Genomic DNA, 144,179 nt, shown 5'->3' on the forward strand with positions numbered 1-144,179 from the left:
GCCCCCCACCGCTGAAGTGCCGGGTCTTCAGCGGTAATTCGGTGGCGGGGAGTCCTTCCACCCTGGAGTGGAAGGACCCCCCCACCATCGAAGACCCAGAGTGGAAGAAGCTCTGAGGGCCCAGGCCCTGGCAGAGTTTTCCAGGGCCCCTGGAACGAGTGAAGGACCCCACTCCAGGGGCCCTGAAAAACTCTTGTGGGGGCCCCTACAGGGCCCAGGGAAAATTGCCCCACTTGCCCCCCTCTCTGGGTGGCCCTGATCTCCAGAGCAGCAGTAGGAGGAGGGATACTAGCAGAAAAGGAAAAGGTAGGAGCCACCTAGGGAAGAAATCAGGGCTTGTAGGGGAACAGTATTGATCTACCTAACACAAGGTATCTGGGTGGCAACCCAGTGGAGAGGGCTGGCTTGGCTTCTCCTCCTTCACCTCTACCTCTGCAAGAGGGGAATGTAAGTTTCAGAATTAAAAGAAGGGAAAACTGTTGAGTACCAAGTAGGGGCTGAAGGCCTCACATAAAAGCCATTACGTTTATGTGATTTTCTGTTGGACTTTTCTGTTACCCTGGAAAGGGAGTGAACTTCAAGTGTAACCTGTCCGGACTGATTTTCAAAGGTGCTGAGCATCCAGAGCTTCCATTGTCATTAGTTACTTAGCATCTTGGAAAATCAAGACCATTGTGTCTCAGCTTGGGCACTCCAAATGAGTGACCACTTTTGAGAATAATAGCCTAGACAAACAATGTTGGAAATGATAGGTGCCTAAAAGATAAACACAGTGTCTCATAGCCCTTGGTAGAGCTCCCCCAACAGGTCACACACCAGGCTGCTGAGTTTGGGTCCCAACACACCAGTCCCATACAGCCTTAAGTTTTCTTTGGTCTGAGTAGGCTGCAGCACTGTCTCTTTCCTGGCCTCTCCGGCACACTTCCTGGGTACAGGCTCTGTGTTTTTTTACCCATTCATGGAAACAGGACCTTATGGCCCAGCTTCCCTAGGCCCTTAGGATGAGTGCTAACCCCCTAGGCTCCTCAAAAGCTTAAGTCCAGCCTTTCCCAGGGCTCCAACCTTGTGGGCACTCTGTATTTACATTTCAGTTCTTCAGGGAAACGCGATAGTGAATGCAAACAGACTTTGTAAGGGTTCCAAAAACAATCATTCCTTTCTTTGGCTAGCACAAGTAATACACAGATCTAGACTAAATAATAAATGCCTACACACATTTCTCTGCCTCCTTTTCCTCTCCATTCTTGAGTATTCTTTGGGCATAGGTCAGAGCCCTCTAAAGTCCTGGATCTCTCCCCCTTCCTGATTCTCCCCCAATTCATGGAGTCTCTCTTCTGTGCAGCTAGTTTCCTTTTTTCTTGGCTGGTCAACAGTTGAACAGATCCCCTCTGCTACAAATGCCTGCCCCTCCCTTACCCAAGCTTACTGTGGCTCTGTGAGTCCCTCTGAGTTCATTTGGAGTTTCTCAGTCTCTGTGTGCTTTTCAAGACCCAGTGTTAATGCCCAATTTCTCTATTCTGCTTCAGTAGAAATTCCACTATTCTAAACCCCAACACTGCAGACAAACTTGCTTGGACTGCTTTCTCTAGACTTTAATCATCCCATTGTAATCAAGGTTTAATGATCCTCCATTGTCCCTGGTCTGGAAGATACATGAGAGCCCTGATTGAATGCATGAGCAGATTCTATGATACAGCAGTTTCATAAGATCAGCCAGAATTCATAAATTGCACATAGACAGATTGTCCAAATCATCACACTCACTTCTAAGCAAGCACCTATGGATCTGATCCAAAGTTAACTCCAGTCAATGTGAAGACTCTGATTAACTTCAGTGAGTTTTGGATTAGGCCAGGTAAGTGGCTCGTTACAATCAGAAGGAATAGACTTGGAAGAAAATATGATGATGCTGACGGAATCAAAGTCTAAGAAATAAAATAACTAGGCAGTAACTAGAGCAGATTTCACAGCACTCCTGTCTGAGTTCAAATATTTGAGAGTTGAGTTTAATTCCAAACTTTTAGAGTCAGAAGGAGATTTTTTCCCCTCGTATGGGAGGGTTTTTGGCTGTGGAGGAAGGAGTCAGCATGAAATGAGATTTAATGATTGAGGTGCAGCAGGACAGTACAAAACCAAAGGGCAGAGAGAAAAAGATGAAAGTGAATTTTGATGGCCTCCATGCGTACTATTAAGGTATAGGATCTGGGGCAAAAAATCAGTACTTGTTCCTGCTAGTGAAGGCAGGGGGCTGGACTTGATGACCTTTCAAGGTCCCTTCCAGTTCTAGGAGATAAGTATATCTCCAATTATGAAAAATATAAAATTATAAAAGAAAGACTAAGAAATCTACATCAGAGGGTTAGCAATTCCCAAGCAGTCAGATCAAGGTATGCCAGCCTGCCAAGTTCTCTTGGTGCCACTTAAAGTGAAGCCAAAGCTGCCAGAACTTGTCACTTAAGACTTTCCCCTGTGTAAGGGGTATTTCTCCTAATGTAAAGTTGGCAGAAGCATCGGTGTTGCTGGAAATCCCCATCCTTTGGCATGAGGTTTAGTAGAGGCTGGAAGGGCAGGAATGGTGGCTCAGTTGTGCCTGTTTCTCCACTGGCCTAAGTTAAAGCTGCCTCTCCTGCAGCTTTATTTGCACTGAGGTTGGCTGTGTAAGGGAAAAAAGAGAACTCCCTGACACCAATTTTCTCTGCACTGCATGTGAGCAGAGTTCAGGTATGGTGGCAAATCAAGCCCTTATCACAGAAGGAACTGGTGGCATCTTCATTTTGTTCCAAACCTGGTTGTACTGCCTTAATGTAGTACCAATGGGCCTTGTATCAGTCTTAATAAAGAAGATAACCCTGGGAAGACATCATATGAGGGGACTCACAATTGAAATATTTATTAAAGACATTTTTTTGTGTGTGTGTTGAACAAATGTTAAAAGTTAGCTGCTTGTTTGGCACAGGTCTCTGGCTACACAACTGCAAACCTGAATTACTGTTAATATGGTGTCAAGAAACAAAAAGGGATAAGGAGTCGTAACTTAAAAAATATAACATGCAGGGCTGTCAAGCGATTAAAAAAATTAATTGTGCGATTAATTGCACTGTTAAACAATAGAATACTATTTATTTAAATATTTTGATGTTTTCTACATTTTCAATTATATTGATTTCATTTACAACACAGAATACAAAGTGTACAATCCTCACTTTGTTTATTCTTGATTACAAATATTTGCACTGTAATAAAACAAAAGAAATAGTATTTTCCAATTCACTTAATACAAGTACTCTAGTGCAATCTCTTTATTGTGAAAGTTAAACTTACAAATGTAGAATTATGTACAAAAACTGCATTAAAAATAAAACAATGTAAAATTTTAGAGTCTTCAGGTCCACTCAGTCCTACTTCTTGTTCAGCCACTCAGACAAACAAGTTTGCTTACATTTGCAGGAGATAATGCTGCCCGCTTCTTGTTTACAAGGTCATGTGAAAGTGAGAACAGGCATTTTCATGGCACTGTTGTAGCTGGCATCGCAAGATATTTACATGTCAGATGCGCAAAAGATTCATATGTCCCTTCATGCTTCAACCACTGTGCCAGGGGACATGCATCCATGCTGATGACAGGTTCTGCTCAATAACAATCCCAAGCAGTATGGACCGACACATGTTCATTTTCATTATCTGAGTCAGATGCCACCAACAGAAGGTTGATTTTCTATTTTCTATTTTGATAGTTTCTGCATTGGGGTGTTGCTCTTTTAAGACTTCTGAAAGCATGCTCCACACCTCGCCCTGCTCAGATTTTGGAAGGCGCTTCAGATTCTTAAACCTTGGGTTGAGTGCTGTAGCTATCTTTAGAAATCTCACATTGGTACTTTTGTTGCGTTTTGTGAAATCTGCAGTGAAAGTGTTCTTAAAAGGAACAACATGTGCTGGGTCATCATCCAAGATTGCTATGAACATTAAATATATGGCAGAATGCGGTAAAACAGAGCAGTGAGCATGCAATTCTTCCCCAGGAGTTCAATCACTAATTCAATTAACACTTTTTTTTTTAAACGAGCCTCATCAACATGGAAGCATGTCCTCTGGAATGGTGGCCAAAGCATGGACCATACGAATGTTTAGCGCATCTGGCATGTAAAAAGCTTGCAATGCCGGCTGCAAAAATGCCATGCAAATACCTTTTCTCACTTTCAGGTGACATTGTAAATAAGAAGAAGGCAGCATTAGCTCCTGCAAATGTAAACAAACTTGTTTGTCTTAGTGATTGGCTGAACAAAAAGTAGGACTGAGTGAACTCGTAGACTCTAAAGTTTTACATTGTTTTGTTTTTCAGTGCAGTTACGTAACAAAAAAATCTACATTTGTAAGTTGCACTTTCACGATAAAGTGATTGCACTATAGTACTTGTATGAGGTGAATTGAAAAATACTATTTCTTTTGTTCATCATTTTTACAGAGCAAATATTTGTAATAAAAATACTTTGGTTTCAGTTACAACAAAGAATACAATATATATGAAAATGTAGAAAAACATCCAAAATATTTAATAAATTTCAATTGGTATTCTATTATTTAACAGTGTGATTGAGACTGATTAATTGTGATTAATTTTTTTGAGTTAATCATGTGAGTTAACTGCGATTAATCGAGAGCCCCAATAACATCCTAAAAATACTTTCTGCCCCCCACAATGGTACACACTTCTGTGGCTATGATGCCAAAGGAAGACAAGTGACTACTGGGACAAACACCTTTTGGATCTAATACCCTGCCCGCATTCCAACCCCTTCCTCAAATCCCTGCCCCAGCCCCGCCTCTTCCCTGCCTCGTCCCCTGAGCGCGCTGTTGTCCCGCTTCTCCCACCTCCCTCCCAGAGCTTGTTACAATGTGAAACAGCTATTTTGTGGCAGCAAGCACTGGGAGGAGAAGCAGCAATGCGGCACGCTCAGGGGAGGAGGAGGAGGAGGTGGAAGCGAGGCAGGACAGGAGGGCAGAGCCAGGAGGGAAGCTTGGCTGCCGGAGGGTGCAGAGCATCCACCAATTTTCCCCCTTGGGTGCTTCAGCCCCAGTTGGTGCCTATGCTGAAGTTAACAAAAAAACTTTGACTTCAGTTGGTGTTGCTGCAGGTCCTAAATCCTCATACTTCTGCTATGAAATGAATGTGCTGTTACAAATCTGATGACTTTAATGTGAGTTTTATGATACTTGCTGTTTTTCTTAACATTGCAGCTGCTGGAATCAAGAGACTGCATGAAAATCTCTGCTTTCATTTTTATTAATTATTTATAGAAAAAAGGAACTTTCTGGTCCTTGGGATGCAAAGACAAATTTGAAAATGTGGACACTAAAGGCTCAAAAATCAGAAGGCAAATTTAAAAAAAAAAACACCACCAAAAATGGTTTTTGAATATACGAGGTGGGCAATATTGAATGTAGTTGCAAGGGTGAAGGTCAGGTAGGCCACGCTTTGAACCCAAGCCCACCAAGCAAGTACCTTACTTTCTTCACCACAGTGCTGCCAGGCAAGCTAGGGAAACATTAGCTGATACCCCACAAACAGGGGCTAAACCAGCTGACTCAGGAGGGTCATTGCACTAGCAGCAGACTGCTGACTGGTCATCTCTAAGCATAAAGCTTCCTGTTCCTGCTACACACCGCATGTGAGCAACTGCTTGCTAGGCTTGCTGCTGACCAGACCCCTGAGACCAAGTTCCTGCCTCCTGGCCTGGTTCCTGCTTCTTTTCCCTAACTGCAGTTATTGACACTGTCTTGACCCTTGGCGTGGCTTCTAACTCTGACTGTGACCCTTGAAGTCACACCTGACCGGGACCCTGACTCTATTCTGGGTCTGACCATTAAGTCAGCCTGCCCATGTATGGGTCTGACAAGGGATGGTTGTTAATACACATATTCTGTTGACATGGAAATCTCATATTCAACTTTTTCACCTAGGCTGCATCTGAACAAACAGAATGCCCTCTCTGAGTGGTATTTATATCTTTTTATAAAGTGGAGATTAGTGGCATATGAATTCTTTTAAGGTTTGAGAAGTTTAAGGTTAAATAAATTAGCTCTAACTTCTGCCTCAAGCTGCCAGTAGGTGCGTCATTTTAAAATCCTGTATTTGGACTTTTATAATCTGAACATTCTTTCCTGTTCCTTAATATTTCTTAAGTTATCTTTCCACATTTTTTGCACGTTAATATATGAAAATATTTACATTTACACAAGACGAACACCAGATGGCGATGTAAGCATTTGGAAGAAATTTCTCTCTAAATTCAGTTCTGTTGGTAAATACAGGGGAGGGGGACAGCACAAGGAAGATGGCCCTTTTTCTTGTTGTTTCAGCTTGGTGATGACTAGGCGTGGAAATTGCACGAAATGAAGCTGTATTGATGAGGGCCTGATATTTGATGGATGTCAGTTGCATCAACAGTTTGGAAAAAAAAAAACATGCTCCAGACCAGGTCTGTTTGAATCTGATAAAGCCAAAATGAACTTTTGTGAGTTTTGTTAATCATTAATATTGTTATCATTTATATTTCTGGTGTCCTGACTGGTGTTCAGGGCCCCACTGTCAGGGGCAGCTCTATATATTTTACCGCCCCAAGCATGGCAGTCAGGTGGCTTTCGGTGGCATGCCTGCGGGAGGTCCACCGGCCCTGCGCCTTCGGCATACCTGTTGCCAAATTGCCGCTGAAACCACGGGACCAGCGGACCTCCTGCAGGCATAGCACCGAAGGCAGCCTGACTGCTGCCCTCACAGCAACCGGCAGGCCACTTACCACCACTTGCTGCCCCAAGCATGCGCTCGGTGCTCTGGTGCCTGGAGCCGCCCCTGCCCACTGTGCACACACATTATGAATCTTCAGTGTCCACATTTTCAAGCATGTTGCCATTATTTTGGTAGTTACTAGAAGCCCCAACTGAGATCAAAGCCCTGTTGTTCTAGGCACTGTACAGATACATAGTGTGAGAAGCCCCATATCCCCAAGAACTTATATTTCCGACAGACAAGACTCCTGAACAGTGGAAGGGACAACAAAAGAAAGGAGGGAGGAGTTTACTTGCTTGAAATCACACAGCAGCTCAGTGGTAAAGCTGGGACCTGACCCCTCATGTCTCCTTGGTCTCAGACCAGTGGCCTGTCTACTGGACCATGCTGCCCATCCCAGAGAGTTTGCAATCTACACATATGACCTGAAATAAAACAAATAATATGAATAGAGTGGTTTGGAGAAAGTTGAATGAAGACATATGCTATCAGAACATGTAGCTCAGTTGAAATTGAAATGCTTTGCAAATCACATGGTTTTCACCACCAGAACTTGTTTTGGAAGAGAACTGGGAAAAGTTTCTATCAATGCTGAAACATCCTGTTTTGACAATTTCAGCATGAAACATTTTTTATTTTGTTTTGGAAACAACTTTTCATTTCAAATGTTTTATTTTGGGCTGTGTGTGTAAAAATTAAAATGGGGATGGGGAAGGTTTGATTTTGTTAAAATGAAATGTTTTGATCAACCTGAAACAAACAAACAAAAACAATAAACCCTGAAATTTTCCTTCAATGACAGTTTCAACATTTTCAGTTTTCATTCTGATTAGGAATGAAGCCAAATCTCAAACCCTTGAAAGCCTTCATGAAACAGAACTTCCATCCTTTGCACATCTCGAAAAATGAATGGGCCTAGGATGAGATAAACAGTGAAACAATAATAACTATCATCAGATGTAATCGTCTCAACATTCCTGGGGCCAACCATGGGTGCCAGGTCAGTAGGCATTGCAAACATCGTCATGTTGTAATGCCAACCCGGAAGAACCCACATTCTAGGGTTGCAAGAAAGAGTGACTTGCATGGTTTCACCTGCACTGGTAGCTGATGTACAAAAGCACATGCGGTGTTAGTGACAATAGTTGGTCTTAGCCACCTTTCCACTTTCCTCTAAGTTATTCTGTTAGGAATATTTCCCGAGAGATCATTCCATTGGACAGGAATTGCTGCAGTTCAAAGTCCTTCAGTCATCCTATGAGCCTCCTCCAATATGCCCCCTACACTGAGTAGGCTATGTTGACTTTGTGCTACACATCAATTCCCCTACCCTTTAGGGAGGCTTTCTAACTGATTTGCACAGCCTCAGCAACAAAAAGCAGTCAGGTGAGCTAACGATCTGGCCCTCGGTTCTCCTCTTCACTTACTTCTGTGCTGCTGCTGTACTCACTTTTCTACCACCAGAGCTCACACTTTAGCCTTGCTCATTCTGTAAGAAGTAGGAATATCCTGGAATATATAATGGAACCCCCTTAGATCAAACGTGACTGGTGTATCTTGGGCTCGTCTCCTGTTATAATTTTATCTAAATATGTACACATACATTCTAAAATATCATCAAAATAATATCTTATCTCCCAGTACAAATGTAACAGAAATACTGGGTATTCAAACTTTTACTACTCTCCATCATAACTTTTATGGGCAGCTCTGATTTTGATATAGCTGTTGCGCAAGCTGGTTTTGGTGGATATTAAGGGCCAGGAGTGAAACCCTTGCTCCAGTGAAGTCAGCAACAAAACACTTCTTGACTAATGGGGCCAGGATTTTACAACAGATTTTTCAAAAGTGCTTAGCCAGTTGCTCCTATTGTGACACTTATAGGCAGATTTTCAAAAGAACTTGACATTCACTATTGAGCTCTTTTGAAAATCAGGCCCTAGGAGCATTGACAGCTGAGCCATCAAGTTGTGATGTTCCACCATATGTTGCTCCCAGGTGGAAATGCAGTGACACAACCATCATAAAGTTGAGATGCAACAACTTTGACACTGAGGACAAAGTTCTGAAAGCAGCAACTCTAATTACAGCTGTTTCTATCCACCATGCCATCCCTTCTTCACTGTGACACTCTGGCTTAGATATCATCCAGTGCGATGTTTGCATAACTGCATCTGAGAAAGTGACAATTGTTGCCTTGTTTTATGAAAGTGGAAAGGAGGTTAACTCAAGTCTACCAGTGTGACTTTGTGTGAATTCCCCTCTCTCCCCGCCCAGCAGTGGAGCATTGTGCATCACAGCCGCCATCTAAAGTAATTAGATTCATCTCCAGATATCAAGTTGCTTCCACTGTGAAAATTTTGAAAACAACACTATGACATTTGCTAAATTATTTTAACCTCCTAGTTGGAAATTTTCTCAGTCACTACAGTTCTTTTCACTCTTTCCTGCAAGAGATACCTCCTGGTTGGAGGTATTTAAAGAAGCACAAAAAGGCTGACAGCCTCACTTAATTGATGTCTCAGCTAAAATGAGACTCTCTTTTTTCTCCCTATGAAGATAGCAGGCTGAAAATGAATAAATTTGAGAGTTTTCTGTGTAGCAAAATATATTGCAACTAAAAATTTAAATTATAGCTTGGAGTAAAGATTAACCCATTATTATATATCATGCTATAAAAAGACAGTACAAAGAAAGCAAAATAATGGTTGTGAATAGTGAGATTTGTTTGTTGCTGTCACACACACACACACACAGAGGATTTTTGCATGTATTATTCTGAGTATAGAAATGAAAAAAGTGTGTGTGTGTGTGTCTGTGTGTGTCTGTGTGAATTTGTGCTGCCTGCTGCATAATATCTATCATCCAGCAAATAATGGTCTATTTAGCCAGGTACTCATATTACTGCGTATCTAGACTTCTAGCAGTTAGTGAGGGCTGTGAATAGAAGCTAGTATTTACTCTTTCCTTGCATAACCCGTGGCTGATGGGAATTATAGTCATATCCACTCCATTCTTCGGCAGATGCTAGATGTCACAGAACTGGAGGGCAACAAGATGGCAATGATCATGGCAGGCTGATGAGTGACCAAGCTCCAGATAGGTTTTGATTAGGTGGCAGAGTGAGGAGTATAGTTCATAACATACAGCTCTGTGTGTGTGTGTGTGTGCGCGCATGTGCACGCATGCAGTTATCTATCTCTGAGTTTTGTATTGCATTAAGCACTAATCAAGTAAATGAGATGCACATGAAGGTTTCCCAGTGGGCCTTATGGAGTATCCTACTCTTCTCCCCTCACTGGTTATTGGAGGCTCTGCTTGGGGTTGGTGGTTTTGTTTGTTGTTGTGAAAAGTTTGTGCATTATCTGATTATTCCATTTAATTTAAGACCTGATTTGCACTTAATTTTAATCACACGAGTTAGTCCCACTGTCTTTACTAGGATTGGTAATGTGTTTAAATGCAGGGCTGGATTAGGGCACTCATTTTTACTAGTAACATATTCATGGCAAACATGGAACATTCTGTGCTCTGTAAGATGTTAGTATTGAAACTGGTAGGTAGTAGCAAAGTGTAATATCTTTTGAAGAGGACAGATCTCAGTACTGTGAAAGGAATCCTAAATCTTATTGCAGAATGTAAAAGCCTTGCCTTTGCTGGCAGGCAGATGGCAATCTAAAAAAACAGGTGAGAGAAAAGCTGAATTAATATCTTCCTGTCCAACTTCCAAACACTTACTAGCTAGTTTTGTTTCCTCCGATAAGTTGAAAGACCTTGGTAGAGTTTTCAGAGATCATTTGGTTACAATAAGGATCGGAGTTTGATATTAGAGACAGGACAATATTTTAAGCATGCCATGCTACTAATATGAAGCAGCAAGTATCCGGACAAACTCTGAATCCAGGCTCTGCCATGAGAGGTCTGTTTATATTTGACATTCTCTGACCTTCATAAACCTCTTCTGGGCTAATTCCAAGATCTAGGGTCTGATCTGAATCTTGTTTACAGAGTAGAACCTCAGAGTTATGAACACCAGACTTATGAACTGATTAATCAACCACACACCTCATTTGGAACCAGAAGTATGCAATCAGGCAGCAGAAGAGACAAAAGAAAAAAACACATGTACAGTACGTTACCGTGTTAAATGTAAACTAATACACAGTACATTACTGTTTTAAATGTAACGACTAAAAAATAAAAAAATGTTAAAAAAGATTTGAAAAGGTAAGGAAACTTTCTGTGCTTGTTTCATTTAAATTAAGATGGTTAAAAGCAGCATTATTCTTTTCCATAACAAAGTTTCAAAGCTGTATTAAGTCAATGTTCATTTGTAAACTTTTGAAAGAACAACCAGAATGTTTTTGTTCAGAATTACGAACAGCATCCATTCTGGAGATACATGTAATTCTGAGGTACTGTTGTACCAGTTGTACATCTATGTAAATCAGTAGAGCTACTCCTGGCTTATAGCAATGTAAGTGAGAGAAGGAGGTGGCAGGTTTTTTGGGTTATTGCTCCTTTGTTATTATGGGCAATGTCCACTTTACCCATCAGTTAGGACCTAAGGAAGCACCAAGACAGCTGCTCTACACTGTGCCATAAAGCAGCTTACATTTTCTTTATGTTGATTCAATAGTAATTTTTGGTGTGTGGCAGCTGAGGACAGGAAGACAGAGATTACTTCTTAGCTATTTTTAAATAACTAGCCATTGTTACTTGTGCATGCAAATTAAATCCACATTCATTGTTCCTAGTTTTCCTCCTGATATTAATTTCTGGACTGTTCTGGCAGGCAAACTACATCAACTCATACAGTGCACTTTCCATTTACTCACTAATGGATTTCAGTTTCTCAAAGCAATAAAATTTGCTTTGTGCCCAAGAAAGGGGGGTCAGCAATGTTGTTAAATAGAAAAAAAAATTGGCAAGATCAAATCTAGTCCATTTAAAATGTCTACAGGAAATCCATTTTGCCACAAAGTAGTAAAGATACTTCGAGGCTGAGGGGAAAGAGGGTAGGGTCAGACCTGCTACTCGGTTTCGCCATTTCCATTTTGATTTATAAAGTTCTTTTCATTCTATCTGTTAGTAGCTGAAATGGTAAAGCTGGGTCCTGTAGATTTATTATTGTCAAACGCTTATTATTTTCTGACCCTGCTGTTATTGGAAACATCTATTATCCTTGTGGCATTCTGAGAAATTTATGCTATAAATTGTTGGTAATCTTTGCTAAATGTGATAAACTGGATGCAATTGTAAGAGGAGATGGAAATCTTATTATGGGATCATTCCATGGCCACTTCCAATCCTTGAGCAGTTCAAAAGTTGTTCAGATGTTTAGAAAACTTGATTAAACTTTTTAAATACAGAGGCAAACACTTCCTTCTGCAGAAAAGAGTGATTTTTTTTCTTCCGACTCCCACCCAGCAACTTCCCATATTTGAGGCTGTTGTCTGCCTCAGGCTTCTTTTTCTTTTCTTTTTACCCTTACACTGTGCTGGTGGAGTGGCCGTCCCGGTGACTTTGCCATTCACTGTCCATTTTTATTTTTAATCCAATGTTGAGTTCAGTCCTTCGCATGTGAAGAGCACGGTTATGGGCAATTTTATGAATCTTCCAGAGAAATAAGAAAGGAACTAGCATATCAGATTCATAGCAAATAACAATATTAATGTAATTCATCACAAAAACTAGTAAGAGAAGGAAAGAAACACAGACAGACACCCATATATGTATTATAATATGGGTAAACACAGTGCTGCTTTCAGCTTCACTACTCTTTTGGTTGTTTTTGTGATCTTTGGACTTAGTTTTTATTTGATAAACATTGGTAATCGCATCATGCTACTATGAAGTCCCAAGGCCATAGTAAAGAGCATTGTAAAGGGTCCCTAGGAAGTGTTTACACCAAGAAATTAAATGGTTTAGCGATAGTGGAATAATTATACTGCAACTTTCTGTGTGAATGCCCTATTCTGGAAGAAAAGTGGCTATATTCCAGTGTAATTACTCTGCTTTGGAAGACAAGCCCTAAATACAAATGAGGATCAGGCGCCTAGAAGGCTTTTTCATCTGAGGATTAAAGTACTCTTCATAAACATTCATTGATTAAGTCTTTTTTGCACTCCTGGGAAACAGGTGAGTATTATCCCCATTTTACAGATGGGGAAACTGAGGCACAGGAAGGTTAAGTGATTAGTCTAAGGTTACACAGTCAGTTGCAGAGCTGAGAATAGAAGCTGGAGCCAAAATGTTCAGACTTAGATAACTAAAGTTAGACACCTAAATCCATATTTAGGTGCTGATTCATTAAAGTTCTTAAGCAAGTCCCTCACTTTAAGCACATTCTTGAAACAAGTCACATACTTAAGTGCTATCTTTAATTAGGCCTTAGGCATTAGAATTTACTCTTAGCTGTGCTCTGCAGAGGAGCCAAAGGGACCCAAGGCCCAGAGTTCTGGGACCCGATGTTTTCATGTGGGTGGGAGTTGGGCAGTTGTATCTTTCTTTCAGACCTGTAAGTCAAGACTTTAGGAAGGTGCAAACACAAATGTAATCCCATGGCTGTAAAAAGCCTATCTCATAAGAACTGTCTCCATGGTATGGATGAACCATACTATTCTTAAACCACATTAATGCAAGTCTACATAATCTATACAGCTGCCCACTAGGCTGAAAATAATGGTTTTCAGTGTGAGCTGTTCTTTATGCCGGCTGGTGCTTAGTAAACTGCTATCTAAATGTAAAAGTGTAAAACCTTCTGTAGCACCTGAGGTATTTGCATCAGACATCAATAAAAAGAAAGCAATAGAAATAACACATTTATTTTCTCTCTCGTCTCTGAAGACTGCAATTCTGCTGCTGATCCGGTTCAAATGAATGATTATTTTGCAGCATTTTTAGGGAATTATGTTCACCAGAACATATGTTCACTCTTCAAAGTAGATGATGGCAGATTCATACAAAGGTGCAAAAATCCTAATTACTTAGCCCTGAAGCAGCAGCACTGATTACCAGGCAAACAGATGAAAAGTTTAACCCTTTGACTTCTGGAAACATTGCAGTTTCTCCTCAACACCTTTCTTTCCCATCCCTGAATATGCATTTCAAAATGAATTAATGAAGAAAAACTTGTACAGAAGCCAAGATAAAACAACTAGTTATTTATGTGGCATCATAGACATATTTGTTTTACTGTGGTGGATGGTAATAGTCTTTAAATATTTTGATCAATGGAAACATTTTCTATGAATTGTCACCTTGATCAGTGACATTACTAAGAATAAAATCTGCTCCATTCTAGAGACGGGACCAAACACAAAAGCACCATATGAACAGCCCCTGAACTTGGAACAGGTTTGAATCTAGATTTTACAGCGCCCATATCTATAACATGGGCCAAACCTTCTTTATTCTTTTAAGAAGAGTAAATAAACTCTTACAGAAAATCCATCAAATTCCTCTTGTTCCTTAGCACATCCATGCCCAATCTGAGCTGTAGCAATTGCACGTTTCTTCTGATTTTGTCTCTCATTAAACACCGGGCCAAATGCTAAGGTAGATAAATGCCTAGAGCTGGATTGAGGCTGATCCAGTGCCCTAGGGTACCATGACACAGGACCATAGCACCATCCCAGCACTTGATCCCTTCTCTTGTACTCAGTGACAAGTGATGCCCCGTCTCAGGAAGCAGAGGAGGAGACATAAGGTCCCTTCTTGTCACTAGAATGGCAGCAGGGACTTCTTCCCGAGAGAGGGTGGAGTGACTGCAAGGGGACCTCTCTGCAGCTGGGAGGGTTGGGTAGGTGACTGGTTGGGTAGGTGATTGAACCTGCAACATTCTTCCCTTCATGTGACCTACAGAATCTTCTGCTGGATAGATGGTGTTGGCAGATCTCCCTAGCAGAGTGGATCTTGGAATTAACATCTCCTTGAGATGCATAGGGCAGTTCACACCTCTCAGAGCTATTGTTTCAGGCTCTCTGTAGCCTCAAGTAGCTATTACTGCTTTGGTTATCCTCTGTTCTTCTATTCAAGCTTTTTTTCTCAACCATGAGGGCTGAAAATTTACTTAAAAAAAAAGAGATTTGGGATTCTGATGTAATTGCATGATTCCAAGAGCTTTGGCCCTAGGCATGGGCTTAAGCTTTAAACTAGCCTTGCTTGTGCCCGTTCCCTGACCCCTTCAGTGCATCTGTACAATGTAGGGCAAGATTTTGCCAAAGTGTATATGGTCATGTTGCATTCTAGGCCAAACCCAGCCAGTGGCACTCACACTTTCTTCCTGTTTTTGCAGGGCATTAGTACTAACTCATTTGACTTTATAATATTAAACCATAGGTACTTTCTTTTATTTTTTTTATCAAACTCAGTTAAAAATGGAACATATTTAAAATGTAGGAGAATGAATGAAATATGTCGCTCCTATTCTGAATCAATTGATGGTGGGAGTGAAGGAGAGTTGCTGATGGATTTGCATTGAGACCTGAGAGCTTTCAGGAACATACGCTTGTTTTTATGCATAGGGATTTCTGTGTGTATAAATCCTCATTGCATTAATGGTAGCAATTTACCTAAATCCCCTTACATCTTTTGAGGGAGTAGAGCTGGTTTAATTAGTTATTGTGAATAATATTTTTTTGAGAATTCTGCCCAGTTGTTTTATGAATTGAGCCTAATTTCTACCAGTTCATTTGTTATTCATAAGTATTTGCCAAATAAGAGAGGGAAAGAAATGTTAGTCTATATTTCATTTATGAAATGTTTGCTTTAACGGTTTGCTGTCCATTATTTTTGGAGTGTGACTAGTCCCATGGTCCCAGGGTATTAAGTCTGCTTTCTGAAAGGATGACTGAAACCTTTAAAAAAGTGAAAAATGTAATTTCTCAGAACAGATTTCTAAAATATATGTGCTGAATTTAATATTTTCAGGTTCTGCAAATATTTTCCTGTCTACCTGGTAACTGTTCACATTCTCACAAACAATTAGTTATATCACCTCACAAGCAACAGTGAACTGAATCTATCACATTCATTCATAAAAATGTTTGCTAATCCCTTTCTGTTTTCCTTGACAGGATCTACTGAGGGAAGAAGAAAAAATCCCAGCAACTTGTGTGTTTTGCTGCCAACATCTTTTAAATGTAGCAAAAAATAAGTAAGATTTCCTATGGCAGGATGCAGCAGCAACTGGAAAGAATGAGAAAGAACAGTGCATTAAGACACAGCTATCCAAGATAAAATATCCTGCAGCTAAATTTTCAATGTAAAACCATACTGTACATAAATACAATGATAGGGCATGAGAGTAATACAGGTGCCAGAGAAGATTATATTACCATATTATAATATTATTATATTATAATATGCCTGATTAGCATCTGCTTAATTTTAATTAATTTCCTTAATTGGAGAACAATGCATTTTCTAATTACACATGAAACACTACCAGCTATTTCAGGGTCTTTATCTATTGTACAAATTCTCCTGGTAGACTCATTCTCTGCCTAATTTATACAACCCTCATCTCAGTGGACACAGGCTGTTTGGCAGACTCTTGACAATTATTCAAACTAATCACATGTGAAGCAACACTCCAAATTTGTAATTTAGGTGCAATAAAACCCTAAATGTGAATAATTCAGATCATACAAGTACCAGGCTGAAACTTCAGCCAGAAATGTAATTATAAAACAATAAAAATGCAGCTAGAATCAAAAAAGTGAAACATACCATCTGAATAAATGTTACCAAGAAGATGGGCCTGGCCACTAAAATGGAAATTAATTTCCCTACTTCTACACTGAAAAAATGGCATAATCTAATATTAATTTTCTAGTGGGGTTAATAATAAAATATTTAAGCTACACAATAAAAACATTAGTACTAATGGGACAAATGTATCCCTTGTGTAGCCCTAATGATATCCATGCAGTTGCTCCAGAAATTAATTTGGCCCAATGAGTTAAACTAAGTTTCTTTCCCTATATGTCCCTCCTGTCCTGAGGCTAATGGAATTGAATCTCTCAATTTATGCCTGTCCTCTGGCTTCATCTTTTCTCAGATGTTTTCCATCACAGTTCAGCAAATCACCTCTGGCATTCCACAGGTTTTTAGCTCTCTGCTTGAGACTTGAAAGTGACCTAAGTTAGAGAAAGGAGTATTTCTTCCTCTCTGATTTATAGTATTCCTTGTTTCCACAAGATGAATGCTAGGTAGGTTACTCATCTTATTAAAACAGAATCATATCCTGAATTATTACTGAATTCTGCTTGAGTAAGGGTCAGTGTATGGATGCAATGTCCAGGTGAAGCTTCCCATGTATGTCAGAGAAGCACAGTTCTTGCCAGGGCTTCTCTGTTACACTTGGAGAAAGTGATTTGCAATACCCCTTTAGGGAGTGCAGCATACTGCTTCCTGCATAGCCGCTCAGCTTCACCATGACTCCCTGCCTACTTTCTCCCACAGAGAAGTAGCCTTTATACTTCTTGTGAGCTACAATTTATCCAGCTGCAAGGAACTTCAATGCAGGAACACCCAATATGACCTGTGCAAAGGGGTTGGCCCTTGCTTCTTTCCATGCCTGGGCATGCTGTGTAGAATCTCAGTGACTTCTAAATAAAGGTGCCAGAATCTGACTAAACACCCAAGCTTTCAGCATAGACACTTAAAATGCATGTAACTTGGTCATGAGATCAAGGTTCTGTAAGGTTATCTTGATTACCCTTTGCCTCCAGCAGTGTGCAGGCTGGACCATTTAAAACTTACCTGTAAGCCCAGGCAGATGCTTTCAGCTATTTAATTGGTGTACTGATGCCTCATGTTTACTGCAGAGTTGGGCCCTGTGTTGGAAGTAGGGGTTCTGGAGGTGCTGCAGCCCCCACAGCTTGAAGTAGTAATAACAACCCAAATACGTGGTTCCGCCTTCAGCATCCCCACTATAAAAATTGTTCCAGCACCACTTGCCCAGTGGTCCTGATCCTCAGCTGGTATACATCAGTGAAGTCAATAGAGCTTTGCCAGTTTGGACCTGCTGAGGATCTGACCCTATATTTTTACAGTATATTTATTTAGACAGTAAAAGCAGTTTCTTCTACATTGTTGTCCTTTTACAGAAATAAATCAAAGAAAAAAGAGGAAGAGAAAATATTGCCAATAAATAATTAGATCTGTGATATACTGTTGGTCTGATAAAATGTGTTATAGATTTCTCTCCTAGTTCCTGTGAAGGTTTGAATTTCTGCATGGCTATCTTAATTGTCACATTTTGTGAGACCTAATAGATTTGTTTTGATAGAAGTTTGATCAAAGGAAAATGTCACCTCAGTTCACTTTTGCTTTTTTTTATATTACTTGTAGATTGTAAAACATTTCATTATACCCACAGCCTCAGTGTTTTCATTTGCCAAAAACACTAATCACAGCTTTTTTTAGGAACTGAAGCTATGCTTTTTGAAGGCGTTAAAATGTAAAAGATCAGCAGAACCTCAGGGTGAGGAATGAAACCTGTGTTTAAAAATAAATAGCTAGGGTTATGGAAAATAACCAGTTTTTTTCAGGACTACACAAGAAGGCTGAGTTTTCGGTTTATTAAGCGATAGTGATACTTTCTAAAGTGCCATCCAGTCAGAAAATTCTAACTTGTTTGTTTGCAATCCTGGAAGATTTTTTCATTTATAACCAGGGAATTAGGTCAATAAATGTGGGTCATCGGCAGGGTCTCCAGCATTAGAAGTGTCACGCCACTTGAAGCAAAGGTGTGATTTCTTCAGCTGATAGCTATAGCAGAATCACATCTTCAGAGGATGAGCCACAGAAGGGGGATATATAATATATGCTGAGTAGAGGGGTCTAGATTTTATTATAAATCCTGGCAGATAAGAATCATGGCACAGTGCTGTTTTAATAACCATCTTGCTGAAGACCTTTTCATTCACCTATTCTGTCATCATTTAACCATTTTTTCGCTTATTTGTCAAACTAAAACTGTCTGTAAAATGTGATCTGGTTTCCCAACAAAAATAAATATTGAAATTGTCAAACATTTCATTTTTACATTTCTAAACAAAAAAAATTTGTTTTGAAATTACTTTTCATTTTGAAATTTTAGCTAACCAGGTGGGGAGAAAGGGAGTGAAAAGTTTTAAAAAAAAAAAGAAAAATGGACAAAATTAAAACAATGGTTTTTGACTCAAAAAGTCTGTTTGTGTTTATGAATATTTTCATATTTTCTACTTTTCTACAATGGGGAAAACAAATCAATTATAAATATTCATGGGATAAGAAAAGCATTTGTTACCTGGCTCTGGTGATCATGAGGCTTGTGCTGATTCTCTCCAAGTGATGAAATTCACCCAGAATAAACATCTCATTCAAGGATATGTTGACTGAAATTAAGGCTATCAAAAAACTATGTAGCAATAACAGATTTCACATTTCAGAGAAGTCAGTTACTATATTAATAACATGCAATGTCTCTTAACTATATACCAATACATCTAATTGCAGTGTTTATTGTACATCTTTTAAATACAAATTGATCACCACCATGTTTTGAAGTTTAAGAGCTAGGCAATAAGATATGAATCTGTTATGCAGCACTTCCACTTCAGTAAGTACATTCTTACCTATCACTTGGTGTTTCTATATCACAAATTACCTTTTTTGACTTATTGGAGACTGTGAACACTCTGAGCTGGATGCACCATTTTTATGGTGGTGTAACTCTATTGAAATCAATGGAGGTGCATTAGAATCAATCTGGAGTGCTGTACGAGGCCCACTATATGAAATATGATCAGAATTTCTCTTAGTGATCTTTGCAGTTGGCTGAAAAGCCTTTTGGTAAATTATAGCAACTTGTATGTACCCCTTAATATAGGCTGCAAGAGTTAGTGGAAACTGATTAAACACATTGAGGGTCCTTTGGCAATTGCAGCATAACTCATCAAGAGGGTGAAAAATGAACTAACTAAGCATTGTGTCAAATATAGTGGTGACATAAGTTATTTAATGAGCTATGAAAAATGCCTCCTAGTATTGATAACCCAATCTGAAGCACTTGTGAAAGCTATACAATAACACCACCATTCTCTTTGTTTTATGTAGCTCTTATATTTGAGGCACACAAGAATGATTTTATATAGTTTCACCACCTTGGTACTAGTATCAAGAATAATATCACAGGAATAAGAAGCAGTGGGATAACCAAAGCAATTGTTATTAGACACCATATAACTGAGGCTTGCCAGGCCAGTGATGATGCACACAAGTTTCAGGTAGGATTTACCAGCATTTCAGAGTTATACAGTCAGATGCCACATTTAGTTCACGTTCTACTGGAAATTAAACATCCAATCGATAACACACCAATTAAAATCAGCATCCCCAAAATGAAATAAAATCTTGCAGTTATGTAGAAATTATGAGGAAAAAACCTAGTCTCTAGGTATACACAAACAGACTTTCTTTCTTTTTCCTCTTCTACCTCAGAACTTTCTGGAATGTTCTTTGACAGCCTCTCTAGTTCACTCCCTGAGCTCCAATTATCTCATGTTCACAGCCTTCTCAACACAAACGTAGAGTTCCCAAAAGCTACCTGCCTTTTGCAGGTGTTCTGACTTGAAGCCAAAATTCAGTATGTTAATGTGGCTTTTACACCCTCATAAAGCGGGCCGGGTAATGAGGACAGGATGACCCTCGCATGGTAGAATCCAGTTCGGTGGGTTTAGGGCTCAGGGGATATGGTTCAGTAGGGGAGGTTTATAGGCCTCCTCCCCCCCGTGGGTGCACGAAGCCATGCTGGCTCACTCCTGGTATTGGCGGTGGCTGGTGATGTGCTCTGTGTATATGTCCCTAGACCACCGGATAGTGTCCGAGACCATCAAACGTCTCATGATCCATGCATAGCGACAGCCCACCCCACTGGCCCTATGTACACATTTATTACAGGGGTCCCAGGCACCCAGCGCCCCGACGATCAGGGCGTCGGTGTAAACCTCGTAGCCCTTTGCCCGCAGGGTGTCAGCCAAGGGGGCATATTTTTCGAGTTTATGGGCTCGGGCTTCGCGGAAGGCCGGGATCCTGTTCTCGAACGGGATCATCACGTCGACGAGGATGATCTTTTTCCGCTCCTCGTCCGTGACAACGATGTCTGGGCGCAGCAGGCTGTCGGTGCCGGGGATGGTGCGGTTGACTGCGATCTCACCCAGGTGTCGGGCAATGGCCTTCACCAGCCAGTCCTGGATGGCGTTGTGGCGCAGCTGCCAGGCTCTGGCGTGGGGCTTGCAGCTGCACAGGACGTGGGGCAAGGTCTCCAGGGCGTACCCGCACTTCCTGCAGCACTTGTCTCGGTTCCCGTGGTGGACAGCTCCGTTAAGTGGGACGCAGTTCAGTCGGGCATGGTATATGAACCATCAGTCAGCGAAACGGGTGAAGCTGCATGTACTTGGCCTTAGTGCAATGTTTAAGGAATGTCCAAAGAGCCTTTCCACATTGCACAGCCTATATAAGAGCCATGCAGAATTGCAGTTGTCAGAGTGAAGGGTCTGCTTCCTCCCAAACTTCCTTAGGGGTGCAGAGCCCTTAAGGTGTGTGTGTGGGGGGGTATACAGGACAGGAGGAGAGGGGTCCCTGGCTTCACTCCACCTGTACTGGCTGGCAAAGTTGGACCAATATAGTAGGGGATGTAAGCTTCTGAAGGGATGTAGCTGCCCTTGCGTTCTGTGGAGCTCAGGGAGGAATTCTGCCTCACTGAAGGTGAATCCCCTTCAACTCCTCCCTCCCCCCGCCCTTACAAACTCCTCTTGTGGAAGTGTGCTTCTACATCATTTCTTACTATGGACTAGGCCAAAATGGCACCATTCCATTCATAGTAAACTGTGTGTATCCCTGTGATGGGGTGTCCACCCCACACAAGGCCTGGAGGGGTTAAAGTGGCTAGGTAGGTCAACTGACTGTGCAACCGCACCTGAAGAAGGAGACAGGGAGCAGGCCACTAATTGGAAATGGGCTCAGCTGGTAGGAGCATGACAGGAGGGGCCTTTATAAAATCCAGGCGCTGTGAGCGGCAAGGGGGCTGCAAGGAGGTAGTCTGCCACCACTCCCTGAGAGGAAGGAGGTTGGGCTGACAAACCCAGAAAGAGGGGGAAGCCAGATAAGTAGGAAGAAGCCCAGGGAAACAGCAGCAAGGGATAGGACAGTATGGACTTTGGCTGTTTGTTATAGGGTCCCTGGGCTGGAACCCAGTGTAAAGGGGAGGCCTGGGTTGCCCTACCAGTCATTGGGAAAGTGGCATAGGGTGTTGGAGATGCTAGCTGGACAGCTGGTCTGGAAGGACTTTGATTTCCCTGGAAAGGGAGGGCCTTAGTAACCTGACTGGAGGGCCAAGCCACAAACAGCAAGCTGCAGCTCCAGGAACGAGAAGGGTCACAGGGTGAAAGAGATAATGGGTAGAGACACTGCCAGAGGAGGAAGTTATGCTTGGCAAGAGCTAATTCCCAGAGCCATAAGATGGAGGTGCCACGTGCAGTGAGTGCATCCTGTGACAAGCCCACTCACTAATTGTAATAATTCCAGGCATTTATTGAGTGTTTTCCATTTTCTGCAGTGGAGTTACTCCTGATTTACACTGGCCTATTAACATTTTCAGTTGTTATCAAGGCAGTATTGCAGGAGCAAAAAAATGATGCGCTTGGGTCAGGAAAAGGAATATCACTGAGAAGTTAGGTGAAATTCAGAGGAATGATCAATAAAGTGGTGTGACTTACACCTCTTCACATACATAACCCCCTTCACTGTCAAATCTACTTACACTCGTTCAACTGGTGTTTTGGTGCAACCTACACACTGAGGAGCTGGAACAAAGTGCAAATTGTGTAGGGTGGGAGCTATCTTACTTATACCTTTATATCAGTGTGCATACCCTATTACCCTTACGTGTTGGTACAGCAGGTGTAAATAGGTTTAAGGGATTCCAATTGTGTGTGTAAGGAGTCTAAATTAGTGTATGGAATCTAACTTTACATCAACTCTGAATTCAGCCTGCTAATATCTAAATTTGTTAATGTGACCGATGTAATAGTTCATGCTGTATTTGGCAACATGTACAATTCTGGAGTAATTGTCAGTGACTGGACAGAGACTGGATTGGAGCAGCAGCCTATGGACCTTTTTAGGTACTAAAAATGAAAAAAGATAGAAGCATCTAGAAATGGCCACCTGTGCCTTTTAAATATTTAATTGCTTAAATATTTAAGCAATTAAATATCCAACTAATTAAATGGCCACCAATCAAAGACACACATTTGCTTGAAATAAGAACTATGAGGTAACAATCAGTGAAATAACTTTTTTACTGTCTGCATCTCTATAACAACACTTAAGAAATAGTGTTTTTTTACTGGCATAAAATAAGCATGTGAAGATTTACTTGCAGAACAAACCTTGTTTTGTGCTCTGATTTTTTAAGGCATTCTTTCCCTCAGGTGACAATTGTCTTGATTAATTTTGACATGAGCTGCCTTCTCTCCTGTTAAGGGTTTGTAGAAGGCGATCTATATTAGAGCAGATGGAAATCAGCAAGGAATTCTGAGCATTTCTCAAAGCCTCTCTCTGTAGCACTTCAGAAACCCAGCATTGACCTACTTTGCTGGTGTCTCTGATTGAAATAACTATCAACAAATTGGAGCAGCAGTGTTTAGAATCACAGAATACCTTTAATGATTTATGGATTGTAGTTAGTGAACTTGCTTGTCAGATGGATCTGCAATAGAGCAAAGCCAAGCTGACTTCCTGACAGCAGAACTGTAAACTTGTAGCAGTATACTTTCCTCTTGATATGCATGTAACTCCTGTTAGCATTAATGATTCATCGAGAAGCACATACAGATTCATCCATGGGAGAACTGATCCCATGACGCTAAAACTGCAGAGAATTACCACAGGATGGCTATATTTGTACGTAGTATTTCTAAATGATCTTCTAGCAGATTTTCAAGAGCAGTTTTGCTTTCAACACAACATTCTCTATTCCCTTTTTGCCCTGATAGTACGTTAGGTCTTTTGGGATTTTTTTTTTAGGTCAGGATCTTTCAATGATTTGCTGCCAACCTATTAAACTTTCTGACTCGTTTCTGTCTGAAAGGACAAAAGATAAAATTCAAGGGTAGTATGCAATATGGCTAAACTTCTGGAGAGGAAAGAGTAATGATGAATGGCCTGCAAAATGGCTCTTGTACCTTCACATCCTGTTCTCAGCAATTTCACTCAACCATCTGGAGGTTACTGACATCCCAATGTCAAAGATGAGTACAGAGGAAACTTTTCCAACCCTAAGGTTTGTGATATTTTACACCATCAACAGAAGAAAATAGATTGGCATGGTTAACTTTACTTTATATCTTGCAAGAGTTTGCCAGAGATGTTCGGGATGTTATTGATGATCTGTTTTTATTGCCTTGTGAAATGTAGAAAGGAATAGACTCTTTTGTGTCACCTTGGGCAGGCTTAACACCTTTTGAAAGCACTGCTACCCAGCACCATACATGATAGATAAGAGCTACAATTCCTGATAACAATAAAGAGACCTGAAGCATACAACTAACCCTGTCATGTATGGAGTGTTTGAGTGATAGCCTGTGCAAGCTACCAGCTAGCTCAAGTACCTGTGAAGACAGGGCAATGCGGAGTTCAGTGCGCGTAGTACAAGCCTGGCACAGACCTTGGGTATGTAGTTGGCTCTCTAGACTGTTCTGAGGCCTGTTCTGTGCTACCTGGATTCAAGCTAGCTCTTATTAGGCTAGGCTGTCCAGAGTTATTGCTGTGTAAACATACTGTGATGAGTTTCCCCCGCCCCTGGGATGCCACCTGGTACCACTGAGCCCCCCTGGCCCACCAGCCTGGGCTTCCTTTATACTGTACTGCTGTGACCAACCTGCTAAGCCCTCTCCCAGGCTCCAGCAAACATATAAGTAGGGACAAACCCAGCTACAATACATACAGAGCTGTGATCAGTTCTGCATGGGGAGGCTACAACTAAGGAACTGCCCAGCTACTCAAGTGCATATACCCTTCTAGAGTGTAAACCTAAAATTATACCGTCTTGCGATTCACAGAGATCTGTACAGCATAAACTCCTGAAATTAACCCCCTCGTTCAGTGTGGAGAAGGATGTGCAACAAGTTATGACTCCCACACAGTGGTTTTAGACAAAGCAAAAATAAGGTTATTAACTATAAAAGATAGATTTTAAGTGATTATGAGTGACAGCAAACAGATCAAAGCAGATGACCTAGCAAGCAAACAAAACATGCAAACTAAGCTTAATATACTAAAGAGATTGGATATGACTAGCAAATTCTCACCCTAAGTGATGATTCACGCAGGCTGCAGAGATTATTAAGGGGTCAGCTGCACTAGCTTACAGCTTAAAATCCCCATGTGTTCTTTTCACAGGCTAAAAATCGATTAGCCTGGGTCCAGCACTTCCTCTACAGTTCAATCTTTGTTCCTTCAGGTGTTTCCAGGAGTCTCCTTGGGTGGGAAGTCAGTGAAGAACCACAATAATGTCACTTCCCTGCTTTAAATAGCTTTTGCATATGGCAGGAACCCTTTGCCTCAAAGCTTGGTTCCCACACCAGTCATTAGAAAAACACTGGTATTCCAAGATGGAGTCCAGTACTAGGTGACCCGGTCACATGCCCCTGTAGTGCCACAGCAGCCATTGCTTGGAGGCTATTTGTAGCATCCTCGGGAAGAGCCTCAGGTGGGAAACTGCAGATACAAAAATGATACAGGCATACAAATAGGATAATCATATTCATTAAATCATAACCTTTCTAATGATATCCCACATGACCTATACTGCATAAAATACACTATGGTTATGCCATAATCATATCATGTTATCTTTATGAAGAATATAAGGTGCAGTGTCACACATACTCTAAAAGGAAGATATTCAGAGGCACAGATGGGAGTTTGGTGCCCAAATGTCATTGAAAATTAGTGGGAATTGGGCACCAATCTCCAATTTGTACCTCTGAAAATTTCCCTTCAGTGAGGAAGAGGTAGATATTACAATATAAGAAACTTGCCCCTTCGTTCACAGCTTTGGTGCATATAAAAAGCTCTTTCATGTTAATGGAAGCAGCGTTGTGCTTGCAACAGTGCACAAGCAGATTAGTCCTTCTTAAGTGCTCCTTGTGTGTGTTTGAAAACTAGTGTATTAATCAAACCAAATTTGAGCAACGTAATGTTATCTTTCTGAGCCACGTTCTATCCTCAGAGGCACATGCATAACTCCCACTGGAGAAGCTAAGTTGGATGGATCTCATTACAATGATAAAAATTAAAGAGACTTCTCCATGCCAAAAATATTAAAAATAGGGTTGGTTGAAAAATGGGAATACAATTTTTTGCTGAATGTCAGAATTGTTTCCATTAAACATGATTCCAAATGGGACACATTTTCAATGCTATTTTGCATTTTTTATTGAAGTTTCTGCCAACAATTCTAGTAAAATCATTTCAAAACATTTTGTTTACCAGAAGCCATGTTTTAGATAAATTCCATAACAAGATTTTGGAAATTTGCATGAAAAAAAAAAGAAAAAATCAAATTAAAGTTTCATTTTTAAGAAAAGGCCATTTTTTGACAAAATAACTTTGCATGTGAATATTTTGACTGGTTCTAATTTGAAGAATTGGTATTTCTATTTTGCCACCAAGGAATTACTAGTGAAGAGTATAGACTTACCAGGCATTGTGGCTGTGAGAAATGTCCATTATGGAATCTGAATGCCTGCCAAACTAGCCAGCTTTTCTTATAAATTCAAATTCAGCCCAGGTATGTTGAAGGGATTGAGAAATGATGACGTTCATTTGCTTGTGCTAGATGAAATGTAGTTTCAACTGAGTTTCATGTTAAGATATGGAGTTCCCAAATCTTTCAGACTCAAAGAAAACTTATGAGCTGTGGCCCCCCTGAGAGAGAAAACATTTTAATGAAATTGTTCCTTTTCATAAAGTTCTCCCACTCAATTTTATTTCCCAGGAGATGTACAATATACCCATCTTATTTGGACTTGAACTAGGGCAGCATGATCAAATTTGTTTCAAGTATAACAAGGTTTTAATGCTCAAAGGATAGAGAGGAAGTTGGTGTCATGTGGTTAATAAATGCATAATGCACTTCCTTTATGTTTTATTAGGAAATTGTTCTGAATAATTAATCCTTGGGAGAATGGAATGGGATGGATGCATCACACTGGGGAGCAGTTGAAGTATTAGAATTTACTTTAGTATGAAAAAAAAATGTTGCTGGAGATGACATTCCTTATTGAGACTAGGTGAGGAAAGGAGGCATTTTTCCTTCTGTTTGTAATTGCCTTCCCCATCATATTCTTCTGTCTTTCCCTCCCATTTTTTTCTTTCTTAGTTTGGGCCATATCTTTGCATGTAACTAGACCTGGTTTAAAACCAGGATGTAGTTTTCATGAATTTTTTCAAAACATCGTACCTTTTTTTGTTGGAAGCCCTGATTTTAAAAGGTCAAAGTTAATTGTGACCTTTTTATGGCTAGTCAAGAAAGATGGAGAAATTTTCATTGAAAATATTAACCCTTTTTTGCTGAAATTGTGAATTTCAAACATTTTTAACAGCTGTATGTGTAGTTTCCCACTAATTTCAATGGGGCAGTCCTACATACAACTCAATTCAATGGTAATGGTTTTAAGTGTTTTTTTTTCCTCTTAGTCTGCACTTTCTATGGTACGTGAGAGCATAGGGAGAACACTGGTACATATTATTGCAATCATATTCTTCAGTCAAATCACCTCTACCTATTGTTTTTCACTTGACATAATATATGGCTCTAAGAGTCCACTTAACTCTGTTGGAAATTACATTGCCATTAGATGGCAATGATTGTCCCATTCTTGAACTGGAAACTTTTCATTTTCAGAAGCCCGCTGTCGTTGTTGTTGTTTGTGAACAAGAGTTGTTAGAACTATATATTCTTTCTGATAAAATATAGATTAGGGATTTATAGATGGGGGTTATGTAACTGCTACTTACAGCTCCCTTTGGCTTTCTGGGTTGGATGCGGGTAAGTACAAAGCACATGCGCACTGTCCCTTGGGGACTTCTCCAAGGGTATTTTTTGCTTCTGGACCTATTTTGAAGAGTATGGTCAATTATTTAAAGTGTTCATTTCTTCTAATTGGAATTCTTCCAAAGACACTATAATGTATAGAAGTCTCTGAGGAGATAAACACCTCTGTTCTGAATAGCATTCATTTTGCAAAATACTATCCTTTGGTGTTTCTTGATAAAAATTAGAACAGACAGACAGCTTGGCTTGATTACCCTCCCACTAATTTTTCTTGTTGTGTGAAAGATTGTTTGCACTTCCCTTATATCAACTATTGATGGCAGTGTTGCATAAATTACTGGAGTTGTCTCTTCACAGGGAAAATGGTGTCTTAGCCTACGTCCACACTACAGCTTTAAATCGATATTAGTAAAATCGATTTTATAAAACAGGTTTTATAAAATCGATTTTACACGTCCATACTAGGGCACATTACTTCGGTGGTGTGCGTCCATGGTCCCAGGGTACCATCGATTTCCGGAGCGGTGCACTCTGGGTAGCTCAGTAAAAGAATAGGACCAATAACTTCGATATCCGTCCACACTAACCCTAAATCGATTTAGTAATATCGATTTTAGGGTTACTCCTTTCGGCCACGTCCAGACTAGATATTAAAATCGATTTTAGATACGCAACTTCAGCTACGGGAATAACGTAGCTGAAGTCGAATTTCTAAAATCGAGGTACTCACCCGTCTGGACGGCGCTGCATCGATGTCCGCGGGTCTCCGTGTCGATTCCGGAACTCCGTTCGGGTTGATGGAGTTCCGGAATTGATGTAAGCGCGCTCGGGGATCGATACATCGCGTCCAGACTAGACGCGATATATCGATCCCCGAGTAATCGATTTTAACCCGCCGATGCCGCGGGTTAGTCTGGACGAGGGCTTCGTTTAGCTGGAGTACAGAAATCGATTTTAAGACCCCTTAAAATCGATTTTAAGTGCCTTGTAGTGTGGATGGTTACAGCGTTAAATCGATTTAACGCTGTTTAAATCGATTTAATGCTGTAGTGTGGACCTGGCCTTAGTGTAGGCACAATCAAAATCTTGAGAACAAGTTGTCTCCTTTCCTTATTTGACTTGGTCAGTGACTCCATTGTATTCAGTTATGTTATTAATATGCCTTTCATATACAATATATATTAAACATGAAAGCAGTGCTAATCAGGTATTTAAACAAAGCAAAGGGTCACATTTTTAGGACTAGAATCTAATCACTAGATCCTCAACTAGTGCGAATTGCTGTAGCTCTATGGGCCTAATTGGAATGATGCCAATTTATACCAGCTGAGAATCTGGCTCTGTCTTTTGTGTTTTTCCTGGGATTTGAATCCCTTCTCTTTATAAATAATTGTTCTTTTCTTCCTCAAGTGATTGGACATGTCGATTCAACTGTAGGTGTTTGTGAGCTCCACTGCACAACTGTTGAAGAGTTTTTCCCCACAGTAGTACCTGTCGGGGCAGCTTGAGTGTCTTTTGCTGCTTCATGCACTATGTGCAGGCATGAAGGGCCAAACCACCCCTGACCTCCCTCAATTCCTTCCTATGTCTGTGAAAGTTGTTGGAATTCCCTGTCCTTGCTTCTGCAAGTCTGTAGTCAAAACCTGTAAATAGTAACCATTGTATTGTTAGTGTAGTTTGGTAGCCAGTTGGTTGGTTGAAAAAAATTGTTTGGTGTGGTTATAGCATCCGGTCTGGGTCTGGCCTCAGCACCAGAGATATGCCGTGCTCTCTGGGTTTCAAGCCCTATCACTCTTGTGGTAAGATAATGGCTAATAGTGACCCTCACCCCAATTGCCTTAAATTCTTTGCGGAGACTCATGTGAGCGACAACTATGCCATTTGTAAGGGCTTTGAGCCCATTCTAAAAAAAAAAGACAGGTAGCCATGCTACAGCTTTGTATTGCAAACCAGCAAACTTGGCTGGGGTGCTGCAATTTGACCCTGAAGGAAAGTTAAAAGACAAGCTCCCAGATGAGGTGAAACAGGAGCTGCAGATTTTTATAGAGGAGGGCAAGTTGGTCACCAGGCAGAGACAAACACCCACAAGATCTCTATCAAGCATTCTTAAAACTACAATACCCACCTGCTGAAGTGAAAATACAGATTGACAGAGCCAGAAGAATACCCAGAACTCACCTATTACAGGACAGGCCGAACAAATAAAATAACAGAACGCCACTAGCCATCACCTTCAGCCCCCAACTAAAACCTCTCCGTGCATCATGTTTTATCTACACCAGCCACAAGTTGGGAGAAAGAATCGTGGGACAACATTTCTGGCCTGTGCTAGTGAAGGAGTTCAAACCACATGATCATATTGGTGCCTTCTGGTCTTGGAATCTGTGGATGTGGGAGGAGGAGTTAGCAAATTCAAATCTTTTCTCCAGGTGTATGTCATCACATAATGGTCAAACTTTGAGGAGTACACTGATTGGTGGGTAGTTTTGGCTACATTCCCTGCTTTGTTAATTTTTCCTTTGATGTTGAGGCAGAAGAACATTGATTACTCAACCCCCTGCTTTCTTCACAGTTTGGCCATTGCCTGTTACAATGAACCTGAAGGAGCTGGAGGAGCCTGGTCAGTCATGCTATGAGTGCCAGTTTTTCCTATATATATAGCATACACACTATGTTAAATGAATGTGAAGATTGCAAAGTCAAATATTTAAAAGTTGGAAAATGCCAGAATTTAGGCTGCCTGTGCAACTTAATTTGTCCCCTTGTGCAGGTACTTTATGACTCAGTTTTTAATTACATGATCACATGCTATTGTTCTCACAGGAGCCCTGCCTTGTACAAAGCCCTGGATGGACAGCTATCCAATATTTTATTTTCTCCTTGTTGTTCAATATATCCCCTAATGCCCTATTTACTACACAATATTCAAACTTGACTTGGTAGAAAATGCTTCACTGATCCATTTTTCTATCAAAGTACTTAGCATGCGATGTGACTTCATGTGTTCAAAGCACAGCTCCCTTTGTTTTCAGTTGAAGTCAATGGTGTTCAGCACTTCTGCAAATCAAACTGTAGGTCTGAAAACAGGCTCGCAGAAAATGAGGGACGCAATTAATCATGACCTGTGAAAAGACTGATCTAATTGCCTTGGCCAGCATCACATAGGAGCTCTTTGTCAGAGGTAGGGATGGAATTCAGTTCTCCAGAGCACTCATCTGCTTTAACCATGAGATCATCCTTTCTCTTTCTGCAGTCCCCTTCCTCGTTCACTATGTACCTAACAACTTCTGCTACAAATCAGGCAGGGATCCTACAGACAGTTGTCTCCTTCACTATACAACTCTGATTCATCCCCAAGCATAGTTTATCCATGCTCAGTACAGATAGACTCTTCAGAGAATTTAGCTGCAAAACTCTTGGGCATGTGAGAACTAAGATTTTTCATAGTCTTATAATGTGGCCAAGTTTGGGTGTTTTTTTACAGGAACGACAAAAGGCACATCACTGACACAAAGGCAAGCCCTGTGCTGAATTTCAAGGAAAATTGAAAAGCTCTAAAGCCTGGATGCTCAAGCGATTCTCAATGAAACAACTCAAAGAATTTTTTAACATGAGCAAAACACATTTCCGAATGATTCATTTCCTTAGAAACAGATGAACCAATTTTTGTCTGAAACATTCCAAAAAGCATTCAGTCTGAGGCAAACACCTGGCATGGAAAATTTCAGACCGGAGGTTAAAGTTTGGCAAAATTTATGAGGAACTGGAAACAGGGTTTTATAAACGGAACTATTAAACAACCTTAATTATAGGCAATGATATCTGTACTGCATATAACAAAGAGTGTCTGTGTGTGTGTGTGTGTGCGTGTGTGCACGCGCGTAAGGATACACAAGAAATAGATTCTTATTAAAGATTTCAAATCCTCCAAACACAGATGCACCCTGTATGTTAATGCTAAAATAAATCTAATAGACTTCCCCTCACTTATCTCTTTCCTCTCTTGCTTCTCAACCTATTCCTTCTGTCTGAAGTGCTTGATGAGCTGTATTAAAGTGATTCATCTACAGTGTTCATGTGGCCAAGGAGGAAGCACATAATCCTGTCTGACTGCCAGAAGGTACTGAGTTTAATGCTGCTCACTGAGCATGTCAAAGAAAAGCGGGGGAGGAAGATGAGTGAACTCACAGGAAAGTTACATGTGAGGAAATTTTGCATGTAGCTACCCTATGACATTGTGTGTATGTATCCCTGAGAACGAGAGGGAGATTGCCTTGCTGTCTAATTCAGATGATGTGTCTGTAATGATGAGATGCTGAAAGGACTTGGTAGAGAACAAACCTGGTAAATTTGTCATCTGCATCTAGGAAAACCTCTGATAATCTGGAGAAGTAACAGTGTTGTATGCTTGAATGCAGTGATCTTTGGGTAGAATAGGTACACATAGATATTTTCCTAGACAAAGTCCTTTCTCTCTGTTATTTATTATTGTTATTTATTAATGCTATTATGATATGGCCCAGATGCCACAATCGTCATCACATTAGATCGTCTACAAACACCTATTCAGGCACAAAGCCTTATTCTCATTTATATTGTGACTGCCTTACTCTGCTCTGATATTTTAAAATTACATTTACATCCATCCTGAGGGCCCTTTACACTGTCGGGCTGGGGTAAAGGACTAAATAAATGCAATTTTATGGGTTTGCACACTGACAATTTATACTTTAATTTTAATTTAATTTAATTATATGCCAGCTATCCCCTCCTGCACCTCAAACCATTATTAATTGGCTGCTTTCCTACAGGCATCCTGATAGCAGTAAGTCTTGAAGGGATGAGAAGAAAGAGAGGGTCAGTTCAGGGAGGTCATTCCATGCATAAGGGACAGTGTGGGGGGAAGGCAGAGCATGCTTGCATAAAGAGCTGATGAATGGCAGATAAAGCCAGCAACTATGCCCTTTAAAGTTACAGTCTAAAAGTGCACTGGGATTTGAGAGTATGCACTGCTTCATTTATTCCTTGAAATTAAAATGGGGAAAAAAGAGGCCATGAACTGCTCAATATGACTGTAATTTGTGATGTACTTCACAACTTAAAACCACTTATGACTGTGGCCTTAACTTTTAATGAGCAAATTCTTCCCTCAGTTACACCTGTGCTGCTTCATTGAAGCCAGGGGTCTGTTTGACAGAGAAAGAGAAAAATCTGAATAAATCATTTACAAATAATTGGCATAACTGAAATGCTTCTCTAAAAATATCTCTTCTTTGATAATAAAAACTAAGATTCACTAGGTTTAACTGTGTACTGCCAATGTACTGCAATGATGCAGTGGAGGCTGCATTACTCTCTCCCTCACTCACTGGAGTGAACTCTGTAGGCAGAATTTCAGAATCACATGTTACAGAATTTGGAATATACGAAACTGAGCCTGCAGGCATTTTATGTGTTATATCTGTACAATATCTAGCTTAATTTTCATTTCACTCAAGACTGTCTCATTGAAATTCACAGTAGTCAGAGGAACAAGAAATGAACATTCTGATGACTGGCATATTTTAAATAAAAAAATCACTGTTTGCAATTCTTCCATGATGTGATTTACACAAGATATTAATTATCACAACAAGTGACTTGTACAAGTCTACAACGTACTTTATTTCACTAAAAGCCTTATATTTATCTGAAGCCAGAGACATCAGTGAACTTTCAACCATAAACATACCCCTGGTGCTCAAAGTGAAAATGTTACTATAATTTCTTGGCTTCATGACTGATGGGGCATTGGCTCTGTCATTGAAGAGTAATGCCTAATTGTTACTTCTTTGACCTGGGCCTGGTAAATTAATGCAGATGGAAAAAATAGCCATTCTACTTAAACAGCACTGATAGAGTATACAAAATTACCTGCATAAAGTGTTTAGTATTGTAAGAATATGCACATAAATAGGGACTAGGCAGTTCATGAGACTGATTATAGGACATAGACCCTTTTACCACAGATTGCTCATTTGAACTTGGCCCAGTTTGTTAGTAAATGAAAGTATTTGCTGTCAGTTGGATTCTTGGTGGTCCATGCAATAAGACTTTGGTGGTTTCAGTCCCACTTTTGGTAGACCGCTGTTCACATTATAAAAATCACTATCCACATTTTCATTACTTCTATTTCTCTATGGTTTTTGTGGGGCACTTAGTTTAGTATCTCGTTGTATCTAGGTTTCAGAGTGGTAGCTGTGTTAGTCTGTATAAGCGAAAACAATGAGGAGTCCTTGTGGCACCTTAGAGACTAACAAATTAATTTGAGCATAAGCTTTCATGGGCTAGAACCCACTTCATCAGATGCATGGAGTGGAAATACAGGAGCAGGTATAATACATGCCTTAATCCCAACAGTGAGCCCAGATTTGAATCAGGCTGAAGGCTGTATATCCTTCTGTCTTCTGGAGGTAGCCCTCTCAGGTCAGAGTTGAGGCAGGGCAGCATGTACGAGGAGCTTGCATTGCTGCTGCCTATCCTTGTTCTACAGATAAACTGAGGAACTTGGATTTTGGTGCTGCCAATCTGTCACTTTTCACAAGCGCTGACTAAACAAACTTGGCATGTGAGACATGACACATTGAAAGTAGTTGATTGTATAATGCAGTATTGAAGCCACTCACTGAGTCAATGCACAGTGCATTTACATTATATCACTACTGAGCCCAGTTACTCCGATACATCCCCTTACTAGTTAATGCCCCAGTAAATCAGGTATATTTTCTGTCAAACCCCAGCTTTAAGATAATGAATCAAAACTGCCAGCAGTTCAATATACCCCTAATAAATCAAATGACTTGATGGGTGGTGTAATTTTTTTGGAGAGATGAGCTGTTTATTATGTAATGCACTGTCATTTGTATCACCCTGCCTGATTCCAGCTGGGAGGTGTGCCAACGGGACTCTCACTTCCCCACAGCAGAACAAGGCTGGTCTGCCCAGCGATGTGGGCTTTAATCCATTATGGGTCATCACTTTCACTATTATGTGTCTTAACCTGCTCTTTAGTGTATGCGGTGGTACTGGAACCTATATCTCAGAGAGAGGGCCTGTGGCTTTCTTCTAGGATTGCAGTGCTGCTGCAAATCAGCTGCTAGAAACTGTACAAGAAAACTATTATATATCTCCTGAGGCTAAGAGTTTTACATCCACAAAAACTCTATCCCCTGCAATCTTAATGTATGAAAGGCTAAGTTTAAGCTTTGAACCTGAGTCTTTAACAAGGTACCCTCAGTGCTATCAAGCTGCCCCAGAGATGTATTTCTATATGGTATCTTTATTAGAATTCTATTTAATCTACAGATACAGAGCTTGTATGAGATATACAAGAAACTTCTGTTTATCAACTTCACAGATGCAGTATGTGGCATGCTGTGGAATGTATAATATGAAGAGTTTTCCCGAGTGCTGCAATCATTAACACTGTCTCTTTGTTACATCTTTCTTAAAAAGAACTCAAGAGCAAAGGGATCATTCACTATAGGCACAGAAATATTGCAAGGGCATATGCAAAGAAGCAAAACAAAAAGAGCCTGTTAACTGGCATAACAATAAGTCACTGTGATCTAATCTCTGGTCTAAGTCAGGCCTTGGCTTAAAGGAAGCTAGACACACTGCAGAGGTGATATAGTCAGCCTCCTGTGGGGAGAATGGAATACATCATTCTTGTACATCCCCAAACAGACATCTAAAGGAATTTGGCTCATTTCTCTCAAGTAAAGGGCTTACAATCTGTGAAAAAGCTAAGTGAGTGTCACAGGCAAACCCATTAAAGGATTCTGAATATGCCATTAAATATATTATGGTGGTTTGTTCTTGCTGCTATAGCTAAGGTGTTAGCAATTTCATTAGGAAACCCATTCTTTAAAGGTTTATAACTCAGCCATAAAATGTTGGCTTTGAACTGCCATCTTTCAGTAGGTGCTTGAAGTTTTCTTTCTTGTTAACAATTAGTTTGGCCATTTCTTAAGCTGTATTGTGTGAGCAATTCTGCTGTCAGCTATAAAAGTGCAACTCCCCCAAAACTTGCCTCAATGAGTGTAAAACAAAAGAGAAGTTTACTTAAATTTTAAACTCCTTGGCAAGGGGACAGTCTTTTAAAAAAATGCTTATACAGTTCTTACTATAATATGGCCAGGTCCATGACTGGGGCTTTCACTTGCTACTTTAATTAGAAGAATCCATAGTAATTACACTGGTTTGGGATTTTTTAAAGCCTTTGTTGTTTTAAAAACAATTATATAAAGCTCTAAAAAGCATGTTGGATTTTCAAAGCTGCCTAAGGATTTGGATGCTCAGTTCCCACTGGCAATTAATGGAGTCCATTCTTTAGAAAAAAAATTGTTGTCCCAGGAGGTGAAGAAAAATCATGTAGCAAAAATACAGTAGTTCTTACTCATCTGATAATTTATGAGGCTGTACAGTTTCCATAACATTTGTAACATTTGACCAAAGATGTCTAATATCAGGACATTGCCAAATAATGTGTGTCAAATTATCACCCTGAATCGAATACACTTCATTGTTCCACTAGGACCCATTTGAACAAGTGTGCTGGCATCCAGTAATTTCTTTCAGTCATTGCAAGTATTTATAATTTCATTTTGGAACCACTAGCAGAGCTTGTGAGATAGTTTAATACATTTTACCATTTCCTCTCATCAACATATTTGCCAGCATACAAATCTCAGTTTAAGGGATTGAAATGCACAAGTAGGATAAAATAGTTCAAGTAATGCAACATACAATTTTGAGTTTAGGTGAGAAGAGGATGCAAGTTTTGATATGGAAAGAGCTATAGGAGGTGGCTCTGGGCAAGCAGAGATGCAGACAACTTGAAATGATAGAAATCTCAGTTATTCATTGCTTCACAAATTAAAACCATCTTGCAAAATGTAGCTGATAAGTGATCCTGATATCAATCCTCAGGAAAAACAATCCCTGACAATTCCCATTCCTCTCAATGAGGAGACATACCCTCATTTTTTATTTCAGCATTGTTCCAGTGTGACAAATCATGGGTTAATCATGGTAGAACACATGAATTTCTGATCTCTTTCCTAAGGATTCTAACTATACTGTGTCTTAATACCTGATTAATTAATTTTTTCATTGGTGTAACTAGGCCAGATAGGAATAGAAAAGATGCAACTTCTATAGCTTCTAAATGTATCCAAATAAGAAGGGAATAAGTAATCCAAGAAAATGAATCAACAGCAAATGCCATGTAATGTAGTTCTGTATTTGGAAGCTTTAAGCCAGTTTTTGCTTTATGACCTTTTAAATTTTCTAGTTAAATGCTTAGTGTGATCCCTTCCCATTGAAAGAACAAATTAGTTGAGATTTTAAGTGACAGCATATTAAATAAGTAATTTAGTTTCAGAGCTACTCTCATTTTGATGGTTTGAGTTTGATCCCACAGTGAAAACACCAATTTGATGCTGGTCATGAAGTGGGCTTCCAGTGGATGGATTTACCGGGTTGGTATTGTCCATAACATTATTATCATATTTTCTAGTCCTTGTTTAATGAAGTGCCTGAGTATTTCCTATTCTTTGGTAGTTCTTCAAAGTTCCATTTTGATACTAGGGTATTAGATCAGAATTGAGACAGGGAATCTACATTTTTGCCAATTTATTTTGTATGTAGAGAATTTTGAAAGTGTATTAATTCATTAAATAAGCTATGGATTTCTCTGGGTTAGTTCACGCTAAAAGATATAATTCAGGTAGTAAAATGCCTTATGTTCCTCTCCCTCTCTCACAACTCCAGCAATTCTCAAATGTTTTCTGATATCTTCTTCCAGGCTTTCCAAAACTATGATAGACAAAATTGGTGTCTAGACAAGGCTATCTATTACCACTTTAAAATTCAAAGAACTGGGACATTATTCCATTAGAAGTCCTGAATATAGCAACCATATCTTCTGAATTGCTTCTTGGCTAAAATCACAGTTTTAATATGTGAAACAGAAGTGAGGTGCTTTTTCATATTCCCATCATACAGAAACATCTCTCATTAACAATTAAATTCAACTTGTGATTACTGTCTAATACAGTATAATTGCTTCTGGTATGTGGACTAAAATATTAAATGTCACTCCCGTGGAACCCCAGTGGATGTGAAACTGCCATCAGCACCAGCAACTGGGGGAAGTTGAATGGCAGATGGACTTTGTGGCCCTTCCTGACAGAGCCAAGGGGAATCTATCTGTCTTCCAGTATCTTGAGTTTCAATGAGCAGCACTTAAAAGCCCCCAGCAGATCTGGAGGTACCACAAGCACTGTGGGGAAGAGGCGGCATCAAGGCTTTCTTGCCTGCACTTCCTGAAACCGAGTCATGTGAAAGTCACCTGCAAACACCAAATCCTGGAAGCATTCCCAATATATCTCTCCACATGGCCTCCAGGGGCAGAGCTTGAAAGTTTCACCAGCTATGGAATCCCCAGGGGTGGAAGCAACACCTTAACAGCAACTTGGCATTTCTATTCTTCATCACCCTCAGCTATACTTCTCCAAATCTGCACCTTTGGTATCCAGACTCTTCCAGCTGCAGTAAGTATACTCTTCTATTGACATTTACTGTCATTCACTTGTTCTTTGCCCCTAGTCACCTTGCCATATCTCCTGCTTCTATCCTCCTGGTTCATCCTCCTTATTCCCATGTCTATCCTTAACACATTTCCTATCTCATTCCTTACACTCTGTCAGCCTCTTCTATCATCTGTCCCTCTCATCTCCCTCACTACTGCTTCTCACATCCCCAGAAAAAATCACACCTGTACAAAAATAAATGTTAAAAATCCAGCTATTTTACTATTAAGTAACAAATACATGGCAAAAATGAAACCTATATATAAAAAATAACATAGACAACATTAATATTTTGCATAAACTCACACAAAATGCATGCTTCACACAAGTATTTATTGCAACCATCCAGATATGCACCTATCACCTCCATTTAATGACCTTAAGTTGCCACATAACTTTATTGTTGAAACCTTCATCCACCCCTCTCTTTTTCCACCTTTATTGGGCATTGCTTTCCCTCACTGTATCTTGTTTAAAATTTTCAGTGAAGGCAGTGCCTTCCTAGCTTATGTGTTTGTATAGCACCTAGCAAAGTTCTGCATGCTCAGCAAATTAAAGAAATAACTTTTAAAAAATCAAAAGTTACAACAAAATATTTGGTGTTACAGATTTTTTACCAGGTAGATTAAGGGCCTGTTTTGTCTCCATAAGACTGATTTTAATAGGAGATGCAAGGTGCATGGGAAGGAGAACAGACAGCTAGACTGACACAATAGTCTCTAATACGCTGAATAACTCTTAACATCTTTCCTTCATTGTTACAAATTTCTGCTGGGTCTTACTGCATGTGAGAGGTACCAGACTGACTGCTCTGGAAACTGAAGTTCTCTACATATTCTCAGAACAGGTATGGCATGAGTTAGCAACAGTGCTAGTTTTTTTACATTGCTACAATTATGTGCCTCAACTCCACAAAAGAGAGAACACCTGAAAGCATGACAAGGAGTTTAGTCTCTAAGCAACCTCCGTTCAGAGATGGTGACTAAGGATGCCAGTTAGTGTCTGTTCAATAGGAACTGGGCTTGGGCCCCCAACTATTTTCATACTGACCACCACACAGCCAGCAGTTGGTGGATGATATCTCTGAGACAAACACTTACATCTAAGAATTGTGCCTCTTGCTACTGGTTGTTTACTAATAGACCTAGGTAAATATTAATTTGTACGTTATTTGACATTTTCACCAAATCTTTCAGCCTGTGGATGTCTGTATTTCATTATGGGATTGGTCACTTTAGTTGCATGGTAGAAAGTTGCATGGCACTGCTCTATGTCCATTCCCTAATCAGTTGAATATAACTGTAATGAAGAGAGGGAGGGCATGATCAAGCCATGGGCCCTCATCAAGACTCCAGGAGTCTCAGGGCAAGGGTGCGGCAGATTGTGGAATTAGGAGGCGTGAGGCCACCAATATTTGTAGGATATTTTAATTCTTTAAATTTGAGAGACAATTGTATTAACCCTTCCCTAAGACATCGATGCTAGAAAAATTAGCCTATTGTGCCATCTTTCTATTGTGGGCTTCCATTAAGATTTTCTTTTATTTTAATAATGATGCTGTATTCCCTGTCACTGATGATAACCTCTTACAATTTCCATTCAGTTGTGCATGACTCTTCAGCTCACCTCTTTCTCTTCATGTTATTTTCATCTGTCTTTCATTGTACTATTCTTTTTATCTGATGTTGAACGTATTGAAGAATGAAATCAGAAAGATCTCACAGAACTCACTGGTTGTTGTGTAGGCAGCATTATTTATTATCTGCCTTAATTATAGCTAAATACTAAATAACATATGTAATTAAGGCATCTTGTAATGGAGATAGGCCAAGGGACAGATACTAGTCAAAATTCTCTTTCAGTTGCCCTGTAGCCCATTGAAATGAACTCAGAGTGACTGAGAGTTCCTCCCAAAACCAGCTTTTCCACCCTCTGTTTATAATATGTGTGTCATAATTTGCATTTGTATAGTATATTACAAATATTCTTTAATAGCTTAACGTCACTACTCTTATTGAAGATGAAAAGTGAGATGCAAAAAAGTGACTTGCCAGGATGGCACTGAGGTATAGTGGATTAGGAATAAAATTGCGTTCTAATAATCCTGGATCTGTCAATGACTTGCTGTGAATTGATTATACATGTTGCAAACTTTTGTGAACAACTCTGGCAGAATACACCTTAATTCATACTTGGGGTGCCTCTGGACTGCTCTCAATCAGACTTCAGTCTCTGGAAAACTAAGGGTTACATGGCTGCCTCCTACTGGGTATTTATATTATACCAGAGCTGCTCTTGACCTGCTGCTCATAAACGGGGAGAATTAGTAGGGGAAGCAAAAGTGGATGGGAACCTGGGAGGCAGTGACCATGAGATGGCCGAGTTCAGGATCCTGACACAAGAAGAAAGGAGAGCAGCAGAAAATCACACTTGGAATTGCAGCTAGCAAGAGTAACAAGAAGGGTTTCTACAGGTATGTTAGCAACAAGAAGGTTAGGGAAAGTGCGGGCCCTTTACTGAATGGGGAAGGCAACCTAGTGACAGGGGATGTGGAAAAAACTAACGTACTCAATGTTTTTTTTGCCTCCGTCTTCATGAACAAGGTCAGCTCCCAGACTACTGCACTGGGCAGAACAGTATGAGGAGGAGGTGACCAGACCTCTGTGGAGAAAGAAGTGGTTCAGGACTATTTAGAAAAGCTGGACAAGCACAAGTCCATGGGGCCGGATGCACTGCATCCAAGGGTGCTGAAGGGTTTGGCAGATATGATTGCAGCACCATTGGCCATTATCTTTGAAAACTCATGGCAATCGCGGGGAGGTCCCGGATGACTGGAAAAAGGCTAATGTAGTGTCCACCTTTAAAAAAGGGAAGGAGGAGGATCTGGGAAACTATAGGCAAGTCAGCCTCTCCTCAGTCCCTGGAAAATCATGGAGCAGGTCCTCAAGGAATCAATTTTGGAGCACTTAGAGGAGAGGAATGTGATCAGGAACAGTGAGCATGGATTCACCAAGGGCAAATCATGCCTGACTAACCTAATTGCGTTCTATGATGAGATAACTGGCTCTGTGGATGAGGGGAAAGCAGTGGACATGTTATTCCTTGACTTTAGCAAAACTTTTGATACAGTCTCCCACAGTATTCTTGCCGGCAGCTCTATGTCTAGTTAGCAGCCGGTATCAAGCATAGTGCCCCAAGGTTCAGTCCTGGGGCCGGTTTTGTTCAATATCTCCATTAATGATCTAGAGGATGGTGTGGATTGCACCCTCAGCAAGTTTGCAGATGACACTAAACTGGAAGGAGTGGTAGACACGCTGGAGGATAGGGATGGGATACAGAGGGACATAGACAAATTAGACTATTCGGCCAAAATAAATCTGATGAGGTTCAACAAGGACGAGTCCAGAGTCCTGCACTTAGAACGGAAGAATCCTATGCACCGCTACAGACTAGGGACTGAATGGCTAGGCAGTAGTTCTGCAGAAAAGGACCTAGGGGTTACAGTGGATGAGAAGCTGGATATGAGTCAGCAATGTGCCCTTGTTGCCAAGAAGGCTAATGGCATTTTGGACTGTATAAATAGGAGCATTGCCAGCAGATCAAGGGACGTGATCATTCCCCTCTATTTGGCACTGGTGAGGCCTCATCTGGAGTAGTGTGCTCAGTTTTGGGCCCCACACTACAAGAAGGATGTGGAAAAATTGGAAAGAGTCCAGTGGAGGGCAACAAAAATGTTTAAGGGGCTGGAGCACATGACCTATGAGGAGAGGCTGAGGGAACTGGGATTGTTTAGTCTGCAGAAGAGAAGAATGAAGGGGGATTTGATAGCTGCTTTCAACTACCTGAAAGGAGGTTCCAAAAAGGATGGATCTAGACTGTTCTCAGTGGTACCCAATGACAGAACAAGGAGTAATGGTCTCAAGTTGCAGTGGGGGAGGTTTAGGTTGGATATTAGGAAAAACTTTTTCACTCAGAGAATGGTGAAGCACTGGAATGGGTTACCTAGGAAATGGTGAAAATCGGGAACAACAACATCGCTTGCCTCACAACCTAAGTCGTGCAGAACGCAATGCCATCCACAGCCTCAGAAACCACCTTGACATTATCATCAAAGAGGCTGATAAAGGAGGTGCCGTTGTCATCATGAACAGGTCTGACTACCAAAAGGAGGCCGCCAGACAACTCTCCAATACCAAATTCTACAGACCACTTCCCTCAGATCCCATGGAGGAATACACTAAGAAACTACAGCATCTACTCAGGACACTCCCTGCACTAACACCAGAAGAAATCAACATACCCCTAGAGCCCCGACCAGGGTTATTCTATCTACTACCCAAGATCCACAAACCCGGAAATCCTGGACGCCCTATCATCTCGGGCATTGGCACTCTCACTGAAGGACTGTCTGGATATATGGACTCTCTACTCAGACCCTATGCCACCAGCACTCCCAGCTATCTCCGTGACACCACTGATTTCCTGAGGAAACTACAATGCATTGGTCACCTCCCAGAAAACACCATCCTAGCCACCATGGATGTAGAGGCTCTCTGCACAAACATCCCACACACAGATGGAATACAAGCTGTCAGGAACACTATCCCTGATGATGCCACAGCACAACTAGCTGCTGAGCTCTGTGCCTTTATACTTACACACAACTATTTCAAATTTGATGACAATATATATCTCCAGATCAGTGGCACTGCTATGGGCACCCGCATGGCCCCACAATATGTCAATATCTTTATGGCCGACCTGGAACAACGCTTCCTCAGCTCTCGTCCACTCATGCCCCTTCTCTACCTACACTACATTGATGACATCTTCATCATCTGGACCCATGGGAAGGAGACTCTGGAAAAATTCCATCACGATTTCAACAGCTTCCACCCCACCATCAACCTCAGCCTGGACCAATCTACACGGGAGGTCCACTTTCTTGACACAACGGTGCAAATAAGTGATGGTCACATTAACACCACCCTATATCGAAAACCTACTGACCACTATGCCTACCTTCATGCCTCCAGCTTTCATCCCGGACACATCACACGATCCATTGTCTACAGCCAAGCACTGAGGTACAACCGCATCTGCTCTAACCCCTCAGACAGAGACCAACACCTACAAAATCTCCACCAAGCATTCTCAAAACTACAATACCCGCACGAGGAAATAAGGAAACAGATCAACAGAGCCAGACGTGTACCCAGAAGCCTCCTACTGCAAGACAAACCCAAGAAAGAAACCAACAGGACTCCACTGGCCATCACATACAGCCCCCAGCTAAAACCCCTCCAACGCATCATCAAGGATCTACAACCCATTCTGGACAATGATCCCACACTTTCACAGACCTTGGGTGGCAGGCCAGTCCTTGCCCACAGACAACCTGCCAACCTGAAACATATTCTCACCAGTAACTGCACACCGCACCATAATAACTCTAGCTCAGGAACCAATCCATGCAACAAACCTCGATGCCAACTCTGCTCACATATCTACACCAGCGACACCATCACAGGACCTAACCAGATCAGCCACACCATCACTGGTTCATTCACCTGCACATCTACCAATGTAATATACGCCATCATATGCCAGCAATGCCCCTCTGCTATGTACATCGGCCAAACTGGACAGTCAATTATTGAATTATTGAAAAGGATAAATGGACACAAATCAGACATTAGGAATGGCAATATACAAAAACCTGTAGGAGAGCACTTCAACCTCCCTGGCCACACTATAGCAGACCTTAAGGTGGCCATCCTGCAGCAAAAAAACTTCAGGACCAGACTTCAAAGAGAAACTGCTGAGCTTCAGTTCATCTGCAAATTTGACACCATCAGCTCAGGATTGAACAAAGACTGTGAATGGCTTGCCAACTACAGAAGCAGTTTCTTCTCTCTTGGTTTTCACACCTCAACTGCTAGAAGAGGGCCTCATCCTCCCTGATTGAACTGACCTCGTTATCTCTAGCTTGCTTGCTAGCATATATATACCTGCCCCTGGAAATTTCCACTACATGCATCTGAGGAAGTGGGTATTCACCCATGAAAGCTCATGCTCCAAAATGTCTGTTAGTCTATAAGGTGCCACAGGATTCTTTGCTGCTTTTACAGATCCAGACTAACACGGCTACCCCTCTGATACTCTCCTTCCTTAGACGTTTTTAAGGTCAGGCTTGACAAAGCCCTGGCTGGGATGATTTAGTTGGGGACTGGTCCTGCTTTGAGGTTGGCCTAGATGACCTCCTGAGGTCCCTTCCAACCCTGGTATTCTATGATTCTTTGATTCTATAACATGCCCTCCTAGCGAGTGAATGTTGTGGTGCTTATTTACTAATATGTTTTTAATTTAAAATCCATTGTCCCCTTGAGAAATTATTGAAATATTTTCCTGTTGAATTGCAGAATGTAGAATTTCTGTGTGGAAAATGATTGTTTTGGCTTTTGGGGAGTATGGTTTGTATTTGAAATGCAGGGGAAGTACACAACAAAGGTTCTAAAGTTGTTAAGTGCATGCAGCGAGATTTTAAGATTAATTGGGTTTCACTCTCTAGTGAGATTAGTGTATTATAAATCATAGAAGCATATCCCATCAATCTGGAGAGAATGCAGTAACCTCTTAACTTGATAACCTCTAACTCAGCATAAGCTGGTTGTCTATCCCAAACAGCCTGATTCTTGGATTAACTCAAGTGTTTCTCAGAAGGATGCAAGGTAGAGAACAACATTTCTATAAACTTTAACTAAAACATAATTTATTTTGAAGTCATTGGGGAAATTGTACTCATCTTTTTCAGTATACTGGAAATTAGCTTTTGAAACAACAATGATGCAAATACCAATCTTTGCTTTGATGTTTAATGGGCAAGCAACAAGTTCTTTCCCCAAATATAGTTAGTATTCCAAAAATTACATTATCAGGAACAATGAATTATTGCAATGGGATTTGCTAGATGAAATAGGATTTAGGTTGTTTTTTACCTACCTGAAGCCAAATTCTGATGTTGACTACCTCACTTTAAACTCACTGATTTCAACATAGTCAGATACCAGAGTGAAGGACTTGTTAAAAGGACCTGTATAGAAGTCGGGTTGCACCAGTTTAATACAGGTCATAATTTAAGATTTAAGGAAAAGGTGGGGGAAAACTTTGCTTTATTTTTTTGGCAAGTTGACGAAAAGAATGTGTGACAAATGAAAACTTCATAGATCTGAGAAAGAGGGGGAAATTACTATGGGATTTATCTGTCCCATAAGAAATGTTTAAAAATGTTGAATGTATAAAGACCTACACTATAAATTTATGACACAGAGATGAGCAAAACAATATGGTGGGTAGAAGCATGTGTGTATACACTGTGATAGACCCAGGCCAGTTGGGAACAGCAGAGTAGTCGAAGGGAGATATACTGGCCACTGGATAAGCAGTTTTCTGTTCCCTGAGTGATCAGAGTAGGGGCTGCTCCAGGCTAATGAGAACACCTGACTCCAATTAACCTGCTAAGAGTCAGGTGAGGCTGTTAAGCACCTGACTCTAATTAAGGCCCCTCTGATGCTATTAAAAGGGCTCAGTCCAGTCAGGCTAAAGGGAGCCAGAGGAGAGGAAGTGTGTGTGAGGAACTGGGAGCAAAAGGTGTTCAAGAAGCTGAGAGTGAGTAGGCATACTGCTGGAGGACTGAGAAGTACAAGCATTGTCAGACATCAGAAGGAAGGTCTGGTGGTGAGGACAAAGAAGGTGTTGGGAGGAGGCCATGGAGAAGTAGCCCAGGGAGTTGTAGCTGTCGTGCAGCTGTTCCAGAAGGCACTCTAGACAGCTGCAGTCCACAGGGCCCTGAGTTGGAACCCAGAGTAGAGGGCAGGCCCAGGTTCCCTCTAAACCTCCCAACTCCTGATCAAACACAGGAGGAATTGACCTGGACTGTGGTTTCTACCAGAGGGAAAGATCTCTTGGCTCTTTCCAGACCCACAGGGTGAATCTGTGAGGAGAGCAAAATCTTCCAATAAGTGCAGGACCCACCAAGGTAGAGGAGGAACTTTGTCACAACACATATATTCTCAGGAGGGCTGGCAAATGAGATATTCCAGAGGTTCTATGGAATAATGAAAGAAAGAGACAAAAGGGTAGAACTACTATACCTTGTTTTTGATCCAATTAGTGTACCCCGTATTCACCTTCTTTGGCATTTTTTGCAGATAGGCCTAGAGTGGAATAGATGTTTGTGCCTGATAAAGCACTGATTAGAACTAGGGAGAAGACTGGTATTTTTTGTTCAGCTCAAAGTCTCCTGTCACAAGTGTTTATGATGATGAGATAAATACAGCTCAATTACATTTATTGTTTAATAATTTATCAACATTTAGGAAATAGTAAACAGGAGTGATGACTGGAAGTGATATGGGACCCGGGGCATCATCCCAAAGACCTATCAACACCAATTACTGATAATGTGCAGCAGATGATCATTCACATCCTGTGTGCTTTTTGATGTTTATATGGGATGCTGTACTGGGGCTGGCACCATTTCAGGTATATTCAAACCACAGAAGAATAACGGAGTGGGAATACAGTTAGTAAAAGAGTTGCACGTTTTCTCCAACAACACTGCTTCCTGATTGTATTACTACATATTGGAGTATGCATGCAAAATGTGCAGAGTGGTACAAATATCTAACTGTTTCAGATGCACAGTTCCCCATGAAGAGATAGAGTTTTAGCTGCCTTGTAGGTAATTACAGTACATTGACAGTCCCAAGCATACCTTCAAAGGGAGAGGAGACATGTGAGGGGTTAGGATAATTCTAGCTGGGACTATTTTTTTTTTTAACCTGAAATTTGTTTTCAACAGTGTTTCTCTTCCATGGTTGCAGTCCTGTCAATGATTTTTGAAGGTAAGCTTCATGTTCTTATACCCTGGGAAATGTATCTTAAATTATAGATGTAATGATTCTGGTGGGAATCCTGTGGCTTGAAGGAGATAAAGTACTTTTCTGTCATGTTCTGGTTCAAGTCTTGCATGAAACAAGCTTGTGGTCTGAACTCAGTCTAAAACAATAGTTCAATGTGACAAGAAAGCAGCTTCCCTCATTATATAGTCTGAATTTGCTACCTTTTGACTTTAACAAATGTCACATAGATTTGTATTCAGGCTGGCCCTTCATTCTTGTTGTTTCACTTCTCCTTGGAGGCCCACCTTCAGCTGCTTTATCTCTCTTCAGGGACCCTCCTTTGGCTTTTTCACCTCTCTTTGGGGGTGATGTCCACTGTTCTGAGCTCTCTTCGTGCTCCCAAGTACATGTGGTCTTTGTCCTTGCATGAGATAACTCACATATACTGATTTAACCTCCTTTTAACCTTGCTGAACATTTGTCCGCAGCACTTCCTCTCTCTGTGGCAGCATGAGCAGCCTATGCTGTAAAGAGGTAATCCTCTCAGGTCTTGGTTCACGGGTGTCCTAGAGTCGCCATCTAGGATTTCCCCCTCATTGCACAGGGTGACCCTGTGGTACCCAATTTTTGGTTTCCCATTTTCCAGGGCTCCTCAGGAATACTTCTTCAACACTCTCTTAGACAAATAACCCCCATGTCATGGGGCAATTTATTAATAAGGACACCTCAGATCACAAAATAAAGTTTAGTACTGTAACTCAAAAGGCTTCCTTTTGTGACTGCAGGCTCTTCAGCGGTCTCAATCATCCTTCAGACTGGAGGGCTCTCAGACACACCCCCAATAACACACACAATGTCCACCTCTAGACTTAATATATCTTACGTCCCTCCTGGGTTCTCTCCCAGCTCTCTGCCCCTTGATCAAAACAGTGGTCACAGGGGTGCTCCCTTGGGTTGTCATGTTGCTCTAGAGTGTTCTCCTCCCACTAGTCTGACCTTCCAGCTTCTGTTCTGCCTCCCTACTCCCAACGAGTGCATGCATGATTCTTTGCTCTCTGCAATCTCTCTGTCTCAGGCAGCAAGAGCCCCATGCCTGCTTTCTCAGTCTCTTTCCTGATTGACTCGTATCCAACTTGTCCAGCCAGTCAACAAGTCAGTGAATGAATGAGTGTGTGTGTCTCTCTCTCTTCCCCCTCCTTTATGGGCCAGATGCCTTCTCTTAAGCCGGAGTGTCAGCTGACCAGTCACAGGTGCAGGCCACTGCTGCCTTGTGACAATGGCTAGTAAGTAAACTCCGCCAGGACATCCACCCTTATCCTAACTGAACCAACACTGTCTCTCTTCTCAGTAATATTACTAATATCATCTATACACTGGCATGAGGATTATCATGGAAAATGGTTTTAGCTGGGTTAGACCCTTGGCTACTTTGCATCATTACGTACTGTCTACTTCGTAGAGTTTGGGACTAATTCAGCAAGGTGGCAGACTTACCAATTATTTAAAAAACTATTAAATGATCCTTTCCTTGGACTTGTACTAGGAGTTAATGTATCAGGAGAAGTAATGACCTCATCAGGGCTGTTCCTGGTACTACAGCACTGGGCCTCAACCTTTTCCTACATTACAATGGGTGGGTGAGTGACACTGAGAGGATGGAACCTCTAACCCATGAAAATCCTACAATCTGTTAAATGTGAATAGAACCATTGATCTGAAAGCAGAGGTGTGTGTGTCACACCTAAGATTCCACCACAGAACATGAACAAGGATACAGGATACATCAGAGTCAGGAATCTGTTATGTTTAAAGACATTTGGGGGATTATAGACCTATTTTTTTTATGCGAGGCCAATAGTAAGCACGTGATGCAGAGAGAGAACGCAAAAATCCAGAATGGAATGGTAGTATCAGGGGAAGGGAGAACAACTTGACTTGGTTAGATTAAAAAACAGTAAGGAGGATTTGGAGGAAGGATATGATGAAGAGTGGCAAAGTGCAAAATGTTTAGAGAGACATGCAAACCTTTCAGAACTAATTCAAACTAAGGCCCTGCACTTTTGTTCTGAAACACCTTACTAATTTTGTTGTAACCCCATTGTAATTCAATAGACTCCCACACATATCCTTAATATTGCTCTTGTTAATGGCAATTTTGCCATCTCACAGTTCAGCCCTGTGTGCCTACTGAATCTTGCATGTCAGGTCATTAAGCTAGAGTAAATGCTGGAGAGTTTATTGTTGAAAGTTAATCATCTTGACTTCTCTGCCTCTTGATGCAAGTAACATTCCTCCTTCATCTGTTGTTCAGGCTGTGAGCTGTACTTTGTTTCTCTGGAGCTGCTAAGCAGAAGTGTGCATACTAATTCTCATCCTCTGTCACCTTTATGCTTCTGATATTCCATGACCACATCTAAAGAGGTAACATTAAGATCTGTCAGGAACAAAAGCCATTAGATGCAATAAGACCTTTGTATTGTGTTAGCAAAAGTTCACTATTAACATTTCATGAGAGATTAATAAAACATTACACAATTAAATATTTCATAAATTAGCAATTGCATCTGATTATCAAGTTCATGAATAATGCGGAGAAATATGATACATTGAAGAAGCTCCAATATTGTGAGACCATTGCTATACAGATCCTGGAAGGGCAAATCTATTTCTTTAGCAGGTTGTAATGAATTCGTGAAAATCACATGTATTCATTTAACAGATTTATTCTTTTAACCAGACAAAGCATGAATAATTCAATTGTCATTAGTTGTTAGCAAGGTTTTAATTAATAAGTAAGTTTAAACTTTAACTGATGTGCAGGAAGCTTAATCTTTAAATATGTTTGTTCTTGTACTGTTCATTTGGATAACTTTCATTAAATAATCTCCAAAAATGATCTGGAAGGAATCTGTCTGAAATACGCCAATATTTTTTACAAGGAAGAAGGTTTCATTCTTATCTTTGGCTTTAGTAGAACTGATTCAGGATAAGCCCATTTTGGAATTTTTTAAAAGATATGATCTAGTTCAAAAGGAACCATTTTGGGGAAGTTCTATGGCCTGTGCCAGACTGGGTAATCACAATGGTCTCTTCTGGCCTTGGAAACTATGAATCTTTACAATGTTTTTACACAGAAACCACACAGTATTTGTTTATATTTTTGTGCTGTAAATTAAAGGTTAGACTGCAAACTCCTTTTTCACTTTGGTGAGCAGTTACTCATGTGAGTAGGCCTACTGAAGTCCCTTTGAGTCTACATGTGAATTCACTCTAATATCACGTTTTTAGCCCCTTGATGCAGGGGATTTTTCCCATTAACCTGCTTCCCACTGTTTGTAAAGGACATATGCTGGCATCAATGAAATATCCTGGTACAGCTGTAGATGCTGGGCTGAACTTTGGCAATTCACTTAACTCTTCTGTGGCACGTTTTCTCCCATTTTTAACATGGAAGTAATAATTATGCCTACTTAGCTTACTAGGTTCTGATGTGTGTTAATTGATTATTGTGTGTAAAACACTTTGAGATCATGGGATGGAAGGACTTTGATAGGATAACGAGCCTTGTGGATAAGGGAGAAGCGGTGGATGTGATATACCTAGACTTTAGTAAGGCATTTGATACAGTTTCGCATGATATTCTTATAGATAAGCTAGGAAAGTACAATTTAGATGGGGCTACTATAAGGTGGGTGCATAACTGGCTGGATAACCGTACTCAGAGAGTAGTTGTTAATGGCTCCCAATCCTGCTGGAAAGGTATAACAAGTGGGGTTCCGCAGGGGTCTGTTTTGGGACCGGTTCTGTTCAATATCTTCATCAACGATTTAGATGTTGGCATAGAAAGTACGCTTATTAAGTTTGCGGACGATACCAAACTGGGGGGATTGCAACTGCTCTGGAGGACAGGGTCAAAATTCAAAATGATCTGGACAAATTAGAGAAATGGTCTGAGGTAAACAGGATGAAGTTCAATAAAGATAAATGCAAAGTGCTCCACTTAGGAAGGAACAATCAGTTTCACACATACAGAATGGGAAGAGACTGTCTAGGAAGGAGTATGGCAGAAAGAGATCTAGGGGTCATAGTGGACCACAAGCTTAATATGAGTGAACAGTGTGATACTGTTGCAAAAAAAGCAAACGTGATTCTGGGATGCATTAACAGGTGTGTTGTAAACAAGACACGAGAAGTCATTCTTCCGCTTTACTCTGCGCTGGTTAGGCCTCAACTGGAGTATTGTGTCCAGTTCTGGGCACCGCATTTCAAGAAAGATGTGGAGAAATTGGAGAGGGTCCAGAGAAGAGCAACAAGAATGATTAAAGGTCTTGAGAACATGACCTATGAAGGAAGGCTGAAGGAATTGGGTTTCTTTAGACTGAGAGGGGACATGATAGCAGTTTTCAGGTATCTAAAAGGGTGTCATCAGGAGGAGGGAGAAAACTTGTTCACCTTAGCCTCCAATGATAGAAGAAGCAGCAATGGGCTTAAACTGCAGCAAGGGAGATTTAGGTTGGACATTAGGAAAAAGTTCCTAACTGTCAGGGTAGTTAAACACTGGAATAGATTGCCTAGGGAAGTTGTGGAATCTCCATCGCTGGAGATATTTAAGAGTAGGTTAGATAAATGTCTATCAGGGATGGTCTAGACAGTATTTGGTCCTGCCATGAGGGCAGGGGACTGGACTCAATGACCTCTCGAGGTCCCTTCCAGTCCTAGAGTCTATGAGTCTATGACTTTAGAAGTGAGAAGTATTATGTTGTTGTTGCATCAAATATGAGGTTAGACTTCAGGTCCGGGTAAGCACTTGGATGTTTATACAAAGCATATTTGAATTTCTTGATTCTGCAAAATTGAATTGGAACAAGCTCTTTTGCTCAATTTCCTACACTTCTGCTTCTAATCCTGGCCTGAAAGGGGAAATGAAGTATATATTTCCAGACTGTTATAGAAAGTTTGGTTGGAGTACAGCTCTAGAAATGTGAAGGTATGGTGTGCCAGATGGTCTTGCTTTTTTGGCTTTCCAGTTGCTTTTTCCATCATTGTTTTCTATGTAGTTAGAGAACCAAAGCTTGAATACAGTGATATGGGGTGAAATTCTGACTTCACTGAGGTCAGTGGCAAAACTCGCATTGACTTCATTGGAGCCAGGATTTCATGCAGAATGTCTTTAGTATTTTGAGATATTATATAGAGAGGGGTCGATGAACCCCCATAATGTTCCTGTTATTTGTTTTCACATATCACTGTGTACTAGTATGCTTTCAATAGGTTCATTCCTTAATTTCTGTACCAACGGTTCCTACTTCAGTCCCTATTTAGTTTAGCAAAATAGTCAAATCTGAAAAAAATTGTGGCAAAAAATTCTTGTCATAAGTAGAATTTATTGAAAACATTCAAAAGACTTTGACCAAATTTACAACATATCTTATCATTTTTTTCACTCTATTTCCTCCAAAAAGCTCTGAGTCTAATGTATTTTAATGGAATTGAAGTACATGTCCTTAATGGACTGTGCTATGCAAGAGGTCAAACCAGGTGATCAAAACGGTCTCTTTGGATCTTGAAATTTATTTTTCTTCCCAAATGTCTGCTTTTAAATGTTGGCAGATAAGTCTCAATACGTTTTCAATTAAAATGATGACTAATAAGACCTGTAAAGAACACAGAACAGGGTTGCAGTCTAGCAGTCTCCTCTTTGCTTGCATGCTACGTGCTCCCAGTTCCATCAGTGCTGAGACCTCCTGCTGCGAGAGCACAGGGTACATTGTACAACACAATCCCCCTTACAAACTTCAAACTCACACAGTAACTAAACCCCAAACAAACAAGCCTATGTTCTCCTTTTGTAGGTTGACTAGACAGCAGGTGTGAAAAGTCAGGACGGAGGGTGGTGGTATGGTAATAGGCACCTATATAAGAAAAAGTCCTGAATATCAGGACAGTCCCTATAAAATCAGAACCTCTGGTCACCCTATCCTTTTCTGTCATTTAAACTCCTCTCAGGATGCTCTTTAAGCCCTTTTTGGTCCTACCTGTAAAGAACGTAGAACAGGATTACAGTCCTGCAGCCTCCTCTCTGCTTGCCTGCTAAGTACTCCCAGCTCCATCAGTGCTGAGACAGCTTGCTGAGGGGAGGGGGTCAGAGGGTACATCCTGGCAGGAACCAGGAAGTTCTCCCAGCATGTTGCAGTTTGTAGTCCACAACATGTAGTTCCCAGGGCTGGCGCTTCCATTAGACGACCCTAGGTGGTCGCCTAGGGCACCAGGATTCGGGGAGTGGCATTTTGTACGTTCCCCACGGGGCGTATGGGAGCTTCCGGTTCTGCTCCCGTCGCACCGCCTAAGAAGGACCTTCTGCCGATGTGCCACAGAAAACGGTGGTAGGCAATTGAGCAGCTCAATGACTGCTGCTGTCACCTGCGGCACTTCGGCTGAGGGTCCTTCTTTGGCAGCGCGATGGGAGTGGAACCAGAAGCTCCCGCGCGCCCCATGGAGAGTGCACAAAATGCCGCCCCCTGAATTCTGCCTAGGGCGCCAGAAACTCTGGCACCGCTCCTGGTAGTTCCCAGGGCCGCTGTTGAAGCACACAGGACCTTGGGCTACACCAGGACACTGGGCTAGATGGACCTGTTGGTCTGACCAAGCATGGCTGTTCTTATGTTCTGGTGTAATACCCATAGCAGGATAGCGTTCACATGCATTCTGTCTGCACAAATAAGAACACGTTGCACAAAAGATATCTAGGGAATTGTATAGATAAGTGACACAATAGACAGGGAAAACTGGTGTAAACTCCCAGTTGCAGAACATGGTGGATGTTACAAGGATGTTATTTATTTCTCCAGTTTGCCAAGGAGATTGCTGCACTTATAAATTATTGTCATGAAGTGCTCATTGTTAAAAGGGATGACTTTTGTCAGCCTCATCATGGTCTGTGTTGAAAGGGGCAACAGAGCATTTACATTGGCTGTGTATGATGATTTGTTCTCAACTCAACATTGAGCTATTATTGTGTTTTTGGGATTCAGCTTTCCAAGTTTCACATGAGTTTAGAAAATTTAAAGAACATAGTATATGTTTGGAGAGAGTTTTTTTTTTTTTAAAAAAAAACACCTTTGATCTAGATGACAGAATTTGAAAGAAGTTCCCATTCAGAAGGACATGATTTATTCTAGATGGACTCACTGGTCCACATTGCAAGGAGGTGCCTGGTGAAAGAGCAGCAAAATTCCTGAGTCTCTAGGACCCAGCTGGAGCTCAGGAAGAGAAGGAAGGAGTAGCTTGCTCTTCTTGCAGCTGATGACTTTTCAAATGCTTTAAAAAAAATTTTTTTTTTTTGAAATTGTGGGAAAATTCTCACTTTTTCTACACTTGACACTTTCCCTGCTTTTTTTCTCACTGGAAAAAAAGGGGGGGGGTTATTAAGTTAGCAAAACTGGGATGAATCCCCCCCACACACACTTTCTCTCATTTATTTATTTTTTATCGTTGGAAAGAGGTGAGAGAATTTTTTAAAGAGAAACAGAATGGGGAAAACACCTCCCCTTCTTTCTCTGTTAAAGTATGAAAAAAATGATAGAAATGTGGTTTCTCTCACTCCTCCCCCCTTTAAAATAGCTTTTCTGCCTTCTTTCACCACAAAGTGACATTTTTCAAAATGAAACAAACATTTTAATTTCCTAAAATGTTAGTTTTTTCCCACAAAAAATGAGAAGTGACACATTTTGAACAAAACAAAGCTGTTTTTCTCTTTGAATTTTTCATTAAACACTCCCTCCCTTCCTGCCCTCTCCACAGAATAAACCAGCTCTGTTACAAGGTACAAAGCATTACATAAAGGGGGGAGGACAAAGAACTGAGGCAGAACTCATCCTGAGGTGTTCCCCTCATATAATCATTTGAGGAGCTTTTGCTGATGGTGTGTTGAGGGGACTTCCTCTTTGTATGCCATAGCTGCCATTCATCATATTAAATTCTGTCATTTCCCTTCCCTTGTGCCACTCAATATTTTCAATAAATATCATAACCAGTACCTTTGGGATGGGTCATATATGCTTCAGAAATTACAGACTAATTAGGGGAAAACAAACTGTAAAATAAGTTACCTTGCTAATAAAACCCATTAAGTCATTTTACTGTCTACAATACCTATTTATAGACTGATTATGAGCAAACTATATTCACAGTTATCACATCTACACAAGACTATTCTAATGAGACCATCAGTACATATGATATAATCCATCTAACACTCTACAACTGTGAACACTGCAGTTGGTGATAGTTTAAAAATGAAAGCACTTGAAGGTACTTCTTAAAACAGAAGAGAGAGAACATTGGGAAAATTGAAATCAGAAGATGTGCTTGAAAAAGGGGTCTAAGCAAACAGTTACAAATGAAATCATCATACTTACTGGTAGCATAGAAAGAAGGCTTGTCTGTATTTAGAAAATTATATCAAAGGAGACATCAAGATATCTTTTCCCATGCAAAAAGTGCAAAGACAATATTTACTGTAGTCAAATGGGGTGTGAAGAGGGGGAGATATAAATTACTTCTCTCAAATAAGCAGGTGAGGCTGATAAATCCAATTGGATTTAAGTATCACAAATAATACTTTGAGGCCATTTAGGAAGAAAAATGCTGACCAGCAACTCAGGTGAGTGAGCTCCTGTAGTAGCACTTGACAAGGTATTCACCAGGCTATCCTGTTTGGTGGCTGGGAACCATCTCAGAAAAGATTGACTAAAAAGGCTGGCTCTAAAAGATTATAGGTGAAATCCTGATCACATTCAAATCAATGGCAGCATTCAGGATTTCACCCTGTGTGATCTAGTAGTAAGCATCAGACTGGGAACCAGGAGCTCCTGAATTCTAAACTTGGCTCTGACTCTTTGAATTGTTTTTTTCACTAACCACTTAGGCTAAAACACACAGATTATGGTCTTTGGAAATTCTGGCCTTAGCCTGTTGGTGTGGTTATCATTTCCCCAGTCTGTAAAACAAAGACAAATGTTTACCTAGCTCGAAGTTTGGGGGATTGATTAACTAGAGTTTGTGGAGCGCTTTGGTACTGTATACACCCTAACTACATCATTGCTGATTTAACTGTTCATCTCAGCTCAGCTGGATACCACCCGAAAGATAGGATTTATACCACTTTGGGCCTGCCTTGTATTTGGGCCATCATGTGAGAAGGGGCATTCTGCAACCTTAGGGCTGCCTCAACTGGTGGCTTGATACCTAGTTGGCAAGAGACTGTTCCAGAAGCCATGTGTAGATTGAATGTGGCAACTCTTTGGCAACAAATGCATTTTCCCTGGCTACATCCCGTATTCCAGGGGTTGTGGGAAGGAGGCAAGAAGCTCACAGCCATTATGCCAGCTATGTGCTATGGCAGTCCTGGAAGATTTCCTCAGTGACCAAACATTCTGAATAAGAAAATAACGTAAAGATAAAGGAATTTTTATGTCCATGTCCCCATCATAAAATCAGCTAGTGTTTTCCATGAAATGCCCATTCAAACTATTATAGATCAGTTAAATGAAAGGGTCCTGTAAATGGAAAGACTGATTTGTTGTGCGTGTGCGTGCACACACACAGACACAACTCTCTCTCTCTAGGGATGTACATTATGGATTTGGATCTTAACTATGGATCAAAGGAAGCACCTCTCCTTCCAGATGTTGGGTCTGTTTACTCTTTCCTTCAAAGGGAGTTTTGACTGAATAAGGGTACATGATTGGATCCATAATGCATATGTAATTTCTTTGTATGCATGTCCATGTGATGAAGCACTAGCTAGTCTGGGGGACAATTACATATCCCTTTTAAGGTAATAAATCAAAGGAAATGGTTAGTGACTACCACACTTATAACCAGTTGCATTATATCCCATTGAGTAAACAGCATATTGACATTTACTATAATAATAAACCAAGAATAAACTCTTATTCTTTTTTTGGAAAGATGATCATAAAGTTTCTTCTTCCCTCCCAGCAAGCTTTCAGTTCTGATCATCAGCACAACGGTAGTTATAAAAAAACAGCAGGACCTTGATGTACCAGAAGGGATCAGTTTGGTTATGATCACCTGGGGGACTCATAGGCTACCTCCAATACCATCATTTATGTAACAGTTGTAGGTGAAATATTCCACAGCTGTTTGAGGAAATTGGTCCCAATTTTCAGATAGGAGGAGAGATATTTTTAAATGCCAAGCTTGTGTGAAACAGATGGTAGAAATATTGCTCAAGATATGGCGAGTCACATTTCTGGGGCTGTTTTGAATAAAATAAGTAATCTCTAAGTCTTCGTAGAAGAGGGTCTGATTTCATCATTAAGCGAGGAGGAAGTAAAAGACAAGAAAAAGAAAATCAATATCCACTCACTGGGCTTTAAAGTATGGCTCTGCTCTGAAATGTGACTGTAAAAATGGTACTGTGGGGTCTGTGTTCCCACTCAATTATTTCCACAACAAATGGCCCACTTTTCAGGAAAAAGCTGCTTACCTGACCAACTTTGCAAACTCAGTTCATCTTCTCTCCTATATTATCACCTGTAATACAGGCTCTAAGGGTCAGATGATGCCCTCATTTGCACCTAATTGTCTGCAGATTATGCCATCAGTGTCACCTGTGTGACCCCATTGTCTTCATTGAAGTTTTACAGGTGCATCTGGTTGGACCTTAGGGCTAGTCCACATTAGAAATGCTACAGCGGTGCAGCTGCACCAATATAACTGCACTGCTGTAGTGCATCTGGTGAAGACGCTCTATGCTGACGGGAGAGAACTCTTATGCTTGTGCTTAGGTCAGTGTAACTTATTTCATTCAGGGGGGTGACTTATTCACATCCCTGAGCGACATAAGTTATGCCGACGTAACTGGTAGTGTGTACAAGCCCTAAGGTAAACAGCTTGGCTGCTGAGGAGCTGAGCAGGGTACCTGGAGTGGAGCAGGGCTGGGGGAAGACCAGTGGCACTGGGGAGCTCCAGCCTGAAAAACCACCAGGCTGCGGGCCTTGCTAACGGCTCAGGAAAGGTACTGGGTTGCAGACAGGCAGCCTAAGGGTAGGCAGAGGCAGCAGGTCCCAAACCCTCCTTGCCAATAATGAGGGCCAATTATACTTCAGTCTGCCCAGTGAGTGGGGGCTAGATGGTGACTGGCAGTAGCTCAAGACGGAGGTGAGGTGGGGATAGGGGGTTGGGGGTTCCCTGGGGAAGGGAGATCCAGCAAGACTGCGGGGTACTGCAGGGGGAAGAACCTTGAAAAGAGGGGCATCGGGGTCTGGGAGGGACACCGGGCCAGCGGCAAGCAAGACACCAGTCTGCAGAGGGCACTCCTGAGTGGACAGAGCTAATTCCCAGGATGACCAGCAGGAGGTGCTGCAGCAGGGAGTTGGCGCCCTGTTACAGTGTTGTCTGTTTGTAAAGAGCAATAATTTCTGAACCCTAATTTTCCTAAATGAAAGAGTTCTAGTCTTTCTTTGTGGAACTATACTTTAGCTCACCTCTAGCACACCTCATCCTCCTTTATACCCAATTTCTGAGAATTATTTTTCTTTCTTTGCTTATTCTAACCCCCCTCCATGAGAACAATGTGCAATATTTTCATTTACATAGCTGAAAGTCTTCTTTTTAATCACTGATGGAATAGTTAGTCTGTGCTCTGTGCCTTTAAGATATATTGACATTTATGTATTTATTACTTTTAAGCTTGAATAATGCAGTTCTCTTCTAACTGATCTGTAAGACACCTCAGTCAAAAGAGTTCAATTAATGCAAAATGCCACTGGTACAGTTATTACTTGCTTGAAAAGCTCAGGTCAAATTTCTGTTTTTCTGAAGTCTTTCACATTGACTTCTGGTTCATACTTTTTATTGATTTTTTTTTTTTTTAAGATTTTTCACTTGACTTACAAATAAGACCCTGTGGGACCATGGGTATATTTGCACGATTTGCCACACCATCCTAACCCTCCAGTCACATTTTATTCTCTTCTTTGCATCTAGAATTTTCATTGATGTGCAATTCTGACTGAATATGATGGGTACTATATTTGAGTTTATGCTTCCAAGCTTTGGAACTGTCTCTAAAGCAGAGTAGGACCATGTTGTAATCTCAAATTAAACCAGGGGGAATGCAGTTTAATTCCATTGGCTTTGGTGTTGCACAGAAATGTTTTTAACTGCTTATATAATAACTGTTTTTAATAGGTTTATTATTGCCATTATATGTGTATGTTGGTTTGTTCCTGTAAGTTGTGGTGTGCTTGTCATGGAAAGTATTATATCCCACATAACTGTAGCAGCTTGTAAACATCTGTGAACTCTAGACTAAATGTAACAAATCTTGTGTCCATATCATAATTCCTTATCTCCCTTCCTCCTTAAAATAAAAATGGTGTTGGTTTCTCTCTGCACAACTTGAGTTTTCAAATGTACTGCATTTCCTGTAAAAAGGTAGCCAGGCCTCCTGTGTCAGTGGCCTATGGCTCATAGGGAGTGCACTTGCTCGTGGTCCACAGACAGCTGGCTTGTTAACATGGTGCCATCTCTCTTCTTGTAGATAGCTGATAAATTGCAATGAAAGACAGCTTAAAATACATGTATTGTTTTCTTCCTACCACTTTTCCATATGGGCAGTTGCTGAAGTTGTGTTCACAAATGAGAGAGGAGAAGGTCCATGAGACAATCTGGCTGTTGATATATATGGTCTGCACTATGGAAAAGTTTGACAGTGCATATGGGAGGAGGGTGGGTGCAGGGAGGGGGTAGTATATACGGTTTTTCACTGTTTTATTTATTGACTGTATTTTCTTAGTGTGGACCAAAGCCGAGCCCAACTATTTTGGCTTAGCCCTGGGATCCCTGTGGAGGAAAACAGAAGAGACACTATGCTGCAGCTGTTACTCCTGTGTAAGACCTTGGGTAGGCTCTTTGGCCTTACTGTCCCTGCCCACGAGCAAGCAGAAGGACAAGAGGATCCATCCAGCAGTGGATCCTCTGATCCTGCCCCCCAAGAGTGACAGCACTCTGAGATCCTCCACAGATCCTCCAAATCATGTCCTCTGTGCACTGTGTGACCACACCAGTTCTGATGCATGGGTGGCCATCTACTCCAGCCAGGACCGGCGCTAGGGGTTTGAGTGCCCTTAGGCGGACGGGAATTTTGCCGCCCCGCACTGTGGTTCCAGCGGCTCCGGTGGAGCTGCCGCAGTGGTGCCTGCAGAGGGTCTGGTGCTCCGTGGCTCCAGTGGAGCTGCCACAGTCGTACCTGCGGGAGGTTGACCCGGAGCCGCGGGAGGTGACCGGAGCGCGCGAGGAGCCGACCGCCTGCCCGCCCGCCCGCAGGCACCACTGCGGCAGCTCCACTGGAGCTGCCTGCCACCCCCTTCGGCAAAATGCCACCCACCAATTATTCTGGTGCCCTAGACTATTGCCTAGGTTGCCTAAATGGTAGCTCCGGCCCTAACTCCAGCAGGTGGAAAGTGCAGGATTTGCCTTAAAAAAAGCCCACCTGACGACTGGTTTGGACTAGTACATCTTAAAAACAAAACAAAACAGTGATTGCTGCACAAATATAGTGCCAATGACACGATCTACAGCTCCTAGGCCTTTCCTATACTTCCTCCTGAGAAAAGGGGACAAAACAAAAAATTAGGAAAAATCCTTCAGGAAAATGAGCAAACCTAACATAAAACTTTAAAAATAACAGAACACATCTGGAGGAGTAAAATGTTGTTGAAGTTAGTGCACTAAAATTGCTTATGAGAAGAGCAGAGACCTTGGCAACTAATTTACCTCCTTTCAGGCTCCACAGCTGATCAGCAGTATCCTTAAGATCAGCAGTCCACTGCATGACAAGATGGGTGTTGACAACATCAAGTAATCAGCTCATCATATGCAAAGCATCATTTCCAGTGCCCCCGCATGCCTCTATTTCCAGCTCCAAAGGTTCCAGACAGGACAGTCCTGGAATGCTGAGTCCTGGATGTTTCTTAACTTAAAGTGTCGAATCCTGAGAGTTGTTAAGCACCTCCCGCAAGCTCTGATGTCAATGGGAGCTGAAGCTGTTCAGCACCTCTGAAAATCAGGCCCATTGTCATAAGAAGAGTGCAAAAATACTTAGTACTATATGGTATGCAGTAAGTTTCTCTGTGGTGTGAAAAAGCGCAACTTGCAGGAATGATTATGGAAAAAAACATTGAGCAAGGGTGATGTAGCAGCTTGTAAACACACTTTTATTACCTTAAGACTGTGGGCCAAATGAGCTGTAGTGTAAATGGCTGCAAACTCCAATTGAATTTAATGTAAGTTCTGTTTGCTTATGCCACAGCTGATTTTGGCCCTATTTCTTTCACATATTGGGCCAAGGACGGCTCTTCCTTACACTATGCCATTTGTTTGAAGCCGGCAGGTTTGTATCAATGTAAAAGAGCAGAATTTAGCATCCCATATTTTTTTCTCCCACTGAAGTGCACGCTCTCTCTCTTTCCTTTTAAATACAGGAAGTCAGACTAGATGATCACTATGGGTCCTTGAAATCTATGAAATTAGTGTCATGGAGTGCACTGTCCATTTAAAGGCAGGCTTAAGCCCATCACATCCCTGTTCAAGATTTTCATAGATTCATAGACTCTAGGACTGGAAGGGACCTCGAGAGGTCATCGAGTCCAGTCCCCTGCCCTCATGGCAGGACCAAATATTGTCTAGACCATCCCTATAGACATTTATCTAACCTACTCTTAAATCTCCAGAGATGGAGATTCCACAACTTCCCTAGCAATTTCTTCCAGTGTTTAACTACCCTGACAGTTAGGAACTTTTTCCTAATGTCCAACCTAAATCTCCCTTGCTGCAGTTTAAGCCCATTGCTGCTTCTTCTATCATTGGAGGCTAAGGTGAACAAGTTTTCTCCCTCCTCCTGATGACACCCCTTTTAGATACCTGAAAACTGCTATCATGTCCCCTCTCAGTCTTCTCTTTTCCAAACTAACAAACCCAAATTCCTTCAGCCTCCTTCATAGGTCATGTTCTCAAGACCTTTAATCATTCTTGTTGCTCTTCTCTGGACCGTCTCCAATTTCTCCACATCTTCTGAAATGCGGTGCCCAGAACTGGACACAATACTCCAGCTGAGGCCTGACCAGCACAGAGTAAAGCGGAAGAATGACTTCTCGTGTCTGTTTACAACACACCTGTTAATGCATCCCAGAATCATGTTTGCTTTTTTTGCAACAGTATCAAACTGTGACTCATATTAAGCTTGTGGTCTACTATGACCCCTAGATCTCTTTCTGCCATACTCCTTCCTAGACAGTCTCTTCCCATTCTGTATGTGTGAAACTGATTGTTCCTTCCTAAGTGGAGCACTTTGCATTTATCTTATTGAACTTCATCCTGTTTACCTCAGACCATTTCTCCAATTTGTCCAGATCATTTTGAATTTTGACCCTGTCCTCCAAAGCAGTTGCAATCCCTCCCAGTTTGGTATTGTCCGCAAACTTAATAAGCGTACTTTCTATGCCAACATCTAAATCGTTGTGAAGATATTGAACAGAACCGGTCCCAAAACAGACTCCTGCGGAACCCCACTTGTTATACCTTTCCAGCAGGATTGGGAGCCATTAACAACTACTCTCTGAGTACGGTTATCCAGCCAGTTATGCACCCACCTTATAGTAGCCCCATCTAAATTGTACTTTCCTAGCTTATCTATAAGAATATCATGCGGAGACCGTATCAAATGCCTTACTAAAGTTAGGTATATCACATCCACTGCTTCTCCCTTATCCACAAGGCTCGTTATCCTATCAAAGAACGCTATCAGATTAGTTTGACACGATTTGTTCTTTACAAATCCATGCTGGCTATTTCCCTATCACCTCACCACCTTCCAAGTGTTTGCAGATGATTTCTTTTAATTACCTGCTCCATTATCTTCCCTGGCACAGAAGTTAAACTAACTGGTCTGTAGTTTCCTGGGTTGTTTTTATTTCCCTTTTTATAGATGGGCACTATATTTGCCCCCTTGCAGTCTTCTGGAATATCCCCCGTCTCCCATGATTTCCCAAAGATAATAGCTAGAGGCTCAGATACCTCTTCTATTAACTCCTTGAGTACTCTAGGATGCATTTCATCAGGCCCTGGTGACTTGCAGGCATCTAACTTTTCCAAGTGATTTTTTACTTGCTCTTTTTTTTTTATTTTATCTTCTAAACCTACCCTCTTCCCGTAAGCATTCACTATATTAGACATTCCTTCAGACTTCTCAATGAAGACCGAAACAAAGAATCATTAAGCATCTCTGCCATTTCCAAGTCTCCCATTACTGTTTCCCCCTCCTCACTGAGCAGTGGGCCTACCCTGTCCTTGGTCTTCCTCTTGCTTCTAATGTATTGACAAAAAGTCTTCTTGTTTCCCTTTATTCCCATAGCTAGTTTGAGTTCATTTGCGCCTTTGCCTTTCTAATCTTGCCTCTGCATTCCTGTTATTTGCCTATATTCATCCTTTGTAATCTGACCTAGTTTCCATTTTTTATATGACGCCTTTTTATTTGTAGGTCACGCAAGATCTCGTGGTTAAGCCAAGGTGGTCTTTTGCCACATTTTCTATCTTTCCTAACCATCGGAATAGCTTGCTTTTGGGCCCTTAATAGTGTCCCTTTGAAAAACTGCCAACTCTCCTCAGTTGTTTTTCCCCTCAGTCTTGATTCCCATGGGACCTTACCTATCAGCTCTCTGAGCTTACCAAAGTCTGCCTTCCTGAAATCCATTGCCTCTATTCTGCTGTACTCCCTTCTACCCTTCCTTAGAATTGCAAACGCTATGATTTCATGATCACTTTCACCCAAGCTTCCTTCTACTTTCAAATTCTCAACAAGTTCCTCCCTATTTGTTAAAATCAAGTCTAGAACAGCTTCCCCCCTAGTAGCTTTTTCAACTTTCTGAAATAAAAAGTTGTCTGCAATGCAGTCCAGGAACTTATTGGAGAGTCTGTGCCCCGCAGTGTTATTTTCCCAACATATATCTGGATAGTTGAAGTCCCCCATCACCACCAAATCTTGGGCTTTGGATGATTTTGTTAGTTGTTTGAAAAAAGCCTCATCTACCTCTTCCACCTGATTAGGTGGCCTGTTGTAGACTCCCAGCACGACATCACCCATGTTTTTTACCCCTTTTAGCCTAACCCGGAGACTCTCAACACTTCCGTCTCCTATGTCCATCTCCACCTCAGTCCAAGTGTGTACATTTTTAATATATAAGGCAACACCTCCTCCCTTTTTCCCCTGTCTATCCTTCCTGAGCAAACTATACCCATCCACACCAACATTCCAGTCGTGTGTATTATCCCACCAAGTTTCAGTAATGCCAACAATGTCATAGTTGTATTTATTTATTAGCACTTCCAGTTCTTCCTGCTTATTACCCATACTTCTTGCATTTGTATATAGGCATCTAAGATACTGGTTTGATCTTGCCTCCCAGCTTTGCCCTGACCCTCCTTCCTCACTGCCATTATAGCCCGTGCTCCCTCCTGTTTCCAACCCATCTCCCAGGTCTTGTTCCCCACTTACCTGTGGGGTTTGCTCACCTGTCCCCGTCGAACCTAGTTTAAAGCCCTCCTTACTAGGTTAGCCAGTCTGTGCACAAATAAGGCCTTTCCCCTCTTCGAAAGGTGAACGCCATCTGTGCCTAGCAGTCCTTCCTCGAATAGCATCCTGTGGTCGAGGAAGCCAAGCCCTCCTGGCGACACCATCTTCGCAGCCAGGCATTCACCTCCACGATGCATCTGTCTCTGCCCGGGCCCCTACCTTCAACAGGAAGAATCGAAGAGAATACCACCCGCTCTCCAAACTCCTTAACCCGTACTCCCAGAGCCCTGTAGTCACTCTTGATCTGCTCAGTGTCACACCTCGCAATATCATTTGTGCCCACATGGATGAGTAGCATGGGGTAGTAGTCAGAAGGCTGGATAATCCTCGACAATGCCTCTGTAACATCTCGGATACGGGCCCCTGGCAGGCAGCATAACTCCCGGGATGAACGGTCAGGGCAACAGATGGGTCTCCAACCACCACTACCCTACGTTTCTTATCAGTGGTGGCAGCAGACCTCCCAGCCTTAGGGGTACGAGGCTTCCCCTCCTTAACTGTTGGGGGTGATTCCTTCTCTCCTGTATCAAGAAGAGCATAACGGTTATCTATTACCACAGCAGGAGGGTTCGCAGCAGGGGTGGAGCACTGCCTGCTGCCAGAAGTAACCAGCTGGCTGTGTCCACCCTGAGCCTCCTCCTCCACTAGTGTGTAAGATACACCCTGAGGCATCTCCTCCTCCACTGGTGTGTCAGTAGTCCTGTCAACTGGGACAGCTACGTCAGCTGTCTTCACATGGATACTGTCCAAGAATTGCTCATGGATATGGATGTTCCTCAGCCTAGCCACCACCTCCTGTAGCTCTCCCACCTGCTGCCTGAGAGATTCCACCAGTAGGCACCTTTCACATTGGATGCCACCCCCAGCCTGGATATCAGAAGTGGAAATTGCAAATTACAGTCTTGCAAGCCCACACCAGAATCTGGGGTAAAAGCATCCATGCTTTGTGCTCTGTCTGGCTACAGGCACAGGTGGAGGAGACAGAAGCAGTGCTGGCACAGGTGTTGCGGGTCCTCCTCACCATTGTAAGCCTCCCTCTGTCAAACTCTCTCAAATTCCCGTCTGCAGCTCCCTGTCCGCTCTGCTCTGCCCACAGATGCTGTATGTGCTCCTCCTTCACCTGGAGAACTCCCTTGCAAAACTCCCTGTTAGCAGCTCCTGTTCACAGCTCTTTTACGGACCAGGATTCTGGGATTTATGGTTCCAGAGGTCCTGATAGCAGGTCTGAAAGAAGAACAGATTGTAATATAGAGAGACTACAAGAATACCACAAAACCCAGAAAGGATATACTATGGCATATGATTTTGTCCTATGAACCACTTAGACCTTCATCACTCTGCCCATCAGTCAATTAGTCAAGACTAACTTAAAAGCTTCAGCTTCATCAAAAGGAAAAGGAATCTTCCATGTATTATGCAATGTACATTTTACTGGAAAAAAAGAACTGATGTTATACCAGTTAATAAATACTCAGATTTAAACAGCACCAACTTCTTTCTGCTCATCTATTTAATTCTCACTACATCAGAAGGAATGTGATTTTTTCCTGATAGATGATACATTTTCCATATTTCTCCATACTTCAGACATGACCCTTTCTTTTTGATTTATTGAATTGGAAGTAACTATCAATGTTTCACATAAAGACAGAGAAGCCAAACATGAAAATTAAATGAAATATAAATGCCTTTAACAATCATCAAAGGTGGCTCAAACTTTGCTTCACAAAAAAGTTTCAAACCACAAAGGAAGATTATCCACAAAGATCTGAGCCATCTAAATGCACAAACAGACCCAAACCTTTCTGATTTCATATTATTTTCACAAACTCCATGTTTTCTATGAAGAATTGCAATTATCCTTAGTCAAAAACACTTGCTAGTGTTCTTAGTGCTGTCAGAAAGTTTGTAATTCGTTACTTTTCTCCTTAAGCTTTCTATTAAAATTCTCTTCTTAAAAGATGTAGAGAGTACTTCTCTCAATTTGATCAAAATGTGATTCCAGTATTTGAAAGACAGACAAAACTATATTGAGTGATTGTATTAGAAGGCAAGACAATAGTGTGGTCAGAGGCCAATACAGTGATGAGAAGGGAATCCCTTCAGATTTCTCCTTCACTTTAGAATGTCACTGAATCTGAAAACATATCTTTCTACATCTATTTTTTTTTTTTTTTGCTTTCTTTTTGGAAAGTACTACAAGCAAAAAGAACAGAGTAGAGAAAAGGATAAGTTGTTATAAGGCTCAGAACATTTCAAATCCTTAACATACCTTCTGAATTCTTTTCATCTGATAAATTCTACACCTTTTGATCATATGCATCTGCAGGCTTCCCCTTAACCTAGCACACCAACTATCTACTGTTCTTGCAAAATCAATACATTTTCTTGCCTTACTTTGGTTATCAGTTTTACCACAACTAATTTAGTCTTTAAATGACTCTACCTGTAGCTGTCTCACTTTTGTGTGAGTTTTATCACAAGGGTGAAACCTATAGGCTGGCAAGAGCTTGCTTTTTAATTTTATGGCTCAGTTAGTACATGTCAAGATAAACAAAAGGTTTTACTAAGATGGACTAACCTGGGTTAGGCTATGCAGGCTCCCGTGGTCAAATTAAAAATGTTCTCCCTGTTTCTCTAGTTTCTAATTTTCTCTAGATCACTTTGTATTGTGGCATCCTATCTCTAATCGTATCACATTCTTAATCAGACAAAATGTGGTAACTTTTTCTTTTCTTCCTCTGGAGGCAAATGTTAAAAATGAAGAATATGTCAGGAAAATGCTCTTCAGAATTGATCACCAACCCCCCACCTTTTCATGAATTTTTCTAAAACTTACTGCAAGCTTCTGTGGCTTGCCTTGTAAATGAATAGCTTGCTGCCTTTAGCCATTCCCCTGTGTTTTTTCTCTGATCTACTTGCCATTTATCATCACTGCTTTCTTTGCTTACACACACTCTTCTACAGTTTCTTTTTCTGTTCCTTTTTCTCTCTTTACTTTCTTTGACTTAAAGTATTTCTTTTCATTTTTAATTTATTTTCACTCCGTGTTTCACTTTGTAATTTTAATTATCACTGCCAGAAATGACCATATTTTATGATAATTCTTTCTTTCTTCTTGAATGCCATTCACATTAATCCCCACAGCTCCTATTCCAAGTGCCTCCGTAATCTTTTGATCACTTATTTATTATAGTTTTTTATTTTATATTTTACCTACTGCATCATTTGTTTTCTGATTAGACTCTCTGTATGTCTTTCTATTGTTTTCCATTACCTCCTTCTGGTATTTCTCTCACTCTCTCTGCTATCTTGTCAAAATTCACTCTGTAAAGTTTACTAACTCTGTAGATTTTTTTTTTTAAATATCCCAGATGGTAGCCAACTATAAATAGTGAAGTTGGGAGCTGTTAACATAACCGCAATGCCTTTTACTCTTGTCTGCAGTTTGACATAATTAAGCAGAGCCTGATTTGTCAGACAGGTCTGAAAGTATTGTTTAAATTAAAAAAAAAATCCAAAAAACAAAACTTACCATAGACTTACTGGACATACAATCCTTTCTTGCTCAATTGAACAGCTTTTGTGCATTAGAAAACTTTTTACAACAAAGATTTTATAATAAAATATTGATACTGGTGTATATATATTACCTCCCCCACCCCCAAAAGTATTTTTTATCCCTACTACTCAATGTAACCAACCTCATTTTTTCTTTAAAATGTTACGATTAGGAAGACTCCACTCTGCTTGTACATGGTTGACTTTACTGAAGATGTATTAATTTACTGGATTCTTTTATTCGACTGGTGAGAAGCATATATATTTTTTCCATAGCAACTTATTCATGTGACTCCTGGGAAACTAATGCTAGTGACAAGGAGAAAATTAAAGGCATTGATATGTGGCACTGGTGAAGACTCCTGTTTATCTCCTGGATGGAAAAGAAAACTAACATTATGTTAGAAATATTATTGGATAGAAATGGACTCTGTTCTTGGAAACCAACAGCCGCAAACGTGTGTACGTCAGTCACATCAGGTGTAGTAATGGATATAACTCTGACAATGTTTATCATGGTAGGAATAGTGGTGGGTGTAGTAACGGGCAACCAGAAAGGTAATGGATAGAAGGACTGCAGCAGATTAGTGGGAAGTTAGCTGTGCAAAGTTGCAATGGATTAAGAAGGCTTCTAAAAATTTTGCCAATAAGTCACCGGTAACCAAACAGGAAAAATAAAATCTATTCATTCATATCTGTTGTTCTTTATCTTGATTATACACTGGATGAGGAACCTTGTAAAATTTTCAGCATTGTATATTGAACAAATATGGAGTGTCATTTTATAAATATAGAGACTGGTAAATATAGAGAGAAATTGCTACCGCAAATGGAAAATTTATTTAATCTGACACTTATTTCTGAGCTCTGTTATTTTCTCTTACCCATAATTTCCCATTCTTTATTTCAACTCTTTTCTTTCTCCTCATCCATCTTACTGTTCTTTCTTTTTGTGCTTTTTTTATTGGGGAGTTGAGTCATCAAAATGTGCTTTTTTAAAAACTACTAAATAAGTGATCCAGACAGATTGCTATATTCTGATTTCATTTACATCAGGGAATCTTTGGCTCTGCTGATGTAACTGAGACCTGAATCTGTCCCAGAGATTGAAGTATTTTCCCCATCTTTTTGTTCTGGGTCCCTCATTGTCTCTTATTTTCTATTTCTCAACTCACAGGTATCTAGTAATCTTCATGGATTTACCTCTGCCCAAAAGGACCATATTACAGTCAGTGCTGCTCCATACATACCCCAGATAGCACTGTACTGTTTGTCTGTAGCCCAGCAGAGTCTGCCATCAGCACATTGTCACTTTATGTTGTACTGACTTAGTACATCTGGAGGTACTTTTGTGCCTTCTCTCATTGTCTGAAAGTGCTGCTTTCATCAAATGAATTCAACTAAATGTATATAGAGAAGTCAGTGGCTGGAAAAAAGCATCTGTTTTGTTGATTGCACAAAGATAGAGTTTTGCAAAAGAGGGACAATAGCTTTTAAAAAATAAAGCAAGACAAGATGGCAGGATGACTTTTTATATGTATGGACACTACCTCACATGCATATTAGCTATTTTTCAGAATGACATTTAATCAATGGCACAAAACCCACCAATATTATGTTACAATAGAATTTAAATCATAATGATTGAAACAAAAGTGAATCAGCTCTGAAGGTGTTATTACCTTGTCAAGGAAACATGCAATTCAGTATTATGATTACTAAAGCGGGAGCATCTTCATATGAAAACCTATGGCCAAAATTCACAAATGTGGGTGCCTAAATTTGGACACCTAAACCCATATTTAGCCACTTAAATAAGTAGTCATCTTCAGAGGTGCTAAGAGTGCTCTGCATTAGGTCTCGTATTCAGTAAGGTATTTAAGCACTCATCTATTTTTAAGCACGAGCAATCCCCTGGACTTAAGGTCCTCTTCAAGTCAATAGGACTACTGTGTTTAAGTGTCTTGGTGAATTGGGACTTATATTAGATGACTTATTCAGTGGATTTAAATACTTAGTATTAGGCAGTCACGTATGAGATCTTAACCATAATGTGATTTAAACATAGGTCATAATTTAAATGTATGAGTTATCTCTATCAGACCAGTAACCATATATTTTTAAAAGGCATGCTTCCTTACTTTGGTAACATAGGACTCAGCTGGGCTGCTTTAAACACACTTGCAATCACTTAGTCATGCAAGCAACTCCATTCACATTAATGGGAATCCTCGTGTGTGTAAGGGCTCCAGGACTGGGCAGTTGTGATATTAAAAGGAAAAGCACTGTAAAAAAAATCTCATTTAAAATAATTCTTGTGTTTCTCTACCATTTTAATATCCTGTCACAACAAACACTGTCTAGTATATTTCATTTTGGTTTATGGTGGGTTTCTAGTTTCTGCATCAATCTCCTTGTTGTTTCTTTGATCTTTGTACAACTTTAATAATAATACCTCTTTCTTTTATATAGTGCTTTTCATCTGTAGATCTCAAAGTGCTTTGCAAAGATGGTCTATTATTCTTCATGTTATGAATAAGAGGAAACACATTGACACAGGTGGGTTCCAAATAACTGCATTTATTAACTATATGCAAACATAGTTTGGCAAAGTTTTATAAGCAACTGCTATTGTGGTGTTACAAAGGGAAGTGTTTGGCAGCTTTAATAATAGTAGACCATGATACCAACCCCTCCTATGATGTACTTTGTCCTTTATAATGTACTCTTGTCTAAAGTAGGCTGTAGATGTAACTAGCAGCCTGCCAGATAATGAAGTAAGGAGTTCTTCACAAGCGGCTACTGCTCCTAATTGATTCTGGGATCACAGATTAGTACATTGGGATTATAAATCTTACCCATGCAATTATTTAAACATAACTCTTGTATTTTATAACCTATTTGTTCTGCAAATAATTTCCCTTGTACTATAACTAATCCTGCAGTGTTTTTTCTTCCTTCCTCTTTCTTGTTCTCAGCAATCTCTCTCTAATTAAACATGGTTGATTTGTTTATTTTTGGAAATATTCTGATTAATACACAGTCTCCTTTGCAGACATTAAATAATGTGTAGGTATAAATCAAGCAGCATTTTAAAAGCTGCTTTACAATGTCATGCAATTGGGCAGTCTTTGAGGGTGCTGATCTGTGTACAGTCTGTTCTTGACATATACCACATGACAGCCATTTGTGTGTAGTTTTGCAGATAAATTTGTTTTATATTGTTTGCAGGAAAACTAATGAGTTGATCAGGAGGCCAAGGAGGATAGACTGTCACAAAGGGAAGAGATGGTACTGTTTGCTCTCAGAATGTCTTTGCATACTTTTCCAATACTGATATAAGATTCAAATAACAAGCAGAAACATTCTTACAGTCAGTCACATATACTGGGGGTAGGGGAGGGAAGAGGTCAAGGGAGGGAGTAGGTATTGATTTCTGAGGATAGATTAAAAGAGTTATTTCCAAGCATGTTTAACATCCCAGATATTGAAGTGAGGAGGAATGCAATATGATCCAGAAAAGCTAAAGCCATATAGCATAGTTAAAAGTAGTTCAGTTCTGTTTTCAAAGGGTTATTTCCTAGCTGATATAGTTTTGCGTAAACTGTCCCATAAAATATGTGCACCCCTGATCCCCACCATTACAAGGAGATGGTTACACAAAATAGTAGCAAAAGGATGAACACACAGAGTGGATTCTCTTCTTGGTGTAAATTAGCAGAGTTCCACTGAATAATGAATCTGTGCCAGTTTACACTAGCAGGTAATCTAGCCCATTGTTTAGTGCCTGAAGTAAGATTAATGCTCCACATGTTTCCAAGAGTGCTTGGCCTCAACATTAACTTCAGGATTTGGCATTAACATATATCACAAATAATTAATGATGACCAACTTTCAGCAATTAAAAACATATAATTCCCTTTAGCAATTAGCATGATTGCCATGTTTTCTAAATAAATTTTAGTGATGGTGAGCATCCTTGCCCTTCAGCTATCTTCTTTGAAAGGGAAAAACAGAGTAATGGATTGTCAAGTAATTTGATTTTTCTGTTGGCAGAAGCTTGAGGTACATGGCTTTTTGGGTATTGTTCTGGTTTGTTTCCTTTGATATGGACTAGCAGTCTTTATTAGAATGTTCACAGATTCTTGTTTTGCAATATTCACCTCACTCTACAAAATCCACAATTTTACAAAATCCACATAAAATCTAATAAACAGAGTATAGCACTAAATAGAGCTGGTTTGAAATTTTCAAGAGGAATGATTTTCCAATACAAAATGCAGTTTGGGATTTTGCTGTAAATTTTCAATTTTTCATTCGGAAATATCAATCAAATATTTTGTTATGAGTCTGTTCAACCTGAATCACAAAATTTCATTTTATTGAAGTGGCCCAAAATCTTGTATTTCAAATCAATTCCACAAAATATTGAACTACATTTCCCTATCTGTGTATTGTCTTTTGGGAGTTGTAGTTTGGGCTCCCATTCCCTGCTATGTCTGGGCTCCTTGAAAGACTGTTATCTCACATAATGCAATGTGTTTTTCATCTGACCAAGTGGTGTGGTGCATCATGGTAGTCATGTGACCCTGGTGTTTCATGGGTGATCGAGTCTGGACAGATAATCTGGTCCATAGGGGAGAAGGAGGCATCAGGCTCCTGAATTACTACTCCTGTGAGGCAATGCATCACCACAGGAAAAAGATGTTTAATGTTCAACTGATTCAAAATGAAGCATTTTGGGTCAGTTCAACAAACTGAATGGTAACATTTTGATTTCAGAAATGTACATAAGAATGGCCATGATGGGTTAAACCAAGGTCCCATCTAGCCTAGTATCCCATCTTCTGACAGTGGTCAGTGACAGGTGCTTCAGAGGGATGACCAGAACAGGGCAATTATTGAGTGATCCATCCCAGGTCATCCCGTCCCAGCTTCTGGCAGTCAGAGGAATAACAACATCCAGAATATTGGATTGTGTTTCTGATTATCTTTGCTACTAGTCATTGATGGACCTATTTTCCATGAACTCATCTAATTCTTTTTTGAACCCAGTTATAGTCTTGGCCTTCACAACATCCTCTGGCAAAGAGTTCCACAGGTTGACTGTGCATTGGGTGAAGAAGTACTTCCTTCTGTTTGTTTTAACCTGCTGCCTACTAATTCATTGGGTAACCCCTGATTTTTGCCTTATATGCAGGTGTAAATAACACTTCTTTATTCACTTTCTCCACACCATTCATGATTTTGTAGACCTTTATATACTCTTCTTGTTTAAACTGAACAGTCCCCATATTTTTAATCTCTCCTCATACGAATTGTGTTCCATACTTCAAATTATTTTGTTGCCCATCTCCGTACTTTTTCCAATTTTAATATATCTTTTTAGAGATGGAGCAACCAGAACTGCAAACAGTATTCAAGTAGTGAGCATACTCGTGGTATGATAATTTCTGTTTTATTATCTATCTGGTTCCTAATGGATCCTAACATTCTGTTAGCTTTTTTGGCTGCAGCTGCACATTGAGCAGCTGTTTTCAGAGAGCTATCCACAATGACTCGAAGATCTCTTTCTTGAGTTATAACAGCTAATTTAGACCCCATCATTTTGTATGTATAGTTGGGATTGTTTTCCAATGTGTATTACTTTGCATTTATCAACATTGAATTTCATCTGCCATTTTTGCTAGCCAGTTACCCAGTTTTGTGAGATCCTTTTGTAACTCTTCATGGTCTGCTTTAGTCTTAACTACCTTAAGTAATTATGTGTCATCTGCAAACTTTGCCACCTCACAAACCCTTTTTAACCCTTTTTAACAGATAGTTAATGAATCTGTTGGACAGCACAGGTCCTTCAGGGTCCTCTCTCCACTGAGAAAAGTGACCATTTATTCCTTTGCTTTGTTTCCAATCTTTTAACCAGTTACTGATCCACAAGAAGACCTACTTTCTTATCCCATGACTCTTTACTTTGCTTACCAGCCTTTGGTCCTTGTCAAAGGCTTTCTGAAAGTCCGAGTACACTATTATTCACTCTCTTGTCTATATGTTTGTTGACCCCATCAAAGAATTCTAATAGATTATTGAGACATGATTTCCCTTTATAAAAGCTGTGCTGTCTCTTTACATATTGTGTTCATCGCTGTAGACATATATTGATTTGATTAAAAAGTAAAAGGAAAACATTTTGACATTTCTGAATTAATTTTGTCAGCATATACATTCCTCTAAAAATTTCAAACTTTCAGCTTTTCAATTCAATGAGATTTGAGGGTTGGAGAAGGTGAAATGTTGGAATTTCCCATGGGACAGAAATCCCAGTTGAGAGAAGTAGTCAAAATATGCTGCAATTTTAAATTCTGGATAGCTAGAGCTATGACATTGTTTTACGTGATATTGCAGACCTAGCCTTATTTGAATGTAGATTACTGCATATGTATTGGAAAATGGAATGGAAGAAGATGCACTGGGTTTGATTTGTCTTGCACCTTATATAATTATTTACACCTGTGCAAACTTGTGCCAAATCAGACTGTAATACCATTTTACCCCCATTTGCACTCCTTTTACCCAGGTGTAACTGACTGCATGAGGTGCAAGGGCAGGAACTAAATGTAAGGTTTTTGATCCATTTTTAGGAATTTGAATACAAGTGAACCATTTTTTTTAAAATGGTGGAGAACCTTAAAAAGGTGGAGACTCTTAGTACCATTTAAATAAGACTACCTTTTGGATGGCTGGCATCTAGGAGCCTAACCTGAGGCATTCTGTTTATAAAAACAGATCTTAAAATAGTGGGACAAAATTATGTCTTTGAGCACAATAGGGGTGTGTGTGTGTGTGTGTGTGTGTGTGAGAGTGAGAGCAGTTGAGAGAGAAGATTGCAGTAATGCCTGAAAGCTGGTGGTTTAAGGCAATCATCTTATGCAGTAAGAAATGGACAGACTGCCTCAGAAGTGAGGATGACGACAGCACTATTGTGAGTGCTCACAATACATCCTTTAAAAATATGGCCAGGAACAAATTCTTGTTGGAAATGAGAAGAAGGTTTCTAACTGTCAGAGTGTGAGGTTCTGAAACAGCTTTCCAAATGTTGGAGTCTGTAAAAAGAGTTAGTGAGGAATATGTACTATTCCTAAATACCATGAAAACAAAATGTGTATAGATTGACACAGGAAACAAAAGCAGGATTCAAGTGGACATCAGAAATAATGGACAAGCTGTAGAGGCAATAGATGAATTTAATTATCTGGGATCATATATATCCAACCAAGGAGGCTGTTCAAAAGAAATTGGAAAAAAGGCTAGTAATTGCTTGCTCAGTTATGGCCTTCCTTAAAGTGTGGAAAAACAGTGGCATCTCACAATATATGAAGGTGCAACTGGTGGAAAGCTTAATTTTTTTTTCCATAGTGATTTATGGATGTGAATTGTGGGAAGTTAATGTTGCTCATCAGAAGAAAATTGAAGCTTTTGAAATGCGGTGCTGGCAAAGAGACTCTTTCATATCACCTGGACAGAAAAAAATGAATGCCTGTGTTTGAAATATTATTGAAGAGAAGTAAACCCCGATGTCAGAAATCAGCAAATGTAAACATAAGTACTTTGGTCACATTAGTGTAGAAATAGAAGTAACCTTAAGAAAGTTATTTTGAAAGGAATAGTGGAGGTTTATCATAATAGGAGGTGATCAGTGAGAAGATGGATGGGTGGTGAATGGCAGGTCACTGGAAGGTCAGCTACTGATTGGTAAAATTAGTGCTGGATTGTGAAGACTTTAGAAAATTCTGCTGTGATATCACCAGTATTCAGATATGAATAAATGGATTTACTTACTTAAAGAGCTAAATGTTGATCCTTCACAAGCCAATCCTTCCCCTGCAGAGGAGAAAGATCTTGCTCAGACTGTCTGGTTAACTTCAATCATATCTGACCCTAGGTTTTCACTTTGAGCGGCAAGAAATGATAAAATCTTCTTTTAGTATAAAGACAGCAAATGTGCAAAACGTGGGTCCAACTACTGGTTGTGATTTTGTGGATCCCAGTTGAGATCCAGGTTTTGGTTGGACCTCATATGTAATTCTGCACTTTATGCAATGAATTGTGTTTCTTGCTTCAGGTGAGAGCCTTCACCCTCTACATGCTACTCCATCCCTTACAGGAGCTAGAGACATTTGCAATCCCTCTGTTCTCTTGAATGCAAAGACTACTCCATGCTAATACCACCTTGTTGAACAAGTTACCCCAAAAGAGGGTCAGAATAAGGAAAATTACTCTGCCATCCCTCTACAGTGGTCAACACTTTTCCATGGAAAGAAACATACATAGCTCCTTCCTAAATGGTGGCATATAATGTTTCCCCAAGTGTGGGAGCTCCCAAAGTGGTGCCATCTAATTTTTCACACAATATGGATAGAAATACAAAAAGATCTATGAGACTCTCCTCTCCATTTTCTGAACCCAATTTGCTGTCCTCTGTGCAGGCTTCCCATGTTCTTGGGCAGTTGCTCACCCAGAGTCTAAGTATTTTTCTCATCGTTACAGAAGTAGGATGTAAACTAGATTATTTTTAGAGTTATCTATGCTTTTTTTTTAATATCATTGCTGACAATGAATGAAGGCTGAAACCCTGGGCTGTTTGTGATAAGATTGGAACTAAAAGTTACAGCTCTGATCACTAACACCACCAGATTGGGACAGGACTGCAGCAGGCTTTTTATACTCTGTTAATCTTCCTGCTTTTCCAGCTTTCTAGCTCTTACTTAGCTTCCTCTTATCTCTCTATCTTATATATATTTCTAGGATACATGCCCCCTTGGTATCTAACCAACAAGAGTGCTCACTTTCCCTTATATCAGAGGGGTAGCCGTGTTAATCTGGAACTGTAAAACAGGATTCTTTGCTGCTTTTACACTTTCCCTAAGTGATTGGCTCTTAAATGTATTAACTGGTTAAAGAGTCCAGTCAAAGTACTGTATTTCTTTGCTAGTTTTCAGCACCCCATTTGGGCAAGTTTCTAGACATCTGGCACTACTGCTTTGAAGCTGCACGACAGATTTCTAAGGTACCTTTATTGTTTTACTAACTGACATTAGTAGATTTGATCTGATAATAGCTATTAAAATTACCCAATGGAAAGCATAAGCCTGGTGGTATAGGGGAAAACCAACAACCATACACTTGCCCAGTTTGAAATACTGTGTCCTTAGGAATTCTTAGTCTTAATGTGCTCATATAATTAGTTTTCACTCATGTGAGTATTCCCATTGAAGTCTAGGCTTTCAGCAGCTGTGGAATGCATTGGGAACCACTAGCAACTCCCCAACAATTTACACAAATAGAGGTGAGAGAATTATTCAGCTGTTTGTTGATACCTTGATCCTACAGTGGAAAATGACTTAAATTCTTACAATTTTCTGTTGTTTTGAATTTTAACAGTGGGGAAAAAAAAATCTTGCTCTAATGATGACACCCATTTGCTAACATGGAAGGAACAAAGAGATAAAGACTATATTTTCTCCATAGTTAACTATCACTGGTTGGTGTACTAGAATAAACAAACTGCTTTTAAGTGTTGGAAGAAACTAATTTTTAAGTTCACTACCATACCTCTGAAGATGGGGAACAAAAGTGCTATGTAAGCCTCTTGGAAAGCAACCTTTCCATTTCACCTTACTTTCCAAACTTTCCTGCCACCAATTTAGTTTTATTCTTTATAAATTATTTAAATGATTTATAAATCAGTGGCATGCTTTAGGAAGCTGTTGGGTAACATATATTTTGTGCATGACTGATAGTAGTTATCTGACCTATAAATTACTGCTATGATTTATAAATCAGCTGTATATTCTATCAATCAAAAACTTATATGTGTGGTAGACATTTAAAAGTTCTGATTTATAAATCAGGGTATGATAAAGTGGAACACATCATAAAGAAGAAAGCATCAAATATCAATCACTACCTGCCCTTTCTTGTAGATATTCAATACGTGGCAGACTATGGAAAAGAATGACAGCTAATAATTTAGGTCAGAGACATACAAATGATGAGACAAAATACGCTGCTGGCCTCTGTAAAACAAGTTATTCATGAGCATTTTGATTTTATCAACCTGCATTGACAGGATATAGGTGTGATGGGTTGGCTCACAGTAACTCCCTTGGGAACTGCCAATTGATGTGCCAAGACTACTACTGCCCCTGCTTTCCCTGCCAGCTCAGACTCCAGCACCCTGTCTTGCTGAGCCAGACACGCCCATCTGCTCCAACCAGGGCCGCCTCCAGGCCACAGTGCGCCAAGTGCGTGCTTGGGGCAGCATGCCGTGGGGGGCGCTCTGCCGGTTGCTGGGAGGGCGGAAGGCGGCTCCGGTGGACCTCCCGCAGGCCTTTCTGCGGACGGTCAGCCGGTCCTGCGGCTCCAGTGGACCTCCCGCAGGCGTTTCTGCGGACGGTCAGCTGGTCCCGCGGCTCCGGTGGACCTCCCGCAGGCGTTTCTGTGGGAGGTCCACCGGAGCTGCGGGACCGGCTGACCATCCGCAGAAACGCCTGCAGAAGGTCCACCGGAGCTGCGGGACCAGCTGACCATCCGCAGAAACGCCTGCGGAAGGTCCACCGGAGCTGCGGGACCAGCTGACCATCCGCAGAAACGCCTGCGGAAGGTCCACTGGAGCCGCGGGACCGGCGAGCGGCAGAGCGCCCCCCGCAGTGTGCCACTGTGCTTGGGGCGGCGAAATTGCTAGAGCCGGCCCTGGCTCCAGCACAGACCCAGGGTCTGAACCATGTATCCCAAAACTGTAGACTTAACTGAAAGCAGCTTACAGAAGTGTTCCTGTCTTTAACATTCAGATGCCCAACTCCCAGTGGGGTCTAAACCCCAAATAAATCCATTTTACCCTGTATAAAGCTTATACAGGGTAAACTCATAAATTGTTCACCCTCTATAACACTAATAGAGGGAGATGCGCAGCTGTCCCCCGCCCAAGTATTAATACATACTCTGGGTTAATTAATAAATAAAAAGTGATTTTATTAAATACAGAAAGTAGAATTTAAATGGTTCCAAGTAGTAACAGACAGAACAAAGTGAATTACCAAGTAAAATAAAACAAAACATGCAAATCTAAGTCTAATACAGTAATAAAACTGAATACAGATAAAATCTCACCCTCAGATGTTTCAATAAGTTTATTTCACAGACTGGACAACTTCCTAGTCTGGACTCAATCCTTTCCCCTGGTACAGCCTTTGTTCCAGCTCAGACAATAGCTAGGGGATATTTCATGATGGCTGCCCTTTTTCTCTGTTCCACCCACTTATATATTTTTGTATAAGGTGGGAATTCTTTGTCCTTCTCAGTTCCTATCCCCCACCTCTTCTCAATGGAAAACCACCAGGTTAAAGATGGATTCCAGTTCACACATTTACAGGAAGACTCACAAGTAAAACAAAGCCATCTACAGACAATTGTCCTGGTTAATGGGAGCCATCAAGATTCCAAACCACCATTAATGGTCCACACTTTGCATAATTACAGTAGGCCCTCAGTTATATTTTCTATTTCTAATCTCAGATATAAGAGTGGTACATTTATACAGATAAGATGACCACACTCAGTAGATTATAAGCTTTGTAATGATACCTTACAAGAGACCTTTTGCATCAAGCATATTCCAGTTACATTATATTCATACTCATCAGCATACTTTCATAAAATCATATAGAATGCAACATCACAATAGGATATTAGCTGGAGTAGAATTCATATGCCTAGTGCAACTAACTTACAGTTCTTATCTGTTTTTCTTCCAGTGACTCATATTAGCCAGTTACCAGGTTGTAATTGTACCAAATTGTTAGGATGTGTTTTTTCTCTCCTCTTTTCTGATAACTCTAAATTTTCTGCAATATCATTTTAACACCCTACTAGTTCTAGAATTTCCAGTTTGTGAGTAATTCAAATCTGGTGCTTTCCATTAAGAATCATTTTATCAATTGCTCTAGATTACTGATTTTATATTAAAATATTCAGTGATCCTAATCCTCAAAGTTGTGCAGCAACACATGGCTTCTTAAATTACTAACACATGCTGCGTGCTAAGCTCCATTATGCTTTATAATTACCCAAGGGAATAACTTTTGATGGCACTACATAAACTGTAACCATCATAATTAAATATGAAAAGATACTGGTTAGTACCATAGTGGCATGACAGTAGTTATAAGCAAAATACATGGTTAGAGAACAGATCAGGATGTGGAACTTGTAGCCAACTATAAAACAAATTGCTGTATCACCCTTGGTTTTCCAGGAGCATGTGCTTCACAGAGCTCCAGGATCATGCGGTAGACAATATTAGATTGATTCATGGTGGACCTTCTGATAACCAGCTCAAGATAGGAAGAAGCAAGGAAGTGGCAAAGCTAAACTATTAAACAAAGGCATGGGGAGAGGTAGGGAGAACAACAACATTTCCCTTCTGGTCAGAGAAGTGGTCAGTAGCCAATACCAGATGCTTTCAATGAAGATGTCTACCCTCCACTATACAGTTAATGGAATAACCTGCCCAACCAAAGAAAGAGGAAGAAACAGAAATAAAATCTGTGCACTGCAAAGAATCACATCTAAGACAGCTGTAGCCAATTATATCTAGAAGATGATTGGTATTGACGTGTATTGTTTATTGGCTGTTTTTAAGTGACAGCTATCAGTGCTATGCTCAGAAATGCCTACGTAATTAAAAACTTTATTGCCAAATACATTTCATAGTTCATTCATGCTAGACTGAGCCAAATGAGTGCTGTATTCTTGTAGTTGTTCAAAGCACCATTTACAAGACTCACAGTAAAATGGAAATTGCTTATTCAAAAACTGGTATCATTCATTATCAAGAGATCAAGGTCATAGATGAAATCTAAAACTTTGTTACAAATACAGGGAAAATCACCTTCTGAATGATTGGTGTAGAAAGAGTTTAAGTTCAACTATTCATATAGTCAAACTGCCTGAATTAAACAATGTATATATAACTCATCATTCTGAGTCCATCAATAAAATATGAGTCTTTGGGAAATTGCCTTTCAGTGGCATTATTGTTATTTATCATTACGTTATTTTATAATTCTATATATCACATTCTATATCATAATTATAGTATCTTGGCACACTCTACAAACAAACTGCCCACCAAAATATTGAGACAAGATGAGTGGGGTAAAATCTTTTACTGGACTGACTTCTGTTGGTGAGAGAGACAAGCTTTCAAACTTCTGCAGGTCTAAAGAAGAGCTCTGTGTAAAGCCTGAAAGCTTGTCTCTCTCACCAACAGAAGCTGGTCCAATAAAAGATATTACCTCATCCACCTTACCTCTCTAATATTCTGGGATCGACACAGCACACCAAAAATAGTGAGCAGTCAAATAGGAGTGTACAGTATGACTTTCACCTGCTAATCGTCTATAGTAGAGCAGGTTCCTTATGCACCAAACATTCAGAACCTTTTCCATATAAAAGCCTGGGATCTAATAATTTTATACTAGGTCATGAGAGATCTATTCCACTTTCTGTACATGGAGGAACATCCATTCAAATAATGGGAGTTACCCGTGTAAATACACTTCACATTTATGGGGCAACAGACCTTTAAATATCTACTATGTAGTTAATATAAAATATGTTTCTAATAACCAATAGACATTTAAATAACACTTAGTAGAAATCCTGTTAAATGGATATAAAATGAGCCTTGATTCAAAGGATTTCTTTCTACTGAATTAATTAAATTAAAAATTACCACAAGTCATACCCTGTCATAACTATAAAGGGAAGAGTAACAACCCTCCCGTATACAATTCTATAAAATTGCCCCTGACCAAAATCCTTTTACCTGTAAAAGGTTAAGAAGCTCAGGTAACCTGGCTGACACCTGACCCAAAGGACCAATAAGAGGACAAGATACTTTCAAATATGGGGGTGGGGGAGGCTTTTGTTTGTGCTCTTTGTTTTGGGTGGTGTTCACTCTTGGGACTAAGAGAGACCGGACATCAACCCATGTTCTCCAAATCTTTCTGCACAAGTCTCTCATATTTCAAACTTGTAAGTAACAGCCAGGCAAGGCATGTTAGTGTTATCTTTGTTTTCTCAACTTGTAAATGTTCCTTTGCTAGAGGGAGGTTTATCCCTGTTTTGCAGTAACTTTGAAACTAAAGCTAGAGGAGGTTCCTCTGGGATCTTTGAATCTGATTACCCTGTAAAGTTATTTCCATCCTGATTTTACAGAGATGAGCTTTACCTTTTCCTTTCCTTTCCTTTAATAAAATTCTTCTTTTAAGAACCTGATTGATTTTTCATTGTTTTAAGATTCAAGGGTTTTGGATCCATGTTTACCAGAACTAATTGTTGAGGGTATTCTCAAGCCAACCCAGGAAAAGGGGTGTAAGGACTTGGGGGAAAGGAATTAGTTTCAAATCTGACCAGGAAAGGGGGGTTAGGGACTTGGGAAATATTTGGGGGAAGGCAGAGTTCCAAGTGGCTCTCCCCTAAGATATGGAACACGCTTGGTGGTGGCAGTTTACTGCTAACCTAAGCTGGTAAATAAGCTTAGGGAGTCTTTCATGTGGGTCCCAACATCAGTACCCTAAAATTCAGAGTGGGGAAGGAACCTTGACATACCCAATTGATCAAAGTGAATGTTAAGCAGCAATTATACTTTGAAGTAAGTACATGTTACCAACTGCATATTACAGTGCATTTCACATTTTTTTCTTTTAACTGTGCCAAAATATATAGGAAAAGGATTCCATTAAGTAAAAGAAACCTTTCTTTTAAAAAAAAAATCATTGTCCATCCTTCTAAGACAATAACTGTCAAATGCACATGAACAAGTAGATAACATGTCAAAACAGTATGTTACTATGCAGGCTGATTCATTGTTTCTGGAATAAAATAAAGCTAGCAAGTGAGCCTTTTGTGTAAATTAAACTTTACTTGTAAAGACAAACTATTACATGCTCTGCTGGTGTAGAAAATGGCATTTTTGTTTGATCTAAGATACTTTTGAAAATTATTTGAATAAGGATACACTTGTACATCCAAATCAATTTCTTGTTAGAATAAAACATTCTTGAAACATAGTTAACTTGTATAAACATGTTTAATCATGGTGGAATATTCACCCATTTTACCAGCAATATTCAGCCATGGTGTTCAATGATTAAATTAATGAACATGTCTGTGATCCTAGTTTCTCTGGTGTCTAGAAAAAGGGCAATAAATTTGAATGGCAAACAGTGCAATGTTCACCTTTGTTGTATCAAGAGAAAGTAACTAATAAAACTTCGGTAAACAGGAGAGTTTCTATACAATATTTTATATAAATTTTTGTGAGAAATTGGGATATGCAATTGATAACTTGCGGTTGGTAATTGTATTATTTGTACTGCATTGTCAATCTCTGTGTCTAAGATCTTTTTATCTATCCACTCTATCATGCTCCCATCACAATACTAACTATTTACTGATTAATAGTAGAGACATTAAATTAAATTCTGTGAGTAAACAATCATAAAGAATAAAATTGTCAGACACAAAGAAGAACATAAATTGTTGGGCAAAAGTCAACATGGTTTCTGTAAAGGGAAATCATGTCTTGCTAATCTATTACAGTTCTTTGAAGGGGTCAACAAGCATGTGGACAAGGGGGATCCAGTAGACATAGTGTACTTAGATTTCCTGAAAGCCTTTGACAAGGTCCCTCACCAAAGGCTCTTACGTAAGTTAAGTTGTCATGGGATAAGAAGAAAGATTCTTTCATGGACTGAAAACTAGTTAAAAGACAGGGAACAAAGGGTAGGAATAAATGGTAAATTTTCAGAATGGAGAGAAGTAACTAGTGGTGTTTCCCAAGGGCTAGTCCTAGGGACCAATCCTATTCAACTTATTTATAAATGATCTGGAGAAAGGGGTACACAGTGAGGTGGCAAAGTTTGCAGATGATACTAAACTGTTCAGGATAGTTAAGACCAAAGCAGACTGTGAAGAACTTAAAAAAGATCTCACAAAACTAAGTGATTGGGCAACAAAATGGCAAATGAAATTTAGTGTGGATAAATGTAAAGTAATGCACATTGGAAAAAATAACCCGAACTCCACATACAATAAGATAGGAGCTAATTTAGTTACAAGTAATCAGGAAAAAGATCTTGGAGTCATCGTGGATAGTTCTCTGAAGACATCCACGTGGTGTGCAGCGGCAGTCAAAAAAGCAAACAGGATGTTAGGAATCATTAAAAAGGGGATAGAGAATAAGATGGAGAATATCTTATTGCTGTTATATAAATCCATGGTAGGTCCATATCTTGAATACTGTATACAGATGTGGTCTCCTCATCTCAAAACAGATATACTGGCATTAGAAAAGGTTCAGAGAAGGGCAACTAAAATGATTAGGGGTTTTAAATGTGTCCCATATGAGGAGACATTAAAGAGGCTAGGACTTTTCAGTTTGGAAAAGAGGAGATTAAGGGGAGATGTGATAAAGGTATATAAAATCATGAGTGATGTGGGTAAAGTGAATAAGGAAAAGTTATTTACTTGTTCCCATAATATAAGAATTAGGGGCCATCAAATGAAATTAATGGGCAGCAGGTTTAAAACAAATAAAAGGAAGTTCTTCTTCACACAGCATACAGTCAACTTATCAAACTTCTTGCCTGAGGAGGTTGTGAAGGCTAGGACTACAACAGAGTTTAAAAGAGAACTGGATAAATTCATGGAGGTTAAGTCCATTAATGGCTATTAGCCAGGATGGGTAAGGAATAGTGTCCCTAGCCTCTATTTGTCAGATGGTGTTGATGGACAGCAGGAGAGAGATCACTTGATCGTTACCTGTTAGGTTCACTCCCTCTGGGGCACCTGGCATTGGCCACTGTCGGTAGACAGGATACTGGGCTGGATGGACCTTTAGTCTGACCCAGTACAGCCATTCTTATGTTCTTCTTATGGGTATTGAAAGTTGAATTAACATTGAAAACTCCTAGGGTGGAGAATAGAAATAGAGAGCTTTCTAAGTGGTATCTGTATTGTGTAATGAGAATGAGGTGCTTTCTTCATAAATAACGTTAAAACTTATTACATATATTTGGGGAATTTTTGTTACTTTTTATTGTAATTCATTTGATGATATGGTCATTCTTAAATTTCTTATGTATTTTTGTTCTTCCATGTTTGTCAAATCCAGTAACATTTTTCAACTTTGAAGATGATATGACATGCTTCTTTGCTGTCCAAACAGTAAGGATGAGCTATCAAAGCTGGTGCCTGTCTTTATAATTTATCTGAGAAAAGTACTAGCGAATGTCAGAAGAATAGTACTGATCTGGGGTTGATGTGTCAAGGAGCACAGACACATCAACCTTATTAATGCCCATAACCTTATTAATGCCGAATACTCCAGTGACGTTGCACTCTATATGATTTTATAAAAATATGCTAATGAGTGAATATAACGTAACTGGAATATGCTTCATGCCAAAAGTCTCTTGTAAGGTATCATTACAAAGTTTATAATCTACTGAGTGTGGTCATCCTATTTGTATAAATGTATCACTCTTGTATCTGAAACTAGAAATATGAAATATAACTCTGAGGGCATATTGTAATTATGCAAAGTGTGGGCCATTAATGGTGGTTTGGAATCTTGATGGCTCCCATCAGCCAGGACAATTGACTGTGGATGGTTCTGTTTGCAGGCAAGCCTTCCTGTGAGTCAGGCTGGGAGGAATGAATGGTTGGGGTCTTACAGTGACATGTGATCATGTCACCTGAACTGGAATCCATCTTTACCCTAGTGCTTTTCCATTGAGAAGTGAAGGCTGGAAACCCAGAGGGGCAAAAGATATATTAGATAAAACCTTATGCAAAAGATATATAAGTGGATGGAACAGAACAAAGGGGGAGCCATCATGAGAAATCCCCTAGCTACCACCTGATCTGGAACAGGGGAAAGAATTCTAACCAGGCCTGGAAGTTGTCCAGTCTGAGGAAAAAACTTAACTGAAGCATCTCTAAGGGTGAAATTATCTGTATTTAGTTTGATTAGACATGGATTTGCGTGTTTTATTTTATTTTGCTTGGTGACTTACTTTGTTCTGTTCTGTTACTACTTGGGACCACATAAATCCTACTTTCTGTATTTAGTAAAATCACTTTTTACTTATTAATTAACCCAGAGTATGTATTAATACCTAGGGGAGGCAAACAGCTTTGCATATCTCTCTCTCAGTGTTATAGAGGGCAAACAATTTATGAATTTACTCTGCATATGCTTTATACAGAGTAAAACAGATTTATTTGGGTTTAGACCCCATTGGCAGTTGGACATCTGAGTGTTAAAGGCAAGAACACTTCTGTAAGCTGCTTTCAGTCAAGCCTACAGCTGCTAGGGGGCATGATTCAGACCTGGGTCTGGATTTGCAGCAGGCTAGCAAGTCTGACTCAAACCAGGCAGGGCACTGAAGTCCTAAGCTGACAGGGCAGGAAAGCAGGGGCAGAAGTGGTCTTGGCATATCAGTTGGCAGCTCCCAAGGGGGGTTCTGTGTTTCAATCCATCACAACTCCCTCCACGAACAGCTCCACTGAAGTAACTGAGAGAGTTTTGGAGTAAAGTACTTATCCAACACGAGTAAAGGTAGCAAAACCTGGCCTCAAAATTTATTTTATTGTGAACTAATGTAATGCTTCTGAAAGTTGCCCTACTTGCTAGCCACATGGACTATATATGCATTGTGATTTGACAAAGAATCTGTATTGCGATTAAACAGAGGACCTTATTGCAGCTTGATTTTAGCTAGCATGGGTATGTCTACACAAGCTGGAAATCAGACCTCCCAGCTCGAAATGTAGATGTACTCTGAAATGCATAGCAGCTAGTTCATTCTTCATCCATTCCCATTCTTAGCTACTCTCCTGAGTTTAATAAATTAAGTGCTCAACTTAGAGTGACTTATGATGGTGAGTTTTAGATGAGAACACCTGCCCAATTGGGAAATGGAATGCAATTAGCAGCTTTCCTATAGTGTATTGAACAGCTATCAGTTGGTAATGACTTCCCATTGCTATTGAAATGGGAGGATGTTGCACTGGTCATTTTCACCATCACTGTGTCTTGGCAATATCTAATCCATGAGAAATGGTCTGAAGAAAGAAAACCATTCCAAATAAGTTTATATTTTGGTCCTAACAAGTATGATGATGTGCCTTTTAATTTAAAAAAACCACATTTTTAAATTGTTGCACCTTAGTGTAGATAATGATTTTTATTTTTTAAAAATTTTTCCATGTTGCAGAAAGGCTAAATTGTTGAGATCTATAAAACTCAGCTACTGCAAATGCCTAGCATAGGAGCAACAATAGTCTTCTTAATATTTTGTGGTGTTGACAATATGAAATCCAAGACATCAAGGACCTCTAGCTGTGAAGGCATTACAGTATCCACAAATGTGTCTGAAGTAATTTAAATGATATACAGTTTCATTGATAAAGTCAATTGCACTGTCCTATACACTGTCAATAACATTGTAATGGTTGCAATGCTGCAGCTGAGCTATTACAACGTAAATTAGAGTATTTCTTAAAGTGCTTCATTGTAACATCATTGGCAATATCCCCTATACTTTATACTACATATAGTTTAATATCCCATATCTTAGAAAAGCACTAAATATAAAAAAGCCCTGAAAATGGCATTAAGGTTACAAATTAAATAGACAAAAGCGAGGTACTGAATGAGTATGCAGATCATTCATCATTTGGAAGTCCTTTACAGAAGATCATAGAAACTGCATTATATTCTCACAAGAGGTAGAGTGGGTTTCACCCTATAAACCTCAGGTAATCTGGTATTATGCAGCTGAGTGCAGCAAGGCTTAGAAAAAGAAAAGCACCCTCCAATCTGGGCCCAAAGCACATAGCTGCAGGGCTGTCCCGTGATGCAAGCTAGAATAGTGGCCACTGCTTCTCTACACCTGTTGCATAGGTTTTGGATGCTATTGGAGTTATAAAGATGGCTACTATGGTCCTCACTGACACCTGCAGATCACTTGCATTGTAGTTGGCACTGAAACGCTTTCTGTAGCATGTGAAAAGTGCACAGGTAATAGTGCAAGATATATGCAGTCTCCCTCTATTACTTCTTTGTGAAAAGGGCTTTGCATAGGGAATATCACCCAAGAAGAATTAAGGATGAGTGGCAGTCTCAACTGTAAGTCTTCTTACTTAGTCATTTTAAATTAGTTCATAATTTGCTTTAATATAGATTAGCCACCCAGTGACTGCTTCCATTATACTACTGTAATGTTATCATCTTTGCATATCTTTTTTTGTGGTCAAGCAGTAGAGGGTCAGACAAAGTCTATAATTAAATAAGTGGTGATCAGTATCAGTTAGTAATACGCTAAATGCCATTTATGTACTATGGTGGGGCATTTTTCAGTAATATGCTCAGGGGAGCAAGAGCAGAGGAGGTACTACATAGGAAAAAATAAATAGCAATGATATTTCTGGAGGCTGATAACTTCATTTGTACTGCATTTGGTTTATGGCCACTGACAGTATAGTTCATCAGTTGTAGACTGATAAATCTGAACTAATGGAATGGAAAGAGGCTCTGCATAAAAACTAGTTGATGAATAAATATGTGTAATGAGCTAAGACCAAAATCAGGAGGGAACAATGTTTGTATGTGCTATACCGATCCCAATCTGTCCTCCTTTTACAGTGAAAACTTTTTTTGGGGGGAAGGAGGGGGACGGCAAGGAGGGAGAGCAGGAAATCAGTGGGCTTTATACCTGCAATAGTTTCCATAGAAACTCACTCTTTATAGTCCTTGACAGTTTTTTTTCTTTGCAAAGTTTGTCACTTGTCAAGATATGTTTCATTTCAAAACACTTATACCGTATTTTTGTTGTTGTTGTAATCCAACTGAGTGGATGGGTTCCCTAAAGAAAGCAAGAGCTGAAAAAGTTGGAACAGCTGAACTTCACTCAAAGACTAAAATTAGCCAACGGGTAATTGGGGGTGGAGGGAAGAGTTCTAAAGTTAGATGGCTGAGAATATATGAAAATTATTTCTGCGCTTGAAGTACTTCAAGTAAATCAAAAGCTCAGATGTCAAGTGACAGCACTGTGAAGAGAAACTAATCTTTTCTCTGGGATTGAGTTGACCTTCAGAGTTCAGGTTGGGATATTGCAAATGAACTGGGATATAATCGGTCTCTCACTTTAAATTCCAATACACTTGGTGAGATGTCCTGCACTAAGACCTGTAATTCTATAGTACGGATATTTCTCTTAATTAAGTGTGAGCATAAGGGAAGTGGAAATATATTACACTGACTTTTTCTCCTAATTAGTTTCAAAACATCAGGAGAAAATTCCTTACAGTAAAGTGCCAACTCCTGTCTTTTTACTCTGAACTTTTCCCTCCCAAAGAAGTAAATTTCATTTGTTAGAATCAAAAAGTGAAACACTGTGATTTCTTTAAATGAACAAGAAGAACTAAAATGTTTCATCATCATGGACTGGCATGAGTGTTCAAGCTAATATGAGCTCTTTAGCCCTGCAGTTTTCTGAACAGCAGATTTTTTTTTTTAATGAATTCACTTTGATATTCATGAAAATGTCTTTGGTATTTCCATACCCCTTCATTGTAATTCAGCATCAGTGGCTATGCCATTCAAATGAGTTATAGAAAGTTTGAAACAGAAGCCAAGCAAATAAAAATTATTTACTTCTTTGTGCTACTGAAATGCTTCTTGAATCTCTGTGGAACAGCACTTCAGCACTCCAAGGGAAGATACTTGTATTGCCCTTAGAGACGTGAGGCCTGTCGTTGCTTGAATTATCACACTGAGAAGTTTCGTAATACTCAGATTAGCAGAAAGTAACATATTCCACAGATGTTTCCTTATTATTTTATCTATGGAAATAGGCATCTTAATAGCACCTGGATAGATTAGATTCTTATTTGTTAATAAATTGCATATCTTAATGAGCAATATGCTAGCAAGGATCCATTAATACGTGTTCAGCTAAAAATGGTTTAACCCAGGGGTAGGCAACCTATGGCATGCATGCCCAAGGTGGCAAGTGAGCTGATTTTCAGTGGCACTCACACTGCCCAGGTCCTGGCCATCGGTCCGGTGGGCTCTGCATTTTAATTTAATTTTAAATGAAGCTTCTTAAACATTTAAAAAACCTTATTTACTTTACATACAACAATAGTTTAGTTATATATTATAGACTTAGAGAAAGAGACCTTCTAAAAATGTTAAAATGTATTACTGGCACGCGAAACCTTAAATTAGAGTGAATAAATTAAGACTAGGCACACCACTTCTGAAAGGTTGCCAACCCCTGGTTTAACCTATAGGAATAGAGTACTCTATTATATAAAACTCAATACAATTTCACATTTGATCTAACCACTGATTTTCAATGGAGCCACAAATATAGCACTGCAGAATAGTATAGAGATCATTGAACCCTGGAACACTCGAAATGTTCCAAAAGACCAATCACATCCATATAACACCTGCATAGGCACCTGCTTGGGAGGGCTGCACTTGGTATAGTGGCATAAGTATCACCAGAGAACCATAGTTTGGTTTGTCTGGCTATGCTGAAAGAATGACAGGAGACATTAGATATGGGTTTAATCAGGTCGCAACTTTATTATTAGATGTTTGGGACTAACCTGGCAAATAAAATATGCAGTGCAGGTGAAACCCCCCACAATTCACTGGGGAGGCAGGAGTGCTTTTTTTCAGCCCCTCCCCTCCTTTCCGTTCATGTCCCTCCAGCAGATGCACTGTCAGGAACCTCCAAAGCTCCCCTGCCCCTTTTCATCCAAGTCCCTCCAGCAATTCTTTTGCTGGGTCCTTACCGACCCCCCCCCTTGTAGGAGGGGTTAAGGTGGACTATAATGATGGAGGGGGTAACTCCCTGCTCTACCAATCAGAGGAGTCCCCAGCTGCTCCCAGCTTGCTCAATTACCAAGCACATCTCCTTAATTCCTTTCCCAAGCCATTTACTGTTCTTTTGTGCCTTAATTTATGGTGTACCTGCTCTGAATATCCACCACAAGGAGGCACCAGCCATTAGCTTGGCTGCCTCCTCCCCATGCCCAGCCAGGTTCCCAGACACCTCCGAATGCCCTCTTTTATATCAGCCAAAAATATGGCAGCACCCGAATCTGACGGGTGTACCCCATCCTTCCGAAATAACTCTGGTGCCCCATAGAATATGCTAGGATGTGAAATTACTGTCCCCCTCAAGGGGAACAAGACTTTGGCCACTTCCCTGTTCACATACTTCCTGGTTTTGTCCACTCTTGCGGGGTTCATGGCTCGTCGCCAGACCGTGTGCTGAAGCATATATGACCAGACAATGTTAACACCTAGAAAAATTGTCAGGATGTGCTTCAGGTCTCTCCTATTTAGAAGCATTAACTCCACCCCTTTAAGTGTTCCCAGATCATTTTCTCCCAGGTGTATCACCAATATATCTGGTGGCCGCTGATGCACCCACACAGCATACAACAGTGGTATCAGTTGATCCCATAACATGCCCCTCCATGCATGCCAACTGAGTAATGCTTAGCCATTGAATCCCAGCTGGGAGCCCTTGGACAACCTGGATGTGTGCCTATGCATCCAGAACACAATACTGTGCCCACAGATCCACATCCTCATGTGGATAGCTGTCTGTCCTGTATCTGAAATGAGAAAACAACCGATTAATGTTGATTTTCCACCTGCAGTCTTACAAACGGTTGGTATGCATTATCTGCCAGTGCCTGATTGCCTGAATAGCCTCTGCTTCCATACCTATCTGTGCTGCTGCCATAGCCACCTCTATTCTGAATGAGTGGGAACCAAATTCATGGGCTGGCAATCCCAACCTCAACATGGTAATCAACTGAGATGCCGTGAGGGGACTTCCATCTCCATGTACAAAAAGGGGACCTTCTCCCTTCCACCATATTGCCATGTAGGCCCTCAACACCCAAATGGGGAAGACCTTAGGCTCGCCACCCTCCCACAGGGTAAGAAATGCACCCTGGCCGACTTGTTCAGTCTTTGACCTTTGCAAGTGTAATATCACTGCATGCTTGTGCTAGCTTATGTCACGAAATTCCAAAGCCCTTCCTCTAGAATCCCTGATGGACCCAGGCACTAGCTCACTGATCCTGAAAGCACAAAAAATGCTGTCCTGTGTTCTATGGCATATGACACTGAGGATGTGAAGAAGGTCCCTGATCATGGAAACCCTGATGGGATGACAGGAATCCTCCTTGGATCCATCACTATGTGACCAACCCGCCAAAACCTTCGAACTAAGAAACTGCTGCAGGGATCTGGTAGCCATTTAGCTTATTGACAAATGTAATGGCTGAAAGGTGATTCAAAATTGTGGAGGACACCAGTTGATGGGTTGCCAGTGACAGCATGTACCGCAGCACCTGTTCCTCTGTAATGGGCCACATTGCTAACTGGCCTTCCTGCTCCTGAAATTGTATGAATTCATTAAAACTTTTCTCCTAGCTGTGTCACGTGCGTTGTGCCACTGATCCCTGGACCACACTGGCAACTGTCCTATGCCAAGGTTCCCTACCATGAACAGCATTTATCTGGATTCACTGATGGTGATTCCTGCCCTGTGTGTCTACTGTTTCACCTGAAATCACCCAAGCGGGATGTCCTGGATCTACGTGACCTGTTCCACTTTGTACAGCCTGTGGTGCTGTGGAAACAACCTCATATGCAATGCATTAATTAATCGTATCAGCTTCATGCTAACTGGCCCCCCATCAGACACTGCTAGCTCAGCTGGGTGAGCGAGAGTCACACCTGGAGCCCCCACTTCCCCAAGCTCGATAGGCCATCTGTGACAAACCACTGCACTCGGGGGAGCAAATGCTGCACCTGGTGTCCCCATTTCCCCAAGCCTGATAGGCTGACTTTGATACTTTGGTGCACTCCCCCAGCCACTTGCCATTGCTGTGTGGACTCTGCCCCTGGCTTGCCCTGGGGCCAACCAAATGCACTCGGTCTGCCCTGTGTGTGATTGGATTGCTTTCTGAGTTCCTGTAGTAACAAAACTAACTGCGTGCGTGCGTGCGTGCGTGCGTGTGTGTGTGTGATGCAAATTCCACCCCCCATCCCGTTGTGTTCTGGCTACAGCAGGGAAAGACGGAACCATGATTCCCTAAACATCCATGTATACTGCAACTGCCATGGGAGAGGCCCATTCCCCCCCTTCTTTTCCTTCCTGTACCTATACACTCTCTAATCAACTCTATCTCCCTTTGTGAATCTGCTCCTATTGCTATCCCGTTCCACTGGTGCCGGAGAAAAAGAGAATTAAGTCTTCCCTTTTTGTGCATCCATTCCTTTCCCCTTTTTGTATCCCTTTGGAGCATTGCTAAGACTGCTTACCAGCTCCTGCCCCTTCTCCCTTCTTGACTGAAACAGGGAATGGCTTGTAGCCTGCTATCCACTTCCTTCCCTCCAGTCCAGCCAACCACTGCTTTCCCAGACAGGAAAGCGTGTGGTGGTGGTTTTTGTTTGTTTGTTTGTTTGCCTCTCTCTCTCTCCCTGCCCTCTTTCTTTCTTTTCTGGCCCTCTATGGGGACCCCACTTTGGTCTGAGATAATCCCCTAGGGCCTTGAATTCTCTGCCGCATGCTTGTGTCACACAGGAGCCTTGCCTCATTCCCAAAACTGTTCTCTATGGGAAAGAGAGGAAACAGATCTGCTCCACCTGACCCATTTGACAATATTTTGTCATCTCTGCACTCTACTATATCATTAATAAGGCCTGGATGCAAACTATATTGCTGGTACTTCACTGGGAAGTAACTCACTTATTTTACATTGTTTTGGTTATATTTGTGTTGTTTTGGTTTATAGACCCAACTTTGTAAGCTAAACTTGGCACAAGATCCTATGGACTTCAATGGGAGAAAAAAAAGAAAAAGAAAAAATGCACAACCTTAAATTTTGTATTGGGTTTTAAACATTTCTGCCTATCTCTTGTTCCCCCAAATGCCTTTCTTAAATCTCCACCTGATTTTTGGCTCAGTTACAGAAGGAGAAAACTAACAGTAGTTTGGTTTGACTACACCTCTTGCACAGTTTGGATCCAGGTCCTGTTTATGAAAACACTACAGCAAATAGTTGAGTGGTGAGAGTTAGGAATAATTTAAAGTGGAAACTAGGAAGATGGTACTGCTTACTTGCACATAATTGATAGAATAAATAAAACATACTGATTTACAGTATTTTCTAGAGGCATCACATTAGCTATCCTCCAGTTACCTGGTACAGAAGCTGATTTAAATAATAGGTAACATACCACAGTTAGTAATTCCTCCAGAACTCTTGGGTGAATACCATCTGGTCCTGGTGACTTATTACTGCTTAATTTAGCAATTTGTTCCAAAACCTCCTTTATTGACATCTCTATCTGGCACAGTTCCTCAGATCTATCACCTAAAAAAAAAAGGCTCAGGTGTGGGAATCTCCCTCAGATCCTCTGCTGAGAAGACGGATGCAAAGAATTCATTGAGCTTCTTCTCTGCAATGGCCTTGTTTTCTTTGAGTGCTCCTTTACCATCTCAATCCTCCGATGGACCCACTGGCAGGCTTCCTGCTTCTGATGTACTTAATTTTTTTTTTGCTGTTAATTTTTGAGTCTTTGGTTAGTTGCACCTCAGTCTTTTTGACCTGTTTAATTATACTTGATTTGACAGAATTTATGCTGCTTTCTATTTTCCTCAGTAGGCTTTGACTTTCAATTTTTAAAGGATGCCTTTTTGCCTCTAACCCCCTACTTTTACTCTTTTGTGTAGCCATTGTGGCATTTTATTTTGTCCTGTTAGAATTATTTTAAATATGGGGTATATATTTAATTTGAGCCTCTATTATGGTGGATTTTTAAAAAAGTTTCCATGTAGCTTGCAGGCTTCACTCTGTGAAGCACATGCTCCTGGAAAACCAAGCAATTTGTTTTATCTTGCTCTATTCTCTAACCATGTATTTTTGCTTATACTACTGTCATGCCACTATGGTACTAACCAGTATGTTTTTCATATTTAATTATGATGGTTACAGTTTATATAGTGCCATCAAAAGCTATTCCCTTGGGTGATTATAAAGCATAATGGACCTGAACACACACCATGTGTCAGTCATTTAAGAAGCCATGTGTTGCTGCAAAACTTTGAGGATTAGGATCACTGAATATTCTAATATAAAATCTGTGATCTATGAGCAATTCATAAAATGATTTTTAATGGAAAGCACCACATTTAGAATTACTCACAAACTGAAAGTGCTGGAACTAGTAGGGTGTTAAAATGATGTTGCAGAAAATGTAGAGTTATCAGAAAAGAGGGGAGAAAAAACACATCCTAACAATTTGGTGCAATTTTAACGTGGTGGCTGGCTAATCTGAGTCACTGGAAGAAAAACAGGTAGGAACTTTGGCATTCCCCCTTATGTTACATTTAATTATATTATGGTTGCCATTTCTGAGGGGTTCAGGTATGTTCACCTCTTAGTCCAGATCCTATGCTCTTAGGACTAAATCAAGAATTGCCCCTCCCCTTGTGGGTTCCAGGTGTAGCTGCTCTAAGAAGCATTCATTAATGGTGTCTGGAAACTTTATCTCTGCATCCCATCCTGACGTGACATGTACCCAGTCAATATGAGGATAGTTAAAATCCTCCAGTATTATTGAGTTGTCTATTTTTATACCCTCACTAAACTCCTTGTGCATTTCACAGTCATCATGTGGTCGGTAGTGTATTCCTACTGCTACACTCTTATTATGCAAGCAGGGAATGTCTATCCCTAGAGATTCTAGGGTACAGTTTGATTCATTTAAGATTTATACTGTGTTTGACTATGCTTTTTTTCATGTATAGTGCCATTCCCCCACCAGCATGAACTACTCTAGGGATCGGCAACCTTTGGCATGTGACCAATCAGGGAAATCCGCTGGCAGGCCAGGATGGTTTGTTTACCTGCAGTGTCCACAGGTTTGGCCAATTGCAGCTCCCACTGGCTGAAATTTGCTGTTCCAGGCTAATGGGGGCTGTGAGAAGCAGAATGGGCCAAGAAACGTGCCGGCCACTGCTTCCCGCAGCCCCCATTGGCCTGGAATGGTGAACGGTGGCCAGTGGGAGCTGCGATTGGCCGAACCTGTGGAAACTGCAGGTAAACAAACCATCCTGGCCCACCAGCGGATTTCCCTGATGGGCCACATGCCAAAGGTTGTCGATCCCTGATCTACTCTGTCATTCCTATATATTTTGTACCCTGCTATTCCCATGTCCCTTTGATTGTCATCATTTTGACTAACTATACCTTATATATTGAATAGGGATGAGTCAGAACCAAAAAGCTAGTTCCAAACTGTTCCAGATTTTAGGGAAGTTTGAGTCCAGTTCTGAACTCCGTGGCTCAGGCACCTAATGTTGAAGGTTACAACTAGGAAATAATAGTTGAGATAAATGTTGTCATATGTTGATTATTCCTTTTAGAATAATTATTGATCTTGGTAGACTTGAATTTCAGAGGTTAGTTTTATTATGCTCTTTATTTTTCCTAATGGAAAAATAGATATTTTTGTTAAATAAGTGATGACATTTTCTACCAATGAGCAATTACAAGACTAAACGAAGTTTTAAAGGTGCTGAAAACTCATAAAAGTAAGGACTTTAAAAGTTGTGCTACTGAACACAGAAGCACTCCCTAAGTCTCAACCACCTGTTTTCAAGCTATGGAACCAAAAATTGGAAAAATTGAGATAGTGCAACACAACTTAATTGATCCCATTGTGCTCAGCTGATGAAGAACAGGGTTAATTTTTCGTAATATTTGAAAAGCGCTATCTAGACACAACTGATTAAACCAAGTGTGAAGTGACAACTTTCATTCTGAATTTCCTTGCTCTGGTGGGTGAAGTCTGAACCTTAACACTATTTTAATATATTTTTTGACATTACATGGATATTAAATTACATCCATATCCAGCTAGAGCCCTTAGATTGTGAGGTATGGGACACCTGAGTCTTAATATGAACATTCTGAGTCATGGGCATGACGCAGTGAAGGACAGAGTCTATGCTGAAGGCTTATTCATGTTATTCTTTGCATATTTCACTTACTTGAGAGAGTCTGCCATATTTTTATCTCTATTTAACATCCATCTAAAAATATTTTGTGAAAGAAAGACAGTGTGAAGATGTCACAGTTGTGCAAACATTCATCTGATCTCTATCTTTTTTCCCCATCTTCTGTGCTGAAGAAGTAACCATGGCATAGTGTCTTTCCTCATGAAGCTTATGGGTCTTTTAAATTTGGCAAGTGATACAACACTGAAAACTCTTCTCATTCCTTTATATTACAGTACACCGCTACCTTGATATAACGCCACCCGATATAACATGAATTTGGATATAACGCGGTAAAGCAGTGCCCTGGGGGGGTGGGGCTCCTCACTCCGGTGGATCAAAGCAAGTTCAATATAGCATGGTTTCACCTATAATGTGATAGGATTTTTTGGCTCCCAAGGACAGCATTATGTCAAAGTAGAGGTGTACTTTTAAATACCATTCTCGCCCACACAAGACACTTGGGGTTTCAGAATATAAATGAAGCCTGTCATTGCAGGTCTAGGGACCTACAGTAGTGCTCTCTATTTTCCAAAACCTGGTCTTCTTTTCTTTGCTCCTGTCATATACAGATAGTTAAGGGTTAATAGAACAGGAGTACTTCATGTCTCTTTTGACTGTAAAGGGTTAACAAGTTCAGTGAGCCTGGCTGTCACCTGACCAGAGGACCAATCAGGGGATAGGATACTTTCAAATCTTGAGGGAGGGAAGTTTTTGTGTGGGCTGTTAGTGTTTGGTGGTTGTTCTCTCTGGGTTCTGAGAGTGACCAAACGTGCAACCAGGTTTCTCTCCAATCTCTTTGATACAGTCTCTGTCCAGAATAGTGAGTACTAGGTAGATAAGGTGAGTTAGGCTTATGTTTGTTTTCTTTATTTGCAAATGTGTATTTGGCTGGAAGGAGTCAAATTTGTATTTTGCTGAAAGGATTTTTATTTGTACTTGTATACTTAGGCTGGGAGGGTATTCCCAGTGTCTATAGCTGAAAGACCCTGTAGCATATTCCATCTTAAATTTACAAAGATAATTTTTACTGTTTTTTCTTCCTTTAATTAAAAGCTTTTCTTGTTTAAGAACCTGATTGTTTTTTTATTCTGGTGAGACCCGAGGGGACTGGGTCTGGATCCACCAGGGAATTGGTGGGAAGAAAGGAGGGAAGGGGGAGAAAAAGGTTAATTTTCTCTCTGTGTTAGGATTACTTTCTCTCTCAGGGAGAGTCTGGGAGAGGGAGAGAGAAGGAGGGAGGAAGGTGAATTTTCCTCTCTGTTTTAAGATTCAAGGAGTTTGAATCACAGTGATCTTCCAGGGTAACCCAGGGAGGGGAAGTCTGGGAGAGGCAACGGTGAGGGAAAGGGTTTACTTTCCTTGTGTTAAGATCCAGAGGGTCTGGGTCTTGGGGGTCCCCGGGCAAGGTTTTGGGGGGACCAGAGTGTACCAGGCACTGGAAATCCTGGTTGGTGGCAGCGCTACAAGTAATAAGCTGGTAATTGAGCTTAGAGGGATTCATGCTGGTACCCCATCTTTTGGATGCTAAGGTTCAGAGTGGGGGATTATACCATGACAGCTCCCATCAAAGGTACTTACTGTCAAGCAACAGGAGACAAAATGGAGGCAGAAAAAAAGGGAGAGAGAGTAAGAAAAATGAATATTAGAAATGAGGAAAGATGGAATGAGAGAAAAGCCGATAAAATTAAGAGATGAAAGAAGGGAAATGTGTGACTGTAGTGCAGCTGACATGTAGTGTTATAAATACTGTGATGTAACAATTTTATGAACACTGTACATGATCAAGTCAGCAAGGGGAAGTGATTATATATTGGGTTATTAGAATTTCCTATGTGATTATATTGAGATAACTTATATTGGGAGTTGTAGAATGTTTAGCATATGCCTATAAATGCTCAGATTCAATGGGATCTGTGCATGAAGATGACTTCTGAGATAAAAACACCCAAGCACACACTTGAAAGACAAAGGGACAAGCTGTTGGCTTCAGGGATCCTGTTTCCAACCAGTTGTAAACTTTGTTTTTCCAAAGCTGAGAGTTACCAGATCAAAGGGCTATAAGCAGTTAAAAAGTTGCTTCATTCCTGAAAAGGTGTGGGAGTTGCAAGGGGCTGTCCAGGGGGTTGTGAATGAGCTGGGACAGGCAGACAAACTGACACAGAGATATACTCTGTGTAAAAGTCCATAGGTTAGTCCTATCAGGGTCCCCATGTGAAAGATGATTGAACACCTGGTAAGCTACACATGCTACATATAGTCAGTTTTATTTTTTAAGATGTGTTTTCTCTGAAATGCTTTTGTTCTAACTACATAATAGTTTGCTTTAAGGAGGCTATTTGGTCACTGAATGTCATTGACATGGAGGGAACAGAATTGTAGGGTCAGACCTAAGGTAAATCATGGCTGATACATAGGGGACTTCAAAGTCTGAGACTGGGAGAATTGCATGATTCCTCCCCAAAAGCCAGGTAATGGCTACAGGCCTGAAACCTAGAGGAGGTGTGCTAGGAAAGACCCAGGTGCAGGTGAGAGATGCAGTTTGCCTGGTAACTGTGACATTATGTATTTTAGATTAATTACTCTTATGTAGGGTTTGATATTATATTACATTTCTCTAGGAGCTACACTGCATGCAGCTTACATCTCTGTAGTATTCAGAGCACTTACATTTACACTGCTATTGACTGGTTATTTGCCTTTGATTCTGTGCTAGTGGGTTCAACTCACTGCCACGTTATTCCAGTTGTAAACTGGTGCAACTCTATTGATTTTTAGGGGGGGGATGAAGGGATTGTTCCGTAGGGGGACACAATGTTTCCGTGTTTGATTCAATGCACGGGCTGAACCATGCATTAGCACCTGCTCCCCCTGGTGCAGTGCAGCTCAGAGGAGTAGGGCCAGGCGCCTACTGCCTCCATTTGGGTGGGTACTGTGCGCCACTGGAGGAGCATTGCAATCACTTGAACTCTCTGGACTATGATAATCCCTTGTATAAATTACAAGGAGTGAAGCTCCTTGCATGCCCCCTCTTGAGCGCCCTCACATCCATGTAAGGACTATCACAGTCTAGATCTTGTGAAGAGACATTGATCAATAGTTCCTGTATTTCCAGAAGCCTTAACTCAAAATATCTACTAGGGTCAATTTTGTTACCAGTTTCTGTTTCCCTATTGTGACATTCTGTACCTTGGGAGAGCATCCTGGAATCCCCATATTCCTCATTTTTATATAATCATGATCTTACATATAAAGCATGCCTTGGAAGGTATTGGGGAAAGGTTATGATTTGCTGAAAGTCATTTCTGTATCTATAAATGTATATCATTAACTCATATGAAGTTATTGTGTATGGTTGTCACTAAAACATACTGTAAATTGGGGATTCAGCTAGATATTGGCTCCCCAGAGACAACAGCAAGGAAAGTTAACCAACTCCTGGGCGGGATGTGAAACAACCCATCAACAGCCATTGTCCAGCATAGGGGCTACAATTCAATGACTCACCTGCATGAGGCCACACCAGGAGAATTGCTAATCTTGCCTGGACACTCAGTAATGCCCACCCAGACATGCCTGGACTTGTGTTTTCCAAGCACGTGGACTAAGGGTATAAAACAGACACACTGGCTACAGCTACATGCTTGGCCTTTTTTCCTTCACCCACCCAAGCTGCAAGCAACAAGGACACAGTGAAGACTCCAAGTGAGTGGACTGGCCTGGATTTCAAGGGAGAAGTCTATATATTAAGGACTGCAATATCCAATGGGGTGAGAAAAACTGCATAGTCTAGTTGTTACCCAGTCTAATAGGGTTGAGAGTTTAGACTGCGTACTTATATTTTATTTCTTTTGGTAACTAAATCTGACTTTGTCCCTATCACTTAAAATCTACCTTTTGTAGTCAATAACTTTGTTTTACTGTTTATCTTTGCCAGTGAGTTTGCCTGAAGTGTGTGGTAAATCTGCTCAAGTTTTGCAAAGGCTGGTGTATGTCTATTTTCCATTGATGAAGTGGTAAACCAATTAATAAATTTGCACTGCCTATCTTGAGCAGTGCAAGATGGTATATTCCTGAGGTACAGTGCTGGGAGCTGGGGGGATTTGGCTGGTGCCTTTCCCCGTGTGATTCATGAGTGGCTCTGGGAGCATTTGTGCAGTCTAGCTCGGTGTGGGGCTCCACATGCTTCTGTGGTGAGTGATAACAGCACCTGGAGTGGTTTGCTGCTGGTCACAAGCAAGGCATTGTGAGAGACAGCCCAGGCTAGAGAGAGTTCAGGGGGCACAGCGGCCCCACAGTCCCAGGCTGCACCCCGGGAATCCTGTCACAGGTATCATCAGTGTGCCCCCATTAGTCCAGGTCAGCCTCGAGCAATAAGTGGACTTGTACTACTACTGAGCTATTGTATTGCTTGTGCCATGGACACAGATTAGGCAAAGCGAGAGGATCAGTGAGGCTGTAGCAGCGACAGAGGTAAAATGACCTGACTGAAGTTGATGACTATTGTTTTGGATTTTTTGTAGAAGGCATGGGAGAGCTGAGCCTTCGGCATTGCTGGTTTAATAATAGCGATAGGCATTGCATTGCCTTTTGCTATTAGTTCTGGCTTATGTCTTGTCAATTTTTTTTCATTGGCAGTTTCTCTGCTCAAGTGAGGTCAAGGAGTGGAATAATTAGGGTGATATAGATCATGACTGAGCTGCCCTGGCAGAGCTGTGTAGTGAAGCTTGAACAGCATCCATTTATACTATAACTGGCTCGGATAAATGCTGTTTATCCCTCCATTTAATAAGAACTTTATTCATGCGCAATATAAAAATAAGCACATTATTTTTCGGACAGTTTTTCAAAAATCATTATGATGCTAATTATATAGCACCAGGACCTGAACATGTAGTTTGCTTTGTGAGTCACTCTCATGGTTGTCCAGGAATTTGCCAATCATCTCTACCATTATGGATACCCACTCTCCATCTAAGAAGGTAGAGTTTTTGAAGCTCTGTTCTAGCTTTCAAAAGCTTCTCAGGACATTGTCTAGTTTTCTAAGTGATTTTTCCAAACAAATGCAATAGGGCATACTTTCACCAGGAGCGTGCAAATTTTGAATGCTCACAGATTGCATGTGCATATTTGGTTACACAGTGTGCTGCTACCCAATTGGTAATGTGGGTTTTCTGTACACAAATGGAAGGCCACTTGGAAATACAGCCCACACCTATAGAATGTCAAATGAGGCCTCGAGACAAGAAAATGAGTAGCTGTAATATTTATTTTTTTCTTGCAAGATCTCCTGGGACCCATGGATCAGCTAAATTCTTCTGCTGCTAACACTGCATGTGCCTGAGTTTTTTTTTTCTACAGAGTCTTAGTGGAAAAAATTAAAATGTCTTTTTGGGAGGGAGGGAGGAAGAGGACTTCATACCTGGTACATAAACAGCATCTGCTGTGAAATGCCAGCTGTCAATTGTTTTCTTGCTTATTTGGATTATTACATTACAGATGGCTCGGCGAGTAGCAGGACTCCATCTTCTTTCTCTGGTTTTAGTGTTAGTATGTAAATTTGTTAGACTCATAGACTCATAGACTCTAGGACTGGAAGGGACCTCGAGAGGTCATTGAGTCCAGTCCCCTGCCCTCATGGCAGGACCAAATACTGTCTAGACCATCCCTGATATACATTTATCTAACCTACTCTTAAATATCTCCAGCGATGGAGATTCCACAACTTCCCTAGGCAATCTATTCCAGTGTTTAACTACCCTGACAGTTAGGAACTTTTTCCTAATGTCCAACCTAAATCTCCCTTGCTGCAGTTTAAGCCCATTGCTTCTTGTTCTATCATTGGAGGCTAAGGTGAACAAGTTTTCTCCTTCCTCCTGATGACACCCTTTTAGATACCTGAAAACTGCTATCAGGTCCCCTCTCAGTCTTCTCTTTTCCAAACTAAACAAACCCAATTCCTTCAGCCTTCCTTCATAGGTCATGTTCTCAAGACCTTTAATCATTCTTGTTGCTCTTCTCTGGACCCTCTCCAATTTCTCCACATCTTTCTTGAAATGCGGTGCCCAGAACTGGACACAATACTCCAGTTGAGGCCTAACCAGCGCAGAGTAAAGCGGAAGAATGACTTCTCGTGTCTTGTTTACAACACACCTGTTAATGCATCCCAGAATCATGTTTGCTTTTTTTGCAACAGTATCACACTGTTCACTCATATTAAGCTTGTGGTCCACTATGACCCCTAGATCTCTTTCTGCCATACTCCTTCCTAGACAGTCTCTTCCCATTCTGTATGTGTGAAACTGATTGTTCCTTCCTAAGTGGAGCACTTTGCATTTATCTTTATTGAACTTCATCCTGTTTACCTCAGACCATTTCTCCAATTTGTCCAGATCATTTTGAATTTTGACCCTGTCCTCCAGAGCAGTTGCAATCCCTCCCAGTTTGGTATTGTCCGCAACTTAATAAGCGTACTTTCTATGCCAACATCTAAATCGTTGATGAAGATATTGAACAGAACCGGTCCCAAACAGACCCCTGCGGAACCCCACTTGTTATACCTTTCCAGCAGGATTGGGAGCCATTAACAACTACTCTCTGAGTACGGTTATCCAGCCAGTTATGCACCCACCTTATAGTAGCCCCATCTAAATTTCCTAGCTTATCTATAAGAATATCATGCGAAACTGTATCAAATGCCTTACTAAAGTCTAGGTATATCACATCCACCGCTTCTCCCTTATCCACAAGGCTCGTTATCCTATCAAAGAACGCTATCAGATTAGTTTGACATGATTTGTTCTTTACAAATCCATGCTGGCTATTCCCTATCACCTTACCACCTTCCAAGTGTTTGCAGATGATTTCTTTGATTACCTGCTCCATTATCTGTTGTCAGTTTCTTCACACATTTTGCAGGTTGTAGGTCTCTTACCCTTTTTTTAAATCCCACCTCACTGTAGGACACATTTCCGTCCCCATCTGTAATCAGCTGTACTGCCTTGTGGGAAGTTAATTCCGCACAGGAACAAATCCAACACATTTTCACTGGCAGAGCCACAGTAGCCTGGGCTACTTTCAGCAGCAGGCTGTGCATTCTTAACTGGTTCTACCAGAATTGCCAGAGTTCTCAGCTGTAGCTTGGTGACTTTAAAGAGACACACCATTATACAATGCTTATCTCCTGTTGGTTCTTGCCTATATTATTTTCTCTTTCATTTTGCATTAAAATGTGCATTGATGTGTATAGAAAGATACACTAACTGATTTGCCTTTCCCAGTTTATAGCTGTTCCTCCTAAACTGAGGCATGCACAAGGGAGGGCACGACCGTCCCAATATGAATCTAAAATATGTATTTCTGCAGATCAAGTCACTGCCTTTTGTGCTTTCTATCACGCGTGCTCACAAACTGAAGTACATGTATTTCCTTAATAAGATGCAGCTATGAGCGCATGCAAACTCAGGTCATACACATACCCTCATAACGTGAGGTTATAGATGAGCACGCACTTGGTTTACACACAAGGATGTGTGCATATTCATGGTTGATTTCATGATAGACATCAGTTGTAGTGCTAGAATGGGAAGAAAAACAAAAGAAAAAATCACCATAATGGACATCAGAAAATTCTTTAAAAAAGTGTCACCAACATCTGAGGTTCAGCTATCTGATTACCAGACGTCTGGACCTTCCACAACTTCCCCTGAAGAAAACCAAGAGCTTTGCACACGTTTCAGCAGAAGGCAGTGCTTCAACTTGCAGCTTCAGCGAGAGAACCGAATGTGTAGTGACTGAAACATCATTAATTACTGGAGCTGAAGGCTTCTCTGAAATGAGTATTTGAGTTATTCTCATCATGGGCTGCCCTTTCATATAACAAAATAGAACTCTTACGCATTGTAAAGCAAGGGCCACATCAACCAGAGCTGAATAAGTATCGCCAACAAACATTTATAAATAAATAAAGTACAATCATTTAATGCATAAAATACCAGAAGCAGCCTTTTGGTTTGACTATTCCAAAAAAACAACAACAAAAAACAGACTGTTTTGTTTTGCATGTACAGTGTTTTCGTGCAATTTAACGAGCAAAAGTGACCTAGCTCAGATATCGATATCATCTGGCTGTTGCAACTGGAAAAAAGCAACCTGAAAAAATTAGAGAGCGTGCAAAAACTAGCCAGCACAGAATGGCAGTTGAACATATTGGTCATTTTAAATTTAAAAAACTTGCACGTGGATTTGATGTTAAGTGAAGCAATGCAAGCACCGCACCAAAAAGAAAAAAATGGAAAATGAGAAAAACAGGGAGTATACTACACGTCTGCTAGATCTGTGTTGTACATTGGGGTATGTTTACTTACCACTTCATGGACATGATGAATACACAACTTTGGAGAATTGGTGGCTTTTCTTAGAGATTGTTGGTTATCTTAATCTTTGGGATTCCTTTATGCAAGAAAGAATGACTTGTGCAGAAAAATGCTATCACTTATCAAATAGTTCTCAAAAATGACATGATATATGCTTTAGCTACTGTTATACAGAATATGAGAAATGAGATATTTCAGTGTGATACTAAATAAACTCTTGATTTTGCTGGTAGGGAACAAGTAATAGTTGCATTTTGGTATGTAAGCGATGGTGACTGTGAAATTATTGAGAGGCTTGTAAATCTGCAAGATACAAGTACAGCATCTGCAGAACTTTTTAATATTTTAGCGAATAAGCTTATTAAAATTATCCTGTCATTTGACAAGGTAGGAGGACACTACTATGATGGGGCAAAAAATGTAAGTGATCATGTATCAGGGGTACAAACTCTTGTTCAGAAAAAAACCCACTAACTGCTGTTTACACATTTCTATGCATATTGTCTAAATTTAGTCATTTATAATACAATACCATTTCATAGAACTTTTTAGGACTTGTTCAGAGCCTGTATATATTCATCCACACTAGCAGACACCATAGTACCATCTTTAAAAAAATATACAGAAGAACACCATGACACAGACAGAAGGGACTTCAAGTGTCAGTGGTAATGAATCTAGTGGTCGAGAGTGATGTCTTTAGGCTCTTCACAAAGTGTGCTGGTATTCGCAGTGCTGAGCGTTGCAGGTCATAGATTAACAGTTTTCTCTTATTAGAGAAACTTTGGTCAATATTCAGCAGAACGCCACCAAAAGCAAATGTGTCAACAGAAGGAAAGGGCCTTATGATACAGATGGATTTCAAATTTGCAATCTGCCTCTTGATATTTTTGAATGTGTTAACCTGTGTGCATTATGCTATCACTTTCTTGAAGTGGAAAAACATTGATTTTGCAGTAAATGCACCAGAGAGTTATTTAAAAGTTTTGCACAACATGAGAATGGATGAAAACTTCCATGTATACTTGATAAAATCTGAACATTGGGCTACTTCTGAATTGAATCTGCAAATGTCAACTTACAGGAAAAGGCAACTGGCAAAAACTCTGGATCATTTTTACAGGAGTTGCAGAGAATCTTACCTTTATGAATCTTTGGAAAAGAAATATAAAGTCAATTTTGTTTCCTCTGCACTCGATGCTGCAATAAGAGAAATCACCAGAGGATTTAATCAGAAAAGTACAGTAATACTCAAGCCGCTAAAAATACTCTCTGCAAAAAACCTGGAAACTGTTAATATACCAAAAGGAAAAGAAACACTTGTGAAACTGAATGAAAAATTTCAGTGGAGAGTTTCTGAAATGTAGTACAATTTATTTGTATTCCATATTGAGCCTATTTAAAATGCTTAGGGATTGGACGGTGCGGTATCTTTTCTGGAACGCATGGAGGTCTGTAAGAACATGACTTGGAACTTTTGTATCCAATGTATTGACCTATTGATGCTTTTGGCAATATGATTTGTTACAGTTGCAACTGCAGAAAGATGTTTTAGCACTAAAAAGTGTATCCTTAGTAGACTTCACAGCAGCCTGACAGAAGCTTGTTTTCAGCAACTGTTATTTCTTGCAGCAGAGATTGACTTAACCAACAGTGTTAACATAGGAGAGGCTGTGGATACCTTTATTTAGATGGTTCCATTGCTCATGGATTTTTGTTGAAACGGTGAATGTACTGCTGTCTATTTCTATGCATATGATGAATGTGCCTTTTTTGATAAGGTTTAATGTGTATAATATGTGCATGTTTAACATGCTCCTCCAAAAGAGGTTAAATTTAAATGCCCCTGCTCCTAAAGGTTGTTTATTATTTTGAGGGCAATTGCTATACCTGGACCTTTCATGCTTTTACCTTGAAAACAAGGAAGTGGCAATAACAGCTTGCCAGGAGATGAGATCCATTCCGCTCTAATGAGAACCTCACAGCCCTAATCCATATGTTTATCTCAGCAAGCCTGGATTACTCTAATTCCCTCTACCTAGGGATAATGATCAAAGCTACTCAGACTCCAACGTGTGTAGCTGAGCCATGGGTGGCAAGAGAATAGTGAAATTCTGATTTTATTTTTCTGCTACTAGGCATGTTGTTGCATAGATATTTTGGCAACTGGTCTCCTATAAATAGATTATTATATAATTAGTATTGAACAACCAAGAATTAGTCTGAGCCAATCATGCCTTCAGCCTGCACTTCACTGCACACTCTACGGTGTGCACCTTATAGTCGTTAATTCATTAGGAGAGAGCCTGTTCTATGTTATTTAAAAGATACTTGCCATCATTTACTGGACTGTCAGACAATCCAGCTCTTTTAAGACTTGATAGCTGTTATTCATCCTTTAAAGGAACATTTTACTCATTCATCAATGTAAGTTTCATGAATGGCTGTGGTATATATTTGACTGTTTCTACGAGTTGGTATATTTTGAAAATATGTAGTATTACATTTTTTGTTTTCCATATATCATTGGAAATATGTTGTCTATTTGCCAGCTGATGCTTCATTTCACAGTCAAGATTGCTTAAGATGAAAATTAGCCTAGCAGTTTTCAAATGTTGCTCTGGAGACAGCACATTTGGCAACTTGAGTCCTTGCTTCATTAGATACTGCAGAAACTGGAACTGGTGCAGCGAACAAAGGTGATTTCTCACTTGCTAAAACACCTTCTTTCACAGAAATAGCACATTCATAGTGCCCGTATGGCAGTAAAAGGAAGCACTTTGTCAGTAGGGTTCATGAAATAATTAGATTTCTTGGGTAGGGCTTTCAGAACAGTCTTTTCAGTATTTCTTATCTTTTGAGAGAGAGATTTTCAAGGTTTGTTTTCAACATCTTACATGGATGGTCAATAGTTGTGATTTCCCCCCCCCCCCCAAGTTCAGCAAATCAACATATGAAACATGATTTTTCATTAGTTTTGTATATTATAATAAGCCATCTCCATTTACTGTGAAAATGGTGTACCTAAGAACAGATTGGCATGTTGGTGGTTGGTTATCAAAGCAATGCAATTAGTAAGTTATCTTATCGACTGGAAAACTAAAATTCCTTCCAGTAAAATTGATAAAATTAAAAGGAAAATAAGCAAATCTCATCCATTAGCTAAAGTTAATAAGAAAGCGAACCCGATTTTCAGAAGTGCTGAGCACTCACAACTTCAGTTGACATCCACGGCCGCTACCAGGCACTCTGAAAATCTGGCTAAAACCTTTTAACATTACCATTAGAAGGTTTATAGGAGTTTCTTGGGCATCTGAAAGAGGGAGCTAAAGGCCAGACTTTGGAGCCTTTAATTACATATCTGAGCATTTACTCACACAAGTGGTCTCATTGAAGCTAATAGGTCAGCTTATGTGAGATAGAGCTCCACTACTAGCCCAAACAAATCAAATCTTGGTTATAATGGATGGAAGAGCTGAAATTGCAGCCATTTGATGCCAATGTTATAAATAGGAAGCAGGTGACCATAAACTAATCAGAGAGTGTGAAAATTTAGCGTTAGTAGAGGGAATAGAGCAATTTAAATGCAAAACCCAACCTAAATAAAATATATATAGATTGTGTGTGTGTATTTTGAGGGGGGGGGGATGGTTGTATACAATGGTCTTTGGGAGAACTGCAAGAAAATCTGATCCAGAATGGTGACATGCTAGCATCTTAGGCACACAATCTTATACTATTCCCTGATGGACTCTGTACCTAAAGGACACACCTTCATTACAAAATAAACTCATTGACATTCAGGGAGTCAGTGGAGTGACTGTAACACAAGACTAATAAGTTAATCAAATGTCATTGTTGTAAAAAGTCTTGCTACTACTAGAGAGACTATAGCATCAGGACCCGTTCATCATCCGTACTTGTGTTAAGCAGGGATGTGTTATTGCACCAGTGCGTTTTTCCCTCTATCATGCCATAATCTTGATTTCTTATTCATGACTGCCTTTCTTCTGGAATTGCTTCAATCTGCAACATCATCATTCTAAAACTAAAGTCCCCAGGACTGTTATTACCCACTTTCCGTATGCTGATGACTGTGCTATGCTTGTGCACGCTGAAGCTGATTTGCAGTCCACCCTAGATCTCTTCTCAGGAACCTATTATATCTTAGGACTTCCCCTCAACACTGGGAAGACAAAGGTGCTCCACCAGTGTGTCCCAGCACAAGTTGCCCCCATTCTCCCACAAATTGTCATTGGTGGTGAGCCTCTGGAAAACATTGAGCATTTCCCCTGCCTTGGTAGCCACCTCTCGCAGACAGCCAATCTTGATGTGGAGATTGAATATATGATCTGTTGTACCTGCATATCCTTTGGAAACTTGCTCCATCGTGTCTTTATTGATAGAACTCTGTGGATGGAAATGAAGATCCTTTTCTACAATGCAGTAGTCACCCCCACTCTTCTTTATGGTGGGAGACATGGGCAACATACCAAAGCCATTTTAAGCATCGTGAGTGGTACAAACAGCACTGCCTTAGGAAGATTGTCCATATGAGATGAGAACACCATTGCACCAATACCAGCGTTCTCTCAGCAGCTAACATCACCAGTGTTGAGGCAAAGAGTATGAAACATTAACTTTGCTGGGCTGGTCACTGTGTGAGGATGGCTGATATTTATCTTCCTAAGCAAGTCCTCTTTTCTCAACTTAGTCATGGTGTCATAAATATACACAGGGCAGCTGTACTGAATTGCCTTACCTGTAAGGAGTTAATCCATTCAGTTAACCTAGTTGGCACCTGACTAGAACCACCAATGGGGAAAGAAGATACTTTCAAATCTGGGGGTGGTGGGGAGGTTTTGTTTGTGCTCTTTGTTTGTTCCCTCTCTGGATGGAGAGAGGGTCCAGAGAGGAAAAATATCTCATAGAAAAATACCTGAAATGAGCATCTAAGATTACAAAAATTGTAAGTAAGGCAAGGAAATGCGTTAGATTATCTCTTGTTTTAGCTTGTGATTTTTGCCTTTGCTAAGAGTTAATGTATTCCTGTTTTGTAAATGGAAAGCAGAGTCAGAAGGGAATCCTCTGTGTTTTAAAATTTTTATTTACCCTGCAAAGTTACCTTCCATCCTGATTTTGTAGGTGTGACTTACTTTTTTTTAAAAAATAAAATTCTTCTTTTAAGAACCGGATTGATTTTCAGTGTCCTAAAACTCCAGGGGTTTGGTCTGTGCTCACATTGTAACCAATTTGTTAGTATATTATTCTCAAGCCTCCCCAGGAAATGGGGTGAAGGGGTTTGGGGGAATATTTTGGGGAAACAGGGACTCCAAGAGGCCCTTTTTCCTGAATTTTTGTTTAAATCACTTGGTAGTGGCAGCAATTTGTCCAAGGACAAGGAAGAGATTTCTGCCTTGGGGAAGTTTTACCTAAGCTGGTAAAAATAAACTTGAGAGGTCTTTCATGCAGGTCCCCACATCTGTACCCCAGAGTTCAGAGTGGGGAGAGAACCCTGATACATGGTAAGAGGACTCGTGGGGGATAGAGAAACACTACAATGACACTCTGAAGTATATCTTAAGGGAGGCATTGACCACATGGATTGAGAAGAGCTGGCTGACAATAGACTGCAATAGCGTCACATCATACATCAGGCTTCAGCCCTTTTTGAAGAGAATCGCCTGGCTCAAGAGGCTGAGAAACGGCAGAGGAGGAAGGAAAGGGTACAGCATCCTGGCCAGCAGTTGTACCCTTCCAAGCAACCACTTGTCACATATGTGGAAAAAGACTGTAAAGTATGAATTGAACTACTTGGCTATCTTAAGTCTCATCAGTGACTTTTCTCCCTGGCTGACATCATTCTTGTATCGAGGATAGCCGGCGACAAGCATCAGGAAGGCAAGTACAAAGGACATTACACTAATTTAGTGCACTTGCAAGAAGATGCAAAGAAGAGTTCCTACATCAGTCACTTAAAGCAAAGACTTAAATAATACTCTTCAAATGGTAGAAACTAGGGTGAAATCAATGGCAAAATTTCCATTTATTTCACTAGAGCCAGGATTTTACCCCTGAACTTCAGGGTAAGAAATGAGTTTCAACACAGAAAAATTATAGTCCAGGACAGTCCCTGACTAAAGGAAAACATCAATCTATTCTCAGAGTACAAGCCAGAACTGCTCACACCAGTGCTTTGGGCCAATCAATAACAATTTTACTTTAGTTAGACAGCACCTAATTTTATCCATTCAATGCCAGATTTGGATCTGAGATAATTTGCTGACAGACTACTAGGAAAAGATCTAAAATAAGATCCAAAAGATCCAGCTGCTCCCCCCCCCATAAGTAGGACTGGCCCAGATGAGAAGCAGTTTGTGCACCCTTCCACTACCCAACTCCCTATGTTATCTTTCTTCCTCTCTCCTGGTTTACATGTTGTATGGGTTTATTTAGTTTATCATATTTGCATTAAGATTTCTACTAAGCAAATACATTTTAATGGACTGTGTCTTTGGGTTTCTCCTTCCCATTCTAATCTCTCTAACACAAGCTCTCTAGCTTTATTCCTCCCCTCCCTCATCTCTTTCTATTTTCCTCTCAAACTTCTTTTCCTACAGTGTATTAATTTGTTTTATCCTTTCTTTCTTCTCCCTTCTTTTGTATGTTGCATTCCTTCTTCCTCTCCAATCTTCCCTTCCTCCTTTCTTGCCCACATAATTCACATCGGTCGCTCCCTGCTTTTGCTTCTTACCCCTTTTAGCACTTATCTTCTTATAAACTCTCTCTTCCCTCCCCATGCCCCTTGCCCTTAGTCAAACAGGCAGATATATACTGATCCACTCACTCTCTCCTTAAAATACTCATCCAAATCCAGTTATTCCTGACATATGCATTCACTAGCCCCCTTCACACACTCTCTCTCCTTACTTGTCCCCCTTCAGAAATACAGAGACAGCCACATCAGCCCACACTCACTGTCACCAGAGTCACAAAGCGAGACATTCTTACCAATGGGGCCATGAGGTGGATTCCTTCACCATCAAAGTGGAGGGATCCTTTACCTCTCTAGAAGATTAGGGGTCTCCAGGAGACTGGACTGACCTGTGCTCAGCTGGCTCTGCTTGGTCTAATCTCAGACCACACAAACCCTCCCAGTTCCAGTAGTTCACGGTGCTGGAGGGAGGGAATAGAGAAGGTGAAGTGAAGTTTGGTGGTGATGCAACGAGGAAGGAGAAGAGAAGAAATATGACATAGGGCACTAGGATTTAGGAAGGAGAGGGACAGAGCTGCAGTATAGAAATGGCTCATTTAGCTGTCTTGCTAAATCAGTATATTTTTCTTTTTTTCCCCAATTCCCCCGGGTCATGCTGCTCTAGATAGGCTGATTCAGACCCAGCTCATACCAGCTGATAAATGGTACAAGATACAGTACATAAACATTCAAAAGAACTACAGCCTAAGCAGAGATCTCAAGTACACTGCATGGAGGACACTTTGCAGTACAGTTGCCAAAAGTAACAAAAATAGAGAAAGTGAACATATTTTATTTACTAAAAATCACAATAAGCTTATATACAAGGCAGGTAGTTTTCTCCAGGGCAGCTTTAATGCTGTTTATACATTCAATTGAACAATTAATGTGATCAAGCAATTGATGTGTTCACTTCCCAGATCCCAAAATCACCCTTGTTAGAAGCAAATAATTAAGCAAACAAAGAAACAAAAAATTACCAAGAAATAACTTAACAGTGAGAGGTGCAGCTTATCTCCAACAAATCAAAATCAGCCCATTGTATTAATAAAATTGCTACAACCTACAGGCTTCTGTTAAACACAAACAATTATGAAATTAATTAGAATGAATATTTCTACATCTTACTCATTTCCCTTTCATCAGACACAGGTTCACGGGGCTTTGTCTAAGTAAAATTTGAGGATTTGCCTCAGGACAGGCACCTGTGATAGAATACTGTATCCACCTCTAAATCTAGTTCAGCTTGATCTCCTGGTTTTCAAAATTCTCCATGGATAGGTTCTGTCTCTTTTAGCCACCTACTTCCTCAGCTGTTCAATGTAATCCTCTAGTCTCAAGATCCCATGCCTCCCCCCCTCCTACTGGTCTCCAGGGGTGTGGGTTGCTCTTTCCTGTCTTCTGTTCCATCTATCTGAAACACTCCCTCCCTCCCAAATTATAAAATGTTGTGTATGGGATTCAGGGTGGGATTTTAAAAAGTGCTCATTGCTCATTACAGGCTTAATTCTGCTCCTATTAAAGTCAGTTTAAACACTGACTTCAATGAGAGTAGAGATAATACAGCACCGAATAGTTTTGAAAGGGTCTGGCTTGACATTGCTGGAGACAAATGTCTTCTCTTGTGTCTGTAGAAGCAGTGCATAGGTTCCAGCACTTCCTTGTTCTGGAGGAATTGCCTCTTGAGGTGAGAGGATACAATTCCATTTCCAAGCCCATTCAGTCATTGGCAGCTCTGCTGTTAGGTACTATGTACGGCAGTGCTTTTTTGCGAAATAGACACCTCTTTATGGGATTGCCAACTCAAGCTACTGGATTTGAGCCAGTATACTAGAGGTAAAAGGCTCTATATCCCCTTGCCAGTTTTCATTAGTTCATCTCTTTAGGTGTTTCCTCCCAACAATTTTGCTTGCCTCAGTCAGCAGCTGTCTCTGAACCATTATAAATCCTTCAATTCTCCATTCCCTTTAAGAACACTTACAAATGGTAAAGAAGAGAGAGATGGGCAAGTTTTGGCTTACTCCTCTTGGATGTTGTCGTTTCTACCTTTCTACCTCATTGTTTTTTTCTGCCTCTTTGAGAGACATTGCACTGTTATAAAGAATATTTCTCTTAAATAAATTGCCTATCAGCAACGGGCCAAAAGGAAGTTTAAAATATGTGTTTCTGGTTGCTGTGCTCTTGTGTAGCTTATACTAGTGAAAGGTCACTGTAAAATGCTACCAAATCAAAATGACGTTGGACAATGGAAAAATCAGGGCCTATAATTAAGGCTAAGATTTAGTCATGGATATTTTTGGTAAAAGTAATGGACAGGTCAGGAGCAATAAATAAATATTCAGGGTTCGTGACCTGTCCATGATTTTTACCAAGAATACCCCTGACAAAATCTCTACTTCGGGGAGCCTCTGCTGGGGCGGCCCTGCTCCAATGCTGGGAGATGACTGCCCCTGGGACTGCTGCTTGGGTGCTCGCCGGGGCCACCCACAGGACTGGTGGTCGGGCAATCCGCGGGACCAGCCACACTGGCCACTGTTGGAGCAGTCCCTGAAGTCAGCTGCCTGGGGCCTCCCGAGCAGCAGCCAGTGCAGCTGGCCCCAGAGACCATCAGAGCAGCTGGACCTGGGTCGCTTCAGCAGTGGCCAATGCGGCCAATTGTGAAGTCAGCTGCACCATCTACTGTGGAAGCATCCATGACTTCTGCGATCTCTGAAAGAATTGCAGTCTTACCTATAACTCCATTGAAATCAGTTCCGTGAGGAAATTAGGCACTCAGTTGAACATGTATTATTCAACACACAGTATGTACATTCTAAAATGGTTACTGCTGGATTCCTTAGAAAAGTGGCTATGTTCTATTCACCCCTTCCTTAGAGTTAAAATAAAAACAGCCAAAATCTCCTCTCAGTTATGCTGTTGCAAATCCAGAGTGACCCTTCTGATATCAACAGTTATTCTATATTTACACCAGAATTTGACCCATAATTTTAAATAAACCATGCTTCTATTTTTAAATAACTCTGGAAAACTGCTGCAATTCATGGAATCTATAAATGCACTGATGCATGGAGCTGAGTTGAAACACTAAACTAGTCTGCTACAGTTACAGGATTAATAGTATGAGCCAGCATATTTTGTACAGAATAGAGAATACCACTGATATTGTTAATACCTTACTAATGGTAAAAAGGCATAAAGATATCTTTGGATATACACTCTAGCATTGAAACTCTTAAATATCAAGTGTCTACAATGGTTCCACAATTGAAAACTAGAGATGAACCAGTTTGGATCCATATTCAAACTTGCCCAAATTTCAGTAGTTTTGGGTTTGCGTTTTGCAAACAATCATTCCTTAGGCTTTGCTTTGATTCTATTGAGTCACTTTGGCTCATTCTGTTAAAGATAAAGACACACAAAATAGGGTTTAGGAAAATAAAGTTAAGTAGTAAGAGATAGATTGTGGATAATTTGTGCTAAAGAAAATATTGAAGCATAAACACAAAAGCATCTATGCCTGTTGATGTCATATTGAGCATTTGAAAGAAGACAGAGAGTACATTTAAGATTGTAACTAGAATGGGTGAGTCTTGTTTCATTTACCATTCTTACTAAAAGCTTTGCCGGAAGACTAGATTCACTTGGTAACAACTGCAGTTTTCATCACAATCCTTCGATGAGGGGATGAGACATCAGAATTTCAATACCTAACACACGTTGTGAAATAGTGATATCTGAAAGTATAATAAAAATATTTTTAAAAAACATTTTATACTTTGACTGTTTGGCCATTCCTATCTGTTAGCTGTAGTTTATAAGGCTGAAGCACAAAGAAAAGAACCTAAATAGCCTTGGCAGCAAATGAAATTACAGAATATTGAAAAGGTCAAAGCAATACAGCACACAACAATAATTTACAAAACACGAGGCGTTCAAATTCTAATACATCATTTTTGTGACAAATTGCAAAGAGCACAGCAAATGACACAAAATGAATCCTTAGTGATTGACATAAGAATGGGAAAGGTGTCAAACTTAACCCATTCCTGATTAAAAAAAAAATTTGTATCATCCTCAAAAGTGAAACTTGAATTGCTGAGAAAATCAAAATCAATCAGCCAAACACTCCACACAATTGCCATTTATATTTATATTCTCTTCAGGGTTAGCAGTCTTACTATTGTTTTATTCTATAGTGCCCTAATGTGTCATAAAATATTTAATAAAAGATAAAAGATTTTACTCTGAAACAGATGTCTAGGAGCAGAACAAAGTAATGCTGCAATTCTAGATGATTCTGACATTTCGTTGGGCTATACTTGCCTGCTAATCTCATGTTTCCAAATTAATTTCCTTAGCTGATTGCATTTCAGTGATTGGTGAAAACGTATGAGGTGGAAAATGTCATTTCTTTGTGAGGACAGTGAAAAGATATGAACAGGAAGTGATAAGGTCAGGAAAATACCAAGGGGCAAATTATTACAGGGAGAGAGACGAAAAGCACTGTCCGAGTGGTTCTGTCAAGAGCCATTATGCCTTTATAGGGCACAAGACCTCCAGAGGCAACATGGAGATGAAGGGAAGAAGTTCTGGGCAATAGGACTTGCTAGACTGTTAGAGCATGTAGTCAGAGCTCCCCCCATGTGTTGGCTAGTACACAGGTGCGGGAGTGTTGTAAGCAACACTAACTGGCAATCACTTGTGCTCCCAGCATTTGTATGCAAATTATTGCTCTTTGTGCAATGCACTATAAGGGGATAGGGCTCCCTGCACCCTAATGCACCCTGGCAGACCTAGCTATAATTGGGTTCCATGATTTTAAAATCAAATGGGATATTATTTTTAATTGACCTGTAATGGCATGTACATAACAATGGGTAATATTCTACTACCTTTATCCACAATTAGTCGGACCTTATTTTGTAAGTAATCCTCTCACCTGGCCTACTCACAGAGTAAAGTGCTACACAAGGTAAGTGTGGTTTAACATACCCCAATATTAGTATATAATAATGATATATATACACAGCGCTCAGCACCGAAGACCTGACTTTTAAAAGTTTGTACTCAAGAATTGATTTGCATGAATCATGGATTGCTGCTGTTGGGTTATTATACTGCCTTTCTCAAGAAAACATTTATAGATTGTTTCTTTTCCCAATAAAATTTTTTGTATCCATTCATCCATCCTCTAATAAAACTTCAAGATTGCTAGGAAGCGGAACCCTTTCTGTAGAGATTTCTAGATAAATTCCTCTCTCTGCCTTAGATCTATACTTTTGCTAATTTGTGGATAAGTTTTTATTTCCAGTTGATTTACACATAAGCCCTTTCTCTGTTTTACTATCCCATTTCTGCTTCCAAACTACATATCTTTGTGTTACAACTAAGTGGCATAATTCTCCAAAGTACTCACTAAATATGATCCACTTCTTAATGTTACGATGGTTTCTAGGGGTATCTTTTTATAAATATGTTCCTCAAACAACTGTTTTGTTGCTGTCAAATTTATTGGAAAGTCTCATCCATTTTCCACACATTCATTGCTAGGGGTTGAATTAGTACTGCCTTTTGACATTAGCCTGAATAAAAAATGATTAGAACTCAACTGGTATAAATTGGCATTGCTCCATTCAAAGATCAATGCCAACTGACACTATCTAATGGCCCGGACCAAAATATTTACTAAAATTAATAGTGACAAGTAACAATGTACCATCCAAATGATTCCTTTTTTTTTACAATATAAATTATATATTACGTTCTTCACAACTGGTGCATCACACTTTCAAAAAAGAAATTCAAACACTAGTTTAGTTAAAAGAAATGCATTATTCAGTTCATTGCTTCAGAGAATAAAAAAGTACAAAGTATGGAGCAATCAATAGCTGGAGATGGGCAAAGTTGTATGGCACTTAAAATTAGTCATCTCATATTTTTTTAAAGGAGAACAAGCCTGCCCTGGAGCCCCCATTGCAGGGCTCTCTAAAGAAGAAGAAAACTACCCATGCTACACTTGTTCTAGGAATAAACAGCACACTTTAGACACCAGAGTTCTTTGTCCAGGTAAAAGGTGCCGGAGTCAATACTCTTGATTTTAAAAACATCTCAAACAGTCCTCTAAAATTTGAGGCATTTAACGTGGAATTAACAGACTGTTTGATATTAAGCAGGACTGAAAGGAAGCAAACAACGATCCAAAGGATGATGTGGTTTCAAATTGGTTTGGGCAGATGATGATAAAAGTATATGTCAACATCAGAACCTTTAGGCCAGGAGGAGGAAGTGCTTTGGGGAGGACAAGGAAGTTAGCTTTCCCCATAAAGCTCAGAGACTTTGGTGGAACAGACACACACTGGACCTGGACATGTAGGGTGAAATTCTGGATCCACTGATTGGTCCTCTGACATTCGTAGGTATCAGCCATTTTGTAAGATAGATTCAGAAAGCCCATGAAGTAAGATAAAAGAAGCAGGTTAGCCTCTTGAGAAATGCTTTTTCCTAGCAAAGTGTTGCTTCCTTATACAATGGGGAATAGTGGTGTCCATTGGTGGATAGAAGTGAATTCCTGAGTCCACCAGGATTTATAACGCATCTTATAACATTATTTTCTATACAGTTTCTTCACTGACCTCCTTTTACTTTCTGGGTAAAGTTCAAGTTACTCAGCTTCACTCTTAATGCTCTGTACAGCTTAGCCTCATGTACATATTTATCTGCCATCTCTGTGGCTCGCATCCCCCAATTGCCTTGTTTCTTTCTTTGTTTCCCCCTCCCATGTACACTTGAATATTACTGTGCTACTGCCTAGGTTTGTTTTGACGGTCTTTTTTCTGTGCACCAAACATCCTCAATCTCCGCCTCAAATCTTCAATCCTTTTCCCTGGCTTCCTACTGTTGTTTCCTCTCCTGAAGTGCCTGCTCCTCCCCTCTTCCATTACCTGATTCTCATTTATAAACTATCAGAACTTGTCAACTTTTCCGGCAATATCATAAGAAGATTCTCATGATAGTTATTTATTTCAACATGTGACCGTCCTTTCTTTCCTATTTCTTTTAGTGTGTGACTACTTCCTTGTTTAGCATATACGTTTGCCTGGTTTTGACTGTAAGCTCTTGGGGGGGCAGAGGCTGTGACTTTTAAAATTATCTGCACACTGCTATGCAAGGTTACCGCATTGTATTAGAGTAAGATTGCATCTTTAGACACAGCCCTGAATAGTAGGTGGTGCATTGGCTCAGCAGGAATACAAGCGACTTTATGCCTCAGAGACACATGTCATAGGTATAATCCTTTTTTTCAATGTGTAACATACTTCCCCAGAGCAGCCAGCCATTGGAACAATGCCACGGCTGCCTGCCTTGTACCCACCCACTTTCTCTTGAGCTTCCCTCAGCACCTGGCGCTATGTTCTGGGTATCTCTAATGCAGCTGGGAAGCAGAGGGAAGGGTGTCCTTTCTTTTGCTGCTAGCCCTAAAAATTTAATATAAATGTCATTGTTACTTTTCATTTGGGTAAAACTCTCACTCACTTCCAGGGGAGTTTGTGCCTGAATTAAGACATCTGGATTGGGTCATGTAATAAACTCATGCCACTGTGTGACTGAATGTGCAGTATCAGAGGGGTAGCCATGTTAGTCTGGATCTGTAAAAGCAGCAAAGAGTCCTGTGACACCTTATAGACTGACAGACATATTGGAGCATGAGCTTTCGTGGGTGAATACCCACTTCGTCGGATGCATGAATGTGCAGTGTACATGAATAAAATTAGAAACTGTTCTGGGTGGATGAGGAGTCAGATACACGACTCATTAATCCAAGTGTTGCAGTATTAAATCTCTGTGATTTGCACTGAGACTTCACAACATTGTGATGCATTTGTTATTTTGTTTCAGTGGGAAGATGATACTTTCAGCTGCCGCTCTGAATTAAAGAAAGGGAAATCTCTCATCAATCTGTTTCCATTCCCTACGGACAGTAAGAATTGACTTTGACAATGTCTGTACTTCATGATGAATTATTCTGTTAGGGGCTGGAGGAGGAGAAGAAAGAAGAAAGAATGAAAGGCATGAGGAAGAGATCTAGATAAAAATATCTATGTACTTCAAAGCACAGGAAAACTGGAATCAAAGAAAATTTTCTCTTTTTCCTATCTATCTTAAGCCCAGATTCATCGAGGTACTAAATATGTGCCTAACTTTATGCATGTGAAGAGTCCCATTGACTTCATTGGGGCCAGTCATAATTAGAGTTGGGCATGCGCTTAAGTATCTTGCTCTGCTCTCATGTCTAACAAAGGGTTTTTAATTATTAATAGTATTTAATAGTAGTAGTATTTAATTGTTAATAGTATTTCATCCAGGCTTTGCAATAAATATATTTAAATTTCCTTCCCCCTCTACTTTGTAGTTCATATTTTAAAGCTGCCTGAAATTAAAAGAGTGATACCTTTTCAGGTATGAACAATCATGTATTATGGACAGCTGCTACTTTAATGATCATAGGACTTGAAGATGTTTTCCGATTTGCTGTAGGATGCATAAGGGGTATAATTAGTTTTCCATAGAAATTGTTATCCCTTTTTTAGCACTCGACCAGATGTGCTCAGTAATTTCTTTGTGCGTGTTTGATATATTATTTCTTGTACACAGATGGAAGCACTAAAATGGTGTTTTGTAAGAACATATTCCATAGACAATTGCTCAAATGATACATATCTATGTAGATCTTCAAGAATAAGGCACATTTTTTGTGACTGAAATCACTATAGCATGCATGGGACCAAAATGCTATTAGCTAGTGTTGTGTTGCACAGAGTAGGTTATTAGGAGAGAATTTATTTTAAGGATGATTTTAAATATATTTAATGAAAGAATCACAATTGACACGACAGGACATGTTTTCTGTTTATATTTAGGGAGAAATTCAGAAGCCTCAACTCAGTTTCTACTCTATCCTCTCTCATGTAAAGTCAATGGGAAATAGATGAAGTAAGAACCAATAGCCCTTAGAAATTATGCCATCTAGAGTGAAGAGAAGGAACAAGAAAAGATGGGTACATAATAGGGTTTTATTGATTTGCTGACATTTTAGAAAAATCAATTCGAATTTTTTTGGGGGGTTTTGTGTCAAACCAAAAGGCCAAAGACATGTTTTGTTTTGATTTTGAGCCTTTTAAACTTTTTTAAAAAAGTTAAAAAAATAAAATCAAGGGAAATTACTACAGAAACTCATTTTTCAAACAAAATTCTCCATTTAGAACATGTTGAAAATGAAATTATTTTAGGCCTTCTCTTTTAGGAGATGTCTTTCTTGCTATCTAAAATATTTTTGTTTTTGCAAAATTGCCAAAAAATTTTGAGATGTTTCAGGATCACTGAATCGCCATTTTTTGTGCTGAAAAAGGGTTTTGGTGAAAAAAAAATGTGCCATGCTCTAAAAACAAGGCTTGTAGAACTGTAAATCTGGAGTAACTCCATGGAAGTTAGCAAATTTTGCCAGTGACTTAACTGGAAGCAGGTTCAGCTCTCTAGGTTATATTTTACCATGGACCAGTGTAGAGCACTGCTCAAATATACACACAGTCAGTAGTGATGACTGGGATATAGAGTAACTCCACAATCAATTCCTTAGTGAGTGTGAGGGTTTATGCCCCTTGTCGCAGGGCAGCATGGCCTAGTGGCCAGAGTGCATAGCATAAGCCCTCCTTATAGAACAGTAGGACTTATTACTGGCTCAGCAGGGGGGTCCTACCAAAACACACTGAGGCTCACTAGGGGGGTAGGGGAGGTACCAGTCCATCACCCCCTCTGGATTGCTTCCTACCGGCCTGGGAGTTGGGGGCCTTCCACAAATCCCAAGGCTCTCCATAGGTCTCTGGTTCCTCTTGCCATAGAGGTTCATGCCAGCCTGTAGAAGCATCTGTTCCCAGCAACTTCAAGAGCATCAGCTGGTCCTCCACAGGAGCTTCCCAATTGTGTCCTTCCCCTGCAGCCGCCAGCCCAGACCGAGCTGAGTTCCCTCCTTTTATGCTCCTAGAGCATTTGGCGCATGCTCAGTACAAATGGGGCGGGACTTCTTCTGTCAGATCTAGTGATTTGATGCCCTTGGGGCTAGTAGGAGGTGCGATTGCCTCCTCAGTGAGTAACAAAAATCCCATGTGTTCTATATAAAATATATACACTTTTGTTCAGCACTGCTAGTACTGAACAAATATTTTCTGTATGAAAGTTTTGATGTGAAATATTTCTATATGTATGAAAACATTTTGTATTTACTATATTGTTTATTATTGCCTTTAAATAGTATGTATGAGTAAAACCTTAGCTAGAGAAAGGATCATTTAGGAAGGCATGTAAATCAGATATTGCCAAATATTTAACTGCAAGAGTTTGTTGCTACCTCCAAGTTTCCCTTTGAATTTCATCTTTGAACAGGTCTAGGGTGACCAGAACACCCAGGTCAAATATCGGGACGCGGGGGCAGAGGGGAAAAAAATGGCGGCAGAGCAAAACAAAACCAAAACAAAACGAACTCCCACCCCCGATTCCTCCTCCCTCCGCAAGCGCTGGAGGGAGGCCTGGGAGACTCAGGGGAGCACCGGGCCGGGGTGAGTGTGAGCCTGGCCGGTCCCGAGCAGGCAGGACTCGGGCACGGTACCTGGAGGGAGAGTAGGGGGCGGTCTGCGGGGCCAGGCAGCAGCTATTTTCCCCACCTGGGCAGCAGAACTCGGAAGCAGCCGCTGCTGCAGCTCCCACTGCCGCGCTGGAGGAAGCGGCTGGCCAAGCTCAGCGGCTGCGGCTCTGGCGCCCACGAACGCCCCGAGGCCGAACCTGTTGCAGGGACCCAGCGCGCCCGCGGCGCCCGCCCTGCTCCTGCCCAGCCGCGTCTGGGCTGGCTGCCCAGCTGATGCAATCCTGCGGGCGGCTCCGGAGTGGAGGGAGCAGGCCCCTGCCCCCACATCCCGCTCGGGTCCCGCAGGGGAATGAACGGGGCTGGGCTGGCGATGCCTCCGCCGCGGGACTGCACCAGCTGGGCAGCCAGCCCAGACGCGACTGGCCAGGGGCTGGGAGCACGTGCACGCTGCTGGGTTCCCACAGCAGGCCCGGGCTTGAGAGGTTCGGGCCCGGGTGCCAAAGCCACAGCCGCCGAGAGCCACGTGCTTGGCCGTTTCCTCCCCACGCAGCAGTGGGAGCTGCGGCTGCTCTCGAGTCCTGCTGCCCAGGTGGGGAGAACAGCCGCCGCCTGGCCCCGCGCCCGAATCCTGCCGGCTCCAGGCCAGGCCGGACTCACATTCACCCCGACCCCGCGCTTCCCTGTGTCTCCTGGGCACGGCGTGCTTGGCAAGAGGCGGGGATTTGGGGAGGGAGCCCTTCCGGGCTCCAGAGCGTTTGCTTGTTTGTCCAGTGTCCCGACCTAACGTTGGTCGGGACGCGGGACAAACAAGCAAATATCGGGACAGTCCCGATAAAATTGGGACTTCTGATCATTCTAGGACAGGTCTCACCTGGTTTTATATCAAAAGCAGAATTTAGGCAAGTTCTTTTGAAAACAGGCCCATGGCTACTGCAAAATTCTGAAAACTTTAGCTTCTCTTTCTACAAAGATGGAATTTGTGTGTAACAAAACTAGAGAATATCCTCAAGGAATATGTCCAACTCCAAATCCTCCTCAGACTGTTAGCTTAGGATTTGGATTTTGTAAATGACCTTTAATGTTATTTTAGGCCAAGAAACAACTCCTCACATCTCATCTGAACATTGTGTAAAGTCTGAAATCGTGGAAAATTAGATATGTCTTGTAATTTGAGCCCCTTTCCACAATAAAAGAAACCCAAAGCAAGGTAGGTTTTGCATGGTTTGAGGGTTTGTTGGAGACATCTTGCACAACCCTTGTAATTGCATACAGATGTATTCATTTGCATGCACAACAGGTATGGAGAGTTTCTTTTAGGGGCACCATGGGAATCCACATTTTAAAATGTAGAAGTCTATATCACTATGAGACAGCATATGATGAACTTTCTGAATACTTCATATTGCAATAAATGTAATGCTGAGCAAAGATCATTTATACATTATGTATGATAATGCCTCAGGAACATTATTATGGAGTAAAATCAGAAAGAAGTACAGAAGAATACTAAGAAATTGTTTCAGATTAAATTCAACTTTATCACTTGTGGAAGATACCTCCTACTTAGGTGAACAATGTTATCACATCATTAAATTTATTTCTGCCAACCTTTATGAAAAGTGTTCTCATGATTGGCTTGAGCCACTTCCGCCCGCATTATCTTTATGTTTATATCTTTGCTCACATTTTTTCTGAAAGAAAACCACAGTCATGGTATGCTCTAGGGGGATGGTAAATGGATTTTCCAGGACTTTGTAATCCATTTCACTCTTCTTTTGTAGCACCATAAACCGGTGGCCTTTCAAAGCCATCATACACCTCATCTTGACTTCAAAACAAAAGCAAGCTGTAGTAGAGCGGCACCGGGGCTCAACTCTCCTTGCGGGCGGAGGGGAGCCACACTGGCCCACCGCGCTCCGTCGACTCGGGGCCCGTCCCTTGCTGCAGGGCGGAGTGAACTCACAACAGTTAGCAAGTGGCCCAGGCCCTTAGGCAGGATGGGGTAACATACACAGTCTAGGCTTGGGCCTCGTCAGCAGGGCTGAGCACAGGTGAACAGTATATAAGTACACCCAGGCCCTTGGCAGGGCGGGGCAACACACATGGTCTAGGCTCAGGCCTCGTCAGCGGGGCTGAGCACAGGGGAACAGTATATAAGTACGCCCAGGCCCTTGGGCAGGGCGGGGCAACACACACAGTCTAGGTTCAGGCCTCATCAGCAGGGCTGAGCACAGGGGAACAGCATATAGCCTCTATAGGTCAGGGGAGGGGGAGTCTGCCACCCTTGAAGGGGTGGCAGGGGGAACGCAGGCCCTCCTACTCCACTGCGTTCCAGCCCGGGGCCCGAGTAGCAGTCAACACTGCTAGCGGTCAATGGGGGATCCTGACTGAAACACACTGATATTGGCTTAGGTGAGCCTGCAGCCTGACTGGAGTCGGCTGCCCCCCCGGCCACTTCCAACCTCCCCCTCACTGGGTACCTTCTCTGTGCCAGCATCGTCCGGGGGATCCCAGACCATGGGTTCCTCAGGGCATCTGGAGGTCCAGTCCAGTCATCGGGGTACCGGTTGTCGGGCGGTCCCGTCCACTCCTCGGAGTATCGGGTGCTGGGAGGTCCAGACCATTCGTCAGGGTACTGGGTGTCATCCACTCCTTGGGGTATTGGGTGCCAGGAGATCCAGACCACTCATCGGGGTACCGGGTGTCAGGTGGTCCCATCCACTCCTTGGGGTACCTGGTGCCGGGAGGTCCAGACCACTCCTCCACCGGTCGAGCGTCGGGCAGCTCCAGCATCTCCTCTGGGTACTGACCCCAGGGGAGGTCCGGCCAGTACCCCTCTGGATACCGGGCACAGGGTAGGCCGGACCCAGCAGGACCTCAGGCCCCAGCATCTGCCTTCTCTGGCTGCCTCCCACCAACTGAGCGCTGGGGCTGGGCTTTTGTACTTCTGGTCCCGCCCCCTGACTTCCAGGGGGCGGGGACAGGCGGGACGGGCCTTGGACTTCCTGTCCCGCCCCTTGACTTCTGGGGGGCGGGGACAGGCGGCGGGGCCTCCACCCGTGGCTGCGCCTTCTCTGGCCTATGTCCCTCAGGAGCAAGGGGGAGTGGGGCAAACAAAAAATACAAGTTAAATAGCTACTAGAAAACTCCTTGGAGGTTTACTCTACTCCCCTTACTGCCTCCTATTCTTCAGACCTTTTACATGCAGACATTTCTTACTATTCTGAAAACCCAGAGGTTTATTCTGTAGTGAAGATTGCTGAATAGTAAGTGGACTTACTGGTCATATCACGTGCAAAACATAAGCACTTAATAGCAAGGAAAGGAGATAAATAGTTAAGGACAAAATAAATCTTCCACTGAACACAATGGGACAGATTCTTGGCCCCAACTGCTTTGTGCTGTTGAAAACTGTGTTATAGGGGCAGGCAAGGATTCCTCCCTTAATCTCGCTGTCCATATGTCAGGGCAGGGGCATGTCAGGAGCTGGCAAGGCAGAGTCATGCCCTGGTGGAGCAAGGTGGACTGCCTCATATTCTTCTTGATCTTGGACCTGTGTGAGACTGCTATAGATGGTGTAACGTAGAAATACCCTAATGAGCCTAGTCTAAGGTCAACACTGTTTTGGTCCAGGGCAAAGAAGTGATTTGGGAATTTTAAAAAGTTTATTTAAAATATACTTATTTTTTTCTTTATTTTACAGTGGAATTTAAAGAGGAAAGAAAATCGGCTACAGGATTGTCTCAGTGCACTGCAATATAAGCAAAGTTTAGAAAGTCTCTTGTAACTAGGTAAAGCAACCGCTGTACAACAGCTCCGAGAACAGCTTCCGAGGGTGCCCTGTTGTCATAAACAGATAGCTAAGGGTTAATGTCTCTTTCACCTGGAGCACCTGACCAGAGGACCAATCAGGAAACCGGATTTTTTCAACTTTGGGTGGAGGGAATTGTGTGTCTGAAGTCTTTGTTTTCTGGCTGCCTGCTTTCTCTGAGCTTTGGAGAAGTAGTTCTGTTTTCTAATCTTCTCTTTCTAAGTGTAAGGACAAAGAGATCAGGTAGTAAGTTATATGGTTTCTTTTCTTTGGTATTTGCATGAATATAAGTGCTGGAGTGCTTTGATTTGTATTCTTTTTGAATAAGGCTGTTTATTCAATATTCTTTTAAGCAATTGACCCTGTATTCGTCATCTTAAGACAGAGAGACCATTTGTAATTTTTCTTTCTTTTTTATATAAAGCTTTCTTTTAAGACCTGTTGGAGTTTTTCTTTACTTCAGGGAAATTGAGTCTGTACTCACCAGGGAATTGGTGGGAGGAAGAAATCAGGGGAGATCGGTGTGTGTTGAATTGGCTAGCCTGATTTTGCATTCCCTCTGGGGGAATAGGAAAGTCCCTTTTGTTTCCAGGACCGGGAACGGAGAGGGGGAGTCACTCTGTTTGGATTCACAGAGCTTGTGTCTGTGTATCTCTCCAGGAGCACCTGGAGGGGGGAAGGGAAAAAGGATTATTTCCCTTTGTTGTGAGACTCAAGGGATTTGGGTCTTGGGGTCCCCAGGGAAGGTTTTTCAGGGGGACCAGAGTGCCCCAAAACACTCTAATTTTTTGAGTGGTGGCAGCAAGTACCAGGTCCAAGCTGGTAACTAAGCTTGGAGGTTTTCATGCTAACCCCCATATTTTGGACGCTAAGGTCCAAATCTGGGAATAAAGTTATTACATGAGTGGCAGCGGGTGGGAGATAGACAGAATCCAGAAGCCAGTAGGAATATTATATTTTTCTTTTCTCTGCTAAGGGCTTTTTAGCAGAGAGAAACAGTTTGGTTTTAAAAGGGAACCAGAGAGAATTTTTTTTCTGCTCTCTCTGGCAGTTTGTAGCTTGCATGTTAAGCAAGAAGTCGTTAAGGGCTATCACAAGTCTTTTGTCACACAATAGCACTCCCATTGAGAGTCATACCAGCACTATATAAATGCAAATAAAGTGGTTTTTTCAGGTTTACTTAACATTGAAGATTAGCTAAAGGCACTGTTGCTAGGCAGACTTCAGGAGGCAACAGAGAGCCTGCAGTTCAGAAGAGAAACACCGGAGGGCACCCCAACACAAGAAAACAGGAACCATGTCTACCAAGACAAAAATGGAGGCTGAAGAACAAATCAGAGAAGCTGAACACAGGCGACAGCTGGAAATAAAACAAAAAGACATGGAGATGAAAGAAAGAGAAGAACAAATCAAAGAGGCGGCACACAAAAGAAAACTAGAAGAAGAAGAGGTGGCCTACCGAAGGAAACAAGCAGAAGAAGAGTTGGCCCACCGCCGAGACATGGAAAAACACCAAAAAGAAATGGAAGAGAAGGATAAACAGAGAAAACATGAACTGGAGTTGGCAAAAGCTGGGCTGCATGTGCCAGCCAACCCTAACAACCCGGCACCAATTATTGCTCCACAGCACAGGAAATTTCCCACCTACAAGGCAGGTGATGACACCGAGGCCTTCTTGGAAAATTTTGAAAGAGCCTGTCTTGGGTACAACATCCCCGAAGACCAGTACATGGTAGAATTAAGGCCACAGCTCAGTGGACCTTTAGCAGAGGTGGCAGCTGAAATGCCTAAGCAGCAAATGAATGACTATAAACTTTTTCAAACCAAGGCCAGATACAGGATGGGGATAACCCCAGATCATGCCCGTCGGCGTTTCAGAACCCAAAAGTGGAAACCAGAGGTGTCATTTCCCAAACACGCCTACTACATTGCAAAAAACTATGAGGCCTGGATAACAGGAAACAACATTCAAACCTTGGAAGAACTGAACCTCCTCATACAAATGGAGCAGTTCTTGGATGGTGTTCCTGAAGACATCACACGGTACATACAAGATGGAAAACCCAAAGATCTCGCTGAGGCGGGGGAGATTGGAGCCAAATGGATGGAACTGGCAGAAAGCAAGAAAGCTACTGTCAAGGGGAATGATTACCCCAGGGGCCACACAGACCATAAACCCTACAACCGAGGACAGCCAAAGACCTCACATACCACCCAAGTAAAGCCACAAACACCCTACACTTCCACCTCACCAGTCTCCAGTAACTCACCTCGGCCCAGTGACCCATCAGATGGAAGATGCTTTAAGTGTAACGAACTGGGACATATCAAGGCCAACTGTCCCAAGAACACCATGCGAGTGCAATTCATTACACCACCATCACCCCAAAGATCCCCAGGCCCGGATGCCTCTCAAATACCCTTGGAGCGAAGGGAAAATTTGAGAGTGGGCGGAAAGAAGGTTACTGCGTGGAGAGACACGGGGGCACAAGTGTCAGCTATCCACCAATCCTTCGTAGACCCCAAATTCATCAACCCAAAGGCCCAAGTGACAATTTACCCCTTCATGTCACAAGCTGTAGACTTGCCTACAGCTGAACTGCCTGTCCAGTACAAAGGCTGGTCAGGAATGTGGACTTTTGCCGTCCATGACAATTATCCTATCCCCATGCTACTGGGGGAAGACTTGGCCAACCGGGTGAGGCGGGCCAAGAGAGTGGGAATGGTTACCCGTAGCCAAACCAGGCAAGCTTCCAGACCCATTCCTGTTCCTGAGCCGTCCACAGAGGCCCCGTCTGTGTTACCAGAGACCCAGACAGAGGTAGTGGACCCGGATTCCATGCCTACCACTGAAACAGCCACAGCATCTCCAGTCCCAGGCCCGGAACTGGAACAGCAACCAGCACCAGCAAGTGCAACCACATCTTCAAACTCAACGCCAGAGGGCGCCAGCGAGCCCAAACTGGCAGAAGCAACAGACAGCCATACCCAAAAGGCTCAGCCAGAGCCTGAAATACCCTCAGGTGCACCAGCGGAGAGCGGTTCACCAGCAACGGAAACAACCCCATCACTTACATCGCTTCCAGAGGGACCAAGCCCAAGTCCACAGTCTGAGGAAGAACTGGTGACCCCAGCCTCAAGGGAACAGTTCCAGGCTGAGCAGGAAGCGGATGGCAGCCTTCAGAAAGCTTGGGCGGCGGCACGGAGCACCCCATCGCCTCTCAGCTCTTCTAATCGATCCCGGTTTGTTATAGACCAAGGACTTTTATACAAGGAAATTCTTTCTGGTGGACACCGGATCATCCCAGTGGCCATGCTGGGGTGAACAGAACCAAGGACCGGTTGGGGAAGTCCTTCCACTGGGAGGGGATGGGCAAGGATGTTGCCAAGTATGTCCGGTCTTGTGAGGTATGCCAAAGAGTGGGTAAGCCTCAAGACCAGGTCAAGGCCCCTCTCCAGCCACTCCCCATAATTGAGGTCCCATTTCAGCGAGTAGCTGTGGATATTCTGGGCCCTTTCCCAAAAAAGACGCCCAGAGGAAAGCAGTACGTACTGACTTTAGTGGACTTTGCTACCCGATGGCCAGAAGCAGTCGCTCTAGGCAACACCAGGGCTAACACTGTGTGCCTGGCCCTAACAGACATCTTTGCCATGGTAGGTTGGCCCTCCGACATCCTTACAGATTCAGGGTCTAATTTCCTGGCAGGGACCATGGAAAAACTGTGGGAAACTCATGGGGTGAATCACTTGGTTGCCACCCCGTACCACCATCAAACCAATGGCCTGGTGGAAAGGTTCAATGGAACTCTGGGGGCCATGATACGAAAATTCATCAATGAATTCTCCAATAATTGGGACCTAGTGTTGCAGCAATTGCTGTTTGCCTACAGGGCTGTACCACATCCCAGTTTAAGGTTTTCACCATTTGAACTTGTGTATGGTCACGAGGTTAAGGGGCCATTACAGTTGGTAAAGCAGCAATGGGAGGGGTTTACGCCTTCTCCAGGGACTAACATTCTGGACTTTGTAAGCAACCTACAAAGCACCCTCCAACACTCTTTAGCCCTTGCTAGAGAGAACCTAAAAGATGCTCAGGAAGAGCAAAAGGCCTGGTATGACAGACATGCCAGAGAACGTTCTTTCAGGGTAGGAGACCAGGTTATGGTCTTGAAGGCGCAACAGGCCCATAAGATGGAAGCATCATGGGAAGGGCCATTCACGGTCCAAGAGCGCCTGGGAACTGTGAATTACCTCATAGCATTTCCCAATTCCTCACTAAAGCCTAAAGTGTACCATGTTAATTCTCTCAAGCCTTTCTATTCCAGAGACTTACAGGTTTGTCAGTTTACAGTCCAGGGAGATGAGGCTGAGTGGCCTGACGGTGTCTACTATGACGGGAAAAAAGATGGTGGCGTGGAAGAGGTGAACCTCTCAACCACCCTGGAACGTCTGCAGCGGCAACAAATTAAGGAGCTGTGCACTAGCTTCGCCCCATTGTTCTCAGCCACCCCAGGACGGACTGAACGGGCATACCACTCCATTGATACAGGTAATGCTCACCAAATCAGAACCCCATCCTACCGGGTGTCTCCTCATGCCCAAGCTGCTATAGAACGGGAGATCCAGAACATGCTACAGATGGGTATAATCCGCTCATCTACCAGTGCATGGGCATCTCCAGTGGTTCTGGTACCCAAACCAGATGGGGAAATACGCTTTTGCGTGGACTACCGTAAGCTAAATGCGGTAACTCGTCCGGACAACTATCCAATGCCACGCACCGATGAGCTATTGGAGAAGTTGGGACGTGCCCAGTTCATCTCTACAATAGACTTAACCAAGGGGTACTGGCAAGTACCGCTAGATGAACCTGCCAAGGAGAGGTCAGCATTCGTCACCCATGCGGGGGTGTATGAATTCAATGTCCTTCCCTTCGGCTTTCAAAATGCACCCGCCACCTTCCAGAGGCTGGTAGATGGTCTACTAGCTGGACTGGGAGAATTTGCAGTTGCCTACCTCGATGATGTGGCCATTTTTTCAGACTCCTGGCCCGAACACCTACTACACCTGGAAAAGGTCTTTCAGCGCATCAGGCAGGCAGGACTAACTGTTAAGGCCAAAAAGTGTCAAATAGGCCAAAACAGAGTGACTTACCTGGGGCACCAGGTGGGTCGAGGAACCATAAACCCCCTACAGGCCAAGGTGGATGCTATCCAAAAGTGGCCTGTCCCAAGGTCAAAGAAACAGGTCCAATCCTTCTTAGGCTTGGCCGGATACTACAGGCGATTTGTACCACACTACAGCCAAATCGCTGCCCCATTGACCGACCTGACCAAAAAGACCCAGCCAAATGCCGTTAAGTGGACTGATGAGTGTCAAAAGGCCTTTACCCAGCTTAAGGCGATGCTCATGTCTGACCCTGTGCTCAGGGCCCCGGACTTTGACAAGCCATTCCTAGTAACCACAGATGCATCTGAGCGTGGTATAGGAGCAGTGCTCATGCAGGAAGCAACAGATCACAACTTCCATCCTGTCGTGTTTCTCAGCAAGAAACTGTCTGAGAGGGAAAGTCACTGGTCAGTCAGTGAAAAGGAATGCTATGCCATTGTGTACGCCCTGGAAAAGCTACGCCCATATGTTTGGGGACGGCGGTTCAAACTACAAACTGACCATGCTGCACTAAAGTGGCTTCATACTGCCAAGGGGAACAACAAGAAACTTCTTCGTTGGAGTTTAGCTCTCCAAGATTTTGATTTTGAAATTCAACACATCACAGGAGCTTCTAACAAAGTTGCTGATGCACTCTCCCGTGAGAGTTTCCCAGAATCCAGTAGTTAAAAAGTGTTCTTAAAATGTAACAGTCTGTTAGTTATATACTTAGTAGTATATGTAAAGGTGCATGTGTTGTATTAATCTGTTTATTTTCAAGTTCTAGAAGGAAATCACCGCCAGTGAGCTTCCCCACTGTCTGCAATTTGGGGGGCGTGTCATAAACAGATAGTTAAGGGTTAATGTCTCTTTCACCTGGAGCACCTGACCAGAGGACCAATCAGGAAACCGGATTTTTTCAACTTTGGGTGGAGGGAATTGTGTGTCTGAAGTCTTTGTTTTCTGGCTGCCTGCTTTCTCTGAGCTTTGGAGAAGTAGTTCTGTTTTCTAATCTTCTCTTTCTAAGTGTAAGGACAAAGAGATCAGATAGTAAGTTATATGGTTTCTTTTCTTTGGTATTTGCATGAATATAAGTGCTGGAGTGCTTTGATTTGTATTCTTTTTGAATAAGGCTGTTTATTCAATATTCTTTTAAGCAATTGACCCTGTATTCGTCATCTTAATACAGAGAGACCATTTGTAATTTTTCTTTCTTTTTTATATAAAGCTTTCTTTTAAGACCTGTTGGAGTTTTTCTTTACTTCAGGGAAATTGAGTCTGTACTCACCAGGGAATTGGTGGGAGGAAGAAATCAGGGGAGATCGGTGTGTGTTGAATTGGCTAGCCTGATTTTGCATTCCCTCTGGGGGAATAGGAAAGTCCCTTTTGTTTCCAGGACCGGGAACGGAGAGGGGGAGTCACTCTGTTTGGATTCACAGAGCTTGTGTCTGTGTATCTCTCCAGGAGCACCTGGAGGGGGGAAGGGAAAAAGGATTATTTCCCTTTGTTGTGAGACTCAAGGGATTTGGGTCTTGGGGTCCCCAGGGAAGGTTTTTCAGGGGGACCAGAGTGCCCCAAAACACTCTAATTTTTTGAGTGGTGGCAGCAAGTACCAGGTCCAAGCTGGTAACTAAGCTTGGAAGTTTTCATGCTAACCCCCATATTTTGGACGCTAAGGTCCAAATCTGGGAATAAAGTTATGACACCTGTCTTAGGAAATCTCCACTGTTACAGTGTCAGGAGACCACAAGACTATGAGCAGGGTTCAGAGACATTTCCAAGGACACAGCTGAATCACATCTATTTCTGCTCTGTAAGGCTCTGTTGAGTTTGTGCACTGCAGCCCCTGCTGTGAGCATGTCTAGTCTGTACAGCACTAGTGCCATGAACAGGGTTACTGCCTTAGCCCTTCACTGTGTTGTCTTGCACCTAGACCACTTGCGAATGGTTTGTGAGAGGTCTTCCAGGTGGTCAGTGAGGACCTGGGACTGCACCATCATGTTGCTAGGCTAATAGGAGATATAGCTGAGACCGAGGCATTCCTGTGAGACTTTTCCTTTCGTGACAGCTAGGGAGGTGGGCACATCCATTCTGAGCCATGCTTACTGATTGCTTAGGGTGTTGAGTATGATGCCTAATGCTTACTTTGAAGTGATGGTACTGCCCTTAAATGGGAAAAATGCTTTGGGGAAGAATTAAATAATGCCAAAATGTTCCTTGATCTCTTTCAATACCATCTCTCAAGCCTGTTTTGCAGAAATGTCCTCCAGGCTATTCAGTGAAAAATTGGTTGTTTCACCAGGGAGTTTTCATTTCCTTGCTTTTGCAAGGTTGCAGCAGACGTGTAAAATTACCTGAACATCATTGTATGGCTGCATAATAGGCTATATTGAGAAAAACAAGACTACAGATTGGATCTTTTCAAAGCAAAGCATGACCAAATTTAAGACAATATAATCCAACAGCATCTTTTAAAAGTTTTCCTTTTAACGGGTTTAATTCCTTCTGGTAAGCTTTGTCTAATGCAGACATTATCACCTGGTATAATATTTCCACAAGGTCAAATCTTCACTGAAGTTAAGAAAAAATCAATATTTGTTAATAGATGCTTTTGTTTATTCATCCTTTAGTCAGTTAAACAAATAATCAGTGTAGCAGCTTAAGCAGCTGTAGAAGGTTATCTCTTATTGCAGTCTACTCGTGAGTGATGGTCTTTCTAAAATGAGAAAGCACAAGGAGATAAGAGAGAAGGGACACAAGAGATGGGGAAATTCAGGAGCTGATTGAACATTTTCCAAATACTCTCAGCAACAGGACAAACATTATAAAACTGAGTTGTTTCTGGTTCCTGACTCTTTAAGCAAAGGTTTTTCAAACTCTGATGTCCTAGTAAACCTTGCACATAAAGGAAAAGAACAACCGTTTCCAATCACAGTATAACATGGAAGTAGTGAGCCTGAGTTCCATTATTTAGAACTTGGCCGATCACAATAATATAGACCAGGGCCACTGAGCAGGTAACAAAATATTCATCTCCACTAGTAGATAAAAGTTGTCACTCTTTTTTTTTTAGCTCTATATAGGCGTCTAAAGGTCTAGTGTCCTGTGTGGCACATTAGATCTAAACTCTTGGAAGGGATTGCAGAATTATCTGGTGGGGCCCCTTCTAAAATGCTCTCCTCCCCCAGTACAGGACAGTAAGTGATGTCACTCTGGTGTTATTAGTTTTGATATTAAATTCATTCTGCCATCAAATTGAACTCTAGGTTAAATGTTTGCACTTAGAATACTGGGGAGATCAGCCTATACAAAATTTGTTGCCCTCCTCATATAAGCACCTGTCTTTTTACCAACATTTTGAAGTTTTGCTCTTGTCTGTGCATTTGAGCAACACTCCCTTCCTCACTCTGCCCTCTTTGAGCCCATAGATGTCAACAGAGAAAAGCACTTGCTTAACTTTAAGATCTTGGCAGGATTAGGATTTAAGTATGAATTTGGTATGAATTTCGTCTTCCACTTCATTTGATAGGAAAACTGTGCCACCACACTGATTTATTCTCTCAGCAGTGCCAAAGGGCCACCTGAGAATGAGGCCCATTGTGCTGCGGTTGTAAAAACACAGAGTAGTAGACAGTCCTCTCCCTGAAGCATTTACAATGTAGGCAGGAAAGATGAAAAATAGGGGGAAAGTGATATAACATACAGAGTACACAGTGCTGGTAAATGTCAAGATAGTTCCATATTTTTTTTTGTGGGAGGGAGAGTTGATTGGTAGGGGGTTGGTTTTTGTTTTTTTAATTTTTGGAATGAGGTTTAGTTGGGAGGTGATTAGCTGAACGGAAAGAAAAAGGAAGTGAATGGAGTCACCGAAGGGATTGTATTCAGGGGGATGGGCCAGTGAAAGGGAGGAAAGGAAGTATAGAGGGCAGGTGGAATGAAACAGGTGAGGAGAAAGTGAGGCAGGGATGTTGCAAACAGTCAATCAGCATAGTGGAGGGAATGTCCAGATGTAAGAGTGTAGAAAGCTGTGTGATGACACCATCCATGTCCGACAGCTCCTGCTTAAGCTGCTTCTGTAACTACTGTTTCCAACTTCAGCCTCTGGCAGGTTCCTTCCTGTAGTTTCTTCCCCGCCCCCTTCCCCCACATGGACCACATATCTGGAGTCTCCCCTGCACAGTTCTTGATACAGGGGATAGTAGGAGGAAGGGTAAGCCTGGCTGGAACTCTTCTTTCCTTTCCTCTCCAGGTGATGCAGTATCTGCTTAAATTTCTTCTGCAGCTGCAGAGATTCAACTGGAAATCAACTCCATTGAATTGAAGAATATTTTTTTTTTACTCACCTCTAGCTCAGTAAAAATTTGGCATATTTCTGCTTTATGATATATTTGAGCTACATCTTTGTGTTAAGAGCATTCATTATTGAAATGCCAAAGTTCTAACTACAGTAGTTCCACTGAAAGGCATTTCAAGCAGTTTTAGGGAGAGAAAATGGAAAACGAAGAAGATAATCGACCTCACCATTATCTTTATTTCACTGACAGGGAAGACTTAACATCAAGCTACAATCATAAATGGGATGTGAAAGATGTTTCATGAATAAAGAGACACAAATATTCACTTGAACTTGGGTGATTATTTTAAAGTTAAGGCATGTTGGCAATTGATTTAAAGCTGAATGTACTATACAGTTATAATATGGTTCCAATTTCACACTAAAAATCAAATGTATTAATGGTAATGAAATGAAAGAAATGCTGGAAACTTTAATCATAGCTTGTGACTCAGACAAAATTTCCATTTTTAACAAAAATTCTGCTGCATGTGGAATAATAATTTTTCTTATTATATATTGTTCCTAATATTCTCGAGTAAAATTATAGTTAGGATGAGGCTTTGTACAAAAAAAAAGTTATATGAAATACACTTAACTAAAGAGTTGCCAAATTCCTTTGGGACATATTGTGTTCTAATTTTTAGAAGTATTTTCTTGGAAGCAGAGAGTTGTTGTTAGTAGTAATAATTATGTGCTACAGGAGTGCCTTCAGCTAGACACCAAGGCACTGTACAAACCATAGTAATAGAAAGTGAAGAGTTTACTGTCTGTCTTTTCTGGTCAGACAATAACTTCTCATTTTTTCAGACTGGAGAAGACAGAGGCACAAGAGGGCCAGATTTTCAAAAGGTACTTGGATGCCTAAAAATGTAGATGGGGTCTAGTGGGGTCTTCAGTGACAGAGCAGCCATTTTTGAAAATCCCTCTGGGGGCCTGGCTTCATCTGCTGAAAGCCTGGCCCAGAGAGATTAAATGACTTACCTAAGGTTCCACAGGAAGTCTGTAGCCTAGTCGGGAATGGAACCCAAATATCCTAGGGCCTAGTCTGGTGCCTTAATCAAAAGACCATCCCTTTTCTCTATTGAATCCACTAGAGAGTTCTGCTTACAAATAAGTGGTGAAGTATGGTTTGTTGTATTTGTTCTTTATCCTAAATAGACCTCTGTGAAATATGGGACTGCAAATTTAAAGCTTTGATTGTTTACACATATTAATAAATGCCACAACTTTGTTAGTATTGTGAAATTTTCTATAGCTTGGGATTACATAATGTATCTCATAGCAACTCACAAGCAAAACATAATATTTTTTTTCCAAGACAGGGAATAAAGGTTGAGTGGCTAGACATCTCAAGGGGCTAATTATCAGTTATTAATGGGAATATTTCACATCTAGGTAATTGGTGTAAATTGGTGTAAATCTATAAGAAATGCTCATTATCCTCTGATGCCTCTTCAGTGGTGTGTGTATTGAGATTAGTCCATTTCCTTCTGGACAGATGTCCACCTCCTGAAATCCACTTCTACCAACTGGCACCTTTGATGGCAGTTTCAAGAGAAACCAAAAAATGAAAATACATGGAAGCCAATTTACCATCTTACCCTTTGAGCTGTTCCCTCTAAGTTAGAGGTGAAGTGCATTCATGGGATGAGTGGGATGATTCCATTCTGCTCTGTTAAAATAATATAAAATAAAAAAATGCATCAGAAAGCAAAAAGTTGATCTTCTAAAACATTGAAGTCAGAAACCATCCATTCCAGCCAGGAAAAGTGAGATCTTATACAGACTCCAGCCTCTTTATGCTGGGTAAAAAGGTCAGCTAAAAGAGGTCTCCAAAGCCTTGTTTCTGACCATGGAAGGATTTCCCCCAGCCCAGGCACTGTGGAAGATAGTTGTAAGTCTGTCTACCAGAGATACACTTTGCAAGCTCTAGCATGGCAGGGTAGGGGGCCAGAGCTCTGGAAATGCCAAGCAGTGATGAGACACAGGGGGCAACTCCAGGAAGCTGTTGTAACTTTTAGACAGTGGGAGTTTCCAAGCAAGCAGGATCATGAGGTTGCAAAGGTGCTTAAAGCCACCTTAGCCCTGCCTCCCCCAGGCTGCTTATTCTAAAGGCTTGGTAACATGGGGACACTCAGAATAGTTAAGATGAATAAGCTAATGGTGTTAAGTTATTGCATGTAAATTATAGTGAATTAAGCCCCTATGTGGACGTTCTCATTCAGAAGTAAAATTGAATAAAATTATACTGGAGGAGGTTTAAGCTACAGTGAAGTAAGGCTACTTTACTTCTGAATGAGATCATCCATACAGGGATTTAATGCACTTTCATTTAAGTACATTAACGTTATATCATTAGTTAACTCAGCTTAACTTTTCTGACTGTCCCCATGTAGACAAGACCATAGTATTTCCACAGTGAGCTCAATAAATGAAGGTCAGGTTCTGATTACATTACGTTGACTAGCATCTTACTCAACAACTTGTACCATCGGGCCAGATCCTCAACTGGTGTGAATCATTATAGCTTCATTGACTTCATTAGAGCTGTGCCACTTGAAACCAGTTGTGTTGGTACTATTTGTGGAGAAAAGTTCTATTCAGTGTGAGTAAGAATAGCAGAATCTGTCCCCAAATTTAAAAAAAAACCCTCTGTTGTTTCAGCCACATGGACAACTGTCTGCCACACTCATGCTCCCTTAATTCATCCTTTTAAACATACAAGAATGAAGTCATTCTAAAGGTATGTCTACTCTGCAGTCAGGGGTGTGACTGCAGTATGTGTAGACATATCCAAGCTAGCGAGCTCAAAAAACATTAATAGTGAAGCTAGGATGAACACTCACTCATTCCCGGAATGCAAGCCCTTCTGGTGCTTCCAGGAATGGCATGGGCCTGCCCCCACAGGCGTGACCTCACATGCACAGCACAGGCAAGGTCACACTGCATGGGGTGGGGAGCACCATTTTGAAATGTACACTGCCTTACCTGTCCCCCAACCCCCAGCATGACCTGTCACTCTGGCAGGGGTGGAAAGGCACACTCTCCATTGTAGCATTCCCTCATCTGATACTGGCCAATACCCATTTGATTTTGTCTTAGAAAGCAGGACAAGCATTACAAAAGTAGAATTTAAAACTGGATGAGTGCCCAGCATAAGTGCAGCTGCAGCAGCACAGGCTGTACAAGCCCACCCAGACCCCTAGTTATATAGTTGAATGGCTAGCCCTATGCTGCCACCTGCGCTCTTGCAGCTTCAGTCTATTGCTATTCCAGCTAGCTAAGTCAAAGCTAGCTCAGGTATGTCTACACGTGCTGCGGTCACATCCTCTAGAAGTAACAGGCTTTAGAGTATGCAGTGTTGAAACCTGTTAAAGTCCAAACATAAGTAAGAAATTAGGGTCAAACTCTGCTCTCAGTTATACAGATGGAATTGAAAGCAGAAGTTGGTCCGTCAAGAGTGAGATCAATGCCAGGAAAGTGTAAAATGCCAGCATCTTCATCAGGGGCGGCTCTAGGTATTTTGCCGCCCCAAGCAGGGCAGGCAGGCTACCTTTGGTGGCTTGTCTGCAGGAGGTTCCCGGTCCCGCGGATTCGGCGGCATGCCTGTGAGAGGTCCGCTGAAGCCTCAGAACCAGAGGACCCTCCGCAGGCAAGTCGCCAAAGGCAACCTGCCTGCCACCCTCGCGGTGACTGGTAGAGCGCCCACCCCCGTGGCTTGCCACCCCAGGCACGCACTTGGTGTGCTGGTGCCTGGAGCCGCCCCTGATCTTCATTTACATTGATGCAAGAAAAAAGAAGTAGGATTTAAAAAAAAATTAAAAGTTCCATACAAAACAACTACAGTGATAGAACACTAAAAAAAAACAACCCATTCATAGATCAAGAAATGACAACATTAAGTTTGTCTACACAACCTCAGCTCTGCTCCCTTAATGTATGAATGACAGTTTTTAATTTTGTGATTATTTTCTAAACTTTCTTGAGCTCTAGCCACACTTTCTCCTGCAGGTTGACAAAGGTCCTCAATATAGAGCTGGAGCAAGATAGAGCTCAATATGAGCTCTTTGGGTATGTCTATACTGCAATGAAAGCCCAGAATTCAAACTCAAGATCAAGCCTACTGGTAATTCTATCTACACACATATTGTGCTAACCCAGGGCTTGGATCCAGGGTCCCAAGACTGCATGAGAGTCAAGGGTCCGAGACTGAGTCAAGCTGGGACTTGGGATTTAAGCCCTATTGCTTTGCAGCGTAGATGCTGGCCCACTCGACTTTTGCTCTGATAGTCCTCCAAAAGCACCCCACAATCCCATGGGTTGACTCTCTTTGTCCTGTAGATAGTCATGTTTGGTGGACAGTTAAGTTGTCCCACATTGCACCACATTACAGGGGGAGAGGGGGCACTAGGCATATGTCTACATTGCAGTCAAACACCTGTGAATGGACTGTATCAGCTGAGTTGGGCTCACAGGACTTGGGATACAAGGCTGTTTAATTGTGGTGTAGAGTTTGGGCTTGGGCTGAAGCCTGGGCTCTGGGACTCCATCTACACAGCAATTTTTAGCCCTGCAGCCTGAACCCCACCAGTCAGAGTCAGCTGACCTGAGCTGGGCCTGGCCATGCTGCAGGTTTTCTATTCCAGTGTAGACACACCCTAGGAAGTCTGGGATATGGATGGTTGGACTTGGACCTGCATAATGCAGCGTAGATGCTGGACCCCTAGTTTGGGACCAAGAGTTCAACAATTCCTAACCTGGATACAAATGAGTGTAGACTCTTAAAGCACAAGGTTAACAAACCCAGGGTCTGCTAACTCGAGTTCCACTAATCCTGGGTTTACATTGCGGTGTTGATATACCTTTTATGTAGAACAGTGAGCATGCTCATCGTTCCATGACACCCCTTGTCATGAGATCAAAGCCAGTATTTCAAGTTATTTTTTGTGGCTTCTTATACCATGAGTGTCATTGTGATGTGTGTCTGACTGTAACGCTCCAAACACACACATGCCAACATACCTAAACTTATGGATAAAGTTAAGCACAAGCACAAGTGTTTGTAAGGACAGGTGTTTAAGAGGATAAAACACAGATCCTATCTTTATATAACAGGTGGTATATCAGATCTGCTCTCTTTTATGGTCTCTTCCTTTTGTATAAGAATACAAATAATAATTATAATAAAGAATATGAAAAGTCAAATCAAAACCCTTTAAAATTCTTAAAATAATTAACTTAATGAAAAAAATAACCTGAGTTGAACAAAATAAAATGTTCATCAACCTGAGGCTAACAGCAGGCCCATTGCCTATGGCAAAACACTGCTAATGAGTGATCTGATGAAGGCAGCCAAATCTGGATCCTAATTGCCACTCTAATTTCTGTCTGCTAAATACATTAACCATGTCATCAATAACCACTATGCTTCTTTTTTGGCTTTGCCTGGTCTCTTTGGCATGGTGCACCCACAGGCTTAGAGGAGCTCAGAGAGGGCAGTGTCCATTCATTACTAGTGCAATGGTAGATTTTATTTCTGGACCCTATATAGCTGACAAAGTGAGTGATTGTTCTGGAGGAAAATGGGTGCTTGCCTGTGCAACCAAAAAATTAGGGAGTGATGCAAAGAATTCTGATGCTGAGAAAATACTATTAATGATTATATCTGGTTTTGTCTTTTTACCACCACCGGTTTTCACTACAAAGGCTACTATGCCGGTTGTGCTATTGATTTTCATATTTAATTTGAAACCTAATTTTTTAAATTAAGCTGCTGCACATTTTCCATTCTGCAGAATTCAGAGACCTGGTATGACAATTAGGTCTAGCTTGCCTGTTAATTCATGGGGCCTTGTGTATATTTATTAACAGTAGATCCCATCTTTCATAAAATAAATAAATACTGCCTGGTTTTTTTTCCCGGGTATATTTTGGCTCTCGTTTTTTGTAAGATATGCAAGGCATTTAATTGTAAAATGGCTCAAAGTAATCCCTGGTTAGATTAAGTTAGTATTTTATCAGATACTTTATCACATAGAAAAATACCAGGTTAATTCACAAAATAATCATTAATTTTATCTACTGCAGCCAATGGATGTTAAAAAGACCACATCACAGATCATTTTCAAATCTCCAGCATCAATAATCTTCCTTTAAATATACTTTAAATAAATTAGTTCTACTTGGCTAACAAGGGATTCTTGCACAAATATTCAGTTAATTTAAAAAAAATACAAAATGATGCTTTTTTGAAATGTAAATTAAGGTCAGCTGTATTTTTTTCTCTCTTTCTCCTAGTAATCCTTGATACAAACCCACAAAATCTCCTTAAGAGACAAATGTCAATGCAGTTTGCCTTCAAACCGGTGATCCTGGCCTGCAAAATAAGTTTATCCCAACATAAAGGAAAAGATTCAAAATGTAAGCATACACTCTTCTGGGAACAGGTAGAATTATTTGCATCCCCTGGGCAGCTCCTTTAATGTCACATGTCAACATATAAGCCTGACACTGTTCTCATCAGGGCTCTTTACCTCGCTTGAGAAACAAGATTGAAAACTGACACAAAGTCTATCGACCCTTCACTATAGAGCAGGAATGGGCAACCTGTAGCCCACAGGCGACACGTGGCTTGTCAGGGTAATCCGCTGGTGGGCTGCGAGACAGTTTATTTACATTGACTGCCCACAGACACAGCTGCCCGCAACTCCCAGTGGCCATGATTCACTGTTCCCGGCCAATGGAAGTTGCAGGAAGCTGCAGCCAGCATGTCCCTGGGAACTGCAGGTGACTGTGGCTGCAGATGGACAATGTAAACAAACTGTCTCACAGCCCGTCAGCAGATTACCCTGACAGGCTGCAGCTTGCCCACCACTGCTATAGACCATTCTGTTTATGTATTGCTTGCTATACATGTGGTTTTGTACAGTTGATGCACCCTTTTCTTTAAATTTTTCCTTAAATTTTAAGTACTGGAGAAGAAAAAAAATGTGATATGATTGACAGCATTAACTATCCCCTACATTTAGGGCATATTTATGACACTCTCCCCCATCCTCTTCTCCACACTGGTATAAATGAGTCATTCCATTGAAGCCAATGGTGTCACACCATGTTAAACAGGTGCAAATCCGATCAGAATCAGATATCTCCTGTTCAGATGGTAGGCACAGAGCTGAGGTGCCATGCTGCATGAGACAATTTAGCACAAGAAGCAACTGGTTGCCCGA

The sequence above is a fragment of the Gopherus evgoodei genome, chromosome 9, assembly GCF_007399415.2.
Source record: "Gopherus evgoodei ecotype Sinaloan lineage chromosome 9, rGopEvg1_v1.p, whole genome shotgun sequence".
In the NCBI taxonomy this organism is placed as follows: Eukaryota; Metazoa; Chordata; order Testudines; family Testudinidae; genus Gopherus; species Gopherus evgoodei.